Source organism: Gigantopelta aegis, chromosome 12 (genome assembly GCF_016097555.1).
Source record: "Gigantopelta aegis isolate Gae_Host chromosome 12, Gae_host_genome, whole genome shotgun sequence".
NCBI classification, from domain to species: domain Eukaryota; kingdom Metazoa; phylum Mollusca; class Gastropoda; order Neomphalida; family Peltospiridae; genus Gigantopelta; species Gigantopelta aegis.
Window position 1 is genome coordinate 39,679,450 of NC_054710.1, and position 144,179 is coordinate 39,823,628.

General features: G+C 38.1%; 4 protein-coding genes and 1 long non-coding RNA gene across 6 annotated transcripts in view; 3 read left to right on the forward strand and 2 right to left on the reverse strand.

Moving 5' to 3' along the window:
- The first annotated feature begins 4,521 nt into the window (after nucleotides 1-4,521).
- On the forward strand, nucleotides 4,522-9,442 carry LOC121386783. The gene is made up of 3 exons (XR_005959703.1): nucleotides 4,522-4,642; nucleotides 7,045-7,311; nucleotides 7,840-9,442. It is a non-coding gene; the product is annotated as an uncharacterized LOC121386783 (long non-coding RNA).
- Nucleotides 9,443-14,643: 5,201 nt separating this feature from the next.
- LOC121386652 lies at nucleotides 14,644-26,026 on the reverse strand. The gene is made up of 2 exons (XM_041517631.1): nucleotides 25,923-26,026; nucleotides 14,644-21,156 (listed from the first exon to the last, which is right to left on the reverse strand). The coding sequence occupies exon 2, from the start codon at nucleotides 21,076-21,078 to the stop codon at nucleotides 16,630-16,632; it is 4,449 nt and encodes a 1,482-aa protein (XP_041373565.1). The 5' UTR covers nucleotides 21,079-21,156; nucleotides 25,923-26,026; the 3' UTR covers nucleotides 14,644-16,629.
- A 140-nt stretch (nucleotides 26,027-26,166) lies between these two features.
- On the forward strand, nucleotides 26,167-84,711 carry LOC121386410 (cilia- and flagella-associated protein 44-like). The gene is made up of 36 exons (XM_041517297.1): nucleotides 26,167-26,238; nucleotides 29,132-30,046; nucleotides 30,751-30,813; nucleotides 31,819-31,963; nucleotides 33,181-33,343; nucleotides 38,130-38,269; nucleotides 38,998-39,177; nucleotides 40,191-40,470; nucleotides 41,619-41,786; nucleotides 42,850-42,997; nucleotides 44,543-44,637; nucleotides 45,532-45,732; nucleotides 47,161-47,271; nucleotides 47,708-47,860; nucleotides 49,263-49,383; nucleotides 50,420-50,538; nucleotides 51,497-51,645; nucleotides 53,458-53,734; nucleotides 55,736-55,788; nucleotides 56,180-56,342; nucleotides 56,913-57,043; nucleotides 57,803-57,993; nucleotides 58,829-58,995; nucleotides 60,519-60,707; nucleotides 64,745-64,929; nucleotides 66,464-66,611; nucleotides 67,729-67,868; nucleotides 69,730-69,858; nucleotides 71,841-71,955; nucleotides 73,129-73,315; nucleotides 74,222-74,343; nucleotides 77,989-78,165; nucleotides 79,267-79,463; nucleotides 80,697-80,922; nucleotides 82,463-82,597; nucleotides 83,819-84,711. The coding sequence occupies exons 1-36, from the start codon at nucleotides 26,193-26,195 to the stop codon at nucleotides 84,017-84,019; spliced, it is 6,330 nt and encodes a 2,109-aa protein (XP_041373231.1). The 5' UTR covers nucleotides 26,167-26,192; the 3' UTR covers nucleotides 84,020-84,711.
- Nucleotides 84,712-93,783: 9,072 nt separating this feature from the next.
- On the reverse strand, nucleotides 93,784-103,954 carry LOC121386459 (palmitoyltransferase ZDHHC23-like). Of its 2 annotated transcripts, none has more exons than XM_041517361.1 (6): nucleotides 103,884-103,954; nucleotides 101,218-101,367; nucleotides 99,801-100,426; nucleotides 98,285-98,396; nucleotides 95,893-96,069; nucleotides 93,784-94,486 (listed from the first exon to the last, which is right to left on the reverse strand). In XM_041517361.1, the coding sequence occupies exons 2-6, from the start codon at nucleotides 101,343-101,345 to the stop codon at nucleotides 94,234-94,236; spliced, it is 1,296 nt and encodes a 431-aa protein (XP_041373295.1). In that variant the 5' UTR covers nucleotides 101,346-101,367; nucleotides 103,884-103,954; the 3' UTR covers nucleotides 93,784-94,233. The 2 variants fall into 2 exon arrangements, with proteins under 2 accessions (XP_041373295.1, XP_041373296.1); XM_041517362.1 differs by having other exon boundaries at nucleotides 103,871-103,929.
- Nucleotides 103,955-110,778: 6,824 nt separating this feature from the next.
- Nucleotides 110,779-144,179, forward strand: part of LOC121386037 (dynein beta chain, flagellar outer arm-like) — a 152,912-nt gene continuing 119,511 nt past the window's right edge. Inside the window, 25 exon segments of the mRNA XM_041516835.1 lie at nucleotides 110,779-110,895; nucleotides 113,309-113,423; nucleotides 113,781-113,950; nucleotides 115,706-115,899; nucleotides 117,842-117,967; nucleotides 119,840-120,061; nucleotides 121,368-121,516; nucleotides 122,429-122,540; nucleotides 124,242-124,363; nucleotides 126,229-126,423; nucleotides 127,864-128,095; nucleotides 129,077-129,196; nucleotides 129,721-129,888; nucleotides 130,680-130,783; nucleotides 132,512-132,590; nucleotides 133,794-134,084; nucleotides 135,246-135,349; nucleotides 135,787-135,837; nucleotides 137,025-137,103; nucleotides 137,689-137,832; nucleotides 139,294-139,479; nucleotides 140,117-140,212; nucleotides 141,507-141,676; nucleotides 142,410-142,560; nucleotides 144,174-144,179. The exon segment at nucleotides 144,174-144,179 is cut by the window's right edge and continues 135 nt beyond it. Coding sequence (XP_041372769.1) covers nucleotides 113,326-113,423; nucleotides 113,781-113,950; nucleotides 115,706-115,899; nucleotides 117,842-117,967; nucleotides 119,840-120,061; nucleotides 121,368-121,516; nucleotides 122,429-122,540; nucleotides 124,242-124,363; nucleotides 126,229-126,423; nucleotides 127,864-128,095; nucleotides 129,077-129,196; nucleotides 129,721-129,888; nucleotides 130,680-130,783; nucleotides 132,512-132,590; nucleotides 133,794-134,084; nucleotides 135,246-135,349; nucleotides 135,787-135,837; nucleotides 137,025-137,103; nucleotides 137,689-137,832; nucleotides 139,294-139,479; nucleotides 140,117-140,212; nucleotides 141,507-141,676; nucleotides 142,410-142,560; nucleotides 144,174-144,179 — 3,369 coding nt within the window. The 5' untranslated portion in view covers nucleotides 110,779-110,895; nucleotides 113,309-113,325.

The following is a 144,179-nucleotide window of genomic DNA, read 5'->3' on the forward strand; positions in this document are numbered from 1 at the left end:
TATTATATAACTTTTGGCAATTTACCTTTATATTTAAATTGCCAGCAGCAAAATAGTTCTGGCTTTCTTACAGTGAAGATAACACTTTCTACAGTGACAATAACACATTTTAGAGTGAAATAAGTGAAATTTTCACTCTAAAATGTGTTATCGTCACTGAGTGACTGATAACACTTTTATTTCACTGATATTTTAAGATAGTTCACTATATGTTATATAATAAAATACATTTATATAACGGATCCAATGTTTATAAATAAATGTGAAATGTATACCAAAAAAATACAAATAACAATATCAATACTAGTCCTGGCTTTAAACAAAATCCTAAAAGGAGTGTTCAAAATACAGAAAGTCTACCCTCACAATATATGGACATTATAAATTAAAAAGAGATATACAGTTGAACCTCGTTATTTCGACCTCTGTTAACTCATTAGCCCAGGATATCAGGAGGTCAGGTAATGGTCCCATGACATAATTTTTATCAAAAAGCTAGGTTCAACTCAATCCACCATTATCTCGATCTTGAGCGATTAATTTATTAATTAATATTTTTATTGTGTTTTTGTTGTTGTCATTTATTATGTTTAATTACAAAATGTCAATTTTGTTATATGTTAATTATTTTGAGTAAATCATGCACTATATATACCTTTGATTGATATTCAACAGTTTTGGTGCTGAGGTGTCATTAAAAGTTCATTCATTCATTCATTCATTCATTCATTTCATTCCACAAAGAAAAAGAACACATTTTATACCTCCATGTCACATGTTATCATATACTGTACTTACATGAATATTTTTCTATCATTGATTGAAAGATACATGTATATGTAATACTTCTAAGTGAAAGAAATAAAGTGTTTTCCAATTTAGGATGTTTTTGTTGTTCTTCAGCTTTGAAGATTAGAGATGTTTACTATGTTACTGTAACCTAGTGGTGTCGTTAAGGGACCGTCCATAATTTTCAACATTTTCACAAGTGTTGATCGACATTTTTCATTTTCAAAAAGTGTACACTGATCCCTTAATACCCTCCACCCTCCCCACCCTCCCTCCTCCCTCCACGTACGGTTTGTACGCTCGTGAAAATGTTGAAAATTTTGGACGGCCCCTAAACGGAACAAACTTTATGTTACTAAAAATAAGAGTTTAAAATCTGTGATGAAGGTGAGATGCCCACTCACCAGAAGAGACGCCCAACAGTTTTTCATTGGTTTAATTGTTTCAATAAAATTTAACAGTTCTACTGTTTTTACCACATATACCCAATAGCTGATTTTTTTTTTTTTAATTATTATTATTATGGTAGCGTTAAATATTAATTCATGTCAATTTGACTTTTTGGAACGCCGTTGGCATTTGCAAAACTGAAAGGCGCCAGCGTTCCATCATAATGTCAAAAAGTTCAGAAACTCGATCCACTGGTAGAATTCGGCAGAAAACAAACGACTATTGGAAAAGCATTGGGGGAGAATTTGCCTCATTCTAGGGTTGGTGTGCAAACATGATATTAGCCGATATATATTTTCGAGTTGGCACGATGATTGGAACGGTGCGATTGCGAACAAACTTCATTCTATAAAGCCAGTCTTGGGAGAGTGGCAGTCTTCCTACAGGCAGATAAAGGAAGAGTGAAATTGTTTTGTGTCATGCTAGCATCGGTCGTACATACTTGACCCATTCATTTGTTATAAAGAAGTATTCTCCACACAGAGTGTGAACATTGTCAGTGTACACTGACGGTTCGCCATATTCTGGTGGAGTGTAATCATCTTGGACCAACGAGGGAAGATATGAAGAGTTTAGTCGCAAAACGCGATATATCCATTTTTCATTTTCAGTAAAAAAAATTTTTTTAATTGGCGTATATGGCGTTTTGATTAAAAAAAACCTTAAAAAAACCCGGGATTTACCCAATACAATTTCATAAGGATCAATCACGTTTTGCTGCAAATCAGCGGGCCTACGATTAGCCCTTACTGACATACAATAATGGCTTTAACTAAAAACTAGAAAGAAAATGGTTTATATCGCATTTTGCGCCTTAACTCTTCATATGTTTGGTAGACAAAATGTGATTGAATCATTTCGATTCCACCCTGAACGTATCTTGACGTTTTTACGCGATAGTGATTTTTATTTAAAATTTTAACATACTTACCCATGATACTTATACCTTTCATAGCTCTTTACACTGTTTTTTTAAACTTGATTTTATAACTTTTTATATTGACGTTTTGTAAAGCCATTGCATATAAGGATAATAATGCTGCATTTGCAAAAATGAAAGGGGCCAGCGGTCTATCATGTGTCTAAAGTTCAGAAACGCAATCTACTGGTAGAATTTGGCAGAAAACATTGGGGAAACCACAGACAAACAATTTGTATATCAAGGCGGGGGTGGGAGTGGGGTGTGTGTGTTGCGGCACCATCTCGCGTACTACAATCTTGGCCCCAATTTCCTGTAGTATTATCCTGAATAGAGGCGTGTGTGAAAAAATTATGCTGGGGGGGGGGGTCGGCATTATATACTGTGACGAGCTAATTTTATCCCCCCAAATATACTGAATAAAAGAAAAATTGCTTGGATCAAGTTGGGTAAAAACGAATAAATGATTTCTTTTCCTCCAGAAAATACCGCAATATGGGTGGATGAAGTCGACAAAACAACTTTAAAGTTACATACTCGTCTTAAAATACAAAGATAATCAAAGTTTTAAGTCATATTTGACCGTTTTTAGAAATATCAGATTTTATAGGTTGACTGGCCGAATGTGTTAAAATTCACCGCACACGAAGAACACGGCATTCTTTACTGCTATAAGATAATGTCTTTGTCCTTTTTTCTTTTTTATTAAATTATGTGGGTTTTTATTATTATTATTATTATTATTATTATTTGGTCGTGTGAACATTGATCATATCCGTACAGGCTCCCATTTGTGTAAGGGAGCAGGCCGACTTTTCCCCGAATTAAACAAAAGTGCCCGAATCTGGATTACAATGTTTATTAATATTAATATTAGTATTACTGCCAAACAACTATATAGGGTTGCAAACGAATCGCCACGCATTTTTACATGGGTTTCAACTAATATTTTGGGTAGAATAATGAAATTACATGGTGAAAAGTGTTCAGGCAGCTCATTTCCCCCGAATTTTTCTATTGTTTTTCCCCGAATTTTAAGATTAACCCCCTGCCCGCTGACTCGTACGCTTATGACATTGATAATTATTTCCTTAAAGTGAATTTGTTTTTCAACATTGAATGTTAGCAGAATTAATTTCATCGTAGCAGAACAACATAACAATTTAACCTGTTTCACAAATACACAATAAAACCATACTGTTGATGGATTATAATAGCGAAAATACAAGTCTTCGTTTTACAAACTGCAGCATGTGATCGTCTTACCCATGGGCTCTTCATATGATATCGCTATTAACCGTTATATTATTGCCAACGGCTTTCATAGAACATGAAAGTCTTTTGATAACGGCACCGGCCTCAGTGGTATCGTGGTTAAGCCATCGGGCATAAGGCTGGTAGGTACAGGGTTCGCAGCCCGGTACCGGCTCCCACCCAGAGCGAGTTATAACGACTCAGTGGGTAGGTGTAAGACCACTACACTCTCTTCCTTCTCACTAACAACTAACCCACTGCTGAGGTGTGTGTACAGGACAGTGTGTTTGAACCTTAATTGGATATAACCACGAAAATAAGTTGAAATAAATAAGGCAGGACGTAGCCCAGTAGTAAAGCGCTCGCTTGATGCGCGGTCAGTCTAGGGTCGATCTCAGGGCCCATTGGGCTATTTTTCGTTCCAGCCAGTGCACCACGACTAGTATATCAAAGGCCGTGGTATGTGATATCCTGACTGTGGGATGGTGCATATAAAAGCACCCTTGTTATTAATGGAACAACACCGACCTCGGTGGCGCAGTGGTTAAGCCATCGGATTAGAGGCTGGTAGGTACAGGGTTCGCAGCCCGGTACCGGTTCCAACTCAGAGCGAGTTCTTAAGTGCTCAATGAGTAGGTGTAAGGCCACAACACCATCTTCTCTCCCACTAATCACTAACAACTAACGCACTGTCCTGGACAGACAGCCCAGATAGCTGAGGTGTGTGCCCAGGACAGCGTGCTTGAACCTTAATTGGATATAAGCACGGAAATATGTTCAAATGGAATGAAATGGAACAAATTGAGCGGGTTTCCTTTCTTAGACTATAAAAATTATCCATATTTGTTTGACATCCAATAGCCGATGATTAACAAATCAATGTGCTCTAGTGGTGTTGTTAATCAAAGCAAACCTTTTTTCATACAACATGCAATTCTAATGTCATATTTAAAAAAAAAAAATTGAAAAGGACTCACCATTTTAAAAACTACAAGCGCCCTTTTAGTAGCAGACGACACAATTATTGATCGGACATGGACGCGATAAATGAGGAATGATGACGCTCTATAGCGCTCGCATTGATTTTTACTACAGCGACTGGATGGCTGCAAATCGCCACACAACGGAAGATTTGTGTCCACAGACCTAACAAAGAAGAAGACACCGCGAATTTGTGTCTGGTGTCTTTACCTGAAGACAGGGGAACACGAACATGAAAAAGATGTGAAGGTACGTATTGTGTAGATATACATATACATGCAGGCCTAAGGCCCAACAATCACCAAAGCTATCCTGGGTTAGGATCTGGCGAGAATGGTACCACTTGAAAAAGAAAGCACTGAATCGAATGTTACAATACATACAACGTCCACTGGTACTGGCGCGAACTATAGATCTTGCAGCAGACGACAGAGAACTTGCGAGCTATATTCTAACAACGCCAGACTCACTAGACCCAGACCTAGACCCAGCTTTGGTGTGTTTTGGGCCTAAATGTATTCTGTTTACATAATTAGGCCTAACAATGCACTACATAAGCAGGAATGTCTAGTGGTTTGGTTATTTCACACACTCGTTTCCAGCGATTCTAAGGAATAGCTCTTTAACCGTTATTTCCTGTTCGAACGAATGCTCCACGACTGGTATATCAAAATCATGGCCAGTGCCCAAGGGCATATTAATATCTAGTCTAAAATGATTAATTGGAGGATCAGCAAACAAAGAATCGACGCGCAGTAACAGGCTATATAGGTCTAGCGTCTGTTCCAGTTAGAAATTAAAAAGGACATTTGTAAGACTAGAAAGGCCGTTTTCGTATATTTCTGGGGTTGGTGGGATAGGAACTGTCATCATCACAAGGTACGTACGGCCCTAGCGCTAGTTTGATTGGACTTGACAGTCATCTGGGTAGACAACTTGTACTTAAATATTAATATAATTTTCAAATGCTAACATTCGGTGGCGTATCCATGAATTTTTAATTAGGAGGGGGGGGGGGGGGGGGTGATGGTTTCTGAGAAAGTCCCATATATAACAATTATGTCATACAATGGCGCAGGTTTTAACAAAAACATGTTTGCGATTCTAGAGTGAAAAAGTAGGCAAAGGCTTATATAAAGGCAGAAGTGGATCTGCTTCCATCCTCCCCAATTTTTTTTCAAGTTCCCCTTTCCCCCTCTATTATTTCCTCCCCCCCCCCCCCCCATTGTGATGCGCTTTTGAGAGAGAGAGAGAGAGAGAGAGATAGAGAGAGAGAGAGAGAGAGAGAGAGACAGAGAGACAGAGAGAGAGAGATGAAGGATGGAAGAGTTAAATACTCGAGAAGGTAGTTTTGATGTTTAAAATGTTTCTATTAAAAATATAGTATGTTGAAAAAGAGAATCAAGCGCGTGTGAAATACAATTGTGCGGCGGGGGAGAAGGTATAGACTTCGGCAAGTGACGAGTTTAGTAACGGTCTGGTCATGCTTCCACGGAAAATACATTTTTAAAAAACAAAACATTCTTGGAGCTGGGGCTTTTGGAACCCCATTCACCGCCCCTCCCCATGCACACGCGTCGGGCTACTAGTATATCTTAATTAATCATGTCCAGGTAAAAGAATACAACGGACAAACAATGTATGGGCTTTATCGATCATTGTTGCATGTTAATACCCTACAGCCATCTGCCATCCAAAGAAATCATTCATTATTAATATAGGCCTATTATAGAAACTGGAGACAGATGTACGTAATACCCGAATTTAACCATGTGGCACGCCCCTGTTTCAAGCTCTACAGATCAACGTGAACATATATGTCAGAGGCGGATCTAAGGGTGGGGGGCAGGCCCCCCTAAATTTTGTTAGTTATAATTTTATTATATATTAATTTTCATCCCCCTCCAAACCTCCCCAAAAGTTCCCTTGGCATTCCGCCTCATGACATTGCCCCCAATGAATTTTCTGGATCCGCCACTGATAGTGTATTAAAAAAATCGGGCGCGGAATAGGGAGAGGTATGACAGGTTAAGGACCCTCCTTATTATTTGCGTTAACCCCCCCCCCCCTACTTTCATAGCATTGGAAGTATAATAATTTTATAAAGATCTTAGCCCCACCCCCTTGTTGGTCAAACTCATTCATTAATTTCGCCCTGATAACTGCACCAAGCCTAAAATAACGCTGGAGGTGGTGGTGGGAGTATAGAAAGAACAATGACACAGTAGTAGTATACATTGGCGTATGCAGGGGGCTTGGGGCTATACCCTCCAAATCACACATTCACGGCTTTGAACCCCAAAGCTGGATTCCGATAAAAGTTTAATACACCGCAGATTTATGAAAATCAGGGCCGAATGGAATTATTTTATTCTTTCTGTCCCTGTCTAACTATAGCCCCCACCCCTCTGTGTGTGTGTGTGTGTGTGTGTGTGAGTGTGTGTATTCGATCTCTCTTTCATTGCACTATGCTCTCATATAAGACTGCAAATATTAGTGTCACCAATATTGTATATATATCGGGAAGAGCTTTGAAAGTTGAAAAACTTGTGACCAATTCATTTTGTTTTAAAGCGATGAAATATATTTCAATCAATAACATTTTTGGATTATTATACGTTTTATTTAATTTTTTTCTTCTTCTTCTTCAGTATGTCAACATGTCGGCGTTCTCAAACGAACTTTGCGTTGTTCCTGTGTGTGGTGGTCGTGTGCGAGCTCTATCTGATATACGCCGTGATGAACAACGAACACGTCAGCGCCCACGCATTGGCGCTCAACAAACAACGGAAGGCGTGGAGGAAGTCTCACGAAAACAAGACTGAGGACAAAACGAACAGAGAACGGGAAGAGAAGAAAATACTGGAATCACTGATGTTGAAAAAGATCCGAGAACGAGGAGTCTAGATCTATCAAATGTAATCATTATTAAAATGGTTGTGTGTGTTGCGACATTCAGCCACATCACCCCGTCTCATACACAACATAACCAGATAACCATCATGTGCGCAAACACGCATCGTATATGGAGAGAGACTGAGCGAGAGAGAGAGAGAGAGAGAGAGAGAGAGAGAGAGAGAGAGAGAGAGAGAGAGAGAGAGAGAGAGAGAGAGAGAGAGAGAGAGAGAGAGAGACAGAGAGAGAGAGAGAGAGAGAGAAGAGAGAGAGAGAGAGAGAGAGAACACACCACAACACATATTGGATGTCAAACATTGAGAGAGAGAGAGGAGAGAGAGAGAGAGAGAGAGAGCGAGAGAGAGAGAGAGAGAGAGAGAAAAAACACACCACAACACATATTGGATGTCAAACATTGAGAGAGAGAGAGAGAGAGAAAGAGAGAGAGAGAGAGAGAGAGAGAGAGAGCATACAAATTATTAAAAACATAATATTATACACTTTTTCATTAAACACAAAACAAATTCTGTTATAAACATGTTTTGTTTTAGCATGGAGCACCCTGGATCCATCTCTGTGCACTTGCCACTTAAGGTGTGAATAATGGATGTAACGAGCGACCCAATACTCAAAGACAACTTGACAAGACCAAATTCCTGCCAACTGACACTGTTGCTTTATATACCGACTGAAATGTAATACAGGGTTTAGTTGTACAAATTTTGCACCACGGTAGTTTCATTTAAATGTTCATTTTTTTCTTTCAATATTTTGTACGTAAGGATAAAACGTAGTTTCTTGCTTATAATATTAATTTCTATTATGCACATATCTAGGCATTGGCGTAGCCATGGTTTTAAATTGAATGTGGGGAGAGGAGGGACCCACTGTCTACGAGTCTGTTAATTCCTGTTTTTACACGTTATGGGGCGACATGCATATATAAAATGTTTGTGGGTGGGTTGAAGATTTGATTGGATGCCTGGACCCCACCCCTGACTATGCCAGTGTATTGGGGATATTCTTGTTAATATCTTGTACAATAATTAAATACTGTACTTACACGCTGTGATATATTGCCATTTTGGTACACATTTATTTGTCATGCTTACAAGTTGTATGCTATTTATTTAGTATATTTATGTTTATTTATGACGAGTGAAAACGATACCAAAGCTGAGCAGGTTGTTTATACGTAACTCATGATAGGTAGCCTGGCACCTGGCATGTAATTAACAATCTCAGAGGATAGTCATGTTGGGTTTCCCATTCCAACTAGTGTTCCACAGCTGGCATGTTATTAAGGGCTGTAATGCATGCTATACTGGCTGTAGTATAGGTAGGCCACAGACAAAAGACCGGTGTGGCGACACAGGGATTGCTTCTTTATGTTACAATAATGTTAAGACGCCATTCAAATAAGGTGCTGGGGTGTCGCTAAACAATCAATGTGCTGGGGTGTCCGTTCTATATGAAAAGTGGGTGGGGCGTTTGTAAAACATGCTGCTGATACCAAAACACGCAGAACTCCCAGATCAAGTGTGTAGTGAGGCATATATATACAACCAGTATCCCATATAAGTCTAGATGGTATGACCCGTCTATGGGATATCCCATAAAAGTCTGGATGGTTTGTCCTATGGGGAAAAGTTAGTTTTGTTTAACAACATCACTAGATCACATTGATTTATTAATCATCGGCTATTGGATGTCAGTTGGTAATTTTGATATATAGTCTTAAAGGAAACCCGCTACATTTTTTCATTAATAGCAAGGATATTTTGTATGCATCATCCCACAGCCTTTGATACACCAGTTTAAATGCACTGGATGAACCAAAAACAGCCCAACAGACCCATTGACGGGGATCGAACCCAAACTGACCGTACATCAAGCAGCGCTTTACCACTGGGCTACATGCCCCTCCCCCATCTATGGAAAAATGCATATAAAAGATCACTTGCTGCTTTTCTGTAGGAGTAGCCTCCGTCATGGTCTTGGGTTTCCTCTCAGACACTAAAAACCAAGTGTCGCAATAATCACATTACAAACCAAATTTAGTGTAGATTGATTGATTTCAACTTATTTTCGTGCTTATATCCAATTAAGGTTCAAGCACGCTGTCCTGGGCACACACCTCAGCTATCTGGGCTGCCTGTCCAGGACAGTGGGTTAGTTGTTAGTTTGTTAGTGATTAGTGAGAGAGAAGAGGGTGTAGTGGCCTTACACCTACCCATTGAGCCCTTAAGAACTCGCTCTGTGTTGGAGCCAGTACCGGGCTGCGAACCCTGTACCTACCAGCCTGTAGTCCGATGGCTTAACCACTGCGCCACCAAGGCCAGTTTTAGTGTAGAAACATGTTTCAGAGGTGTTAAACATAATTATAGTCTTTTCAATCACTTCTTTAATTAAAGGTTGATCAGGCACGTGTGCAGAGGGAGGGTTTGTGGGTCGAAATCCCCGTTCCAAGCAACCTTTTCTTTTTTTAAATATATTTTCCAGGGAGCATGATGCAATACCTACAAAAGACTTAATTTGCTGAAGTATAGACCATCCCGTTCATGCACCTGGTGATATAAGTACATGGATATGATGATGATGATGTTGATATTGTCAGTTTTGCCTCTGGGCATTAGTACTAACAATGCCAGAACATTAGCATGTTCAGGAGGATAGGAAGTTTGTTTTGTTTAACGACACCACTAGAGTACATTGATTTATTAATCATTGGCTACTGGATGTCAAAGATATGGTCATTTTGACACAGTAACTCACAGAGAAAAAACCCACTACATTTTTCCATTAGTAGTAAGGTATCTTTTACATGCACCATCCCACATACAGGACAGCACATACCACGACCTTTGACCAGGAGGATAAGTGCATAGGAACAGTTTGACTGGTTTCTACTTTATCCTATCACATTAATTTATCTTTAGCCATAAACAAAAGTAAAAACGCAGAAGCAGCAGCAAAAAGGGGGCGTGGTCTTTTGATCTATATATATATACATGCAACTACATTTTTATTTTGCATTGTAAATGCTGTCATTGTTGACATGTACTTAGTCATGTTTCAATATATTTATGAACTACATGTTGTACTTATACATTTGTTTACATATAAATAATATGAGTTTACATTAGTTATAAAATAGTTTTTAACAAATGATAGCCCATTGTTTGTTATTTGTGATTATATAGTCAAGTGCAAGAGTGTTCAATTTATAAACAGTTCAGTAGTACATATATATGTATTACTTTTATTTCAAAAACACCCTGCAGTGACATAGAAGGTGCCAAAATGTGTGTGTGTGTACGACGCGACCAATTGATTAAGTCGAGTGCGCAACAATACCAATAGGAATTGTTTCTATTTTTCTCGTGCGACAAGAGCGACAAAACTATTTTAACGAATCAGACAAGTTTTACTTGGCAATTTCAACGGTTGAAGATACTGTCAAAATTGGAGACTGTCGTTATGGTCGCGTCTGGTTAGGATATAAATATGATCGCGTTGCTCGCGTTGCACACGTCCGGTTAGGATACGGTATTAGTGTTATTAGTCACAACACCCTGTAAGTGTTTTTGGTGACAATACCAACTGCATAGCTCCTTGGGTTGCAATGCAGTAAATCAGGTACTTCTGGGTTAAAGTTCAAGATTCACAGATCCGACTATGGTCTACCTGACATCCTGTCGGTCTACTAACCATCACAATATGCAGTTTTCTCTACGGAATGGTACCTTGGTTTACGAAGATGAATAACCACCAATCATTCAGTCATGGGCAGATCACCCATGATGTGCACGCCCAGCTCAGCATGCTTGAGCCATAACGAGACATGGAAAAAAGAAAAGAAAGGTAGAATGAAAATACCGTCTTTGGCAAAGACGATAATTTCTAGAAAGATGACCTAATCAAGCCATAGAATTTCAACAACAAAAAAAGAAAATCATTTTGCAGTAGCATATTGCTACATGTGGCATATTGGCAAAGTCACCTAATTGAAATTTGGTTAACCATTATTATGTAACATAATTCACCATTACCATGATCACTGAAAAACTGTTTTTGATTGGTTCCAATGATCACATTTCATTTCAACTTATTTCCGTCCTTATATATCCAATTAAGGTTCAAGCACACTGTCCTGGGCACACACCTCAGCGATCTGGGCTGTCTGTCCAATGGTTAGTGAGAGAGAAGAGGGTGCTAATAAATAGCTGGTAACAACCTTGCGGCAAGGTAGTAACTACCGCGTTTCGAGCTAGTATTTGGAACCTTTTTACAACCTTGCCGCAACCTTGCGACGAGCTTCTTGCAACCTTGCCACAAGCTTGTTGCATGCTTGCAACGAGCTTCCTGCAAGCTTATTCAGTTTAAGCTAGTATTTGGAACCTTTTTACAACCTTGCCGCAAGCTTCCTGCAAGCTTGTTGCAAGCTTGCGACAAGCTTCCCGCAAGCTTGCGACAAGCTTCCCACAAGCTTGGGACGAGCTTGCGGGAAGCTTGTTGCAACCTTGCCGCAAGCTTGCGACGAGCTTCCCGCAAGCTTATTCAGTTTAAGCTAGTATTTGGAACCTTTTTACAACCTTGCCGCAAGCTTGCGACGAGCTTCCTGCAAGCTTGCGACGAGCTTGCGGGAAGCTTGTTGCAACCTTGCCGCAAGCTTGCGACGAGCTTCCCGCAAGCTTGTTCAGTTTAAGCTAGCATTTGGAACCTTTTTACAACCTTGCTGCAAGCTTGCTACGAGCTTACCGCATGCTTGCGACGAGCTTCCCGCAAGCTTCGACGAGCTACCCGCAAGCTTGCGACGAGCTACCCGCACGCTTGCGACGAGCTTCCTGCAAGCTTGCGAAGATCTACCTACAAGCTTGCATCAGTGGCAGCCATCTTGCATCTTGTATAATTCTTTAAAAAAACAACAATGGTTTTAAAGTGAAAAACATGAACAGTTAAAACAAAAAAATAGGTGCTACATGTTGTCAGATACTTAGGCTACAAAATTAGTTTACCTGTCTGATAGACATGTTCCATTTATGTGGGATAGTCTTGACTAAACTAATATGCTAAAAAGCTCCTGGTCCTATATTCTTCTTCTTGTTTTAGGTTATATTCCTCCACTATCTGGAGATCCACACTGTGGTGTAAAGTCATTTGTTTGTTTCTTCTTGTTTTCTTTTTTCTCCTGTTCCACCAAGCAGGATTCAACCAAACTTGGTCCAAATGATCCTCTTATAGACCTGACCAAGTGTTGTTATTTTTCAGGCCAATAAAAATTCCAAGATGGCCACCCTGGCCTCTGAATAACTGAGACATTTTTAACTTTTACTCAGTTCCACTATGCAAATTTAAACCATATGTATCCTAATGATCCTCTCATGGCCCTGACCAAGTTTTTCTTTCTTTTTTCGGGCAGATTTAAAATCAAGATAGCTGCCCTGCATGGCCTCTGATTGACAGACATTTTTTTGCTTCTTTTCAAGGTCCACCAGGCAGGTTTCAATCAAACTTAGTCCAAATGATTCTCTCATGACTTACTAAGTGTTGTTATTTTTGTGGCTGATTCAAAATCCAAGATGGCCACCCTGGCCTCTGATTGGCTCAGACATTTTCAACATCTTCTCAAATTCCACCAGGCTAATTTCAACCAAACATGGCCCATGTCATCCTCTCATGGCCATGCATACATGTTATTATTTTTGGGGCCCAATTGAAAATCCAATTATTACAAGATGATTCTGTTTTAACCATATTGTATTATCATTCGTATGTATTAATATTAATTTTGTTTTAATTATTATTGTAAATACTATCTAAATCTGTAACATGTATGTTTGGTTGTTTAGCCACTGTTCCCACTGAATTCGATAAACCATATGAGAAGTTATGAATTAAAAAAAAATAACCATGAAAACAAAGTGTAGACATGCTTTCACAGTTGAAGATATACATGCAGCAAGCTAGCTTACAAAAATTAAAACATGCTTGCGGGAAGCTTGCACAGTTGAAGATATGCATGCAGCAAGCTTGCAAAATTAAAACATGCTTGCGGGAAGCTTGCACAGTTGAAGATATGCTTGCAGCAAGCTAGCAAAAATGAAAACATGCTTGCGGGAAGCTTGCACAGTTGAAGATATGCATGCAGCAAGCTTGCGCATGCTTTCACAAATGAAAACATGCATGCGGCAAGCTTGCAGAAATACTGACTACCTTACGCGAGCTAAATGTTAGCTTGCAAATAGCTTGCATTGCTTGTACTACCTTGTAACAACCTTGTAACTACCTTGCAACAACCTAGCCGCAAGCATGCATTTTTGTTTGGGTATACACCTACCCACTGAGCCCGTAAGAGCTCACTCTGGGTTGGAGCCGGTACCGGGCTGCGAACCCTGTACCTACCAGCCTGTAGTCCAATGGCTTAACCACTGTGCCACAGAGGCCGGTCAATTATCACAGGGCACAGAACCGAACAAGTGTTTCCCATAAAATGTGAAATTCTGTGGTTAACGTAATGGCTATGGAATTGCAATTCTGCCCTTATGGCTGACACTCCATGACAAGGAGTGTACACCCACGCCATGCTCTGTATTTTGCATGTACAGGTATTGGTCATTATCAGATGAAAGTTCCAAAAGTGATGTTGCCAATCTTTTGAAGTTAATTTTTACAATAATATTCAGAAAATTCCTATGATATGCCCCCCCCCCCCATTTTTTTTTTTTTTGCAACAGTTATAATTTTATTATATATTAATTAAAAAACTTTTTTTTTATGATTCCCCTCCAAACATTCTCCAAAGTTCTCATGGCATTGGGACCTCACCTAAGTGGATTTTCTGGATCCACCACTGTATGCAGGTCCATTAGGAACCACTTGAGGACAAAATGTAGATTTTTGTCATCTTTCTCTACATAAATCAGGTTAAAACCCCCACTACAGACTGAAAGTTGTGCCCCCTCCACCACCACTCCAGGTATCATTCCTACCAGCCTGATATGTAACTAAGTAGTCATTTTCAATATATTCCACCCTAGTATTGTTTCCACTACCACTTATTTGTAAAATGTTGGTGAGGGGCGAGACATAGCCCAGTGGTAAAGTGCTCGCTTGATGCACGGTCAGTTTGGGATCAATCCCCGTCAGTGAGCCCATTGGGCTATTTCTCACCCCAGCCAGTGCTATAACTGGTACATCAAAGGCCATGAAATGTACTATCCTGTCTGTAGGATAGTGCATATAAAAGATCCCTTGCTGCTAATCAAAAAGAGTAGCCCATGAAGTGGCGACAGCGGGTTTCCTCTCTCAATATCTGTGTGGTCCTTATTAGAAAATAAAACAAAGATTAAAACTAGATAAAACTTCCATATATTCTGAACACATTGGCCCTATATATACACACACACACAATGATCACGTACATGTGTAAACACAAAAAAACAAACACTTGTACATCAGCATACAACAGAGAATAAAACTGTTATATCCAGCACTGAAGATAAAACAAGTAAATTGGTAATGTAAAGGTAATAGTCCAATGAAAACAAGAAACTATATATCAATATTATAGTCATTTAAATGGAAGACATTGTTAAAAAAATAGAAGAAGAATCCTAATAAATTACTTTTAAAATGCACATGTAACCATTCACACCACAGGCACTTGCATAAGCGTACGAGACAGTGGGAGCAACTGCCCCTCCCCCACCTAGTGCTGGAGCAAACTCAAATTCTGGCAAAGTGTGCTAACCTGAGACCTTTTTACCATGTATTTCTATCATTCTACTCTCAAAATTAGTTGTAATCCATAGAAAAAATGTATAGAGATTCGTTTGTAACCCTATATAGCTTTTCAGTAGTAATGTTTATATAAATAAATGTTGTTACCCAGATTTGGACATTTTCATTTAATTCGGGCAAAAATCAGCCTGTATGCCTATGGGCACTTGAAGGTATGTACCTCTTTTTTACTTGTCCTTGTTCTTATGATAATTATTGGATTTAATTTCAATGTAGAATGTAAATCAGGGGAGACAACTGTCATGTGTGGTGTGTGTGCGTGTCTAATGTGTGTGTGTGTGTCTGATATGTGTGTGTGTGTCTGTGTGTGATGTATGGGTTGTTTGTGCATGTGTGTGTGTGTGTGTGTGTGTGTGTGTGAGATATATGGACAGGGTGTCTGTAATGTGGTATGTGTGTCTGTGTATCTGTTTGAAATAAGTAATAAAGCAACTTTAACACACCAGTAATTGTAAATTCTAATTATGCACTCACATAAATTGTATGAAAACCTATCACTAAAAAAAATTACGATACATAATATGAACGGGCCAATCACAATTATCAATTTACACTAGCACATGTGGTAGAGGGTGGTTTCAATGTCAGCATTACTTTTTAAGTAATAACAAAACATTTTATAAAACTTTAAAAAGTATACCCTTTGCAAAAATCCAAACACATTGGAAGATAGGGGTAACTTCAATTCTCTGTCACCTTTGGCAACAGCGGGTTTCCTCTCTCTATATCTGCGTGGTCCTTAACCATATAACCGTAAATAAAATATATCGAGTGTGTTGGTAAATAAAACATTTCCTTCCTACCTTCCTGTCACCTTTGAAATCAACACATTGGATGTAAGCTTGTAGGAAGATGGGGGGGGGGGGGGGGGGGGGAGGGGTTGCAACTAAAAGTATGCAGGAGTCGAAATACTGCCGTCCTAACCAGTATTTGCCAGTCAACATCAATACGGGACGTAATATTTTTTTTGTCTGTCGCTGTGTCAGACTGGCAATTATTTTACATAAATATTTACACATTAGTCCGAGTCAAATAATATTTTGGTCTGGCAGGTTTTAATTCAGGCTGGCATATGTTACTTAGCCAGACCGAATATACGGCAGAAATGCCATCCAATTTAAACCTCTGGTATGAATAACGTTTTTTAAGTCATATGCTTGTGAAAATACTGATAATTGTGAACTACCCTAAAAAAATAAGAAGAAAATTTCAGCCATGAACCAGGAATAATAAATAAATAAATACATTGTTGCCCACACCATACAGAGTAAGCTATCAACACTGGAATAGCACTTATTAGTTGATACAATTAATCAGTATGACTTACTACCATAAATATATAAATTCATATATGTAACAACTGGAGCTACGTACATTATACCTGTAAAGAGTTAAACATACACACATATCACAGACTTTCAGGCTTATTTCTTCAGTTAGTATTTTACTGACTTATTTGTTAAGTTAGCAACTGCCCACCCAGCAGGAGTTGTCTTTCTTTAATCGAGTTGCTCATGGTTATTTTTGCAGTTAGCATTTTACTGGCTTATTTGTGAAGTTAGAAATTGCCCATCCAGTGGGAGTTGTCTCTCTTTTATCAAGTCGCTCATTGTGTTTTTTGTTAAACACGTACCAGCTATAGCAGTCCCTGTTTCGCTAAACGTTCTGTAGCTATTCCGATCAGCCTCTCTTGTATCAGATGTATGTTTGTCACCAAGAGTGGTCTCCCTTACACCAGAAGACTTATGGTGGTGTTTGATGTGCTTATTCCAGCTGGAGTTATCAATGAAGCCTTTCCCACACACCTCACAGACGTATGGCCGTTCCCCGGTGTGTGTTCGTTTGTGCACAGTCAGTGTTGCGGTCAAACTAAACTGTTTACCACACTGATCACATGCGTAAGGTTTCTCACCAGTATGGGTTCGCATGTGCTTTGACAAAGTGTCCTGCATCCCGAATCCTTTACCGCAAAGCTCACAAACGTACGGTCTGTCTCCTGTGTGAGTTTTGATATGCTGTCGGAGATAAGACACCCGTGTGAACTGGTCTCCGCAGAGATCACAACAGAAAGGCTTCTCCGAACTGTGCACGCTACTCTTGTGAACTTTGAGATTGTTCGTGGTTGCAAATCCTTTCCCGCAAACATCACACTTGTGAGGACCAGAACCCATGTGTTTTCTGCTGTGAGACAGAAGCTTACCCATCTCGTAGAAACCCTCTGCGCACCACTTGCACTTATACGGAGGTCCTCCGGAGTGATCGAATCGTCGCTTGTGTCTGAGCAGCGTGCAGTACTGTGTGAACTGTTTCCAGCACAGATCACACTGGAAAGCCTTCCCGCCCGTGTGAGACGATACATGCTGCTGCAGGTCTCGCTGGCACAAAAACTCCTGCTCACACATCTTACACTTCAATGAACTGTCGGCCAGATGACAATCAGAGTGCTCCTTTAAGTCTGAGAATCGGTTGAACCCTTCACCACATATGTTGCATGAGTGGATCACGACTTTAGGGTGAACCTTCTTTCGGTGCCGGTTTAGCGAATGTCCGTGCGAGAATTCTTTAGAACATATTTCACACTGGAAGCTCCTTTGGTCGGAGTGTGTTAAAAGATGTGCACTTAGGTACCGTGCGTAGCTGAACTGCATCCCACATTCATTGCATTTGAAATTCTTCGCCCATGGTTCTTCGTCGTCTTCTGTTTTCACAGCATCCTCCACATCAATCAGTTGCTCATCCACATCCTCTTCTTCCACAGCATTAGACTCATCCTCTACATCCTGAACCTGAGGCTCATCTTTATCAACAGATCCTTTTAAAACCTTTGTGTTATTGCTTTTCTTTAAGCGTTTTGATCGTCTGAACTTTCTTTTCCTGAATCTTTTTGACCGGGCAAATCCTGAATTGGCTAAAGATGGAGGTTTTGGATTCGAGTTTATTAACTCAGGTATGGTTTTGAGTTCTTTGAGTTTCTCTGACCCTACTTCTGTGATGTGGTCGATGAAGGAGAACAGATCGTTAAAACCCAAGCCACAGAGATCGCAGGTGAAAAGAGCTTGTCCATTGTGAAAACGGACATGACGCTGGAAACTGCAGAGTTGTGAAAACTCCTTCTGGCACAAGTCACACTTGTACTGAGGAATTGGAATATTCTCCTTCAGTATCTCCTGGTCATTTGTCAGTGAATCACTCCCTGTTAGTTTCACACCACCACTACCTACAACCACCGTATTCTCCTTATTACAGAAATCTGAATCTTTCTTTGTCTTAAATTTTAAAGACACCCCAACAACATTCTCAGACCCTTTAACATTCCTGGGTCTGTTCTTTTTATAAGTTTTAGAAATATCTGCTGTGTCGACACTCTTGGCAGTTTTCATAGCACCTTCTGAACATACAACAACTGGTTCTGCATTATTCTTAAATCCTTCAGTTGTGATATCTGAAACTGAAACATCTGACATAGCTTTTCCTCGTTTTATATCTTTATTAACCGAACTATCATCAACCACCTTCCCAGATTCATCTTCTTTGAGATTCGCATCTGGCAAGCTGCCACCTGGTTGTACATCTTCAACATTTTTATTATTCGGATCATTCTGAACAGTATCATCAAACTGCAAGCTTTTGCTTTCCAAGATGGCATTAATTTTCATTTTTATGGCAGACATGTCTGATCTTGGTGACACACTGGACTCAGCTGTATTTACATCTTTCTGCTGTGACTGCAGAGCAAACCCAAAGGAGTCTGTCTGAAGATAATGTTCACCTGCAGTGTTTGGTTGTTTGTGATGCTGTCTTAACAAAACTGACTCTGTATGCTGGACGGACTCTAAAGCATGTGAAGGACCACCATAAAGAGCTGCATGCTCAGACATGGATACCCTGCCTTGTCCTTCTGCTTTCGAACTTGATAATGAATTGTCAATAAAACAGTTTCCTTTATCGACATTCATACTTTTATGATGTGCATCTGAATTGGTTTCATGCACATCTCTGCTAGAATTTGTTGTCATAGCTTTCTCAAGGCTATCCAGTCTAGGAAAACTGTCCTTCTGGCTATCAATGTGCTGAGGTTCAACCGTACCACCACAGTAACTGTTCTGGTGAAAGCCAAATGTGTGAGCAGCAGAGAACTGTTCTAGATTGTTTTTACTGCCAGACTGATAATATGCAACATGGTTTCCTTGCATAAGATCTTGGTACACTTGAGGATGGTATTTCTGGATGTCGGATCTAGCATACATCACTGAAGAATCATGACTGGAAAGTTTGGGGTAAAAGGTCTGTGGTGTTTGACCAGGGTCTCTTGGGATAAATTCTGGCAGCTGAGGTTGTGGCTGCTTCCTTGAATCAAACAAATGAGTCAAACCAATCTGCCCATTTTCGTGAAAGGCAAATCTTGCTGGAACTTCTGGAATGTGTATCAGACTATTACTGGATGTCTTTTCATGCTGGATATTATATCCATAATGTGCTGGTCCCATATCACTGGCCTGAGAAACCTTTTGCTGCCCACCATTACTACCATCACCATGGTGATATTCTCCAAACACTCTAAGTTGGTTTTCATCTGCAAGAACTTTACTTCGGTAACCATCATAGCCTGGTACAAATGGAATCATATTCATACTGGGCAAAGATACAGCAACTCTGTTATAATCCTTGCCTGGTGGGCAACCAGAGGCTTCAGGGTGTAGACTGTTTGGTTGAGGTTCCACAGAATTCTCTCTTGGTGGACCTGGACCATAATAGCCCAAGTGTGAATTCTGTTCGACAAGTCCAGCCATTTGTTTCCCATCCCTGTTAGCAGTTTCTCTATCACTGTTAGAACAGGGAACTGTGTGTGGAGTGTAATAGCTGGACACTGTCGATGCATGTGTTTCAGAGCTTGAAAGGACACTACTTGAGGACAAAGGGAAGCCAATACTGGACGAAGATGAGACACCAATCTGGGAAACCAGGTGCTTATACTTTTCATAAGCACTACTGTCATAACTAGTGTTTTGAGGTTTGTTATGCAAAGATGCTACAGATGAACTATATTTGGCAGCAGCAGTAGAAGAAGTCACAACAGCTCTAGGACCTGCTGATGCTTGGTGAGAAGACAGCATATCACACAAGACTACCCCAGTCGTGTTATGCAGCACAGAGGATGTAGAGACACTGTTGGGTATTTCAGATGACATGGGTTGTGTTGATCTTTTATACAAGACATCTATCCCTGCTACAGCATTTGGCACGGTTGATCCAACATGCAGCTGTGATCCGGACCCCAACTGTAATGCTGACCCTAACTGTGATGTTGATCCTAACTGTGATGCTGTGGCAGCAGTATAAAGAACATCCATGCTGGAAATCATCTTCTGCGGCTGTGTTTCGAATGTAGATCTTGCTGTGTTGTAGAGGACTTCCATGCTTGAAAGAGATTTGGGACCTTCTGACCCAGGATATTGATGAGATGCTTCAGATGCTGCAGCATTCAACGACCCAGGCATGGATTTCGGCATCAGTTCAGACACATTTTTAGTGAGTTCGCCTCCAACAGCTGCCACACCAGATGAAGAAGCCGTCCCCATTGTCTGTCCATCATCGTGCTGTATCTGATACAACGAACCATACTTTTCAGAAATAACACTCACTGAATCTGTGCTTGACACAGTATGCACGTCATGAAACGGCATCAGTGCAGAGCTGTTGTGACTTAGTACTGAAACAGTACTATTTTCAGACTTACTGTGCTCAACAGACTGGCTAATAATTACAGGAGATGCTATAGTCATTAGCTTTTGAGATGATCCAGGAATGTCACAATTTTGATGAGTGTCATGGATGCTTTTTTCATTAGAATTCTGCTGGTCAAGGACCAGTGTATGGTCATCTGACTGCTGTCCCTTGGGTTCGTTCTGTGGTTCACAGCAGACACTTCCATCTTGTGGTAATTCTTTTGGCTGATCATCTTTATCCATCTGTCCTGCATCATCCATGTTGTTTCTGTAATAGTTCCTTTACTGGGGTTTTTTTGCAGACTGGAAGAATTCTGTACTTTCCGTGCGTCTACATTTCTGCAAAACAATCAAAATAATGTACATTATATTAGAAATGAATGGAATGTAAACAGACATTACTTGCAGATATTAAATAAATAGTAATTGCAAGGGCGACTAAGAATTTTACAAAGAATGTCACTTAGGCGATCATCGATTTTAGGATATAGCAAGTATGTTACCAGTTTAAAAAACGAAATACACTGAAACCGAGTCGACAGATCTGGCAGCAGACGACATAGAACATGTTCTATATTTTGACAGCATCACAATAACCAGACTCCGGCTCAGCTTCTGCAATTTTGGTTTGGGGTTTTCTAAAAATAAAACTCAAAATGTGTTGCAAACACCACATGTACTTTTTAAAATCTTAAAGTCATCAGCTTATTGAAATTGACTGGATATGCCATAATTATTATTGTAGACCTAATTTTAGACATTATTCAATGTTATAGTAAATATTAATCTATTTAATTTATTATTCTGGGAAAAAAATCAAAATTTATCTTGGAGTTTTAATTCACACTAACATGAGTGCATTCGTGTATATAAAAATAACAATAATGGAATTTTCCAATACTACAGGGATTATTACAAAGGTCTGTTAATTGATTGTTGTTGTCGGTATTGTTTTACTACAACTTTTAGGTTTAAGTGATTTGCATGGAGTAAGAACAGATCAGATCTAAACTCTTGACACCAAGACTTACATGATGACACAACTGCCCCAAGATTACTACAATAAACAATAAGTTCACTTTTATACTCTGTAATATGTCAACAAAATACATTGTATATTATGGGGGGGGGGGGGGAGTTGTTTTTCATAGATTTATTTTTCTTTCGATATTTATTTCATTGGTAGCCTACTACTGTAGTATTACAATATCCCAATTAAATGCACAAGTGTGCATGAACACACATGTATACATACACATTACATTTTACTGCGGCAAATAAAAAAATTAATTTTGAGGCTATCTGTTTGCGTCAAAAGGGAACCGATGAGTTGGCATGTAACTTCATAAGGAGTAAAGATAAAATTCATATTAAAACATATTAATTTATTAAGTTTTATACCCATACTATCCCAAAAAAAAAAACATTTTGAAAAAAGTTCAGTGTAAATAAAATAAAAAATTCTTTACAAATTACCATCAAACTGCATAGGTTAAATCCTCTTTTCTGATACAGGTTTTTAAGACAATTAATGGCAATAATGGGACATACAAGGTAATAATCACATGGGCCGTATCTCTGCACAATGCAGAGTCGAATGGGCATTTGTCAAAATAGTGGCTGATTCCTTGTATCTCTGTCTAGTACCTCATCAATAGGACAGCCACTCTTGAGGAAATCCTTTACTGGTCCTGGAGGGGCGAGACGTAGCTCAGTGGTAATGCGCTCTCTTGATGCGCGGTCAGTTTGGGATCGATCCCTGTCAGTGGGCCCATTAGGCTATTTCTCGCTCCAGCCAATGCACCACAACTGGTACATCAAAGGCCGTAGTATGTACTACCCTGTCTGTGGGATGGTGCATATAAAAGATCCCTTGCTGCTAATCGAAGAGTAGCATATGAAGTGGTGACAGCAGGTTTTCTTCCACAATATCTGTGTCGTCTTGACGCCATATAACCATAAATAAAATGTGTTGAGTGCATTGTTAAATAAAACATTTCCTTTACTGGAGATTTCATCCCTCTTCCAATTCCATCATCACAAAGAAAGGAAATGTTTTATTTAACAACATACTCAACACATTTCATTTACGTTTATATGGCGTCAGACATATGGTTAAGGGCCACACAGATACTGAGAGAGGAAACCCGCTGTCGACACTTCATGGTTTACTCTTTTTGATTAGCAACAAGGGATCTTTTATATGCACCATTTCAAAGACAGGATAGTACATACCACGACCTTTATTACACCAGTTGTGGAGCACTGACTGGAACGAGAAATAGCCCAATGGGGATCAATCATAGACCGACTGCGCATCAAGTGAGCGCTTTACCACTGGGCTACATCCCACCCTTTGTCACAAAGAAGGAAATGTTTTATTTAACGACATACTCAACACATTTTATTTACGGTTATATGGCGTCGGAACATCACAAAGAAGACTACCACTCCCAGACTAGTTTACTATTTAGCAAGCGCAGTTCTACCTTTAGATTAAGGGGCAGGGTTAAGCTCAGTCGGTTGAATGCTCACTCAAGCCGCTTGCGTCGAAGGATCAAACCACTTCAGTGGATCCATTTAACAGATTGGATTTTTACTCGTTCCAGCCAGTGCACCACAACTGGACAAAAGCGGACAGGGTTTCTGCCAGAGGGTAAAACACATATGGCGCCATACCCAAATAGTTTGCAGATTATATTTTTTTAAGGTAACCTTTTGACAAAATTAATGACTCTTATCATTACTGTATGATTTTCTTAACCCTAACCTGTTTCCATTCTGGGAGAGCCCCCCCCCCCCCACCCCCGTTGACAGTGGTTGCATTCAATTCCATAGCACCATACCCCAAAATTTCTTTCTGGCAGAAACACTGGCCGTGATATGTGCTTTCCTGTCTGTGGGAAAGTGCACATGTATAAAAGATCCCTTGCTACATTAAGAAAAATGTTGCGGGTTTCCTGATGACTAAATCAGTTGAATGGATCCACTGAGGTGGTTCAATCCTGCAACACTAGCACTTTAAGCAAGCACTCAACCAACTGACCCAAGCAAAACGATAACAAACCACTAGAGCTGGGCGGTATACCGTATATACCGTTCGGTATCGGTATTATGTCAATACCGATTTACCGTACCGAGCAAATTTCAAAATATCGAAATTTCGGTATTAAAAAATATTTCCCGAAAAGCACTAATACTACATCTGACGAACGTAAACTGGGTTGGTATAAATCAGACGAGAGCCTTGTGTATGAATTTCATTGTATTTAGATGAAATTAGCGGGCGAGCCATAACACAGGCATGCATTTAAAGCCGAATATACCGAAAATACTGCTGGATATCGGTATCGTGTTCATACCGAATACCGTACCGATACCGAGGTAAATCACCCCCAAAATACCGATATCGATACCGAACCTCAAATTTCAATACCGCCCAGCTCTACAAACCACAAAACAAAATCCTGAGACACCTCAGCAGAACAAGAACCCTATAATCCTTCCAATCATTCTACAAAAATGTTTTTGTAAATAATTTTGCTTTTTTCTGACATAAGAAAAAAAGTAAGTGTTTTAGAAATCACAAAAAAATACAATTTTTGTGTACAATTTAGAAAACAATCGGCTAAGAAATAAATAACTTGTATTCGGGTAACAGATGTTTGACTCTAAAACCAGTTCACCCCCAAAGAGTTGTCAGTTTGCTCAGGCCCTAATCCAGACTTGAAAAAGTAGGAGTGACTTCTCCCTTCCCAAAAGAAAGGGAAAAAGTTTGATAAAAATAGGCAAAGTAAACATTTATAGGTACATTTTGTAATGTTTCGCCAGTTTCTGCATTCAATCGGGAAAATTCAAAAAAATTTCTAATTGTAATGTTTCTATATAAAATACTACTTTCAGTAATAAAATTAAGACAAAACAGTCAAAAATGTTTCATTAATTTAAACGTGATATTATTAAGTAGTTGATAAAGTACCATTATGTTAAAATTAAAGTATTAATTAGTATTTTCTGGCATTAGGCCTACAGTGATAGAAATAAGAAGAATGTTTTTCTAGTCCAACGGACAAAAACATCTAGAATTGTCCGCCAATATTTTCACTTGTCCACATAAATGATTTGTTATTTTTAAGTACAAGAACGATGTTTTTGATTGCTTCAAATAAAATTTCACTGAACATTTTTACTTGTCCAGAGGACAACCACCAAGGTACATTTTGCTTGTCCGAATAGATTTTCACTTGTCAGGACAAACAGACAAGTGCTTATTTCAAACACTGAGCTTACTGAAATGAATGTAGCCGAGGATTAACAATGCTTGACTGGTCACAGCCTCTTGTGCTAGTACACGGGGCACGTAATATCAATACTTTTCTTAACGTGCATGTCGAGTTGCTTCCTTCTATGTAGTATATTTAAAATTGCGGGGTACCTTTGACGGTTGTCATTGGATGATTTATTTTGTTAATAATGACACAAGTACTTCAATCGGGATTTAGCGAGTACGGTAGGTTATACATTTTTAGTTTGTGTGTTCATTTGTTGCACTATTTCGGTTGAAAAACATTTGAAACATGGTGCCACAAGTTTTGAATACCAGCTACATATATGATATAGGCTATGTAACAAGGTTCGGATGTAGAAGAACAACACATTCTACGTCTCTTGTGCTTGACCCCATACCTATCGAAGACATACCACTGGGGCAGCACAGTGTAAAAAATAGTGGTACAGCTCGTGGTTGCCAAACTCGCCTTTCAAATTACTTGTAAGGACATTTTCACAGATACAACAAATATAACCCACATCATGATCACTGCACATGCACACACATGTAAACAAAAGTGGTACAGCCATGGACGTACCGTCTGCGCCGCCCCTGTACCAAAACCTATGTTGCTTTTTTTTTTTTTAAGGTATGTGGGGTGAATTGGTAATCCAAGAGGGGCGAATTGACTTTTTTAGGTGAGGGGGGACTGGTATGGGACGAACTGACTGGGGCGAACAAGCTTGGGGGCGAATCGTCGGGCATTCAGTAAATTCCATAGTTCCCTATGGGAAAGACTACAGTTTATAATTCAGTTTTAAGCATTATTTATTACCTGCTTTGCAGATCTCTGCCATACGTATGCAAATAAAATACAATTTAGAGAAAGTTCTCAAAGTTTCCTTCCACAATATTATAGAATCCATTTCCGCAAGGGAGACAACTATTGAACCAATCGAACGAATGCAGTTTATTCGGAACACTTCGGTTAATTACGGATTCTCCGGTATGTCAGCCCGAGTGGTCTCCTGAACGTGTCGTACTTACACGATAAGCAATCGGTAATAATCGGTTTCCGTGTCACCAAGCAACAAACAGTTTCAATATGGAGGCAGAAGAAGGTGCCCGATCACCGAGTAATGAAGAACAGGGTTTGACAATTATTGTTTTGCAACACATATAACAAACCATGCGTTACTTACGTTAAATTATATACCTATAATACCTATATGTACAAAATTTTATATTCCAAAGTTAATTTTTTTTATAACAGTTGCATAATATCGCTGTTCTCTGATATCGTGGTAAACGTATTGTCAACAACAGGGCAAGACGGCAATGAATCCTTCATCAACAACAAAAAAAAAAAAAATCCCCATTATTAATTCTACTCAAACTCCATTTGTACGAATTTTAGCATTATGTGTTATTTTATACGGAAAAACTTTCCTATGGCACTGTCACTAACCTTAACCCTAACTATAAGTATTTATAAATCTAATGTTCTCTTTTTTTCCCTTTTTTCCCCCTTTTTTTCTCCCTTTTTTTATTTTTATCTCACTGCCCCCTTTCCTTTCTCTCCTTTGAATTCCATCTCATTTCTTCCCGATCAGGCAACTCCTATCTTTCAACTTCTTTCGCTTTCCACCTCCACATCCCAGTCCTTGTCTCTCCAGCCGTGACAGGTGCTTGTCTCTTGTGACTATTTGCCACACACCTGCCATTCCCCATCAGCTTTTAGCTGTGTGCTTAGTCTGACCACTTCGGGGAATGTTCAGTAGTTACTTTTGGCATTGTTAAGAGGCACTTGTAACCACCTACTATGCACCGTTAGTTAGTGTCATGGATCAGACCAGATTTATAATGTTCTTTATATGTGACAGTGCCAGAGGAAAGTCCTACCTTTTATACTTTCGAAACAACTGTTTTAAAGTATAATAATATACATAGCATTTTTAAAGTTTAAAAGTACAGTGCTGTCCTGTGTATCGGCACACCTATAGTCCACCCCATCATTCTATTAAAATGTTTTTTGTGAATAATTTCAGTTTGGTTTGACATAAGAAGAAAAGTAAAAGTGTTTTGGAAATAACAAAGACATACAATTTGTGTGTGCAATTTACAAATCAGTCTGCTTGGAAATAAATAACTTGTAGCAAATTACATAGTATGAAAAAAATGCGATCCCTGTGGGATGGACTATAAGCATTCAAAGATCATGTTCTATGTGTCTCTCACCAGTGAAGCAGTGCATAATCTGAGATACACTAAAATTGTGCATAAATGTATGCACCCCCTTGTATCCAAAATGATTTGCATATCCGGTGATTCGGTGCAATAGATGTGAATTGGCGACTGCTATTTATATACCACCCATAACCTCCTTGTGTACCCCATAAACACTACGCAATTGTCCCAGGATTATTTCAACACGTTTTTGTTTTTTCTTGTTAAAAATATTACTATGAAAACGTGAATTATTATTTTTCTTCAAATTATGATATAATTATTGATAATTCTAATGTTTAATTGCACCCGTGACAATAAATATTTTGATACTTGATTAACCATTGAAAAAGAAACTCGGCTTTAAATTGCTAAAAACACAGACAATATCACAACTTCCTAAGCGTACTTAAGCAAAATACTAAGTGCGCTGAATCACCGGACTCACTGATATGCAAGATACAGCTGTAAGGTTTTTTTTCTTGATTTGGAAATTTGCTCTAAATTTAGCTAATGCATGGCAGCCACAAATCATAACACCCACAAAATAAATAAAAAATCCTAATGCATTAATTTTATTTTTTGCTTATTGATATGTCAGGCTATGTTGCTTAGGAACCATCTCAAATTTCATGATTTCTTCATAAACAAATAACCTGCGGAAGGTAGGGAGGGGGTAAAACACTCACTCAGATAAAAAGTTGAAAATGGATGTGTCGAAAAGTTCATGTTTTTTATTTTTTTTTTTTTATATTTTATTCATGAAGTGAAATTCGAAACCACAGTTAGCAAAGAATTTCATAAACTACACATGAACTTTAAAATTATTAGTTACGGTAATTACTTCTCTAATACACATGACATCACCACTCTCAATTGTAGGAAGATACATCTTGCCAATTTCATCCTATAACTTTTATAGCCCAAAAAATGTCAACACCATTTTCCCTGATTAAATTCATTTGGAGGGGGTTGAATGAGGGGGTTGAAGGGGAGTGAAAAGTATTAGAGGTCCCTTACTTAGTCCTCTTCGAGCCCACTGGCAGAAACAAGGGTTGTTCATTGTGTCCTGTCTGCGTCCTGCTTTGTAGCCTGGCCCCAACTCATGTGTATTTGTCTTAGTTCTTTTTCTACAGTTTTTCTCCAGGTTTGTTTGGGCCGACCATGTTTTCCCTTTCCATCTGGTGTCCATCTCAGTGCAGTTTTGGAGATGCTGTCATCTTTCTTTCTTACGATATGACCGATCCATAGGCTATGTTGCATTGATATATAAATTGATAGCCCAAGGATCAATTTTATTACTGTATTATAATAATGTTAATGTTATAGGTGGTTAGGTTCTTTCTGTGATATTTTATAGTTGCCATTTATTTTCTGGTTAATGGTGAGAGCATGTCCTTTCTATATGCCTGAAGCAATTTGTCCTGCTTGAAGCAACTGGCATGGCAGAGAGAGAGAGAGAGCAACCGTCTGTTCCAACTGAAGATCTTGTAAAAAAAAAACCCCAACACTTTTGCTCTCTTGAGAATTCTTGGATCTGTTGCCCTAACTACATCGCGTCTTACCACATTATAATTATTTATCGTATACCAGTTATACATGTATTTGGATATGTCCATTTCTTGAACGGGCTCAAGTCATGACCCATAGCACATACCCCGTGCAAGCACTTTACTCACATCTTTTGCAAAACAAAGATATCTTTGGGTATGGAAACTTATTTCCTGTAAAATTCTTAACTTGGTGATGAAAGTAACATACAATTTATAGGTTCACAGTTTAAGATATGTCATCTTGAATGAATGTTATTTTTTGCAGCAAATGATGAAAAGAAAGAGCAAGGTGAAACAAATGGAGTGCAGGAGGAGCAGGGAACCACAGAGACGACTGACAATGAACCGGCTCAAGGGGGTGCTCAGGAGGGTGTGGAGGAATCTGTAGAGGTTGCAGCAGAGCAAGAAACAACAGCTGGAACTGAGCAGGAACCTCAGCCTGCAGATGCAACTGAACAGGAGGCTGCAGAAACAGCTGGACAAGATACTGTAGAAACAACTGAGCCAGAGGCTGTAGAAACAACTGAGCCAGAGGCTGTAGAAACAGCTGATCCCCAGGCTGCAGAAACAGCTGATCCACAGGCTGTAGAAACAGCTGATCCCCAGGCTGCAGAAACAGCTGAACAAGATGCTGTGGAAACAGCTGATCCACAGGCTGTAGAAACAGCTGATCCACAGGCTGCAGAAACAGCTGAACAAGATGCTGTAGAAACAGCTGAGCCGGCAGTTGAGGTAACTGAGGAACAAGAAGTGGTAACAGCTGAACAGGAGATCGATGCTACGTCAGCACAAGACGTGAATGTCGAAGAACAGCCAGTTATGGAAACATCTGAACAAGACGGAACTGGCACAGCTGAACAACCTACTGTTGAACCAAGTGAACAAGCTGTAACTGGGGCCGGTGAACAAGTTGCAAGTGAACAAGAAGTAACTGGGGCAGGAGAACAAGGTACTGGTGAACAAGGTGTAACTGGGGAAGGTGAACAGGTTACAAGTGAACAGGTTACAAGTGAACAAGATGTAACAAGTTCGGGTGATCAAGATGGAGGCAGTAAATCGGAGGAGACTGTCACTGGGACGACGACAACAACAACAACAACAGAGTCTGCAAGCAAGTTGGAGCAGGAAGAGGGCAAGGCAACAAAAGATCAAGCAGATGTTGGTGAAAGCAAGCCTTCGGGTAAGCCTAAGTTACAAACTAGAGTCCTGCGCGCAGTCTGTTGAAGCGATATTAGCACTAACATCACTTTAAGCAGGGGTCGAATATCAATTTCAGGGGAGCATAACAAGTGTTGCCTTCAGTTGAACAACAAAAAATAGGTGTACTAACCACGCCCTTTGATATACCAGTCGTAATGCACTGGCTGGAGCAAGAAATAACCCAATGGGCCCACTGACAGGGTTGATCCCAAACCAACCACGCATCAAGCGAGCGCTTTACCACTGGACTTCATCTTGCCCCCCTATTCTGATTGGACAACATCACTAGAAACACTAAATGTTATCCTTCGATAAACCTCAGAAAATTATGTCATTACGTCAAATAGGACGACATTGCATATAACATTTCATGGAAAGGACATTATAAACTGATTTATGTGAATTTTAAAGTAAATAAGTTGTGTTGTTTCTAATTATAAATTTGTTTTCCATATTCATACTTATTGATATATAACAGTCACAAATTATGTGTAAAATTATCTTGCTATGCTACATGATTGTATTCAATTTGTAACTGTTACACACCGATAAATTATGTGTAAAATTATCTTGCTATGCTACATGATTGTATTCAATTTGTAACTGTTACACATCGATAAATTCACCCCCAAAAAGACAAATAGTTGTTGTAAAATTCCTTTTCTTTGTTGTAATATTGTGCAGAAGAGGAAGTGCGGGACAGTACAGAGCAAGAGACGACAGACAGTGAACAGGAACAGGATGGAGGTAAGGGTCATTCCATGTTGTAAGGGGCTGGGGTAGGTCAGTTTGTTTTAACTACAACCAAAAATCAAATAATTTACAATCATTCCACAAATATATATTTGAAGGTCATGCGATGCTTACAAAAGGTGCTGTTTGTACAGTACTCCATTATGATCAGCAATATTATAAGACTATTATATGCGGTCATGTAGAATAGAAAAAGTACACCCGAGGTGGTGAAAACTTCGACCCGGGACAAGGCTTGTCTTTTTCTCTCATTCATTTGGTAAATAAACCATTATTTTCATGAACAGACAAAGATGGCTGAACAAGTAACCTTTTTATTTGACCATTTTGTCATAAATAAACTACACTATTGTATTTGCTGTGTTTGTTTCATGTGTTAAAATTTAACACTACAAATTAACAAGATAGCTTTTAAAATGAAGGTTTTAATGACAAAATATTAATTTAAAATTGTGTCTAATGACCTCATGTCACCACCTCACATTAATATGACGTCATATATTACTAACGACGTCATGTTAAACGCAAGCGCATGATATCCCATGTAAGATAGAAATTTCTTACATGGCTTTCTTTCATGGGATAGCTCTGTTCCATATACCTGAGGATGAGAGAAAAAATTATGCTATAAAACCTCAACTTTTTAAAATATGCACACACACATATACACACAAACACAAACATACTTTTTGTTTTTTAATGAAGAAAATTATATACTCTGAAAATATTTATATTTGAATTCTGTTTTTGTTGTAATTTTGGTTTATTATTTGCTCGCACAAATCATGACATTTATTTATTGATTGTGGTGAAAACAAAATTGTATTTTTTCATTTGATTTGGTATTGGATATTTTAGTTGCATATCTTATATTTTAACTCATTATACTAAAATAGGACACAGCAACATATACATTTTACACATGAATTACTTCAGTATTATGTTCCCTCTGACCATTCATGACTTGCACATGTTGAGATTCTGTGTCTGATATTTCAGAGGGTCAGAAAGGAACACCAAAAGAGGAGCCAAAAGAGGAGAAAAAAAAGATTCCAGATGACTTTTATTACGACCTTGAACAGTTTTTGTCAAAACCAATGATCACCGACCAGTCGGGTCTTCCTAGCGACATGTTGGTGATGCAGTATCCTTTCAGAGTTCACCATTTTATGTGGACATTATTTTTGTCTCCATAATTAAACGTGGCTCAGAATTGGAAAAAGTTTCCCCAAAAATATATATATATATCTTTTTAAATAAAAAATAGGATTTATTCAGAGATATAACGTTTCTGAGATTTATCGGCAATCCCAGATTTTTAATCATCTTTATGCACAGGTGTTTCTGTGTTTTTCGCTATTTTTCCAAAATTTTCTATCCAGACTATGTACAAAAATCACAAAATGGGAAAAGTTTTGTTACAATTTTATCCTTTTAAAGTGATTTATGATATATGGTTTTTTGCCTGATACTTTGCATACATTCTGTTCCATGGTCACCATTTTAGATCATAGCGCAAACCTAACCCAAAGGCTTACCTCAGTACCTTACCCAGAATATTAAAATTTCCAGATTTCTTATTAAAAACCTACATTCATCTTTGTTACGCATACCTTCAAATATTAAACAAGACCGTAGATAGGATGTTTTGTGGGGTGGGGCTGATGAATTCTTGGAACCAACGAGCATGGAAGGCACAAGAAATCTAGAGGCTCTGAAATACCATTTTGAAGCCATTTCAGGAAGGTTACTTACTTAAAACGTTGATATTGATAAACAGTAAAAAAAATATGGTGGAGGGGTACTGTCCCCTTGCCCCCGCTAGCTACAGCCCTGATTACATATCCTGTATTACATTAAAAATAATATTTGTTGTGAATATCGTAAACACAAAAATAGATTGTCCATCTGTATCCATCCACCCATCTACAAATCCAGCCAGCCAGCCAGCCAGCCGGCCATCCATCCATCCATCTACAAATCCATCCATCTATCCATCCACCTATCTACAAATCCATCCATCCATCCATCCATCCATCCATCCATCCATCCATCCATCCATCCACCCACCCATCTACAAATCCATCCACAAATCCATCCATCCATCCATCCAAATGAATCCATCCATCAATTCATTCATCCACCCATCTACGAATTCATCCATCCATCCATCCATCCATCCATCCATACACCACCCACCCCACCCAGTTTAAGAACAAATATTTGGTCATTATTATTTTTACATAATAAACACTTTAGGCAAGGATTTATTTTACCAATCATTGGGGGCTTACAACCAGTTTAGGAACAAGTGTTAAGTTATTATATTTTAGTTATGTATAGTCTTTAACCAATGACCAGACATTCATTTGGCTATGACTGCAAGCGTCGTGCTAATCTTCACATGCTGGATGAAGACACGCTCATTTTCATTGCCGGCAACTTCATTGAGCTTCTCAGCATCAAGGCGAAGGAGCAGAGATACATCCGCAGTACAAGTGGAGGGGGTATTGGGGCTATTGCTGTAAGTCTAGAGAGTGTATTAAGGGAGGAATTGGAGGGGGTATTGGGGCTATTGCTGTAAGTCTACAGAGTGTATTAAGAGAGGAATTGGAGGGGGTATTGGGGCTATTGCTGTAAGTCTATAGAGTGTATTAAGGGAGGAATTGGAGGGGTACTGGGGCTATTGCTGTAAGTCTATAGAGTATTAAGGGAGGAATTGGAGGGAGTATTGGGGCTATTGCTGTAAGTCTAGAGAGAGTATTAAGGGAGGAATTGGAGGGGGTATTGGGGCTATTGCTGTAAGTCTATAGAGTGTATTAAGGGAGGAATTGGAGGGAGTATTGGGACTATTGCTGTAAGTCTAGAGAGTGTATTAAGGGAGGAATTGGAGGGGGTATTGGGGCTGTTGCTGTAAGTCTATAGAGTATTAAGGGAGGAATTGGAGGGGGTATTGGGGCTGTTGCTGTAAGTCTAGAGAGTGTATTAAGGGAGGAATTGGAGGGGGTATTGGGGCTATTGCTGTAAGTCTATAGAGTATTAAGGGAGGAACTAGAGGGGGTATTGGGGCTATTGCTGTAAGTCTATAGAGTCTATAGAGGGGGTATTGGGGTATTAAGGGAGGAACTAGAGGGGGTATTGGGGCTATTGCTGTAAGTCTATAGAGTGTATTAAGGGAGGAACTGGAGGAGGGTATTGGGGCTATTGCTGTAAGTCTATAGAGTGTATTAAGGGAGGAACTAGAGGAGGGTATTGGGGCTATTGCTGTAAGTCTATAGAGTGTATTAAGGGAGGAACTGGAGGAGGGTATTGGGGCTATTGCTGTAAGTCTATAGAGTATATTAAGGGAGGAATTGGAGGGGGTATTGGGGCTATTGCTGTAAGTCTAGAGAGTGTATTAAGGGAGGAATTGGAGGGGGTATTGGGGCTATTGCTGTAAGTCTATAGAGTGTATTAAGGGAGGAATTGGAGGGGGTATTGGGGCTATTGCTGTAAGTCTATAAAGTGTATTAAGGGAGGAATTGGAGGGGGTATTGGGGCTGTTGCTGTAAGTCTATAGAGTGTATTAAGGGAGGAATTGGAGGGGGTATTGGGGTTGTTGCTGTAAGTCTACAGAGTGTATTAAGGGAGGAACTGGGGTATTGGGGTTGTTGCTGTAAGTAGTGTATTAAGGGAGGAATTGCTATTGGGGCTATTGCTGTAAGTCTATAGAGTGTATTAAGGGAGGAACTGGAGGAGGGTATTGGGGCTATTGCTGTAAGTCTATAGAGTGTATTAAGGGAGGAACTGGAAGAGGGTATTGGGGCTATTGCTGTAAGTCTATAAAGTGTATCAAGGGAAGAACTGGAGGAGGGTATTGGGGCTATTGCTGTAAGTCTATAGAGTGTATTAAGGGAGAAATTGGAGGGGTATTGGGGCTATTGCTGTAAGTCTATAGAGTATATTAAGGGAGGAACTGGAGGAGGGTATTGGGGCTATTGCTGTAAGTCTACAGAGTGTATTAAGGGAGGAACTGGAGGGAGTATTGGGGCTATTGCTGTAAGTCTGTATTAAGGGAGGAACTGGAGGGGTATTGGGGCTATTGCTGTAAGTCTATAGAGTGTATTAAGGGAGGAACTGGAGGGGGTATTGGGTCTTTTGCTGTAAGTCTATAGAGTGTATTAAGGGAGGAACTGGAGGGGGTATTGGGTCTATAGCTGTAACTCTATAGAGTGTATTAAGGGAGGAACTGGAGGGGGTATTGGGGCTATTGCTGTAAGTCTATAGAGTATTAAGGGAGGAACTGGAGGGGGTATTGGGTCTATAGCTGTAACTCTATAGAGTGTATTAAGGGAGGAACTGGAGGGGGTATTGGGTCTATAGCTGTAACTCTATAGAGTGTATTAAGGGAGGAACTAGAGGGGGTATTGGGGCTATTGCTGTAAGTCTATAGAGTGTATTAAGGGAGGAACTGGAGGGGGTATTGGGTCTATTGCTGTAAGTCTATAGAGTGTATTAAGGGAGGAACTGGAGGGGGTATTGGGTCTATTGCTGTAAGTCTATAGAGTGTATTAAGGGAGGAACTGGAGGGGGTATTGGGTCTATTGCTGTAAGTCTATAGAGTGTATTAAGGGAGGAACTGGAGGGGGTATTGGGTCTATTGCTGTAAGTCTATAGAGTGTATTAAGTGAGGAACTGGAGGGGTATTGGGTCTATTGCTGTAAGTCTATAGAGTGTATTAAGTGAGGAACTGGAGGGGGTATTGGGGCTATTGCTGTAAGTCTATAGAGTATATTAAGGGGGGAACTGGAGGGAGTATTGGGGCTATTGCTGTAAGTCTATAGAGTGTATTAAGGGAGGAACTGGAGGGGGTATTGGGTCTATGCTGTAAGTCTATAGAGTGTATTAAGGGAGGAACTGGAGGGGGTATTGGGTCTATTGCTGTAAGTCTATAGAGTGTATTAAGTGAGGAACTGGAGGGGTATTGGGTCTATTGCTGTAAGTCTATAGAGTGTATTAAGTGAGGAACTGGAGGGGGTATTGGGGCTATTGCTGTAAGTCTATAGAGTATATTAAGGGGGGAACTGGAGGGGGTATTGGGGCTATTGCTGTAAGTCTATAGAGTATTAAGGGAGGAACTGGAGGGGGTATTGGGTCTATAGCTGTAACTCTATAGAGTGTATTAAGGGAGGAACTGGAGGGGTATTGGGTCTATAGCTGTAACTCTATAGAGTGTATTAAGGGAGGAACTAGAGGGGGTATTGGGTCTATTGCTGTAAGTCTATAGAGTGTATTAAGGGAGGAACTGGAGGGGGTATTGGGTCTATTGCTGTAAGTCTATAGAGTGTATTAAGGGAGGAACTGGAGGGGTATTGGGTCTATTGCTGTAAGTCTATAGAGTGTATTAAGGGAGGAACTGGAGGGGTATTGGGTCTATTGCTGTAAGTCTATAGAGTGTATTAAGTGAGGAACTGGAGGGGTATTGGGTCTATTGCTGTAAGTCTATAGAGTGTATTAAGTGAGGAACTGGAGGGGGTATTGGGGCTATTGCTGTAAGTCTATAGAGTATATTAAGGGGGGAACTGGAGGGAGTATTGGGGCTATTGCTGTAAGTCTATAGAGTGTATTAAGGGAGGAACTGGAGGGGGTATTGGGTCTATTGCTGTAAGTCTATAGAGTGTATTAAGGGAGGAACTGGAGGGGGTATTGGGTCTATTGCTGTAAGTCTATAGAGTGTATTAAGTGAGGAACTGGAGGGTATTGGGTCTATTGCTGTAAGTCTATAGAGTGTATTAAGTGAGGAACTGGAGGTGGTATTGGGTCTATTGCTGTAAGTCTATAGAGTATATTAAGGGGGGAACTGAAGGGAGTATTGGGGCTATTGCTGTAAGTCTATAGAGTATATTAAGGGGGGAACTGGAGGGAGTATTGGGTCTATTGCTGTAAGTCTATAGAGTGTATTAAGGGAGGAACTGGAGGGGGTATTGGGTCTATTGCTGTAAGTCTATAGAGTGTATTAAGGGAGGAACTGGAGGGGGTATTGGGTCTATTGCTGTAAGTCTATAGAGTGTATTAAGTGAGGAACTGGAGGGGTATTGGGTCTATTGCTGTAAGTCTATAGAGTGTATTAAGTGAGGAACTGGAGGGGGTATTGGGTCTATTGCTGTAAGTCTATAGAGTATATTAAGGGGGGAACTGGAGGGAGTATTGGGTCTATTGCTGTAAGTCTATAGAGTGTATTAAGGGAGGAACTGGAGTGGGTATTGGGTCTATTGCTGTAAGTCTATAGAGTGTATTAAGGGAGGAACTGGAGGGGGTATTGGGTCTATTGCTGTAAGTCTATAGAGTGTATTAAGTGAGGAACTGGAGGGGTATTGGGTCTATTGCTGTAAGTCTATAGAGTGTATTAAGTGAGGAACTGGAGGGGTATTGGGGCTATTGCTGTAAGTCTATAGAGTATATTAAGGGGGGAACTGGAGGGAGTATTGGGGCTATTGCTGTAAGTCTATAGAGTGTATTAAGGGAGGAACTGGAGGGGGTATTGGGTCTATTGCTGTAAGTCTATAGAGTGTATTAAGGGAGGAACTGGAGGGGGTATTGGGTCTATTGCTGTAAGTCTATAGAGTGTATTAAGTGAGGAACTGGAGGGGTATTGGGTCTATTGCTGTAAGTCTATAGAGTGTATTAAGTGAGGAACTGGAGGGGGTATTGGGGCTATTGCTGTAAGTCTATAGAGTATATTAAGGGGGGAACTGGAGGGAGTATTGGGTCTATTGCTGTAAGTCTATAGAGTGTATTAAGTGAGGAACTGGAGGGGGTATTGGGGCTATTGCTGTAAGTCTATAGAGTATATTAAGGGGGGAACTGGAGGGAGTATTGGGGCTATTGCTGTAAGTCTATAGAGTGTATTAAGGGGGGAATTGGAGGAGTATTGGGACTATTGCAGTAAGTCTAGAGATTTTATTAAGGAGAGGAATTAAAGGGGTTTGTAGCAGTAATATTTCTGCAGTACAAGTGAAGGGGGTATTGGGGCTATTGCAGTAAATTTTGAGATTGAATTAAATGGGGAAATTGGAGTGGAGCCATGAAGTTATTTCTTATTGCAACCAATGCTCCACGGCTGCTGTATGTACTATGCTGTCTATGAGATGGTGCATATAAAAGATTGCTTGCTGCTGATTAAAAACAGTATTCCATGGAGTGGTGGCAGTGGGTTTCCTTTCTAATTATCTGTGTGGTCCTTAACCATATGTCTAATGCCACACAACAATACCCTGGTAAATGAAAATGTGTTGAGTGCATCATTATTTGAATTTTTCTCTTTCTTTTAGGTACATCCAAAGAGAAACTATTTTTCAGTTGGTGAAAAGGGTAATTGCCCGAACATTAACATATTTGAATATCCCTCACTGAAGCTGTACAGGATCTTAAGAGCTGGAACAGAAAAGGCCTTTGCTTCTCTTGATTATAGGTAATTAGCATGATTTACTTCTTTTTTTACGTATATACGTACGTACATATATGTACACCTGTAAGGTACAGTCGAGTTAATTTTAGAATCTTAATTTAAATTTCAGTACAATGGTGATTGAAGGTGTTCTATCAGAGTTACATAATGATATTTTTTTTTGCCAAAATTATTCCCAAACTATTAAGTGCTAGGTCAATAAAACTTGGTTTGTAGTTGTATCAATGAATGTTCATCACAGTGCACTGAAAACGTTTCTGATAGGTGAGACGTTTAATTCTGCAGAATATTTGTTGATTTTTTGTCATTTCATGCTGAAAATGTGGAACTGGAGACAGGAGCAATTTTAATTACAGACTTTGTAGTTCAAATTACATCATTCAAAGTTTAATAAATTCTTGTTTCTCATTGTCAGCCGTTATGGTGAGTTGTTGGCATCGGTGGGTAAAGATCCAGATTTTATGTTGACCATGTGGGACTGATGACAGGAGCAGATCATGTTACAGACTTTGTAGTTCAAATTACAGTGTTCAGAGTTTAACAAATTTCTTGTTTCTTGTTGACAACCGTAATGGTGAGTTGTTGGCGTTGGTGGGTAAAGATCCAGATTTTATGTTGACGATGTGGGACTGATGTCAGGAGCAGATCATGTTACAGACTAAATCTTTGTAGTTCAAATTACAGCATTTAAAAATTTAAAGTTTAATAAATTTCTTGTATCTCATTGACAGCCGTAATGGTGAGCTGTTGGCGTCAGTGGGTAAAGATCCTGATTTCATGTTGACCGTGTGGGACTGGAAACAGGAGCAGATCATGCTGAGAACTAAAGCTTTCTCGCAGGATGTCTTCCGCGTGACCTTCTCCACTGACCTGGAAGGACAGTTGACCACAGCTGGGACAGGTCACATTCGGTAATTAAAGCTGCACGTTCATACAATTTTTAAAGGCACTGAATCAAGAAGATCACAATGTAGAGTGGATGTGATCTTAAATAGCTGGGAAAAAAAGACATTTATTTAAAAAAAATAAAAATCATTTAAGGTTTTATGTTTTAAATGGATATCCTATTCTTGTTTAGTTATTTAATTAACACCCCATTAACTGGTGTGTATTTTTGTGCTGGGGTGTCATTAAACATTCATTCAATAAATCAATCATTCATTAAATATGGTGAAAACACCAACAGCTTCGTCTGTTGTAAGGTGTCAACATTGTGGTATGTTCTTAAAATTAATGATTTAAACAATTTAGATAAAACAAAATTACAAGTATCATTATAAACCAATGTGTAATGAATTCCAGCTTAATGAACATTTCTGTAGTTGTTATAAATGCACAGAAACATTATATGTTAAATTTATGTTTTCAGGTTTTAGAAACTCGCTGACACATTCTGAAAAACTACAGACTGTCATTAAGTAACACAAATCCCAGCAAAACCTTTTTATATGTTAAATAAAATTTTATATGTTTTGTGACTCCTAAAATGGCCAACACATTAACTGAAACTGCAGACTGCAACAAAGATCCAAGCAAAAGTTAGTTTAATTAATATGTTAAATTTCTGTTTTCAGATTCTGGAATATGGATGACACATATACAGTGAAACCCCTCTAAACCGGACACCCTCAGGACCAAGTAAACTGTCCGGTTTTAAGAGGTATCCAGTTCAGAGAGGTTATTTTCTGTACTGACTTTTAAAAAAGGACTGAAAAATGTCCGGTTTTGGAGGAATTCCAGTTTACAGAGGGTTCGGTTTTAAGAGGTTTCACTGTACCAAAATTGTAATTGTGGAATAAGAATCCCATCAAACAGTTTTTTATATGTAAAATTTCTCGTATCAGATTCTGGAATATGACGCATACATTCTCTAAAATTAAAACCCCAACAGACAGTTTTTCATATACTAAATTTCTCGTTTCAGATTCTGGAAAATGGCCGACACGTTCACTGGTCTGAAACTGCAGGGAGAGCTGGGTAGGTTTGGCCGCACGGAGATCTCCGACATCGAAGGTTACGTGGAGCTGCCTGACGGGAAGGTTCTGTCTGGGTGTGAGTGGGGCAACATGCTGCTGTGGGACGGTGGGCTCATCAAGGTGGAGATCGGCCGCAAGAACAAGAAGCAGTGTCACAGCGGACCCATCCAACAGATCCTGCTTGACGAGGGAGAACTCATCACGATAGGCATCGACGGATTTGTCAGGGTAAGGCGGTCTGGAGATCTTGGCTGGTCTTAATAATCAGTACGGTGTTTTAGGAACTAGAGGAGGGGTAGGGCCGCCACGAATCCAAAATATTGGACTCGAGTACTCTAGCGTCAAACTTGACCCGGACTCGAGTACCCGACTCTTACACTAGATGATCATGAGACTGAGGAAAAAAGTAAAATAGCATTATGCATCTTAATTTCAGTGCTGAACATGGATGCCAATTCCACACATTCTCAGCTCTATAATGTAACCTTCTGCAAGTATATGGTAAAATGACATACATATGTACATTTTTAAAAATTAAATAAGAGTGCTTTTCCTTGCACAGGTACTCGAGTCCTGTGAATGGACTCAGTCTTGCTAGACTTGGCCCATGCCCGAGTACTTGGGTACTCATGGAGACCTAGGTAGGAGAGGCATACAATTTTTTTTTTTGTCCTGTGTCTATATAGAGTATTTATTACAATGTTTGTAGGTTTAGGATTTTGAAACTATTGACCTTACAGACAAGGCATTGATGTATTAGGAGAACTCATCACTACAGTAGTCGATGGGTTTGTCAGCGTAAGGCAGTGGTTGTTTTATCTCTCTCTCTCTCTTTTTTTGTGCTTATATCCAATTCAAGCATACTGTTCTAGGCACACACTTCAGCTATCTGGGCTGTCTGTCCAGGACAGTGATTGGTTTGAGAGAAGTCGGTGTAGTGACCATTGAGTCTGCCCACTGAGTGTTTAAACTGGCTCTGGGTGAGAGCCGGTACCAATATGCGAACTCAGTACCTATCAGTCTTAAGTCTGATGGCTTAAGCACTACACCACCGAAGCTTGTAAGGCAGTACTGTTTCTTGGCCGGTCTTAGTAATCAGTGTGGTGCTTTAGGAACTGGGGGCCATAACAGTTACTGTTTTGTCCTGTAGATATATATATATATATATACACAGTATTTATTACACTGTTTGTAGGTATGGTAGTTTGAAACTATTGACACTGCAGACAAGACATATTATGATGTTTGTAGGTCTTGGATTTTGAAACCATTGACACCACTGACACAAGTGATGCGACTTTCCAAACACCAGATACCGTCACTGTTTTATTTTCTGTTGTCAAGACATTGAAATATTATGGTTATAATGTTTGTAGGTGTGGGATTTTGAAACTATTGACACTGCTGACACTAGTGATGACACGGGACTGTTTGAAATGGAACCGATGAATGAACTCAAAGTGGGCTATGGTGACGAGGTGCAGCTACGTACTATCATCAAATCCATCGATGAAGACAATGAACCTACCATGTGGTATGTTCAGGTAAGTCATCTGTTAAATCCCAACCTGCCATCACTTGATGAAGATTTGTTTCATTTCAGGAATACATTTAATCTAAATGTATTGTAAAACAATACTGAGAATATCCTGATCATGTAGGACATCAAAACCCTTGTTATGACTAAATTCCAAACGGTTTCTTTTTAACCCCTAAATCTTTAAAAAAGTATTTTGAGGAAATGTATTGTAAGTAAAAAAAACCCAACATAAATTGAGTAAAACCTGATTGTGTACAACATAATTATCTTTGTTATATCTGAATTAAAAATGGTTTCTGAAAATTAAAATAAACAAATTATTGTTTTGTACATTATCCTGACCTCTCATCAAATGCATTCCTCCCCCATACCAGTCTATGAGTATGAAGTTTATGCACATGGTGAAAGATAAGGATAAGTATTCATAAAAATAATATTTTTTAAATTAAAGTTTTCAGCAACCTTAAAACATAATTAAACTTTTTTAACAAATAAAAGACAATTGATATTGTTTATAATATATAAAAAAATATTTAATATATATTATTCAGTTCAAAACCAAAGATTTTTTGTTTGTTTGCTGATTTTGGTCTGTTGTGTATTATGAAATGCAGTTGATAATTTAATATTATGCCTCTTTCCAGGATGGCAATCTTGGAATTATATAATGGTTAATGTAATATTATGCTTCTTTCCAGGATGTAATGGTGGATTTACGTAATTGTTAATTTAATATTATGCTTCTTTCCAGGATGGCAAACTTGGAATTATATAATGGTTAATTTAATAGTATGCTTCTTTCCAGGATGGCAAACTTGGAATTATATAATGGTTAATTTAATATTATGCTTCTATCCAGGATGGCAAACTTGGAATTATATAATGGTTAATTTAATATTATGCTTCTTTCCAGGATGGCAAACTTGGAATTATATAATGGTTAATTTAATATTATGCTTCTATCCAGGATGGTAATCTTTGAATTATATATTTAATATTATGCTTCTATCCAGGATGGTAATCTTTGAATTATATAATGGTTAATTTAATATTATGCTTCTTTCCAGGATGGTAATGGTGGAATCTGGCGACTGGACTTGTCGTTCTCCCACACATCTCTCGCTCCCGAGAAATTCATGACGTACCACGCGGGGCCCATAATGGGTTGCAGCACGTCGCCCATCACACATTTAGTGGCCACTACTGGTTGTGATCGTAAGTTTTCTTTTAAAGTTTGCTGGTATCAGTGTTAAGGCCAGACATTCTTAAAAGTTCAGGAGAGCCTCGAGGTCACTTGCAGTTTTTGAGGCCTGAGATATGTAACCACCTTACTACTGCAGGCGAGATATCTCGCCCGACGTCATGCCAGTTGACCTACTGTACATGCACTGTATACAGTTCATTCCCCAGTTCATATTTCCTGCCGTTTTGCACACGACACTCACCGGAAAGACTTGTATAACAGAAAACAGAAGACAACTCAGCTTCCTGTATCTTTAGGTTTTTGTTTTTGTTTTGAAAATAGCTTGTAATTTCGAGTTGAAAAAGTGGTTTTCAGCAAGTATTATTTTTGTGGGTTTTCTAATTTTTATGATATTTTGGATCAGTTAATGTTGATTAAAATTAGGGAAAAAAAAAGAAAAAGTCGCGTTTACTTATGGGCATTTGTGGCCAACTGTCTACGATTCATATCCCAATATTTTTTGTGACCAGATTTGAGAAAAAAAACCGACTAAAATTTATATCCCAAATTAGCTGTCACAATCGGCTATCAATCCCTGAAAATAGCCCAGACGTGCCACCATTGTTGTCAAGCAAAAATACTTGCAAAAAAAACATTTTTTCAACTCAAAATTTGAAGGTATTTTCCATTGAAAAACTAAAAATTAAAGCAGCCATGCTGTAAACTAAACTGTTTCCTATTGTTAAATATATGTTTTGATTGAGTGCCATGTGCAAAGTGGTGGGAAATATGAATTGGGGAATGCACTGTATACAGTGTACAGTGTATCTATTGGCGTAACATTGGGTCAGATATCTTGCCTGCAGTAGTCAGAAGGTTAAAGACCAGTCATAATTATCAATATCATAAGCATACAAACTGTTTTACTTTTTAATAATCCAGTTTCTGCATCTCCCATCCTTCTAGCATACAGTCATTATGTTTGTGAAAATGTGGATAATTGTAAATGGTCTGTTATAGGTTTCAAAGTGATAAGTTATGTTGTGTATATTGCAATATAATGTGTGTGTCTAAGTTTGCTTCTCCTTTACCTCCCTTTGACCATGAGGTCAAATGGTTCTCCTGTCCTCTCCTTTAATTTGGACTGTTTCCGATAACCACAAATAAAATCATTAATAATTTCAGTGATATTGGTAAAATTTTCTTTGAAAAAGAGTGCCTTTAAATTCATTGACCAAAGAATAATTTTTAGCCTAAGTTGCCTCCTCAATGGACCCATTCTCTGATTGTGGTTTTTTTTTCAATCCAAACCAGCGTGGCATAACTGGAATACCAAAAGACATGGTATATGCTGTCCTGTTTGTGGGAAAATGCAGATATAAGATCTCCTTTTGCTAATGGAAAAATGTAGCTGGTTTCCTCTCATATGATGAATAAATTAATGTGTTCTAGTGTTATCATTAAACGTAAAAAAAAACCCACTTTAAGTTTGAATTGAATTCATTGTTTTGTAGTGTGCAGAAATAGGAACAACTACCTTTAACTTAATACATGTTGTTGCTTTTTTTCAAATTCAGACACAGTGCGAATATTTGACTACAGTCAGGAGAAACAGCTGAATGAGGTGCGCTACAACTCGGGAGGAACCTGTCTGATCTGGGCGCCACCTATTGTAAGATTTAAATATTACTTTATCCAATACATTTTTCATAGAATACTGTGAGACCTATAATCACGATGTCTAATGTGCTGTAACTTGTTTGGCTTCAGACTAATCGCCAAAACATGTCTTAGAAACCTCACTGACTCTAGTTAACAATTGTTGGACACTTGCAATTTAGGGTGCGGGACGTAGCTCAGTGGTACAGCACTTGCCTGATGCGCGATCCGTCTAGGATCGATTCCCGTCGGTGGGCACATTGGGCTATTTCTCATTCCAGCCAGTGCTCCACAACTGGTGTAACAAAGGACATGGTATGTACATCCTTGCTGCTAACTGAAAAGAGTAGCTCATAAAGTGGCGACGGCGGGTTTTCTCTCTCAATATCTGTGTGGTCCATAACCATATGTTCGACACCATATAACCGTAAATAAAATGTGTTGAGTGTGTCGTTAAATAAAACATTTCCTTCCTGTTCTTCCTGTTACAATTTTGTAGACACCAAAAACCTCAAAGAAACCTGTCTACATGATCTGAAAGGCAGGACTGTGATCGTAGCTGGTTTTGAAAATTATATTTTCTGTATATTGTCTGCTAAAAAAAACTTTCTGCCTCTAAATTAAATATTGCCCATTAGGTTATTTTTCCTTCCAACCAGTGCACCATGACTGGTATATCAAATTCCATGGTATGTGCTATCCTGTCTATGGGATGGCGCATATGTAAGGTCTCTTGCTACTAATTGAAAAATGTAGTGGGTTTCCTATCTAAGACTATATGTCAAAATTAAACTAAACTACCAAATGTTTGACATTCAATAGCCAGTGATTTATAAATCAATGTGCTCTAGTGGTGTTGTTAAACAAAACAAACTTAACTAATTAAATATTATGATATATTTTTCAGATTGATCCTAAAGGGAAGACCGTGATAGCTGGTTTTGAAGACGGTGTTGTCCGTGTTTTGACGGTGGAGAAACATCCAGAGGAAATGGGTAGAAAGCCCCAGCAAGAGATTGACGTCAGCCTGAAGCAGGTGTTCAAACCACACAAGGATCAAGTGACGGCCATAGCGATAGATAACAAGGGAGAAATCTTTGTCTCAGGGGTGAGTGGAGACCCTTCTTTTCAAAATAACGTATCCTGACCCAGAGCTTCTACATTTATGGTAGCCCCACTGCTATGGCTAGTGATATTCAATGTTGGGCTAGTAAATAACTACTGTTGCCATGCCCGACGAGGCTTCTAGATTATGGTAGCCCCACTCCCATTGGCTAGTGATATTCAATGTTGGGCTAGTAAATAACTACTGTTGCCATGCCCGACGGGGCTTCTAGATTATGGTAGCCCCACTCCCATGGCTAGTGATATTCAATGTTGGGCTAGTAAATAACTACTATTGCCATGCCCGATGGGGCTTCTAGATTATGGTAGCCCCACTCCCATGGCTAGTGATATTCAATGTTGGGCTCGTAAATAACTACTATTGCCATGCCCGACGGGGCTTCTAGATTATGGTAGCCCCACTCCCATGGCTAGTGATATTCAATGTTGGGCTAGTAAATAACTACTGTTGCCATGCCAGACAGGGCTTCTAGATTATGGTAGTCCCACTCCCATGGGTAGTGATATTCAATGTTGGGCTAGTAAATAACTACTGTTGCCATGCCTGACAGCTAGTAAAAAAAAAGTCATCAAATGCTGCATTTATCTGTTTTGTAAATATGAATATCCTGTCCCCAACCCCACCAGTCTTAGTGCTTTTAATCACTATCTTTATCTTTTGGTAACATATCTGATTATTACTATTAGTCAAATTTTATAAAGTAAAGTAGGGCTAGTGAATTTTTAAACCGTGGCTAGTAAATTTTTTAAATCACTGATCCCATGGCTAGTGGATTTTGTAAAAAGTCAAGAAGCCCTGACTTGACCTCATTCTATATGCAGTTCCCCTTTCATATATTCTAAACAGCCGATCAGAAGTAGTTATTTTTCTCTCATGGTATTCAGGGGACTATGCTAAGTTGGCTGCCATTTTAAGTCCTTTTTAACGACTAAAATTTCATTTTAACTACAGTTTCTTGTTTAGAATACCAGTGTCTGTACATTCAAGGTGTTTCAGATCATTCTAATGTTTGTAGTGTCTTAAAATTTAGTTTATTTACAAATATAATTTTGTTCATATGTATAAGATTATTCGGAGATAAAATTAATTTTGACCTGCTATAAACATTATGCTGACCAAAAACAGACTAAAAATACAAATTGTAATATTATTAACAAGAAATTACATTCATGACTTAATATTAGTTGTTAAAAAGACTTTTGTTTGTTCATTCCTTTGTTCATTCATCTGTTTCTTCATCCATCCATCCATCCATCCATCCATCCATTCACCATAATTGAAACATAACTGAAAAGCTTGCAGTTCATTGGAAGTAATTGCAAATTGTGAACTTCATTAACATAATCTATTTTTACTTGTATCTGTCCTGTCAGAAGTAACAGTACAGTAACACCTTTTTCTTTCTTTCAGGGAGTTGATTCGACATTGTTCTTTATGAGCATCGGAAACACATTTGAGCCAATTGGTTTCATCACGACTCCAACTCCAGTTCGACATCTCCAGTGGTCACCTGATACCTTTGTGAGTATTTGTATAACACACAGTATAGCAGGAAACATAGGGAGAGTGGGGGAAAGGGTGGGGGTAATTGTTAAACGTACAAACACACAAAAGATTTTCCTGTCAGGAAAGGTGGGGGTTAGAAATTCCCCGATTTTGTGCATTATTATGTCCTTTTTTTTTCTTTCTCTCTCTCTCTCTCTCTCTCTCTCTCTCTCTCTCTCTCGCTCTCGCTCTCTCTCTCTATATATATCTATATCATGTCATACATGAAATACATCCTCTCTCTCTCTCTCATAATCTCTCTCTCTCTCTCTCTCTCTCTCTCTCTCTCTCTCACTCTCTCTCTCTCTCTCTCTCTCTCTCTCTCTCGTTCTATTTGTTAAACTCCATATAGCCATAGTTTAAAAATGTGCTGATTGAGTTATCATTAAACAAACATTCCTTTTCTCTGCAGTCTCAATTGACCCTGCTGGTGGTATGTGAGGAGGGATATATGCTGGAGGTGGACTGTCCTCACCCTGGAAAGTTTGACACGTCACACTCCTACCAGATAAAAGATCTTCCTGTGAAAACATTCAGGTTTAAAAGTGTCAAGTCGACTCTCAGGGTAAGTTTATCACATCACAGGTTTAAAAGTGTCAAGTCAACTCTCAGGGCAAGTTTGACACATCACAGGTTTAAGTGTCAATCCAACTCTCAGGGTAAGTTTATCACATCACAGGTTTAAAAGTGTCAAGTCAACTCTCAGGGTAAGTTTGACACATCACAGGTTTAAAAGTGTCAAGTCAACTCTCAGGGTAAGTTTGACACATCACAGGTTTAAAAGTGTCAAGTCAACTCTCAGGGTAAGTTTGACATGTCACAGGTTTAAGTGTCAAGTCAACTCTCAGGGTACGTTTAACACATCACAGGTTTAAAAGTGTCAAGTCAACTCTCAGGGTAAGTTTGACACATCACAGGTTTAAAAGTGTCAAGTCAACTCTCAGGGTAAGTTTGACACATCACAGGTTTAAAAGTGTCAAGTCAACTCTCAGGGTAAGTTTGACACATCACAGGTTTAAAAGTGTCAAGTCAACTCTCAGGGTAAGTTTGACACATCACAGGTTTAAAAGTGTCAATTCAACTCTCAGGGTAAGTTTATCACATCACAGGTTTAAAAGTGTCAAGTCAACTCTCAGGGTAAGTTTAACACATCATATGTTTAAAAGTGTCAAGTCAACACTCAGGGTAAGTTTGACACATCACAGGTTTAAAAGTGTCAAGTCAACTCTCAGGGTAAGTTTGACATGTCACAGGTTTAAGTGTCAAGTCAACTCTTAGGGTACGTTTAACACATCACAGGTTTAAAAGTGTCAAGTCAACTCTCAGGGTAAGTTTGACACATCACAGGTTTAAAAGTGTCAAGTCAACTCTCAGGGTAAGTTTGACACATCACAGGTTTAAAAGTGTCAAGTCAACTCTCAGGGTAAGTTTGACACATCACAGGTTTAAAAGTGTCAATTCAACTCTCAGGGTAAGTTTATCACATCACAGGTTTAAAAGTGTCAAGTCAACTCTCAGGGTAAGTTTGACACATCACAGGTTTAAAAGTGTCACGTCAACTCTCAGGGTAAGTTTGACACATCACAGGTTTAAAAGTGTCAAGTCAACTCTCAGGGTAAGTTTGACATGTCACAGGTTTAAAAGTGTCAAGTCAACTCTCAGAGTAAGTTTAACACATCACAGGTTTAAAAGTGTCAAGCCATCTGTCCATCCATCTGTCCATCCATCTGTTCATCCATACACTTACATACCCACCCACCAGAATCATCCAAATCCATGGAAATGAAGGGTTTATGTGATATTTCATGCTATGATTGTTTGTGTTGTATCTGTAGCATGAAGAGGAGATGGAAATGAAGGGTTTGTGTGTGATATTTCAATCTGTAATTATCTGTCTGTAGCATGAAGAGGAGATGGAAATGAAGGGTTTGTGTGTGATATTTAAATCTGTAATTATCTCTCTGTAGCATGAAGAAGAGATGGAAATGAAGAGGATTGAGGAGGAAGCTCGTAAGAAGCGAGAGGAAGAAGAACGAAAAGAGAGGATAGAGAGAGGACTTGAAGATGAAGAGGAGGACCAGGAGGAAGGTAGGTTTGTCAATTGCTCGAAGACTGACTTTACAGTTTTAGACAATTTTTTAATTTCAAATACTTGGGTTTCTTCCCCCATCTCTATTGTTTGTCAAATCCTCGATAACTGACTTTACAGTTTTAGACAATTTTTGAATTTCAAATACTTGGGTTTTTAACCCCCATCTCTATTGTTTGTCAATTGCTCGAAGACTGACTTTACAGTTTTAGACAATTTTTTAATTTCAAATACTTGGGTTTCTTCCCCCATCTCTATTGTTTGTCAAATCCTCGATAACTGACTTTACAGTTTTAGACAATTTTTGAATTTCAAATACTTGGGTTTTTCCCCCCATCTCTATTGTTTGTCGATTCCTCGATAACTGACTTTACAGTTTTAGACAATTTTTGAATTTCAAATACTTGGGTTTTTAACCCCCATCTCTATTGTTTGTCAATTCCTCGATGACTGACTTTACAGTTTTAGACAATTTTTTAATTTGAAATACTTGTTGTTTTTTCCCCCCATCTCTATTGTCTGTCAATTCCTCGATGACTGACTTTACAGTTTTAGACAATTTTTGAATTTTAAATACTTGTTGTTTTTTCCCCCCATCTCTATTGTCTGTCAATTCCTCGATGACTGACTTTACAGTTTTAGACAATTTTTGAATTTTAAATACTTGTTGTTTTTTCCCTCCATCTCTATTGTTTGTCAATTCCTCGATGACTGACTTTACAGTTTTAGACAATTTTTGAATTTTAAATACTTGTTGTTTTTTCCCCCCATCTCTATTGCATCTAAGCATTTCTTGCTGTTATGTTCATATCTTGTAGTTACAATTTTAACTTGGCCTTGTTAAGTTTCGCTCACATTTGGTGAGCGACCTAGTACTTTCTGCACTCTGCTGGCTGGAAGCTATGCCCAACAGCCTGAAGCCATTATGCCACTAAAACTGTTTTCACATATATGATGTAATATGCAGTTGGATGTAGTTTATAGGTACCCCTGTATTCTACCCCTCATTGAATGAGAATTTGTTTTCTGTTGCAGTGGAGGGCAAAGTCACACCGGTACCCGAACCAGACTGGCATCCATACATACCGGAAGAGCCCAGCCCAATTCTAGACGCATCCTACTCGGACAGGGAAGGACATTTCTGGTTGTCAATGGTAACAATACATTACTGTGCTCATTATTATTGGATATTCTAACCTGAAGAGATTATAAAAAATTGTTAGTCCAGTGAGCTTGTGATGTTTGTATATGAAATCGAGATGTGGATTCCGGCAGAGGCCCAAGGGGTCCGGGCCCCCGCTATTTTTAGTCAAACAGTATATATTACAGAATACACATTATCCAGTCCGCCTGTCAAGGACTTTAAATTCTATTTTTAAAAATGAGTTTTGGGCCCCCTCTGTTAAAAAATCCGGGATCTGTATCTGGAATCAGAAATGGCATAACAAAAACATTTTGGTCTTGAATTGGGTCACAGAATTGGTTTCAAAAAAGCAATATTTATCTCTGTATAAAGAAAGAAATGTTTTATTTAACGACGCACTCAACACATTTTATTTACGGTTATATGGCGTCAGAAATATGGTTAAGGACCACACAGCTTTTGAGAGGAAACCCGCTGTCGCCACTACATGGGCTACTCTTTCCGATTAGCAGCAAGGGATCTTTTATTTGCGCTTCCCACAGGCAGGATAGCACAAACCATGGCCTTTGTTGAACCAGTTATGGAACACTGGTCGGTGCAAGTGGTTTACACCTACCCACTGAGCCTTGTGGAGCACTCACTCAAGGTTTGGAGTCGGTATCTGGATTAAAAATCCCATGCCTCGACTGGGATCCGAACCCAGTACCTACCAGCCTGTAGACCAATGGCCTAACCACTATGCCACCGAGGCCGGTTATCTCTGTATAATAACAAGGTTTAAATTGTTAGTTTGTGGATTAACAGCGTCATCCTTACAATATTGTAATAATGTATTTCACACTGAAAAGTATTTTTATATGTATATTCTGATTGTTTTCATACTGTTTTGACAAAAACTATATCTGTGCATTCATTTCACAATGAAATTTTTTATTTGAAAATTGTGTTCTATCCTTTTTCGTACACAGGGTGGTTTTGATGCAGGCTACCTCTATGAATGTAAGTTCATGTCGGACTCGAGCAAGCAGGTTGTTGCAGAAAAGAACACTGACATTCCTCTGAAGGCGGTTCCAGTCCTAGAGTCCAATGACGTCCCCATCTCAGTTATCAAGTTCAGGTTAGAACAGTACTTAAAAGAAATCTGTCCATCCATCTGTTCACTGTCCATCCATCTGTCCACTGTCCAACTGTCTGTCCACTGTCCATCCGTTTGTCAATCCATCTGTCCAACTGTCTGTCCACTGTCCATATGTCTATCCGCTGTCCAACTGTCTGTCCACTGTCCATCCGTTTGTCAATCCGTCTGTCCACTGTCCATCTGTCTGTCCGCCGTCCACTGTTTGTCAATGTCCACTGTCCATCTGTCTGTCCGCTGTCCAACTGTCTGTCCACTGTCCATCCATCTGTCCACTGTCCAACTGTCTGTCCATCCATTTGTCAATCCGTCTGTCCACTGTCCAACTGTCTGTCCACTGTCCATCTGTTTATTTGCAGTCCAACTGTCTGTCCACTGTCCAACTGTCTGTCCACTGTCCAACTGTCTGTCCACTGTCCATCTGTCTATCCACTGTCCATCTGTCTATCCACTGTCCAGCTGTCTGTCCACTGTCCAACTGTCCATCCTTGTCCAACTGTCTGTCCACTCTTTATCCATCTGTCCACTGTTCATCTGTCTGTCCACTGTTAATCCATCTGTCCTCTGTCCAACTGTCTGTCCAACTGTCTGTCCACTGTCCATCCACTGTCCAACTGTCTGTCCACTGTTTATCCATCTGTCCACTGTTCATCTGTCTGTCCACTGTCAATCCATCTGTCCACTCTCCAACCGTCTGTCCACTGTCCAACTGTCTGTCCACTGTCCAGCTGTCCAGCTGTCCTTCCACTGTTTATCCATCTGTCCACTGTTCAAGTCTGTCCACTGTCCATCCATTTGTCAATCCTTCTGTCCACTGTCCATCTGTGTGTCCAATGTCCATCTGTCTATCCACTGTCCAACTGTCTGTCCACTGTCCAACTGTCTGTCCACTGTTTATCCATCTGTCCTCTGTCCAACTGTCTGTTCATCCATCTGTCCACTGTCTATCTGCCTGAACATCCATCTGTCTACTGTCCATCCATCTGTCCATTGTTTGTCCATCTCTGCACTGTCCATTCATCTGTCCATCTAACTGATCATTGTCCATTCATTGTCCATCCATCTGTCCACAGTCCATTCTGTCCTAGAGTCCATCCTGTCCAAGAGTCCATTGGTGTCCCTTATCTCAGTTAACAAGTTCAGGTTAGAACAGTGGTGCGTCGTTAAATAAAACATTTCCTTCCTTCCAGAACTGGTTAACAGAAATCTGTCAGTGTGATGCTGCACCCGATTTGCCATCTTGCCCTTCCCATAAATCTCATGTTGTATATGTATACTTAACTGCAAAAAAATCAATTTAAAAAAAAGAAAAATGCAAAAAAAAAAAGAGGATGTTTTGGTGAAGCAATTTGCAAAAGTTTTGTATCTTAATTTTTAGTAAGCAAATGTCATTTTTGCCTTCATGCCCATCCAATTTGACTTGGCACTCTAATTTTTGTTAAAACCAAAGGCAACATTTGCTGTGCCCCTTACTCCTATATTTGAGCCCATATTATTGATATTTTCCAGTAATAATGGAAAACAGGCTCTGATTGGCATGGAAAACGGAGTCATCCATATTAAAAAAACTTCACAACAAGTACTGTGCCACTTAAAAATTAAAACTCGACCCCTACTCCTATATTTGAGCCCATATTATTGATATTTTCCAGTAATAATGGAGAACAGGCTCTGATGAGCATGGAAAATGGAGTCATCCAGATTCAAAAACTTCACAACAAGTGCCATACTGCTTAAAAATTAAAATTCGACCCTTATTCCAATAATTAAGCCTGTATTATTGATATTTTCCAGTAACACTGGAGAGCAGGCCTTGATGGGCATGGAAAATGGAGTCATCCGGATCCAGGAACTTGACAACAAGTTCGACCTCTCCGGCCTCGGCCCCCAGTGGAGCCTCAACATCCACGACAACAACTATGGCAGCATCACAGGCCTCGTGTCGAGCTACGACGGTCTGGTGGTTATCAGCGTCGGCGCTGATGGCAACTTCTTCATGTACTCGTTCATGGAGCATGAGAAGATACTGCAGGAAATTAAGAAGAACAAAGCAAAGATCCCATCTGCAAGGGTGAGTCTCGTATCATTATTTGGGGAGGGATGTAACCCAGATAGCTGAGGTATGTGCCCTGGACAGCGTGCTTGAACTTTAATTGAATATAAGCACCAAAATAAGTTATAAGAGAAAGAGGTACGTAGTCTAGTGGTAAATGTGTTTGCTTGATGCACAGTCGGTTTGGGATCGATCCCCGTCGGTGGGCCCATTGGGCTTTTTATCGTTCCAGCCAGTGCACCACGACTGGTATATCAAAGGCTGTGGTATGTGCTATTGTATCTATTGGATGGAGCATATAAAAGATCCCTTCTTGCTAATGGGATAGAATGTAGCAGGTTTCCTGTTTGAGACTATATACAGTGAAACCTTTCAAAACCGGACCCTCGGTAAACCAGAATTCCCTGAAAACTGGACATTTTTCATGGCCCCTTTTTAAATATCTGTACAGAAGAGAATCTCTCTAAACCGGTTACCTCTTAAAATCTGGTTTAGAGGGGTTTCACTGTATGTCAAAATTACCAAATGTTTGATGTCCAATAGTCGATGATTAATAAAGCATTGTGGTCTAGTGGTGTCGTTAAACAAAACAAAACTTCTTCTTTTTTTATTATCATTATTCAACCAGTGATAAAAATGAAATTAAACTGTATTATTATAACACTCACTAACAGTAAATGATTGAATTTAAGACCTGGTAACAAAACAAACTTCTTTTTTTATTATCATTATTCAACCAGTGATAAAAATGAAATTAAACTGTATTATTATAACACTCACTAACAGTAAATGATTGAATTTAAGACCTGGTAACAAAACAAACTTCTTCTTTTTTTATTATCATTATTCAACCAGTGATAAAAATGAAATGAAATTGTATTATTATAACACTCACTAACAAAAAATGATTGCCTAACAGGTAATGCTTGAATTTAAGACCTGGTAACAAAACAAACAAAAAACTATTAAAAAACCCTACAAAATGTACTGAAAGCATGAAAAACTATTGGAAGAAATAGAAAAACACAATATTGTATGGCCAATCATATAAAGTAATTTATTTTTATCTTAACCTGACATAAATCTATGGCGTTGGAAGATTTTAGCTGATTCATTCATGAAAAGAGAAAATAATCCAAGTCTTCTCCAGTTACAATAACATGAAATACATCTTTAATGCTATTTTCTTTTTAACCTTAAAGGGACAGATCCTAGTTTCAACCCGTGAAAATTAACACTACGTTTAGTTAATCTACAAACCTGTAAAACATTTGGATAAAGTTACAACTGAGTGAAACATGAGTCTGTGACTTTAAAACGATGAAACACCCTCTAAAAATAGACACGTGCGTTTTTAAAAATATGACAAATGCATTTTGTGATATTAAAAATACCAGGATGACCAAAAAGACTTCGGATGTATGGAAATTGATAATCTAAACAATAAAATCTAAGTAAAGTATGATTTAAGTTACCGAAACGGTTATAGTAGTAAAAATAAATATGCATTAGTGTTTAAAAACTAGGGTATGACCCTTCAACCTGACTTAAGCCATTTCATTGGTTGTTGGAATGATGGGGAAAATGCCCTAAGTTGGAGGTCAGGTTAAGTATTCATGAAAAGAGAACAAATGATGCAAGTTTTCTTCAAATTGTTTCTTGGATGGGATGTAGCAGAGCATTCACTTGAAATGCGTTTGGTTGTAGAATCAATCACCTTTGGTTTATCCGAGATTTATTTATTATATACACACTGGTTTTAAAAAGTTACAGGTGATTAAATGGGTGGGTGGGTGGGGTGTGTGTGTGTGTGTGTGTGTGTGTTAATCAAATATTCTTTTTTTTTTTTTCTTCTTCTTTTTTTTTTCAGACAGTTTCTTTACTATTTCATAACATTAAAAAAAAATGGTACAAAACCTCCCCCCACTAAAAAAAATAAATAAAATTTAAAAAAATAAAATAGCAGGTTTAATTAAGCAAGCAACATTATATTCAAGATTTCTCTTCTTTTTTCTTCAGAAACCTGAAGAGAAAATACAGGTTGATGACATTGATGATCCAAGTGCTTACAGGTAAGTAGCAAGATCTAAGCCAAATCAACATCTTTATGGAATTTTTTATATTTTTACATATAATACAGATTGCACAGGATGTTTGATAGTTTGATAATTCACTTCACTGTAAATAAACATGATCTGATCGACAAAGTGATGAGAGATACTGAGACATGTTTACAAACAAAAACAATTTTTATTTTTTACATATTTTCACTGGATGTTTTTTTAAATCACTGCTGTAAAATATGCATGATCAACATATTTTCAGCATTGAATATGTGAAATATGACAAAGTGATGAAAGATCTACTGAAACATATTAATGTGTTTTTTTTTTAAATACATATTTCCACTGCATGTTTTTTAAATGACTTTTTTGTAAATAAACATGACCAGCGTATTTTCAGCATCGAGGATGCGAAGCAGAAAGCTGAGTATGACAAGATGATGAAAGAGGCAGAGGAGAAGAAACGTGAGGCGCGACTCCAGATCGCCAAGTTGAGGCGACAGTTCAAGATGATCCTCGAGAAGAACGATTCACTTCCCAAACATGCCCAGCTCGACAAAGTGGTAATTTACACATACTGTTCATTTGCAATAATTAAACTGACCGAACCTACTATAGACAAAGTGGTAATTTACGCATACTATTCTTTTGCAATAATTAAACTGACCGAACCTACTATAGTCCAGGGCCCACATCTGGGGGTTTTCAGTTCATACTTTCATGAACCAAAAAATAATTGTGGTCAATTCTTAAATGAAAAAAAAAAATCATCCGCAAACTTATGTGTGAATGGCTTCACTAATTCACACAGTTTGCAGAATATTTTTATTGTTCATACCCCGATGAACGTAAAAGAAATACTAGACAATCCTTAAATGCTTTTGCTAAGGGACCATCCATAGTTTTCAAAATTTTTACAAGTGTACAAAGAGTACGCTTTTGACAACCCTCCCCCCCCCCCCCCCTAAAAGTGTACATCCCCAAAAAGAAGTGTACGCTGGCCCGTAACCCCCTCCCCCCCCACATACGGTTTGTACGCTCGTGAAAATGTTGATAATTATGGACGGCCCCTAAAACTGTGTGATTTGAATGTTCAGTTGTGTTACTGTAAAGAGACTTTCTCTCCAATGCAGGAGTTTGAAATGGACCGCGAGATAAAGCTAGAGTTACAGAGACAGACACAGGAGAAGATTGACATGGTCCGGAAGGAGCTCGCCTGGGAGTCGGAGAAATATCGAATAGCTCTCGACAAACTACAGAAACGGTAAGAGATTTAAAGTCACTGACACCAGTTTATGAGGTACTTAGTACCTTTTCTGTTTCACAGAAATTGTATTGTATTTGGAGCTGCTATGAACACCAAAAATGGGGCCGTAGCACTTTACGACAGGGCTACGTCTCACCCCTATAGTCTTAGAGAGGAATCCCAGTACATTTTCCCATTAATATCAAGGGATCTTTCATATGCACCATCCCGCAGACAGGATAGCACATACCACCTCCTTTGTGTGTGTCATGGGTAATGCTGAAATTCTTACTGTGGTGCCCTTTTGACAAGTTTGTCCATGGGTCCTTTATCCCTTGGGCTTCTGTCCCACCAAATATTTTCTGGATCTGCCCTAGGTATGCTGATATACTGTTTATAATGGGCACTTGTTAGTATTTGTTTCTTCAGGTTTAAGAACTATGGTGCTCTTTTCCCTTTATACCTTGGTCTCTCCTCACCCAAATATTTCCTCGATCTGCCCCTGGTATGCTGATATACTGTTTTTTCTTCAGGTTTAAGAACTCTGGTGCCCTTTTCACCCAAATATTTTCTGGATCTGCCCTGGGTATGCTGATTTGCTGTTTATAATGATCACTTGTTTGTATATTTCTCCAGGTTCAAGAATGTGGTGGAGTGTGAGAGCATTGTCGTCAAGACATTTCTCACCCCACATGAGGTGTGCAGCTATTTTCTGAATCTGCCTGTGGTATGATAATATACTGTTTATAATGAGCACTGCTTTGTATATTCCTTCAGGTTCAAGAACGTGGTGGAGTGTGAGAGAATAGTTGTCAAGTCGTTTCTCACCCCACACGAGGTGTGCAGCTACAGAACGTCGAAGCTGTCTGAGGATTTCTACGTCCTGAAGGCAACGTTCGAACACCGCTCCACAATGCACCGCACGCAGGATGACCTCACGAGAGATTCGACTAATCGCCTTATGGCTGGTCAGTGTTTTCAAGCATTTTATTTAGCTCTGGGCAGGGATAGAAATTGGCATTTACCACCTCGACTCAGAAACTGACAGGTGCCCTCTCGACTCAGAAACTGACAGGTGCCCCTCGACTCAGAAACTGACAGTTGCCCCCTCGACTCAGAAACTGACAGTTACCACCTTGACTCAGAAACTGACAGGTGCCCCCTTGACTCACAAGGGTAGAAATTGCTAGGAACCAGTGCAATTTAAATTATGCTAATTTCCCAGGGTGGTTGATATTTTTCCAATGTTGATTTATTTATTTTTTTACTAAAGTCTTGAATCTAGACTCTAAAAGTATTACAAACCCCAAAATGAATGAACGGATGTTTAATGACACCCCAGCACAAAAAATACACATCGTGTATTTTCAAACACCAGGCTAGGAGCATAGTACTGTAGTACTTTTATCACTTTGCTTTAAAAGGTCACTTAATTAGTTAATAGAACATACCGTAAAGCAATGTGTCTGATATAAAATATTAATTTCATTTTTTTTTTTTTTTTTTTTTTTTTTTTTTTCCCTCACAATTTTTAATTCACTTTAATTGATTAATATAATACAGGGTAAAACAATTTGGCTGATATAAAACATTCATTTCATTTTTTTTTTTTTTTTTTTATATATTTTTTTTTTTTTTTTTTTTTTTTTTTTTTTTTTTTTTTTTTCATATCCATATCCTGTTTACAAGATTTCACACTCCCTGAGAAGAGTGTTAGATAGTGTACAACATAGAAAACCTGACAATTTGATCACAACATTGACATGTCCTAAAGTTTGATGCACTTTCATATATTTAAATTAGGTCAGCTCCGCCCGTCCGACAGTGAGGAGGGTCAGAGAGACCAGACAGGGGACCAGGTGGACTCCAAGGTGCAGACCACCCTCAAGGGCAGCATGGGGGAGCGCATCACTAAAGCATTACAGAAAGTCGAGGAGAAGAAGAAGAAACGGCAGGAACGCAAAAACCAGGTTCGATAGATCTTTGTTTTATTATTTAAATAAAAAACACCCCAAAACATGCTTATTAATGTCATAAACAAATATGGTCACTAAAGCATTGCAGAAAGTCGAAGAGAAGAAAAAACGACAGGAACGCAAAAATCAGGTTCGATAGATCTTTGTTATTCTGTCATCATGGCTCTGTCTATACACTGTTCTAGTCTTCTCTGAAAGCGTTTTAATTTTATTTTATTATATGAATAAACAACAAAAAAACATGCTTATTAATGTCATAAACAAATATGGTCACTAAAGCATTGTAGAAATTTGAGGAGAAGAAGAAGAAATGACAGGAACGCAAAAACCCGATTAAATTTTTGTTATTCTGTCATCAAGGCTCTGCCTACACACTTCACTAAAAGTGTTTTAATTTAATTTTATTATTTAAATAAACAAAAATAAAACATGCTTATTAACATCGTAAACAAGTATGGTTGTGTCACCTAAGGTTGGGGTCCTGATATCACTACCTTACAGTGATGTTATATGGTTTCAATAATTCCAGTTAGACTTGATGTAAAAAAAAACTATACGGGGTACTATCTTTTCAATAATTGCACAATGTGCAGATTGCTTCTACAGCCACTGATTGGCTGGCTTAAAACCGATGAACTTTGGTTGGTTGTTCACCACAGCCAGAACTTCACTTTCATTTATATAATGTCTCCATTCATGAGTCAGATTACACATACATGTACATTATGCGATCTTCAAAGATTTACTGGAACATTTTGTCTCATTTGTTTCCTAAACATTAAATAGTGTTTTCATAAGAAGCAGTTTTAATAGCATAGAAAAATAATTATTTTCTAATGTGACCACAGTCCTATGATTTTGTATCCTAAACATTTGTACATATCATAAACATACGGTTATATGACATAATGTCTGATTGCTTTGTTATTTTTATATTAATTTTTATATTGAAAGCCAATTAAAATTGACAATGGGTAATAAAGACAATAACCAAATCACTATGAGGAGTTAAAATTATCTGTTGCTTGTAAATGTATGTTCATTCACTCAGGACAGATAATCCGTAATTCCACATAGCTTATTAGTTATTCTCTAAGTATGTCATATGTCAGTCAAATGTTGTAAATAATTTATTTTCCAGAGGGAGGAGCTGTACGACATGTCAGTCTTATGTTGTATATAATTTGTTTTCCAGTGGGAGGAGTTGTACAACATGTCAGTCATATGTTTTATGTAATTTGTTTAACCAGTGGGAGAAGTTGTACGTGTCAATCATATTTAATAAATGTAATTTGTTTTCCAGTGGGAAGAGCTGTACATGTCAGTCATATGTCATAAATGTAATTTATTTTCCAGTGGGAGGAGTTGTACAACATGTCAGTCATATGTTTTATGCAATTTGTTTAACCAGTGGGAGAAGTTGTACGTGTCAATCATATTTAATAAATGTAATTTGTTTTCCAGTGGGAGGAGCTGTACATGTCAGTCATATGTCATAAATGTAATTTATTTTCCAGTGGGAGGAGCTGTACAACACAAAGCCGGCCGACGACTACGAGGACCCTGCTGACGTTGCTGCCATCAGGGAGGCAAAGGAGAACATGGGAGACTACAAACTGAAGACGGCCAAGGACTATGTCGTGCCCGACCACCTCCGCATGAATGTGGACAAGGCGCGCTGCAACTTGCTTGTACTCAAGGATCTGGTATGTACCAGTATTAATCCCCTACTGGTCTAACTGTGTGAAACAATAATCATGATATTGGAGTCTTCCCATCTAAGACAGCAAATCTCTTTGGGATTAATCAATGAGGGCATTTGGTTTGATCAACAGTAGTGTCTTAAAGAGAATGATGTCATTTTTCACTCATGCTGTCATAGTGTAAAATACTATGGACCAAAAAAGTCTTGCTTATATATATATACTGAACAAAATAAGAAACTTCCGCTAACTTTGCTTGAACATAACTTGATGAAAACAAACCGGGGGAATAATTGTTATATATGCGTTTAAAGAGTGTTCCATGATGTATCGTTTGGTGCAAAAATCATGGCCATAGGTTAACAGAAACTGGGAGAAATTTTGACCAAGTGTGGTAGGGGTTAAAAAAAACCCCGCCCACTTAATAACGGGTATGACCACCTCTTGAATTGACCACTGCAGTGCATCGCAGGCGCATAGAATTGACTAAAGTGTTGATTTCTGCCTGTGGAATATAGTTCCATTCCTGAATGAGCGCTTGACAAAGTTCGTTAACGTTAGCGGGTGGGTTGGGACGACACCTCAATCATCTGTCCAGACTATCCCAGACATGCTCGATGGGGTTAAGATCAGAACTTTTAGCGGGCCTGTCATCAATGAAATCAATGTTATTTATCCTAAGAAAATTTACAGTGTCTCTAGCTGTACGAGAGGTCACATTATCATGCTGAAAAATCAAGATGTTGGCGTTGTTATGGAACAGAGGAATGACGTGATGAGCGAGAATGTCATCGCGGTAACGTTGAGCATTTAAATTGCCATCAATGACGACTAGTGGTGAACGATAACCACGGGCAATGGCTGCCCAGACCATGACACAACCCCCACCCCCAAAACGATCTTGTTCAAGAACACAACAGTCAGCATAGCGTTCATTTCTCATACGGTAGACGCGCACCCTGCCATCACCACGTTGTAAAGAAAATCTGGATTCATCCGAAAAAAGAACGGTATTCCAGCATCGCCATATCCAACGAGTGTGTACACGTGCCCAATTAAGACTATTTAGACGATGACGTTGCGTTAAAACGCATCCGACGTAAGGACATCGTGCATGTAAACTGTTCTTCCGCAGATGATTACGAACAGTTTGCCCACTGATTCGGTTATTATGAAGCCCAGGTGTGTTAGCAGCAGTAGCAGTGGCAGTTTGGAATCGATTGCGCAAATGCGTGTTCATGATATAGCGATCTTGACCACGTGTTGTAATACGCGGACGTCCACGAAGTGGCAAGTCGTTGGTGCTTCCTGTCATTCGAAATCTTACGCGAAGATTTCATATCGCTCGACTAGAAGTCCCAACATGCCTTGCAACGTCTTCTGTCGACATGCCAGCATCAAGCATGCCAATCGCCCGTTCGCGTAAATTATTGGGTATTCTTAGGATACTAAAAATGCTACAATGTAAAAACGTCATTTTTTTTACAAATTTTGTAGCGTTTTCGTTCACTTGACAACAATGTCAGTAAGACAAGTAAAACAAATTGACCGAATACTACACGGGACATGTCGAACCATGCATGCACGTGCAAATTGAATTTCACGTTGTCGACGATTAACAGTGCAAAAATAATCGATAAAATTCATGAATCCTGATAATACAGCTCAAGGCTAATACTACCTATATAATTTCATTACACAATGAATTCTTTAACACAACAAATACTATATGTACAAATCGGAAGTTTCTTTTTTTGTTCAGTATATATATATATATATATATATATATATTATATATATATATATATATATACAGTATAGTATGCTTATAACGAACATGCTTAGAATGAACTGATTGTAAAGTCCTGTTTTATCTCCCTATACATTAATAAGCAACTTGTGCAAAGGTACTCAATGAACTACTGTATATGACGAACAAACAATCATGTCACCTTCTTGTTCATTATAAGAGTATGTTATTTATCTTTGTTATTTTTATGTGTAAATGACCAATATTTAGTCTGTAGTCCGTGCAATTAACCAGATGTTTTGTAGTGTTAAAAGGGCAAATGGTTCCATGTTGGGTGAAAATAGTCAATTAACCTAATTATGATATAAACCGATATGCAAATAAGTGGAGTTGACTGTATATATATATATATATATATATATATATATACAGGGCTCGAAATGCAGTGTTAGTACATGCACCGGTGCATGCTGATTTTTGCGTGTGCATGTAACTTTTAAAACTGGGTGCACGCGGTGCATGCTAATATTTTTCAAGTACTGTGTATTGCGTATACTAGTATCCTGTTGTCTACCAGATTCAGACTCAAGTTGTTGAATTTTGCGTATGCATTTCATAATCTGTTTGCCACATGAAAACGATAACTTTTATCTTATGAGCGCATCCATTTTGTATCCCATAATCCTACTTACAACAATGGCGCCCTTTCGGTCATTTCCGTGAAATATATTGGCAAAAATTACCGGCAATATCTCGGTTATATCCGTGAACAGTATTAAGGAAGGTGGTCGAGACCGACTTTGGGGTATCCACGCGCATAACACAGTTGTTGTCGTCACTGACAAATTGAACGCCAGATCTGTGATCAATACAAAGTACCGTAACTGCCTTGAACATTTTCGACCTCAGATATGGGCACTTGATCAGATGATTGCGAACGTGCAGGTGCGTTACTTGCGTAGTTGACTCGAAGTCAGCCAGTGATTATTTCAATCGCAACTTCTCGTCGAATTCCGTAGGCTAATTTAAATGATAATCAACACGGTAATTAAAACAGTATTTTCCTCATTGTTAACAGGATTTACCTTATTTTTGGTGCAAGCAGAATTTTAATGGTGCATGTAACTTTTTTTTCAGCATGCACTTGGTGCATGTAGAATTTTTTTTTTTCATTTCTAGCCCTGATATATATATATATCTATCTATATATATATATATATATATATATATACACACACACACACATACATTTTTTTTTTTTTTTGTTCCATAAAACGTATTTGTCTCATAACAGTGCATTTTAATTGCTTAACATTGTGTTTATAGGGTTCATAGAAATTTCGGACCAATCCAGAAATAATCACAGAGGTGGGGCTAGAACTTGGACCTATTCTCTATTGTTGTTTTGTCCCAACCAGTGCTCCACAACTGATATATCAAAGATTGTGCTATGTGCAGTCCTGTCTGGGAAGGGGCGGGACGTAGCTCAGTGGTACATGCAGTGCTCGCTTGATACGTGGTCGGTCTGGGATCAATCCCCGTCGGTTTGGCCCACTGAGGTATTTCTTATTCCAGCCAGTACACCATGACTGTGGTATGTGTTATCGTGTCTGTGGAATGGTGCATACAAAAGATCCCTTGCTGCTAATCGCATAGAGTTTTCTATGAAGTGGCGACAGCGGGTTTCCTCTCTCAGTATCTTTGTGGTCCTTAACCATATGTCCGATGCCATATAACCGTAAATAAAATGTGTTGAGTGCGTCGTTAAATAAAACACTTCCTTCCTACCTTCCTGTTTGTGGGAATGTCAAAGTAACAGATAACCTACACCATTAACCTGTTATTACTCGTACGGCTTTAATCTGTCACTATATAAATGTTTAATATATTCATTCATCTTATTTCCATGCTTATATCCAATTAAGGTTCAAGAACGCTGTTCTGGGCACACACCTCAGCTATCTGTCCAAGACAGTGGGTTAGTTGTTAGTGGTTAGTGAGAGAAAAGAGGGTGTCTTACACCTACCCATTGAATTGTTAAAACTCACTCTGGGTGGGAGCCGGTACCCTGTGAACCCTGTACCTTCCAGCTTCATGTCCGATGGCTTAACCACGACACCACCGAGGCCGATGTTTAATACAAATGGTGGTTGCAGTATATAAACTATTGCTGACGTCAAAAGTCATATCCTATTAGTATATGTACATGACTTTGCCTTATCCGTCATCATAATCCGTCAATAGAAACAGTGGTTGCAGGATATAAACTATTGTGGACGTTTACTTTCAGATCCATGAACACAAGTACAACTTCAATGTGCACCTGCTGTCGATCCGTGACAAGAAGATTCAGATCATCGAGGAGATCCGAAAACTCGTCAGTCAGCTGGCGCGCATACAGGCCAAACTGCCCGAGGATAAGCAGAAACCAATCCCCCCCGTTCCCGAAATGCACCCCGACGAACTGCCCGAAAAGTAGGTCAACTACTATTGCCATGTCTGATGGCTAGTGACATTTTGTTTGGTCAAATGTTGCAGTTAAGTCTATTTTGTAACTATAAATATCCTGCACATAAGCTCTGTCTCCATCTTTAGATAGCATAGTTGATTATTACTAGTATTTAGTAAAATTGTATTACCTTTAATGTAGTTGTGTTAGTATAAAGTGCTCCTAATAGCAGTAGTTAGTGGGAATTTCCCTATTAGCTTAGTTGGTAGAGCACTGGACTCTTGTACTGAGAGTCTGTGGTTCAAATCCTCTTAGTGGAGGTTGATTTTTATTTGTTACATATATATTTTATAACCCCCTCGGGGAGAGGGGAAATAAATGTATACATCACCGCGAGGTCCCCTAATGCGCGGGTCCCGTAGCACATGCTATTTGTGCTACTAGGATAAACCTGCTTATTTAGTTGTATACAATATTTATATTAAACATAATAATGCCATCTTCTGATATCTGACTACAACATTTTTTTTTGTCTCGCTTTAACTTTAATTTATTATAATGTTAACGTTTAAACATAAAAGGACGGGACATAGCCCAGTGGTAAAATGCTCACTTGATGCACGATCAGTCTAGGATCGATTCCCATCATTGGTCCTGTTGGGCTATTTCTCGTTCTAGCCAGTGCACCATAACTGGTATATCAAAGCCATTGTATGTGCTATCCTGTCTGTGGGATGGTGCATATAAAAGATCCCTTTTTACTAATGGGAAAAATGTAGCGGGTTTCATCTCTATGACTATCAAAATGACCATGGGCTGGTTGTTCAAAAGTTATTAGCTTAACCAGTGGTTAACATAAATGTTCAAAGCCAAAGACTGAATCAACACACATAATAATGGAAAACGTAATGTTGAAATAAGATTTAGAACAGCCAGAGGTATCCATACATAATTAAAGCCAAAGTTTATTTTGTATCTGTGCAAAAATAATTAAAAGGAAAATATTAGACTAACCCAGGGTTAATTTAATTATGCTTAGAACAACCGGGTCCATATGTTTGACATCCAATAGCCGATGCTCAATAAATTCAGTGTGCTCTTGTGGTGTCGTTAAACAAAAAAAAAGGGTTAAACATAAAATACATTAAAGGGATATTCCTGAGTTTACTTCAACTTTTAAGATCTTATCGACTAACGGAGACTTTTTAACCATTGTAATTACATATCAAATATATTTTTCTCCATAAATTATTAGTGGTTGTATATTAAATGTGTTTCTGATTGTTCTAATATTTGTCCAAGGTTACATTTCATTTTATTTCCTAAATGTGTTTTTTTCCCGTACATACGAAATTATTTGAAGAAAAAATCCATATGGGCTTTTTACAAATATAAGATGACCAGAAACACATTGAATATACAGAGACTGATATTATAAACAAGAAAATATATTTAATTTTTAAGTTTAATTGTAGAAATATTTTATTAGTCGGTAACATCTTACAATGCAGCAAACTCAGGAATGTCCCTTTAATGTACTTGTGTAATTGTCAAACACAGGAAGCTGGAGTACACGAGAGACAGTCTGACCAGTTTCAAGAAACAAATGGAGGAGCAAGCATCCAGAGAGAAGAAGGAGAGTCAGGCCCAGGGTGGATTTGGAGGGGGTGGATTCAGCGGGGCTGGATTTGGAGGCAGTGAACATAAGGTAAGTTTTCAAACAATTTAAATTAAATAAGGTACAAAACCGAGGAAAGGCCTCGCTGAATTTCCAATTCTTACCTTCACAGTATAAAACAGATATCCGACGTCATTAACTAGTTATTATCTATATATGACATCACAGAGTGTGGGGTGCACTGAACAACACAAATACCCTGTCAAAAAAAACATTGTACGGTAATTATAACTATATGTGTACACACAGTAATGATTATAAATCAAGCTGAAATGCATAATTTTGTTTTGTGCTTGTAAAACAATACATCACCAAAAATCATTATAATTCAACACATTTAGTACGAATCAGAATCTAAAATTTCAGGTGGCAAATTTAAAATGTCATGTGTCAAGTGCCAGATGCCAGTAAAACATACAGAATATTCGAATAGTTATAGTTTTTTAGAAATCTTTACAGCAGTTCATACATAAAGAAAAAAAATATATATGTTCATATGAATGGTTTTTGAAGAGGGTCTGGGTGTCTTCAAGCATTAATTAAGAGATATGATTATTTTAAGAAAAATAACATTATAGGTAGAACTAAACCAAATAACTTCCGGCTGGGTCAAAGTTCGAGGTACACCCAACTTTTGATAGAGAAGTGAACACCACAAGTCCTGTGATTGGTTATAAATGTGAGTGTGTTGGGTGTAAAAAAAATAGTTTCATCTGGGTACAAAAAAAAAGCTATTTTATTTCATCTAGTACCACTGTGTCAAGTAGCCTTGTGCTTGAAACATGTATGGGGTACCTGTAAAAAGAAGTACTCAAATTTTGTGCAGAACTAGGATAGTCATAGACTCTACCTGTTATCTCAAAAATGAGCAGCTTGACCCCCAATTTTTTCTGATTCACCTTAAGAGTATGGGGTTGTAGTATTTATATCCATGGCGTTTTTGTCGATTGATGTGCTGCAGGTAGGAGTTTTAGCCACATATGTTACTATTGTCGTCTATGGGATTTGATTTGGTAGTATACACCCTATAATAATAATGTTTGTACTGCCTGTCTTGTTTATGGGTAGGAATGCACATAGCTAAACGGACAAATTAAGAATTTTTGAAAGAAGACAAACAACAATTTTTCGTCCATCTATTTTCTAGGTAGCATCATCACCTGGTCACAAACAGTATTCCGCAGCCAGTTTGCCGTCAAAAGCAGATACTCATCTTGTCCTAGATGTTTCAGAGAATGTCGAGTTATCTCCTCTTGAAATGGAAATAAAACAAACAGAAGAAATTAAGTATGTGCATTTTTTTTTTTGAGTGTTAATTTTAAAAGTGTATTTTCGCTTATATATGTACCGAACTTGCACTGACATTGCGGAGAAAAATATGCAACAAATTAGAATTTCAGTGTCTTTATAATCAGTGTGTTTATGGTTGTCCCAATGTTTATAGTAGTCCAACGTGGATTTTGTGTACTAATAATTCCATACATGTCATATACAACAAAATCCTTTTTAAAGACTATCTAGTTTTATAATGTCGTCTGCTTTGAAAATTTCTCGTTCCAGCCAGTGCTCCACAGCTGGTGTAACAAAGGCTATGGTATGTACTATCCTGTCTGTGAGATGGTGCATATAAAAGATCCCTTGCTGCTAATCAAAAAGAGTAGCCCATGAAGTGGCGACAGCAGGTTTCCTCTCTCAATATCTGTGTGGTCCGTAACCATATGTCTGATGCCATATAACCATAAATAAAATGTGCTGAGTGCATCATTAAATAAAACATTGCCTTTCCTTGCTGTTTTGACAATGTGACATACATTCTGTTTTCCTAAAGTCTTACCTAATGTCCAGGAGCACCACACTGGCGGGTGCAAGCTTACTTAATGAATATGTCATTACAATACATGTGACAAAAAAACATCTTATAAGCAACTACAAACATTAGGATGAGAATATTCATTACTATATTGTATAATTTACTGTGAATCGGTGAAACCATTTACCCATTCGCAGATGATTGTTTTTGGTCCATACCGGAATGAACATAAAAGAAATAACAGAAATCCTTATAATGAAATGTAAAATGAAACATAGTTACTAATAATAACACTAAAAGTACATATTATATATTTTTTTTTTTTTTTTTGTTCTTAAACAATAATGCTTAATAAGACATAATACCAATATAAAGTGAGTTTATCAGACAAGACATTCCCTGACAACGTTATTTATTTCCCTGAGAAATGAACAAACTTCATGTATGGCTGGACCAATGGAATGACATTATCTTGTAATGAAAGTAACAGAAATTTAATTATTAATGATAGGAATTATTATATTTTTAAACATGTAACCATTTCCTTGCTTAAGTATAATAGCTAAAGACAGCTAATGTTTCTGGGTTGTAGAACCTGTCCTGGATGGAGGAGCCGGCTGAGGTGGACATCTGTGCCCATGATAGGCGTGCGCTACAACAGCTTGTTCTGAATGTGCATGTTAAACCCTATGACCTGACCTAACCTGACCTAACCTGACCTGACCTGATCTGACTTGATCTGAAATATTACCTGCAAGACACCATCTTGAAACAGATTAAGAGAGCTAACATTTCTGTATTGTAGAAATATTTACCTGCAAGACACCATCTTGTAACAGATTGATTAAGAGAGCTAACGTTTCTGTATTGTAGAAATATTTACCTACAAGACACCATCTTGAAACAGATTGATTAAGAGAGCTAACGTTTCTGTATTGTAGAAATATTTACCTACAAGACACCATCTTGAAACAGATTGATTAAGAGAGCTAACGTTTCTGTATTGTAGAAATATTTACCTTCAAGACACCATCTTGAAACAGATTGATTAAGAGAGCCAACGTTTCTGTATTGTAGAAATATTTACCTACAAGACTCCATCTTGAAACAGATTGATTAAGACACCTAACATTTCTGTATTGTAGAAATATTTACCTGCAAGACACCATCTTGAAACAGATTGATTAAGAGAGCTAACGTTTCTGTATTGTAGAAATATTTACCTGCAAGACACCATCTTGAAACAGACTGATTAAAAAAAGTAAAGTTTGTTTTATTTAATGACGCCACTAGAGCACATTGATTTTTTATAAAAGAACTAACGTTTCTGTATTGTAGAAATATTTACCTGCAAGACACCATCTTGAGACAGATTGATGACATGCTGAAGAAATTTGACGCAGAACTCCGACTTCTGCGTCACGAGAAGTTCAAGTACGACATTTTGATGAAGAACGCAGATCTCAGGTTCGTTACTATGGAGATTTCAACAACGATTCTTTTACTTTATTGTCTTTATTTCATTACTTCTGAAGTCCACTTGCCCAATTTCAGAGTTATTGTAGTTAATCTCAACATTTATATATTTATTTATTTATTAAATTTAATTGATTGATTATGTAGATCACTTGTAACTTGGGTAAACATCAGGATTCTTTAGATTACTACGGTGAAAATAGTCTTTCACTGACTTCACACATTTTAGGGGTTCTATTTTAGTATTGACATCCCTCCCTGGGAATTAAAATCCTTGATCTGAACCTTGTTTTATTATAAAACCATTCTCACCACAGCCCTGCCTGTTATTATAAAACCATTCTCACCACAGCCCTGCTTGTTATCATAAAACCATTCTTACCACAGCCCTGCCTGTTATCATAAAACCATTCTCACCACATCCCTGCCTGCCTGTTATTATAAAACCATTCTCACCACATCCCTGCCTGCCTGTTATTATAAAACCATTCTCACCACACCCCTGCCTGCCTGTTATTATAAAACCATTCTCACCACAGCCCTGCCTGCCTGTTATTATAAAACCATTCTCACCACAGCCCTGCCTGCCTGTTTTATAAAACCATTCTCACCACAGCCCTGCCTGCCTGTTATTATAAAACCATTCTCACCACAGCCCTGCCTGCCTGTTATTATAAAACCATTCTCACCACAGCCCTGCCTGTTATTTGAGATGGGTGCCTTCGTTTCAGGAGCTGGGCCGACATGTATATTTTTGAAGATATCTTAGTGCTACAATATTGTAAAACTGTTGTAGGCTAAGGCGAGTGTCGTAGTGATTATTTTATCATATAGTAGCATTAAGATAACTTTGAAAATCTGCAGCTTAGTGTTGTTAAAGGAGTACACCTATCGTCAATACATGATGCAAGAATAAAGTCATCTGTCATCCCATAGTTGTGGATTAGAATATAGGCCCATGGGCGTTTTATTAGTATTCACATTCCCCTCCCCAGGAAATCCTAGATTTGTCAAGTATTGTAATGAAACTGTTCTTACCATACCTATGTCTGTTATTCAGACAGTTGACGTTGTTAGAGGAGCTGGTGTTGTATGATAATAAAACTGTTCTTACCATACCTATGTCTGTTATTCAGACAGGTGACGTTGTTTGAGGAGCCGGTGATGTATGATAATAAAACTGTTCTTACCATACCTATGTCTGTTATTCAGACAGGTGACGTTTGAGGAGCTGGTGTTGTATGATAATAAAACTGTTCTTACCATACCTATGTCTGTTATTCAGACAGGTGACGTTGTTTGAGGAGCTGGTGTTGTATGATAATAAAACTGTTCTTACCATACCTATGTCTGTTATTCAGACAGGTGACGTTGTTTGAGGAGCTGGTGTTGTATGATAATAAAACTGTTCTTACCATACCTATGTCTGTTATTCAGACAGGTGACGTTGTTTGAGGAGCCGGTGATGTATGATAATAAAACTGTTCTTACCATACTTATGTCTGTTATTCAGACAGGTGACGTTGTTTAAGGAGATGGTGTTGTATGATAATAAAACTGTTCTTACCATACCTATGTCTGTTATTCAGACAGGTGACATTGTTTCAGGAGCTGGTGTTGTATGATAATAAAACTGTTCTTACCATACCTATGTCTGTTATTCAGACAGGTGACATTGTTTGAGGAGCTGGTGTTGTATGATAATAAAACTGTTCTTACCATACCTATGTCTGTTATTCAGACAGGTGACGTTGTTTGAGGAGCTGGTGTTGTATGATAATAAAACTTTTCTTACCATACCTAGCTATGTCTGTTATTCAGACAGGTGACATTGTTTCAGGAGCTGGTGATATATTATAATAAAACTGTTCTTACCATACCTATGTCTGTTATTCAGACAGGTGACGTTGTTTGAGGAGCTGGTGTTGTATGATAATAAAACTGTTCTTACCATACCTATGTCTGTTATTCAGACAGGTGACGTTGTTTGAGGAGCTGGTGTTATTGAAGGAGTATGAGAAACGTGAGGACGTGATTGCTGCCAAGGTGATGAGCAAACAACAGGAGAAGCTCGAAATGCAGGCCAAGGTAAATAAACACATTTCTCTTCTTTCTTATTCACAGAAGGGTGGGATGTAGCCCAGTGATGTGCAGTCTCTCGGATTGATCCCTGTCGGTGAGCCCTTTGGGCTATTTCTCGTTCCAGCTAGTGCACCACGACTGGCATATCAAAGGCCATGTGCTATCCTGTCTATGGGATGGTGCATATAAAATATCCCTTGCTACTAATAGAAAATTGTGGAGGGTTTTCTCTCTAAGACTATGTAAAAATTACCAAGTGTTTGACATTCAATAGCCGATGATTAATAAATCTCGCTCAAATGGTGTCGTTAAACATTTTAACTTTTTACAGTAGATATAGCAGCAGCAGCAGAAATAAGCCCATATAATAATCTAGTCATTTGATGCTTTAGATGAAGTGATAGACTTAACAGTTGTAGTGATGGACTTAACAGCTGTAGTGATGGACTTAACATCTGTAGTGATGGACTTAACAATTGTAGTGATGGACTGGGAATGGTTGTTGTCCTATAGAAAGAGATTCATGGAATAAACCACTATTTTGTCAAATGTCCATTCAACTCTGCATTATGCAGATACTGCCCTGGAGCCATATTCTCACAAAATTGTAAATCTAGTTGTACACATAAATATAAATATATGACTAAATATATGACTAAAATAGTTTTAAAGTAAAGTTACATGTGAAATTTATGTCTGCACATCATTTAATATACAACAGACGTATAATCACACTCTTTCGAGAATATGGCCCCAGATCATGTATTACAGTTTTGTCATTCAGATTTTGTGAATGTGAGAATCTGAAGATGAAGAGATTCAATGTTAGTTACTCAGTGATTGATGGGCCCATTGGACTGTTTCTCGCACCAGCCAGTGCACCACGACTGGTATATCAAAGGCTGTGGTATGTGCTATCCTGTCTGTGGGATAGTGCATATAACAGATCCCTTGCTGCTAATCGAAAAGAATAGCCCATGAATAGATCATGGAGGTTCAGCTGAAGCTGGAAGGAAAGAAGGAGGACATCGAGAGTTACTCGGTGATTGATGTGTTATACATGTTTCTCTTGGTAACTACAGATCATGAAGGTTCAGCTGAAGCTGGAAGGAAAGAAGAAGGACATCGAGAGTTACTCAGTGATTAATGTGTTATACATGTTTCTCTTGTTAACTACAGATCATGGAGGTTCAGCTGAAGCTGGAAGGAAAGAAGAAGGACATCGAGAAGCTTCAGGAGAAGGAGCGTGCCCTGAACACTACGTTCGTTCAGTCGCTGGGCGAGAACAACAAGTTCGGAGACTACCTCGGCAAAGTGTTCAGGAAGCGAATCAAGAGGACCAAGAAGAAAACCACAGAGGGAGACGGTTCGTTTCTGGAAATCATCTTGAACTTGTTTTTGTTATAGAAAGAAAAGGAATATTTGGTTAATGACACCTTGGCACACTGAGGGAGGGAAGAGAGAGAGAGAGAGAGAGAGAGAGAGAGAGAGAGAGAGAGAGAGAGAGAGAGAGAGAGAGAGAGAGAGAGAGAGAGAGAGAGAGAGAGAGAGTGGGGAGGGGGATAGGGAGAGTGAGAGTGAGAGTGGGGAGGGGGATAGGGAGAGAGAGTAAGAGAGAGGGAGGAGGAAGGGAGACAGAGAAATGGAGAGAGAGAGAGAGAGAAAGGAAGGGAGAGAGAGAGGGATGGAGAGAGAGAGGGATGGAAAGAGAAGGAGAGAAAGAGCAAGCGAGAGAGAGGGTCTATTTCATGTATGACACAGTATATATATATATATATATATACATATATATAGAGTGCGAGGGAGGAGAAAGACAAATAAGAAGCTGTTAATTTGTCCATCTGCCAGTCTGTCCACCCACCTATCTATTCATCAAAAACCCATCCATTCATTCGTCCATTCATCAATCCATCTATCTATCCATCCAATATATCCACCTACACACAGCAAGCCCATCCATTCGTCCATCCACCTATTCATCCATTTAAACATAAATCCACCCAATAAACCTACCCACACATCCATCCATCCATCCCTCCCTCCCTACCTCCTTCCCTACCTCCCTCCCTCCATCCATCCATCCATCCCTCCCTCCCTCCCTACCTCCTTCCCAACCTCCCTCCATCCATCCATCCATCGATCCAATATACCCACCCAAATCCAACCATCTATTCATCCATCCATCCATCCATTCATCCACCCATCTATGGGTATAGAAGGTAACAGAATTTAAAGAAATCATGAGTGTGAAAATGTTGTTTTCTCTATCCAGACTCTGGTGACGACAGTGATGACGATTCCGATGATGAATCAGACTGGGAGGAATCGGATGAAGAATCAGATGAAGAGGCCGGAGCGTTCGACCTCGACGCATGTCCCTCAGGCTGTGATCAGGTAACACTACACGTTCTGGACATGAAATACGAGGGTCGAACATTAGGCTTAGTGTTAGGGCCAGAGTTAGTTTTAAACTTGGAACACACCTCCTGGAGTCCCTTCAGGCATGTTTGCAGAGGGTAGTGGGGGTGGAAGAGGTGTTTGGGGGTCAAAGCAAATTTTTGTTTTAAAAATATATTTCAGGGAAACATGATTCCAGAATGATTCCAGTACTAGAATCTTCCATTGTCCCCCAAAACAAGTTCTGTTGCCTAATCTTACACACGTTCCTTGATAGTGTCTACAAGTTTCTAGGAATTTGTGCATACACAATTGGAATGCGAATTAGATCTATTGAACAAACAACACTGTAATGTCATTTAGCTGAGATGTGTGTCCAGACAGTATGCTTGAACCTATGTCTGTGTGTGTGTGTGTGTGTGTGTGTGTGTGTATGTGTGTGTGACTGTGTGTGACTGTGTGTTGTGTGTGTGAAACTCTGTGACTGTGTGTGTGTGTGTGTGTGTGACTGTGTGTGTGACTGTGTGTTGTGTGTGTGTGTCTGTGTGTGACTGGGTATGTGTGTATGTGTGACTGTGTGTGTGTCTGTGTGTGACTGTGTGTGTGTGTATGTGTGTGTGACTGTGTGTGTGTGTGAGAGAGTGTGTTTCACTAACCCCCTTACCTAATCAACTGAACAGCTAGACAGCCCTGATCCAGATAACTAAGGTGTGTGCCTAGGACAGCATACTTGAGCCTCAGTTTGATATTCGCATGAGAATCAATTAAAATGAAAGGATAAAATGTATGTATGTGTATGGCCACTATATTACATTTTTATTTCACAAACCTCTTAACGATAATAACTAACCAACTGAACAGACAGCCAAGATGCAGCATACTTGATTTAGTTAAAATAAATGAATGAAATGTGAAACAAAGCAAGCATTCTTAGAGTACTATTAAAGCAATTTACTATCCACGTAGTTCAAGATATTTAGGGAAATATAACCAGTATGACCCACGTGTGTCATAATCATTTCATGTGCACAACTAATGATGTAATTTTGTGAAACGATGTCATAACTAAATATGGTGTCCCCAGTGTAAACACTTACCAAAATAACATTATTGATGTCGTTTCGTCGTCTCTTTTTAGTTATGTTCGAAATGTTTTGACATGGTTCTAGCTTGTTATTCATGAAAATAATAGTTTGGGTAATGTGGCTAATAAAGAAATTATTACACTCGCGTATGAATCCTACTGATTTTACGAAACTCATGTCAGGATTCATGCATTACCCTCGCTGTCGTTCGGGTAATACAATAATCTTGACACTCATTTCGTAAAATCAGTATGACACACAAGCTCGTATCATAATCTCTATCTATGTCCCCTATCAGGCTCAACAAATATTTGTATCTCCTAAGTTCAAGGACCATAAAATGAGTAAATCGTCATGAAAGTCAAACTTCATCTGTAACAGTAACTGAACAGCTGTACACAAACTGTCATCTCAATATGTATCGAGGCATTGTAAAAAACCCATCTGGAAAACTATATGTGAGATAAACAGATGGACAGACAGACTAACAGACACAAAGACAGAGGGATGGAGACAAAACCTATAGTCCCTTCTGGTTGGACTGGTAGGGGACTACTGGGGATAATATTTCAAAATCTTAGGTAACCAGAAGTCAGTTCATAGAATATAGTTCTCGTAATCGATGAGTTAGGCCTACCTAATCCTAAAACACTTGAACGACGGTTCTGTGCTACATTGGTGGTTCAAAATGTATTTAAAAACAAACTGATTTTCACTTTCATTACTGATATGTAGTACTTTTAATGTTAGAATGTAATTGGCGGTTCTCATGATTTTAAAATTGCGTAACCAAACAACGGTTCTCGTGAAATATTGTGCCCTGGGACTAATAAAACAGTTCCAAGACAATGCTTTAAAGCAGTGATTCTTAAAACTAGGAGGTGGGAGCAGGGGTGGGGAAAAATTAAATTGTCAATCGGTCCCACTTGATGTCGTCACTACCGGGGGGGGGGGGGGGGGGGGGGGGGGGGGGGGGGGGGGGGGGGGGGGGGGGGGGGGGTGGGGGGGGGGGGGGGGGGGGGGGGGAAAGAAAGGAATTTAAAAAAGAACATTTAAAAAACGATATTTGCCAAATAGTTTTTTTTAAAATCATAGTGATATTTGTAGTTTTATCTTGAATCATGAACGCGAAACGATAAACATGAAAACATGAACATTTAAATTTTTTTAATCACATATGATCAGTGAAAACCCCCACAAATTGTATATATTTTACATAATAGAATAAATAATATAAAAAAGGAATTAAAGTTTTAATTTTAATTCCCATATATGTATAAAAAATACGAGTATTCAGTACTGTATCCTGAAAATTAATAAAACATGGCACCGTTGAAGCGTCTGACAGCCTGAGCAAGCACATGTTTAGACAAAGAGAGTAATAACGTCATCACTGATTGGATGAAATTTGACCTCTACTGGCTCTTGAGATAACAGTACATGTAGCTGTTCTGCTTACTCCCACTTGTTAAAAAAAAAGGTGGAAACCTTTTGTTAATTTTAAAATCCTTTATAATTATTGGATACACTACATTGAACAGTCAACATTAAATACATTTATAGATTATTTCATTATATTTTATGCTATTTCAAGCAGTTTGTATTGCACAAAGCCGCTTGCTTCAGACTAGGACACTCGACCCGACATAGCTCCGTACATAGGTGTTGACAGGTGTTGATTGTAACCAGTTGCAAATTCTGGGTCCTTTGTTTTAATTGGAGTGTAATACCTTGATGGCTCTCTAAACCAAGAATGGTGCTATCGTTAATGTCTGTGTAATCTCTTGACCGGCTCAGCGACTTTGACAAATGTCTAGCCTAGTGGCAGTCGATTGACACTACTGTAGGTCCGACTTCAGTGACTGGCGATATACTTAGGCAGACTATAAAATCACAAACGTCTGAAACACCAACCATATTGACCACTATTTATTTATTATTTTAAATCATGCACAAAATACTGATGTCTGGGCTGGCCGGTCCACTTGACCGATAGGAATTTGTTCCAAAAATAGAAATGGACAGGTGCTTTGGACCGACAAGAATGACAAAAGTGGGACCGGCAAACGCACGTTTTAAAAAAATTATTTCGGTATCGGAGATTGAGAATCGGTCCCAGACCTGGAAAAAAGGGCTTTTCCCCACCCCTGGGTGGGAGGTGTGTCCTCAAAGTGTCATGAGAAGATAATTTAAGTTCTTCATAATGTTAAAGTGGTAAAGCGCTCGCTTGATGTGTGGTTGGTCTGGGATCAATCCCCATCAGTGGGCCCATTGGGCTATTTCTCATTCCAGCCAGTGCACCATGACTGGTATATGACAGGCCGTGGTATGTGCTGTCCTGTCTGTGGGATGGATCATATGAAAGATCCCTTGCTACTAATGGAAAAATGTAGCGGGTTTCCACTCTATGACTGTCAAAAATGACCATATGTTTAATATCCAATTGCCGATGATTAACAAATCAATGTGCTCAAGTGGTGTCGTTAAACAAAACAAATTTTTTTTTTCCTTTTTTTTTTCATAATGTTAATTAAAACCACTGATGTTGTTTTTGTAGGCTCTTTACGACAACACGTGTCAACTGCGTGAAAAACGCCTCGATATTGAGGAAGCTCTGGCAGAGGAGAAGAAAAACAGTGAAGCTCTGCGTAAGGAGAATGAAGCACTCGCCAAGAAGGCAAAGATCATTGATACTGCACTGAAAACAGCACAGGACGACTTGGAAGCGTTTCAGGTACATTTTTGGTGGAAGTTAGTTAAATACAGAGCACTGCCATGGAATTGAATGCAACCACAGTCAACAGGGCTTATGGGGGACCTCCCCCAGAAAGAAAATGGGGTTAGGGTTAAGAAAATCATAGAGTAATAATAAGAGTAATTAATTTTGTCAAACGGTTAACGGTAAACATTTTTGGCTATGGTGCCATACCTGTTTTACCCGCTGGCAGAAACCCTGCAAAGATAACATTAAGTGACGAGCAATTATACCAGGATTCTTACACAGTATGGAAAACATGGAAAAGTATGGAATTTGACAAATCTGGGAACAGTCTGGAAAAGTATGTAATTTTGCATTTATAATTATTTTTTTTAAATGATTTCTATCCTACATTTTAGTAAGGCTGGGTATTAATGTGCTACATGGGACGTAGCCCAGTGGTAAAGTATTCGCTTGATGCATGGTTGGTCTGAGATCGATCCCCGTTGGTGGGACCAGTGAGTTATTTCTCGCTCCTTCCAGTGCACCAGGACTGGTATATCAAAAGCTGTGGTATGTGCTATCCTGTTTATGGGATGGCGCATATAAAAGATCCCTTGCTGCTAATCGAAAAGAGTAGCTCATAAAGTGGCGACAGCGGGTTTCCTCCCTCAATATCTGTGTGGTTCTTAACTATATGTCCAACGCAGTGTGTTGAGTGCGTCGTTAAATCAAACATTTCCTTACTTCCTTCCCTGTTTATACATGACAACGTGTAGCTTGGGGCATGACGTAGCCCAGTAGTAAAGCACTCACTTGATGTGTGGTCAGTTTGGGATCGATCCCCGTCGGTTGACCCATTGGGCTGTTTCTCGCTCCAGCCAGTGTACCACGACTGGTAGATCAAAGGCTGTGGACATGTGCTATCCTGTCTGTGGGATGGTGCATATCAAAGATCCCTTGCTACTAATGGAAAAAATGTACCGGGTTTCCTCTCTATGACTATATGTCAAAAATACCAAATGTTTGACATCCAATAGCCAATGATTAATAAATCAATGTGCTCTAATGGTGTCGTTAAACAAAACAAAACAAAACAGAACATGTAGCTCATAGTTAACAACTGATCATTTGTAGCTGGAGAAGCAGCAGAAGTTGAATGAGCTGGATGTCGTGGTGACTATGAAGCTGCACCAGATCCAGTACATGATCAACGGAATACTGCCCCAGGATCTGTCGCAGACCCTCATCTTCGAGTCGAGCGGTGTCATCAAGTTGCAGCACCGCATCCACGAGCTGGAGCACGAGAAGTCGCTACAGAAGAAACAGATGAAGTAAGATTTTAGTTTAGAACTGGTAACATGAGACAGGGGGGTGGGGAGGTGGGGTGTCGTCAGACTGCAGCACCGCATCCACGAGCTGGAGCATGAGAAGTCGCTACAGAAGAAACAGATGAAGTAAGAGTTTAGTCTAAAACTGGTGACATGAGACAGGGGGGTAGGGAGGTGGGGTGTCGTCAAACTGCAGCACCGCATCCACGAGCTGGAGCATGAGAAGTCGCTACAGAAGAAACAGATGAAGTAAGAGTTTAGTTTAGACCTGGTAACATGTCGGGGTTTAGAGGATTCACCCTTAACCATGAGGTGGGCTGTGTGTCAGGGGTCAAATGATCAGGGGTCAATTGCCCCCCACCCCACCCTTAGTGCTGGATCAAATCTTTGTATTGAGGCAAAAACCATAAAGTCTGGTAAAAATAAGCTGGTCCAAAAACGTCTCACCATATATTTGCATCATTTCATTCATTCATTCATTCATTCATTACCATAGTTTGACACCCAGCAGCGATGTATTTTTCATGCTGGGGTGTCTTTTAAACATTCATTCATTCATTCATTCTAGTCACAATATTAGTTCCATGTGAAATATGGTAATCTGGTAATCCGCGTAGAAATGCGAAGTGATTCATTTGGAACCCTAGATTTATAGCTGTTTGGTAGCAATGCAAATATGAATAGATATTGTTATACAGATTCAGACATTTACATTTAATTAGGTCACAAATCATAGGCGTACGGGCTGTGGTATGTACCCAGTGATAGGAAGTGATTGCCTGTGGTTATATTAAACTATTATTATGGACAAAAATACATGTAGTGACTGTTTCGGATTATATTTTATCCAGCCAGTGCACCACGACTGGTATATCAAAAGCCATGGAATGTGCTATCCTGTCTGGTATATAAAAGATCCCTTGCTACTAATGGAAAAAATGTAGTGGGTTTCCTATTTAAGACTATATGTCAAAATTACCAAATGTTTGACATCCATTAGCCGATGATTAATAAATCATTGTGCTCTAGTGGTGTCATTAAACAAAACTTCTTCTGCTTATGTTTTATTGCTATTTACAAGTAGTGACACTTTTTGTTTTTGAACGAGTAATGAATGAATGAATGTTTAACAACACCCCAGCACGAAAAATACATCGGCTCTTGGGTGTCAAAGTTTTTGAAAGAAGAAGACAAGTAGCGACTGTCTGTATGATATTCATTTATTATCACTTGCAGGGAAGCTCGCCGGACGCACGTGCAGCTGATAAAAGACCGGCGCACGTTTGCTCGGAAGATCGAGGAGATGGAGGAGCAGTGCAACGAGCTGATGGTCGGCAAGTTCGGGCGCATCGTCGACCTCGAGAAACTGGAGACGATCACCGTGAACCGCACCATTGAGGAGCTCAAGGAGCGCATGAGAAACACCGAGATGAAGTGTTCCGAGGAACTCGTTCGCTTCGAAGTACGTATCATGTTATAATGTTAGATGAAGTGTTCCAATGAACTCGTTCGCTATGACATACGTATTGTGTTATAATGTTAGATGAAGTGTTTCGAGGAACTTGTTCGCTATGATGTATGTATCATGATATCATGTTAGATGAAGTGTTCCGAGGAACTCGTTCGCTTCGAAGTACGTATCATGTTATAATGTTAGATGAAGTGTTCCAATGAACTCGTTCGCTATGACATACGTATTGTGTTATAATGTTAGATGAAGTGTTTCGAGGAACTCGTTCGCTATGATGTATGTATCATGATATCATGTTAGATGAAGTGTTCCGAGAAACTCGTTCGCTACAATGTACGTATCATGTTATCATGTGAGATGAAGTGTTCAGAGGAACTCATTTGCTATGACGTACGTATCGTGTTATAATGTTAGATGAAGTGTTCCGAGGAACTCGTTCGCTATGATGTACGCATCATGTTATAATGTTAGATGAAGTGTTCCGAGGAACTCGTTCCCTATGATGTATGCATCATGTTATAATGTTAGATGAAGTGTTCCGAGGAACTCGTTCGCTTTGACATACGTATAATGTTATCATGTTAGATGAAGTGTTCCGAGAAACTTGTTCGCTATGACGTACGTATCATGTTATAATGTTAGATGAAGTGTTCCGAGGAACTCGTTCGCTTTGACGTACGTATCATGTTATAATGTTAGATGAAGTGTTCCAATGAACTCGTTCACTTTGACGTACATATCATTTTATATGAAGTGTTCTGAGCAACTCATTTACTATGATGTATGTATCATGTTATCATGTTAGATGAAGTGTTGAGGAACTCATTTGCTATGATGTATGTATCATGTTATAACGTTAGATGATGTGTTCTGAGGAACTTGTTTGCTATGATGTATGTAACATGTTATCATGTTAGATGAACTGTTCTGAGGAACTCGTTCGCTATGACGTATGTATCATGTTCTGAACATCACTCATTATGACATATCTTGTTAAAACTCACTTATGATGTACGTATCATGTTAAAGTGTTCTGAACAACTCACTCGTTACAACGTACGTATCATGTTATGGTGTTCAATAAAGTGTTCCAAGCAACTTGCTTGTTATGCCGTACATGTTAAATAAAGTGTTACGACATATGAATCATATTAAATAAAGTTTTATAAACAACTCACTCATTATGGCATACGTATCATGTTAAATAAAGTGTTCCCAACAACTCGCTTGTTGTGATGTACTTATCATGTCATAATGTTATATAAAGTGTTCCAAACAACTCGCTCATTATGACATACATACAATGTTAAATAAAGTATATCAAGCAACTCGGTCGTTATGCCCAGTCAGAAAATCTCCAAAATATAATACACTTTATGTTAATATTGATAAATCAAATCAAAGCACAAAAGTAAAAGATAGAATTAATCCAGTTGAGTTGAGTGACAAACATAACAGAATAACGTACCTTATTCGGATGAATTAATCCGTTTGACAGTAGTATACGTCTTGTTTGTATTTTTACCTGCAGGATGAGTTGAGTGACAAACGTAACAGAATAACGTATCTTATTCGGATGAACACACAGCGCCTACAACAGCTCAACATGTTAATGACGGAAAAAAGCGAACTGGAAACCTCTCTCGACTCGAGACAGAGAAATCTGGTGAGTTAAATGAAAGGAATGTTTTTTGGATGACACCTCACCACATTGTTTAGTAAGCTGGGGATGGGAGAGGGGGTGGTGGTCAGAGGCGTATCTAGGGGGGCCCCCTACATTTTGCTACAGTTATAATTTTATTATATATTAATTTTAAATTTTTTTATGATCCCCTCCAAACCTCCCCCAAAGTTCCTTTGGCATTCCGCCTAATGTCCATGGGGGGTACCCCCTAAATGGATTTTCTGGATATGCCACTGGTGGTATTTAATGAATGGTAATTACTATACAACAATATTTGGTGTCGATTAGAATATTCCTTTTGATTAACGGCAAAGTCTTTTAATATGTGGAACAGTACATCATGTTGTTTTTGATATACCACTAGCTTGTGGAGAAGTTAAGTCTTTTAATATGTGGAGCAGTACATCATGTTGTTTTTGATATACCACTAGCTTGTGGAGAAGTTAAGTCTTTTAATATGTGGAGCAGTACATCATGTTGTTTTTGATATACCACTAGCTTGTGGAGAAGTTAAGTCTTTTAATATGTGGAGCAGTACATCATGTTGTTTTTGATATACCACTAGCTTGTGGAGAAGTTAAAAGTTAAATTTTGTTTTGTTTACCAACACCACATTGATCAATTAAATAATCGGCTATTGGATGTATAATCTTAGGAAATTGGCTACATTTTTCCTCTGGCGAAAAGGGATGTTTTATGTGCACTTTCCCAGACAGGACAGTATAGATCACAACTTTAGGGAGGGAGGGAAAAAGAGAGAGAGAGAGAGAGAGAGAGAGAGAGAGAGAGAGAGAGAGAGAGAGAGAGAGAGAGAGAGAGAGAGAGAGAGAGAGAGAGAGAGAGAGAGAGAGAGAGAGAGAGAGAGAGAGAGAGAGAGAGAGAGAGAGAGAGAGAGAGAGAGAGAGAGAGAGAGAGAGAATGAATCTGCCCTCACAACACAGGCTACTTGCACTGATAGACAGACAGGACAGTACATATGGCAGTTATGTCACAATTGTGAGGAACAGGCTGAGTGGAGAGACCCCCCCCCCTCCCCCCCATCAAGTCCATAGAGGGAAATGATGACCATTCTATCACTGAGCTACATCTGTGTCCAACCAAGGACCCCATCCCATTATTAGATAAAGTACAAAAATAAATGACACAAAAGGAAGAAACTGCAATAGTTCGTCGGCTGTAATAATGTGTTTGTTTCTTGTACAGGGTGAAGAATATTCTGGTCAGAGGAAGTCCGACATTCACGAGAAGCAGCGACTCATCCAACTTGTGCAACTCCAGGCACAGGAGATCGATGCGCTCAAGGAGGAGATAATGTTGCTCTCTAGGAAAGGAGGACACATTTTACCTCCAGCCCAACCTCCGTTACCACAGAGTCCAACAAATTTGCATACAATCAGTCACTAATTTATGAAATGTTTCTTTGTACTATCTTCCGAAGGACATATTTAATTGAAAATAGAATATCCATTACTGGTAAGTTAAAAAACCCCTTACATTACATTTTTGAAAAGAGAAGGAAAAAAAATGCACATAAGTTAGAGGTCAGGATAAATATTTGTGAGAAGCGAAATGATCTTTTTGTTAATGTGAATAACATTTTGTGTCATTATTCTTCTTTGAAGAGGATATTACTGTGATGCAAAAAACAGAAGAAAGACTCAGTATTTAGACATTTTCACCATCAATATACGAACAGTGGTATAAAATAAATCTCCAAGACTACAAATACATTTGAATATTTACTTGAAATAAAAAGGTTTATTTCATACTTTAAAAAAAAAGTTTCCATATTTCTGTTCTAATTTTACAGTCGGAATAATTTATTGATTTTTATCTGATACATTTTAATTCAGACATTTTATTTTTTAATCAAATGTATTTAGTGTTTCATAATGAAATATTTATTACATGCCAAAAAGGTTTTCTAAATTAAAAATGTTTGTCATATTTTTCTGTTCCGTCAGTAACATTCCTATTTAATGGTCATTTTGGACCTGCATGTGTGTGTATGGCAATGGTGTTGGCAACCAGTATTATTTGCCAAGTATTCCGTCCACCTTGTGATAAATTAATAAAAATAAAATACATGTACATTATTTGCATTATGTTGTTTATTTAGTGATTTAAAGTCTTTGAGGTGCTTTCATAACATTTGTAGTAAATAGAAATCATTATATGAGCTTGTGTATTGTACTGATTTTGCGAAACATTCTTGTAATGCATGAATCGCGACACGAAATTCATAAAATTAGTACGACTCGCATGCAAGTGTAATAATTTAATTATTATCCATATTTTTTTTTTTTTTAATGATTAACGAGGACCCAATCTGATTAAAATTAGTTCTACTGGTCTTGCCAGTAGATCTAACAGCACTGCGTAGAACCCCATGTACAGGTGACATTTCATCTACAAATAACAATTGAAATATCGACCAATTACACTTCACCTTTTATAAGTGTTATTCGGGAGCATACAAATTATAAAAATATCGGGCAAGACTATTTATGCAATAGGCGAACTTGTTGGTCTATGTCAACACTGAAAAAACCAGGGTAAAAGTGCAGTAATAAACTCTGGATTGTATACTAGTATAAACAGATTTTATGGCTATGCCATCATGGTTTGTTTTTTTAAGTCTTGAAACAAATTTTATATCAAATTTTATATTGAACTTAGTTTCCAGCATGCTTCGTAATGCACCCGAATCATTTCGTATACCCTCGGAATAATCCTGAATGTTTTCAAATTCTTTTGAAATCACTGGCATGATTTTGCAAGTAAGGTATTGATTGGTCAACTGGACACGAGCTTCAATGGGCTGCTGTTAGATCCACATGTAATAGTGGCGCTAATTTTAATTAGATTGACGAGGACCGTCTCAAAGTGTTGTCAAACAAACAAGAGAGAAGCACCTGTCATGGTTGCAGAGACAAGTTCTGGGATGTGGAGGTGGAGAGCAAAAGAAGTTGAAAGATAGGAGTTGCCAGATTAGGAAGAAATGAGATGGAATTCAAAGAAGAGAAACGAAAGGGGGCAGTGGGATTAAAAAAAACCCACAAACAAAATAAACTAGATGACGACGAAATGACAACATTTTGGTGATTACAATATTACACATGCACAGAGCTAAAACTAGAGTAGACATGTTACATGATTACACTGATTGTGTGCTTCACGTGCTTTTATTAACTCCGGTTAAACCATGTGGATAAGAAGATCAGATCAGTTACGAAAAAAAAAGTTTGACTGAAGACACATTAGTGATGTGTTCAACATGTAGTTGTTTTTGTTGCATGTGCTTAAAAGTCATATAACCATTTCTCAACTCATTACATTATAGAAAGAAGGAAGGAATGTTTTATTGCTTGCACTCAAGTTTTAAATTACAGTTATATAGTGTAGGACATATTATGGACTATGCAGATGAGAGGAAACCTGCTGCTGTCACACAATGGACTACTCTTTTTTTTTCTTTTCTTCTAATGCAAGAGATCTTTTACATGCACTTTCTCAGACAGGAAAGTACATACCACGGTCTTTGACCAGTTGTGACTGGTCTCGGTTTCGCTCGTGGTTAGGCCATCGGTCAACAGGCTGGTAGGTACTGGGTTCGGATCCCAGTCGAGGCATGGGATTTTTAATCCAGATACAGACTCCAAACCCCAAGGGAGTGCTCCTCAAGGCTCAATGGGTAGGTGTAAATCACTTGCACCGACCAGTGCTCCATAACTGGTTCAACAAAGGCCATGGTTTGTGCTATTCTGCCTGTGGGAAGCGCAAATAAAAGATCCCTTGCTGCTAATCGGAAAGAGTAGCCCATGATGTGGCGACAGCAGGATTCCTCTCACAATCTGTGTGGTCCTTAACCATATGTCCGACGCCATATAACCGTAAAGAAAATGTGTTGAGTGCGTCATTAAATTAAACATTTCCTTCTTTAACCAGTTGTGGTGCACTGGTTGGAACAAGAAAAAACACAATCAGTTGAATGGATCCACCGAGGTGGTTCGATCCTGCGATGCAAGGACCGTAATCGAGCACTCAACCGACTGAGCTAAATCCCGCACCATCTAATAAAGAATAACAAAGACTTTGTTTAAATAATTTTACTGTGAATATATGTTCAACATATAATGCAAAAATATAAAATAAATTTACATATTATGTATATGTAGTCAATACACCAGCACACTGTGATCACATACCATAACCTAGAATGAAACAACAGACGTATTAAGATTTCGTAACAAATGAAATTCGCATGAATGAAAACAGTTTTGATAAAAACCATCTTGTGACAGCAAAACAGAACTAATCATTAAAAAAATATTAAAATGTACAGAGCAACAAATTAAAAGAAAAAGAATAGATAACAAAACCTATAGTAGAATAACAGTGAGTAGAAATTAATCCGTCATAGCATACTAGTTGAAATTTGTATCACAATGATTTAAAGACAATATGCCAATATGCCTCATGATTTACAACAAATGAGCTTGAAACAGCAATTATGATTGGTTAATACAAAACAAGATATACACATACAATACATATATACATACATATTGGAATTTTGGATATATATCAAGGAATATTATATTCCTTCACATATCCAATATACATTATTGAAAGAAAACAAGATTTTAGTTTTTTTTCTTTTTGTTTTCAAAAATCCTTTATAACCAACAACTGTAAATCTTTTTCTTGTTTTCTTTTCTTTACATCTCAGCGAATAATTTTGATATTGCATCTCTGTGAATAGTTTTAATCTGCATATTAAATAATAATTTTTATCTGTATATTAAAATAAGTAAAAAATTAATTTTAACTTGATTTTCATATTAACATCCAATTACAGTTCAACCAAGCTGTCCTGGGGACACAAACACATCTCAGCTATCTGTCCAGAACAGGAGGTTTAATAATTGGTTGTTAGTGAGGAAGAAGTATAGATTTAGTGCCACTACTTGCCTTAGAACTGTTGAAACTCACAACCTACCAGCCTCAAGTATAGACCATAGACGTTGTTGCATAAAGACAACAAAAAAACAAGAAGCCTAATTAGTGTTTAGTAAGAGGGAAGTCAGTGATGCTGATCAAACTCACTCTGGGTAGGGACAGGTACTGGGGAGGTAAAACCAAATACCTACCAAGCTCAAATCTACACCACTGACATTGGTTATTAAATTAAAAATCAAAGCCTTAATATTGCTTTCGGTTGTTTAAATATGTTCAGTCAAAAAATATTGAATTAATGTCACTTTGTTACAGCTCAAGAGAAATAATTATTATGTTTTGGGTGGATTTCAGTGATTTTAATGATTAGTATGACACAGATTTAAATCTGGACTGAAATAAGGGTATTACAATGCGCCATTATTTTCAAAGCTATCTTAGCACTACGAAGTGATGACGAGTACTCTAACGACTTCACAGCCTACGATGGTTTTATGATTTCGCAATGCTAAGATAGTTTCAAAAATCCTTAGCCTAGATTGTAAATCCTGACCGCAGTGATTGAAATAAGGGTATTACACTGGACTGTAAATCCTGACCGCAGTGACTGAAATAAGGGTATTACACTGGACTGTAAATCCTGACCGCAGTGATTGAAATAAGGGTATTACACTAGATTGTAAATAAGGGTATTACACTGGACTGTAAATCCTGACCGCAGTAATTGAAATAAGGGTATTACACTGGATTGTAAATAAGGGTATTACACTGGACTGTAAATCCTGACTGCAGTGATTAAAATAAGGGTATTACACTGGATTGTAAATAAGGATATTACACTGGACTGTAAATAAGGGTATTACACTGGACTGTAAATCCTGACCGCAGTGATTGAAATAAGGGTATTACACTGGACTGTAAATCCTGACCGCAGTGATTGAAATAAGGGTATTACACTGGACTGTAAATCCTGACCGCAGTGATTGAAATAAGGGTATTACACTAGACTGTAAATCCTGACCGGTGATTGAAATAAGGGTATTACACTGGACTGTAAATCCTGACCGCAGTGACTGAAATAAGGGTATTACACTGGACTGTAAATCCTGACCGCAGTGATTGTAAACAAGGGTATTACAATGGACTGTAAATCCTGACCGCAGTGATTGAAATAAGGGTGTTACCTGGACTGTAAATCCTGACTGCAGTGATTGAAATAAGGGTGTTACCTGGACTGTAAATCCTGACCGCAGTGATTGAAATAAGGGTGTTACACTGGACTGTAAATCCTGACCGCAGTGATTGAAATAAGGGTGTTACACTGGACTGTAAATCCTGACCGCAGTGATTGAAATAAGGGTGTTACACTGGACTGTAAATCCCGACTGCAGTGATTGAAATAAGGGTATTACACTGGACTGTAAATCCTGACCGCAGTGATTGTAAATAAGGGTATTACACTGGACTGTAAATCCTGACCGCAGTGATTGAAATAAGGGTATTAAACTGGACTGTAAATCCTGACTGCAGTGACTGAAATAAGGGTATTACACTGGACTGTAAATCCTGACCGCAGTGATTGTAAATAAGGGTATTACATGGATTGTAAATCCTGACCGCAGTCATTGAAATAAGGGTATTACACTGGATTGTAAATAACGGTATTACACTGGATTGTAAATCCTGACCGCAGTGACTGAAATAAGGGTATTACACTGGACTGTAAATCCTGACTGAAGTGACTGAAATAAGGGTATTACACTGGACTGTAAATCCTGACTGAAGTGACTGAAATAAGGGTATTACACTGGACTGTAAATCCTGACTGAAGTGACTGAAATAAGGGTATTACACTGGACTGTAAATCCTGACCGCAGTGACTGAAATAAGGGTATTACACTGGACTGTAAATCCTGACCGCAGTGACTGAAATAAGGGTATTACACTGGACTGTAAATCCTGACCGCAGTGACTGAAATAAGGGTATTACACTAGACTGTAAATCATGACCGCAGTGATTGTAAATAAAGGTATTACACTGGACTGTAAATCCTGACCGCAGTGATTGAAATAAGGGTATTACACTGGATTGTAAATAACGGTATTACACTGGATTGTAAATCCTGACCGCAGTGACTGAAATAAGGGTATTACACTGGACTGTAAATCCTGACCGCAGTCATTGAAATAAGGGTATTACACTGGACTGTAAATCCTGACTGAAGTGACTGAAATAAGGATATTACACTGGACTGTAAATCCTGACTGAAGTGACTGAAATAAGGGTATTACACTGGACTGTAAATCCTGACCGAAGTGACTGAAATAAGGGTGTTACACTGGACTGTAAATCCTGACCGCAGTGACTGAAATAAGGGTATTACACTGGACTGTAAATCCTGACTGAAGTGACTGAAATAAGGGTATTACACTGAACTGTAAATCCTGACCGCAGTCACTGAAATAAGGGTGTTACACTGGACTGTAAATCCTGACCGCAGTGATTGAAATAAGGGTATTACACTGGACTGTAAATCCTGACCGCAGTGACTGAAATAAGGGTATTACACTGGATTGTAAATAAGGATATTACACTGTGTCTCAGAAAGATGTAATATTGGGCCGCGTCTGCTGCTGACGGTATGCCATAGAGTTAACAGAAATACACGTAACAATAAAAATAAATATAAATAAAGCGATCATGAGTGTTGTTTATCTTAGGCACCGTTTAAAGTATTTAAAGGCAGAATTGCGTGGCAGGTGACTCACTGATTGAATGAATGAAATGAATGTCTAACGACACCCCAGCAAGAAAAATACACTGGCTATTGGGTGTCAAAGGCGAGTACATGCATAATGTACGTAACTTGAAATATATACTTGTAAAAATTCCTCATCAGCTAATTCTGGCCAATAAACTCCATTTTGCAAACTGAAGAAAATGTGCAACATTTTCCCGTTTCATGAACACTTAACCTGACCTCTCACCAATGTCATTTCCGCCTACTGCAACAGACAGGTCTGAACATCTCAGCAGCCACTGAAATGGCTAAAATCTTCCACTCTATTTGAATAGGGTGAAATGCCATTGGTGAGACGTCAGATTAAGTTGGAAGGTCTTCTTTTTTTTAAGTAGTGTGAGCAAAATTGTTATTATTATTTTTTAATTAATAGCTAAGTTTCCACAATTCCGTTATAAGTATAGTATCAATACAGACGACAATGAGGTGTTATTGTTTCCTGATTAATGGCAAATTAACCAAATTTCATTATAAGTATACTAAAAGATAGATGACAATGGGATGTGACTACATGTATGTTTTCGTGTTGAATAAAGAACTTTTTGAAACAGGCAATATTATGAAATGCCATTTAGTAGGTCACCCGCCATACAACTTTTCTTTAAAACATTTAACAAATAGCTGCATCAAAATCAGTTATGTCTGTACACAGAATCTGAGCAAAAATTCTGAGAGCTAACAGTTATGGAGTTGAGTTTTTGTCTATTTTTAGAGTGTATTTCACCATTTCAAAGTCACAAACTCAAGTTTCACTCAATTGTAACTTTATCCAAATGTGTTACAGGTTTATAGATTAACTAAACTTAGTGTTAATTTTCATGGGCTGAAACTAGGGTCTGTCCCTTTTAAACTCGTTACCATTTTGTATTGTTTATGTCCCTCATGAAATAATTTTCATTGTCACTCACTAAAGCTTGTGACAACTGAAAATGATTTCATTTGGGACATAAACATGACATGAAATGGAATCTTGTTTAATATCCTATAAACTGGCCTCGTTGGCGTCGTGGTAGGCCATCGGTCTACAGGCTGGTAGGTACTGGGTTCGGATCCCAGTCGAAGCATGGGATTTTTAATCCAGATACCGACTCCAAACCCTGAGTGAGTGCTCCGCAAGGCTCAATGGGTAGGTGTAAACCACTTGCACCGACCAGTGATCCATAACTGGTTCAACAAAGGCCATGGTTTGTGCTATCCTGCCTGTGGGAAGCGCAAATAAAAGATCCCTTGCTGCTAATCGGAAGAGTAGCCCATGTAGTGGCGACAGCGGGTTTCCTGTCAAACTCTGTGTGGTCCTTAACCATATGTCTGGCGCCATATAACTGTAAATAAAATGTGTTGAGTGCGTCGTTAAATAAAACATTTCTTTCTTTTTCTAATATCCTATAATTAATTAGTCGCCAAACAATATGTTAGTCAGAAACACCTTACAATGACTGCAAACTCAGGACCGTCCCTTTAACACAACAAAAGAGAGGTAAAAACAAAGCATTGTTTGTAATCACTGTAGACCTTATATAATGATATTAATGAACAAAGTCATGTTTCCATGCTGAGGTAAGAGTAATGACTAGCATACTGAAATTGTAACGTATGGTCCAGACAATGCGAGAAGAAACCCGCTACCAGTGTTCGAGATTAACGGTATCCCGATATTCAGGGGATACCAGAATTTAATTTTGGATACCAGACTTCAAGAACCCAGTATCCCACCGGGATACCATATAATGTTGTTTCTGGGGGTTTTTTTTATTTCCTGCGTTTTTATTTTTCGCTAAACATTGAAAGCCGTCATTTATTGGTGAAGTTAGTTAACAGTATTTTCGAGCTCATACCCAGTCTAATGCTATGCCATAACAATATCTCCCACAACTCATACCCAGTCTAATGCTACACTGGACTGTTTGATGTTTCCTCTCTTCAAATTTTATTTTAGATATTGATTCCAAATATGCAGAAAACTGATACAATTAGGTTTATCATTAATAAAGTCAGAATTATTTATAAATTACTGCTAAATATTAATTTATGTTAGTATTATTCAAAAATAGATTACGTTTGATTGCAAATTTCAGGAATTCTGCTATTGTGAATGTGTTTGTGACGATGTTATTTATGAATTTCATTTAAGTGGAAAACTAAATTCTCAGGTGGGATACCAGATTTTGAAATGTTAGCATCTAACTGGGATACTGCCCCAAATTTTTAATCTCGAACACTGGCTACCAACCATACATTTGTTAGATTTATTATGGTACACGCATTCAGTCTGTTGGTTAAAACTGGTACAAGGTGTTGAAATTGTTAAATGAAAACTCTGGCAGCAAAGCAATATGACCCGTCATCTTATGGCTGTTATGGAAAAGAAACTCCATCCGGTACTGCATTTAATATATACTCTTCAAAAAAAGTAGGGGAAACTGAAATATTAATGTTAATATCAACCATTAGGCCACCTGAACGTACGTTTTGACCACAGATATCCAAGTAAAGAACATTCAACACACCGAAACACATTCCATAGTTTGCACATGCATATCGCAGTTGCCCCGTACACGTGCGTGGGGGGTCATTCTCGATTTTGACAATTTCCAGGAGGGTCGATTAATCACTGTGGAACATTATTTCTGTCAATCCTTTTCATTCTTTTAATCATACAGTTGATGTTATGGTTTTTCGTCATTTTTATTGTCTGAATTTGCGATTTACTGATAAAAAAAGGTCAACTTTCAAATTTCACTTCTGACCCCAATCGTTCTTCAAGATCTTTGGTTGTCATAAAACCTACTGTAATACTGAACTACTGGTTGTAATGTTTGCACAATTAATTCACTATTATCATATAACCATTTAAATACAAAATCATCCTAAAATATATTTAATTTCTATTTTAAAGTTAAAAAAGCTTTGTTATTAGTAAACATACAACACTGGCGACAAACTCAGGATGCTCTTTAAATACAAATAGAAAATCTTGCTACAATATATTTAATATGTAATTTTAATGGTTAAAAAGACTGTTATTGTTAATTTGAAACTTATTACCCTAGCGACAAACTCAGGATGTACTTTAAATACAAACAAAAAATCCTGCTATGATGTATTTAATATCTGATTTTAGTCATTAAGAAGGCTATGTTAATCGAAAATATCTTAACAATGACATAAAAGTTTGTATATTATTTACGTAAAAACAGAAAATCTTGCTACAATGCATTTAATATCTAATTTTAATGGTTAAAAAGACTGTTATTGTTAATTGGAGACGTATTACTCAGGATGTTCTTTAAATACTAATAGAAAATCCTGCTACACTATATTTAACATCTAATTATAGTCTAATCGCAAAATATCTTAACAATGGCATACAATTAAGAACACCCTTTAAATAAAAACAAAAAGACCTTCTACAATTAATTAATTTTTACTTTACTGGTTAAAAAGATTGTTCATAGGAAACAATATACTGGCAACACTCCCCACTTCCCACTAATGCTATTTCGCGCATGAGTTTATCAATACAATGCATTTACATAGCATTTTTTCCAAATATGCGATTTTGTGTACAGGTATTCAGTGCGCTGAAAAAGTCTACAGAAGAACAATTTTTTTGTTAGCTATTTTTTCAGCACAGTAACATAACGTGAACCATTTACTTTGTGTTCAAAGCACACTTCGATTTTTTTTATAGTAGTCCGCAGATACAGAAAAGCTTGAGTAAATGAACCCAATAAAAAACCCACGCGTGGAATTGCTTTAATGGAAAGGCGGACTAAGTGTTTAAAAAGGCTCTTATTGTTAATATGAAAAATAATATTACACTGACAAGAATCTCAGTAGAAATCTCTCAAAAAGCCACTACAAGGCTATATGGCCTGACGTCTTGCGGCTGTGGTGAAAGAGAAACTCAGCCCAGTTTGCGACGATGCCGTGGTTGTGGACGTTGTTGAAGGCAAAGAGTCCCATCCACACCATGCCGCGCATCGACGCCTGGTGCAGCTCCTGTGATGTGGTGTTCTGACTGATGAGCACCACCTGGTACAACAGCCCCACCGACATGATGGTGACGGCGATCAGCGTGTAGCACACAGTCACCACACTAATCGCAGTACTGCAACAAAATTATAATAAAGATTTAAAGGAACATACCCTAGTTTTTAAATATTAACACATATTTTTTACTATTATAAGTGTTTTTGATAACTTAAATCATACTTTACTTAGATTTTATTTAGATTATCCATTTCTGTACATTCAGTGTTTTTGGTCATCCTGGTGTTTTTAATATCACCAAATGTATTTTTCATATTTTTAAAAACGCATGTGCGTCTGAGAAGTAACAGTTATGGAGTCGGGTTTTGGTCTATTTTTAGAGGGTATTTCACCATTTTTAAAGTCACAGACCCATGTTTCACTCAATTGTAACTTTATCCAAAGGTGTTACATGGTTGTAGATTAACTAAACTTAGGGTTAATTTTCACGGGTTGAAACTAGGGTATGTCCCTTTAAAATAGTATTTGGCTAATGTTAAATTGTAGAATGTAAAGAACATTTATAAACTGTAGAAGTTTGTAGCCACTGTAACTGGCTTTTTTGAGGGACAAAATCATTGATAAAGTTATAGCACAAACTGAATAACAAAAAACAAATTGAAAAAAGAAAAAGAAAACAAAAGTAAATTTTAATTGTTGCATTTCTTTTGGTGGTGAGAATACTTTCATGTACGTTTTCTTAAATGTTACAAATATGTTTGAGATTGCAGAACATGTGCTCCATATTTTAAAATAATCTTTATAGTTTGTTTTGTTTAACGACACCACTGGAGCACATTGATTAATTAATCATCGGATGTCAAACAAAAGAGTTGGTCATTCTGACTCGTAGTCATCAGAGGAAACCCACTACATTTTTCCTAATGAAGCAAGGGATCTTATATACACACTTTCCCACAGACAGGAAAACACATACCACGGCCTTTGTCCAGTTGTGGTGCACTGGTTGGAATGAGACAAAACCCAATCCGCTGAATGGATCTTCTATGGTGGTTCGATCCTGGCAGCTGGGCTAGCTCTGACTGAGCAAAACATTTCACCAAATTATCTTTAAAAATGCTCAGTCACTGTTATTTTCCAACAAAATACCAATTATTACATGAAATTTATCCGCCAAATTAAACTAAAATTCGCCAATTGTTCCTAAATTTCACAGTTGGCGAATTTGGTGAGTGACAAAGCTAGCCATAGATCCTGTGACGTAAGCACCTCAAGCGAGCACTCAACCGACTGAGCTAAATCCAGCCCCGAAATAATCTTTACTCCTCAATAGTCTCACTTATCTACAGCAGGCCTCTAAGAATTTAATATTCAATAACTTCTGGAAGATATCACTTATATTAAAAGTTCTACATTGAAAGCAGTATTAAAAAACCCAATATCCAATCAAATCTGAAGTGTAGAATATTTTGCAATATGAGAACACAAAAAACTAAAAACTATTTTAAAATGAAAATCACTTACTCGAAGTTTGCATACAAAAATCTGCAATCATTTGGCAGTAGAAGCCAGTCGTAATACATCTCCGGGGTGCATATTGTTGTCAGGGTGAGGTGGGAACCATAGGAACCACAGAAGATAAACAACAACATGGCCGCTAGGAATGATCTATGATTATTGGCACCAATACAATTATTTACCCTGAAAAGACACATTGTTCATTATTAGTATTGTGGCTATGAAATGTACATACAGCTGTATTATATACTCATTATATAGTAATTTTGTAAAGTGAATTAGTAAATATTAGCATCTGTTTATAGACATATTATGTACCGCTAAGATAAGTTGGATAGGAAAAAGTCCAACAGCTTAAATTTAATATTTTTATGTACCAGTAATGATTAACATTTTATTAGAAGATAACTCTACATTTCTGCCCCTTTTTTTAAGATTAATATTTTCATAAATTGATCAATATTTACTGGTAGGTAATGGTATATTTCTGTCATTTTTTATGTGACAGAAAATTTGGTGAAATTTCCTGATCACCAAGAACTACAAGTGCTCAAAACTGCCTGTGGCTAGGTTGCCAAATGCGACCAATGTCCCGTTTGGGTGACATAAATATTAAAAAATAATGGCATTAGTTACCCAAATAATATAATCTTCTTTATCTTCAGAGCTATAACACATGAGCCACTATTAATATTTGTATTGCATATATTTATTCCAAATTAAAATCTTGCTCATAGTTCACGGTTCGCTTACCTTAATTTGCCTACATCCATTATTATTTTGGGGGCCAACATATTTTTTGGCGAGTTTCGAGCCCTGACTACTAGACTAAGTAAAGGCTTGTGTATCCCTACCAGACACAGTGGTGATCTCTGACGGTGATACACGATTCGCATATTGTACTGTGCCCTGACTACCAGACTAAGTAAAGGCTTGTGTATATAAAGGCTTGTGTATACCTACCAGATACAGTGGTGATCTCCGACGGTGATACACAATTCATATATCGTACAGTGCCCTGACTACCAGACTAAGTAAAGGCTTGTGTATCCCTACCAGACACAGTGGTGGTCTCTGACGGTGATACACGATTCGCATATCGTACAGTGCCCTGACTACCAGACTAATTAAAGGCTTGTGTATACCTACCAGACACAGTGGTGATCTCTGACGGTGATACACGATTCGCATATATCGTACAGTGCCCTGACTACCAGACTAAGTAAAGGCTTGTGTATACTTACCAAAGACAGTGGTGATCTCCGACGGTGATACACAATTCACATATCGTACAGTGCCCTGACTACCAGACTAAGTAAAGGCTTGTGTATACCTACCAGACACAGTGGTGATCTCTGAAGGTGATACACTATTCGCATATCGTACAGTGCCCTGACTACCAGACTAAGTAAAGGCTTGTGTATACCTACCAAAGACAGTGGTGAGCTCTGACGGTGATACACGATTCGCATATATCATACAGTGCCCTGACTACCAGACTAAGTAAAGGCTTGTGTATACTTACCAAAGACAGTGGTGATCTCCGACGGTGATACACAATTCACATATCGTACAGTGCCCTGACTACCAGACTAAGTAAAGGCTTGTGTATACCTACCAGACACAGTGGTGAGCTCTGACGGTGATACACGATTCGCATATATCGTACAGTGCCCTGACTACCAGACTAAGTAAAGGCTTGTGTATACTTACCAAAGACAGTGGTGATCTCTGATGGTGATACACGATTCGCATATCGTACAGTGCCCTGACTACCAGACTAAGTAAAGGCTTGTGTATATAAAGGCTTGTGTATACCTACCAGATACAGTGGTGATCTCCGACGGTGATACACAATTCACATATTGTACAGTGCCCTGACTACCAGACTAAGTAAAGGCTTGTGTATCCCTACCAGACACAGTGGTGGTCTCTGACGGTGATACACGATTTGCATATCGTACAGTGCCCTGACTACCAGACTAAGTAAAGGCTTGTGTATATAAAGGCTTGTGTATACCTACCAGATACAGTGGTGATCTCCGACGGTGATACACAATTCACATATCGTACAGTGCCCTGACTACCAGACTAAGTAAAGGCTTGTGTATACCTACCAGACACAGTGGTGATCTCTGACGGTGATACACGATTCGCATATATCGTACAGTGCCCTGACTACCACACTAAGTAAAGGCTTGTGTATACCTACCAGACACAGTGGTGATCTCCAACGGTGATACACGATTCACATATCATACAGTGCCCTGACTACCAGACTAAGTAAAGGCTTGTGTATACCTACCAGACACAGTGGTGATCTCTGATGGTGATACACTATTCGCATATCGTACAGTGCCCTGACTACCAGACTAAGTAAAGGCGTGTGTATACCTACCAGACACAGTGGTGATCTCTGATGGTGATACACGATTCGCATATCGTACAGTGCCCTGACCGAGGGGGCCGTTTGAAGTTACAGCTGTCACACCACGTCACTAGCTTACCACCTGAAACAAAAACACAATTATTGGTTGAAAAACAACCCCAATTTGGATTCTTATTATCACCACACACAAACATTATTAACCTTCAGACTACTGGATTAATTTTTTTACATAAACTATGTTGAGCGGGTAAAAGTTTATAATTGTTATTCACATATTTTCAAAGTTAAATGACTGCGATGTTTCCGTCATTGTTGTCTAGCAAAAATACTTGCTGAAAACCACTTTTTGAACTGAAAATTCCCAGGTATTTTCCATTGAAAAACGAAAAACTAAAGCTGTCATACTCTTAACTAATCTATTTCCTGTGTGCTATTATTATATCCAGTGAGTGCTGTAAGAAAAATGGCAGGAAATATGAATTGTGGAATGCACTGTATACAGTGTGACTGGTGTAACGTTAGGCGAGATATCTCAGGCCTCGCCTGTAGTAGTCAGAAAGTTAAATCAAATCTGCATATTTCTAATTCCATTTTTGTGAAATCATGGCTGCATGAGCACACGTATGCACAATACACCCACACAAATACAAATTCACCTGCTAAAACCACCCCTAAAATCACAGGTCATTTTCCAAGAGATAGATTTATGTATGAATCTATGATTATTTCATCTGCTATATATATCCTCGAGATTCTTTTATATTTTAATTCCATAACGCTCTAAAAATAGTAAAATATATCTCAGAAATCCTTTTTTTTACACCGTCCCAAACCCTTTCCTCCCTCATGTTGTTTTATTTACAGCAGGCTACATCTTTCTTTTTGGCAAACAAAAAATAATAACAGGCCATATTTTGCTTCCTATTTCCAACCCAATCAAGTAAAAAAGGTTTGTCTTGTTTAACGACACCACTAGAGCAAGGGGCGGGACGTAACCCAGTGGTAAATAAATCATTCACTTGATGCACGGTCGGTCTATCATCGATCCCCGTTGGTGGACCCATTGGGCTATTTATTGTTCCAACCAGTGCTCCACAACTGGTGTGACAAAGGCCGTGGTATGTATTATCCTGTCTGTGGAATGGTGCATATATAAAAGGTACCTTGCTGATAATTGGTTTAGGATCGATCCCCGTTGGTGGCCTCATTGAGTTATTTCTCGTTCTAGCCAGTGCTCCACAACTGGTGTAACAAAGGCCGTGGTATGTACTATCCTGTCTGTGGGATGGTGCATATAAAAGATCCCTTGCTGCTAATTGAAAAGAGTAGCCCATGAAGTGGCAACAGTGGGTTTCCTCTCTCAATATATGTGTGGTCCTTAACTATATGTCTGACGCCATATAACCGTAAATAAAATGTGTTGAGTGCGTCGTCAAATAAAACATTTCCTTTGTTCCTTCCACTAGAGCAAACTGATTTATTAATCATCGGCTATTAGATGTCAAATATTTTATGAAGTACGTACCTCGTATAGGCCTTGAGTCGATCCACTTTACATCCTTCTCGGCAAGAGTGGGTGTGTCGTAACTCATAGAGAACTCACTTCCCTGACCTCCGTACTTTTTCGAATCGCGTCGGCCCTCCTCGGCCGAATCGCTGTCGCCGTGAACAAAGTCACTGTTCGCCAACAAGTCTGGCCTGCGTCTCACAACCGTCAACAACCTGCCAGGGTTCTTTTTCACCTTGAACAGCATGTAAAACATGAGCGCGAACGACGAGAACAAAATGAGGTTTTCCCACAGCAGAATCTCTCGGAAAGGTATCACGAACGAGATGAAAACGAAGTACGAAAATATCACAGATGTCAACGCCCACACGTAGAAGAAGGATGTCTGCCGGTTACCGAGTCGACGCCAGATCCGGTAGAAGGTGAGCATGAACAAAGGCAGACAGATGAATGTGGCCACGGTTGCCGCGACGCTGATGGTGGCGAACATGAGCGCCAACGGTATGGCCACTATAGGGACTACGATGTCAAGCTTCGCCTTGACGGCTCCCTTCCCATCAATCCACGGAATACGGCACCGGTCGGACAGCGTTTCCACAACACGCTGCATTGTGGAGGATGACACACTATTACAAGTCAAACACCTGTAATAAGAAAATAAACAGTAAAACTAAGATTTTTTACTGTGTAGAATGTTACATATATATATATATATATAGTATGTTATAGTACAATACATAACCACTATAATAAAGGGTTAATAGGTGGAACAGTGCATGACTAAACTAAAGATTCAACGAGCCCACCTAGTTGTTTTCCTAATGTCTGTGATTACACTAGCTGGACACATCATTGCAATGTCTGAACCGGCCTCAGCGATGCAGTGGTTAAGCCATTAGACTACAGGTACATGTTTCGCAGCCCGGTACCAGCTACAACCCAGAGCGAGTTCTTAAGGGCTCAATGGTTAGGTGTAAGGCCACTACACCCTCTTCTCTGTCACTAACCACTAACCAACTAACCCACTGTCCTGGACAGACAGCCCAGATAGCTGAGGTGTGTGCCCAGGACAGCATACTTGAACCTTAATGCGATTATAAGCACAAAAATAAGTTGAAATGAAAAATGCAATGTCCGATAGGATTGAGAAAGTTAACGTGAATAAATCATACTTGGGATATCAGGGCTACCTCTGGCACTCGCCAAATTCGCCAATTGCCAATTTTGAAAGCAGTTGGCAAATTTTATTTTAACTTGACAAAATAATTTCATGTAATAACCAATATTTTTTCATAAATTAACTGTGTTATTTGCAATTTTTGAGGTTTCATAGTAAACTTGGCGAAATTTTCTTCTCACCCAGAGCTGGATATATTTTTCAGACCAATGAATTAGGCAGATATTTTCATTGCCTTTAACAAACCATTAAACGGACCTATCAAAAGCTTCATCTAGCGCCAAACAGTCACAGCAGCACTGGAGAATGTGGCTCCTCTCCCCATCAGCATTTTCGTATTCACAGCAACACAGCGGATCTTTAGAGGATGGTCGGACACTGGTCATAACCAATCATAACATCCAGATTCTGTTCCAAACAAAACAAAAAACATATTAAATTTTACGATTAAAAAACTACGAACGACAAATACAGCAGAGTTTGTTAGCTGATGACGATTTTATAAAAACAAATAGATAGATACTTGTAGGCATCGAAATAAGCTTTGTGTCTGGTAACCCATTTGTAAATTAACAGGTTACCACAAAATATAGCCTGGTAACCTATAGGTTACCACAACTATATGAAAGTTAGAATTGAATTCCTGTTACTACTGCTTTTAATGCCCTTACATGTGTGCCAGATGATTATTGTAGTATACATGTATTTATGATTCATTCTTTATCTTATCACTGTTCTTAATGTAGTACATGTAATTCTTTACAAGTACATGTATGTGACTCATATTTAATAACTAAACAACTGAATAAATAAACTGATGAAAATAAAAGTGTTCTGGTTTTTATGTTCTCTTATTTTATCATACAGCAATGAAAGATATAATTTTTTAAATGTGAAATTTTTAGTGCAATTGATCACGTTCACATTACTGTTCAATCCCTCAGATGTGTACAGGATGATTAGTACAACTAGTACATTTATTATTCATTTATCACTACTTTTTAGGTAGGGCTATCGTGGTAACTCATATTTAATAATGGAGTTACCAAAAAAACTAAATTGATGACAATATGTGTTGTTATCTCTCACTCAGTATTACTTAGTTCATTAAATAATGATGATTGTAGGTAAGAAAGCTGAACTTTGCTTGATTGATTACTAGTATACAGTACCCAACTGGTGCGCGCGAACATCGGTACGAAAAAACGAAATCTGGAAGTAAATTTATCTAGTGGGCTCTGTTTAAACGCGGATTGCCGAAATTGCTTGCAATTGCACAAGTGCGTGTGAACATCGATGCAATTCCTTATGAGAAAATGAAATGCGGAAGTCCGGAATGTATTGCCGGGTTTACATTCGGAAACGAAACTACCGTTTAGTGTTGAAATTTGTGTCGAGAACGAAACACCGTTCTTGACTTTTCTTACATGTGCTAACCTCCCGGTAACCTGAATGACCGTTCTCGACTTATTTCGATGCCTGTACTTGAGCACTAGTAAACAAATTTCGGCGGCTAGAGGAGTACTGCCTTAACACCTGGTCAATTTAAAATGTTGACTTTACATTTTAAATATTGTGCAAATGTGATGTGGCCAACTTGGTCACAATATCTTCCAGTTACAGGACACAATATTTCACAAGAGCCGTTGTTCTGTTCATGCGTCGGTTACACAACTTTAAAATCACGAGAACCGCCAATCGGTTAAGTGGTGAACAATTACATTCTAAAATTAAAAGTATCATATCAGTAATGAAGAGAAAATCAGTTTGGTTTTAAATATATTTGAACCACGAATGTAGCACAGTCTAACTGTAGTTCCAGTGTTTTAGGATTAGGTAGGCCTAACTAATCAGTAACGAGAACTATATTCATGAAACCGAACAATTGGTTACCTAAGTAAAGCTCACGTGAACCGACTTCCGGTTACCTAAAATTTTAAAATATTGTCCTCTGCAGTTATATACATTGATATGATTCTGACATCAAACTCAGTTTTGGACTACTGATGACCAAATATACAAAAATATATAAAGTTTACTTTTATATACACCAATTTGTGTCATGCCAGGCCCATAGGAACAATATTTGGAGGAGAGAGAGGGGGCACAATTTCTAGAATGTGATCTAATCTAACATTATGATGTGTTATTTCGTATTTTGAAATTTGCTAGGTACGGTAAAACAGTATTGACATGATACCAATACTGAACAGTATATACAGTACACCAAGTGAAATTACTGGTTTCATTTCTTTCCTTTTATTGCCAATTATTAAAAAAATATAAAATAATTAAACATATGTTTTTTAGTTAAAGGTTCAAAATCAGAATCATCATCGACAGATGTTACCAAACATTTTTTTGGCCCCATTCCCTTGGATTTTCAACTTGTTTCGATGTTCCTTTCACTCCACTTGTAGACTAGCTGATTACGTGACATCATATACTATTGATGTTTATTGTGTACGAAGCCAAAACAAGGGTGTGAAAAGTGACCACTGTTGACCTTAGTGCCAGGAAGTAGATATTCGTAATGGGTAAGTACCAAATTGTCCCACTACTTCATTGTTAAAAATGTGGTTTGGACTTCTGTGAATGTGTCATCATTTTAATCTTCATTTATATAGAAGTTAGAACAGGACAAAAAAAACCTGATTATCCTATATTTTCGTCCTCAAGTGTTACCCCACACCCACTCACTGAGATGTGCATGTGACTACAACCGTGACCAACACCGGACACTAAGACAGGATGAGTCACTGTCATGTTTATGAATTTGTTGCCAACAACACCGTGACCGTCACTGATCAAACGTGAAGACTTGAGGAATGGGCGTTTTCGTTTTTCTATTATTATCGCCACTACAATGGTTCGATAGTTAATCCAGTAAAAATTACATTTAAAATTTTACCTGATGAACCTACCTACATATAATTAACCGTTTTCTACAAAGCCAAAACACATTTACTTCGCGATTATTACCGACTGGTTTTTGTTGAATATCACAACAGAGAACCAGTCTGGTCCGAAAAAAATGAATTACCGAAAAGGGTTGCTAGTCACTTCGTACCATGGTCATTTCGTACCATGGTCATTTCGTACCATTGCAAAAAGTCATTTCGTACCCTAGTCATTTCGTACCTTGGTTATTTCGTATCATAACTGAAAGTCATATCGTACCATGGTATAACAATTTATACCAATCACCCCGGTAATGTCTTTTACAAAATAACATTAAATTACAAATTTGTGGTTAATTTAAGGGATATTTTATCAGCAAAAGACTAAAAATTATTGCCACTTTGTATAAACATTAGCAATTGGCTAATTTGGCAATCAGTAAGGTAGTTAATGTTTTAATGGCTGTTATTGTTTATTTCTTAAACAAATAAGATGCAAATAAGCAAGTTTGAAAAGAAGACCTAATAAATAAATACTATTTTGTTGGTCCATTATAATGTTTTGTTGTTTTTGACTAATTATCTGGAGCCATTTCACACAAAATCGAAGTTGGCAGTTAGTAGTAAATATCATATACGGCTCTTGTCAGGTAAAATGGAAACAACGGTTGACAGGTATTATGGGTATCAATAACGATATGCTGCACAATAACGTGTTCTGGTTTTCAAACTGTCAAAATAAAGTTTTAAAACAAAACCCACTGCTTTTATGCTATAGTCAATTCGTTTTCGTACCATAACTGAAAAGTCAATTCGTTTTCTATATACTGGAATGAAATGACTAGGGTACGAAATGACTTGGGTACGAAATGACTTTTTGCAATGGTACGAAATGACCAAGGTACGAAATGACTAGGGTACGAAATGACCAGGCAGTATGGTACGAAATGGATGGTACAATATGACTTGGGTACGAAGTGACTATGATTCCCGAAAAGAACCGAAGTAATCCTCCAGTTCAGCCAGCACACGTTTCGCGAATTATTTGATTGGTTCCCGATGTGACAATTTTACCGTTCATCGCATAAACCAGTCTAGCGGACGTTGTGGTTTTTTTTTGCTCCGACTGGCTGAACTGAAATATATGTATTAAAAAAACAAAAAACAAAAAACCAACCCAGTAATATAGTTAAAATATACTATATTTGGATTGGAGATGTTGTTGTAGTGGTGGTGGTAGTGATGATTTTTTTTCAGCCTACCAATATCAGTGGCATAGTAATTAAGCTATCAGTGTTAGTATCAATGTCAGATATATTAAATTATAAAAAAGCGATTTCGGGGGGGGGGGGGGTCGACCCCCCCCCCCCCCATGTACGCCCATGGTCTTGTGTGTGTTTAATTATCAAATTAAATTCTTACACACTTGTTAGAGAACACTGTGAGATATGTATACATATAACACGGCGTCGCGATATCCCACAAGTTGGAGATATACCTACATGTAGGTATCTTCTTCTCGTTCGGTTTCATATATTCACTAAACCCCGAGATGTGCTGCATCAATGAACTGGATCGTCAGTTGGAACTCACCAGGGCTGACCCATAGCTTTTCTTTGATGCTATTTTCTTCTGGCCAGATGTTTTGCCGATTCTAGGACATCCCCCCCCCACCCCAGGAGAATTCCCCCTGGTATATCCCCCCAGTAAATCCCCCCCCCCCCCGTTTTGATATATGACATTTTAAAATGTTTATGTATTGTTTGCTTGTGTTTTGTTTCTCCTGTAAATGTATTATAATTGTAATCTTGTTTATAGAGATGAGCTGTATTTAGAATTTAACTGAAATTGATTTTATACAGTAATAGAGAACCTTTGAAGTAGAAAAGTTACTTTCTAATCCTCTTAATTCAATTTCCAGGTAAGATTAGCACTTTTGCTATTGTCTACTAAAGAGCAATGTTTGAAGTTGCAATTTGTTAATTGTTAATCCTCTTAATTTGATTAGGAAGATACTGAAACAAGCGGATGCAACTCTAAATTCAGATACTGTTTCCACAGATTATGAAAAGGCAGCAATAAATGCACTTCGTGCAGTTTTCCCTGACACCAGTATACAAGGCTGTTTGTACCATAATTTATCCCAGTGTGTATACCGCAGAGTTCAGGCACAATGATTATAACAGGATTATGTTACAAACCATGAGTTATCACTGCAGATCAGGATGATTCCAAAATGGCATTCGTGCCAGTTGCTGACATACCAGCTACATTTGAAGCGTTACAAGATGATTCCCCAAAGGATATACAACCTATTCTTGATCATTTTGAAGATGTGTTCAATGGACGAGCTGGACGCCGTGGTCGGAGAGACCCAAGTTTCTCACATTGCATGTGGAACTACCACGAACGAGTGAATGAGGGATTGCCACGTACCAACAACCACTGTGAGGGATGGCACCGCAGGATGTCAGCAACTGTCGGTGCATGTCATCCAAGCATATGGGTGTTCTTAGATGTGTTAAAAAAACAGAACAAGCATTAAGCGAAGTTACCATGACCCAAGCAGTGCACTGGCCGGAAATATAGAGATGTCACTAACAGACTGAAAAATGTGGTTAGCGAATACAACAACCGGCCAGTGTTGTACGAGGCATTGCACACAACCTGCAAACTGTTGAATGTGTTCATGTGTTTGTTTTCAATGTTTCACATAAAATATTATAAAATAATAGTGTTATTTATTTATACCACTAATGACTGGGGGGGGGGGGGGGGGGGGGGGGGGGGGGGGGGGGGGGGGGGGGGATGACCGGGGGGGGGGAAATGACATGGGGAAATACCAAGGGGGGGAGAGAGACCGGGGGAAATGACCGGGGGGGGGGGAATTCCCTGCTACCTGTTTTGCCTTATGTTTTGGAGGAGAGGGCAGCTTTGAAGAACGTGTTCTGGTGTCTGAGATCCACTGTTGCAGGGACATTCTCCTGTATATGTTCAAGCCTTAGACGATGGAGGCGAGCCTTTAGTCTACAATGTCCAGTCCTGAATCTGAAAATACGGACTTGCTGTTTTCTTTCCAGGTGTCACATTGGGTCCGATGGGTATGTACTACCTGTTCTGGATTTCCAGATGTTTTCACATCTTCTTTTGATGAGTGTTTTAGTTTCATCATAGAACATCTGATGTAGATACTATGGCTTTTGACTGCCTTCTTTTGTTAATTGGTCGGCTTTCTCATTTCCGATAATGCCACGGTGAGCAGGAATCCACTGTAGTGTGGTCTTATTGGTGTTCAGGCTGTTAAGCATGTTTTGCATTTCCCTTTCAGTGTTTCCTCGTGGCTCTTCTTGGAGGGTTTGCAAGACTGATTTGCAGTCACAAAGGACGACAAATGTTTCTGTTGTATATATTTCTATCCACCAAAAACTTTCCAGCTTTTAAGATGGCACACTGTTCAGCCCTGAAATTTGTTGAGAGTTCTCCAGAAGGGGCTGACGTCTCTTCTGAATGGCCATCTTCGAATCTCACATACACTCCAGCTCCTCCATTTCTTACTGCATTGTCTGAAGATCCGCCAGTATAGACATATATCCAGTCAGTGTGGTAATAGTTTATCTCCAGGTGCTCCATTGTCGTTGTTTTCAAAATAGGACTTGGTTGATCTGCTTTGGTATCCATTCCTGGAATGTCTAGGCAGATGTTGAAGTTTCGTTCCATCTGGTTGTGATAACTATAAGTACAGAGCGTTTCCCATTGTTGTCTGGATAATATGTCTGTGTTCTGTGCAGCAAGTTGTTTGGATAAGTGGTTGAAGCTGTTTCTTTTGAGGCGGTTCTTGGTAAGCTCTTGAACTTTGTTGTTCATTGGATGTTTCTCGAGTCGTTTGAATTTTTCAAGCTGTAAGAGTACTTTCTCCTCGCGGCGCTCTTCTAGGCTATGAAGACCAATCGTTGCTTCCGTTGTTGTAATGGGGGTACTTTTTAGTCCTCCTGTGATAAGTCGTAGGGCAGCATTCTGTACTTTTGTTAGTTTTTGGGTATTGGATTTTGCTGCAGTTGCAAAAATACTCATTCCATATTCCAGTTTGGGTCGAACATTTCCTGTGTATACTTGCTTGAGTATTTTTGCATCTGCTCCCCATGTATTCCCTGTCAACTTTTTCACGAGTCTGAGTTTAAGAGTGACTTTTCTTTCCGCAGTTTCAATGTGTGGACCCCATTTCAGCCTTTTGTCGAACTTCACCCCCAGATATATTGGGGTTTCTTCTTTGGGAAGGTTGGAGTTGTTATGGATGAGCTGATATTTTTCAGGTGCATTTAATAAGGAAAAAAGAGTTGATACTGTTTTCTTCTTGTTTATCTGTACACCCAATTTTTGGGCCCCGTCTTCTACTCTGTCAACAGCATCCTGCATTATTGTAGCTGCAGTTGTGGTGCTTTCAGCTTGGCTCCACATTGCTAGGTCGTCTGCATGGAATGCTTTGTGAATATGACAGGAGTACTGTTTGGGAAGATCATTGATGAAGATAAGGAAGAGTGTAGGCGATATAACTCCTCCTTATGGAACTCCTTCTCTCAAATGCACCAGGTGACTTTTCACTCCATCAAGTCGAACTCGTGCACATCTTCTGTTGAAGAAGTTTCTGATCCAGAAGAACATCTTGCCATGGATTCCATATTTGGTTAGTTTCAGCAGGAGTCCTTCCTTCCATACCTTGTCAAAAGCTTTGGTGAGATCGAAGAAGGTGGCTAATAATTTCTGCTTCATCTGGAATGCATTCTCGATTTCTTGAGCAAGGTAAGTGGTTTGGTCTTCTGTGCTCCTCTTCTTTCTGAACCCCGACTGACAGTCATCTAGTAGGTTGTTAGTCTAAAGGTAGTTTAAGAGTCTTTCATTGACCATTCTTTCTAGTGTTTTGTCAAGACAGCTTAGCAAACTGATTGGGCGGTAGCTTCTGGGATTTTGGCTTGTCTTACTTGAGGATGGGCACAATCTCGACTTCTTTCCATTCTTCTGGAAATATAGACTGGTTCCATGACATATTGCATATATCCAACAGTCTGGCTCTGCCATTTGGTCCTAGGTGTCTTATTATTGGTGATGCTATCAGGCCCGGGTGTATTCCTTGTTTTTAGTTTTCTGATAGCATTCTGTAGCTCTCTGAGGTTGAAGGCTTTGAACATGATTTCTGTAGTTGGATGACAACTGTTTAACTCTTTCTTTAGTTCTTTCCGGACTGCAGCAATTCTTTCTCTTGGCATTTGTTTAGTACTCTCATGGGCAAAGCCTTCAGCCAGCACATTTGATGCTTTCTTCCCTGTAAAGCTGTTTTCATTTTCCTCAATGACTGTGCAGCCTCTAGATGAGAATGTGTCTGATTCTTCTTTGAGGCATTTGGTTAGTTTCCAGAGTTGTTTGGTGTTCTTTTCAAGGTTGAGTGACTGAGTCTTCTCTTTCCAGCTGGTCTTGATAAGGTTTAGTTTTTGCCTTTTGTATATGGCTTGGAGCTTGTTATGTTCTGAGATGTTGCCTTCTGTTGGGTTGGATTTTATTGATTTGCGAGCGTTGGTAGCTGCTTCATGGTATTTCTGTAGTTTTTTTTTTTTTTTTTTTATTCCAGTATGGTTTGTAGTCTTTTTTTTCTTCCTCTGGGGATTGATTTGTGTGCAGCCTTCAGAATAGCTTTGGTGAATGTTGCTGCATTATGTCTAATATTTTCAAACACGTATTATATGTCTGATTGGATGCTACATATATATAGCGATGATATGCATGCCAAAGCCAAGCCGTCATTTAAAATTAGCACTACCGAAATTGATTTTTACCTGAAACGCGAGCATCGTAAATTACCTTTAGTTGAAAAATATGTTAAAATGCATTTTATTAAGCATAGTTTTAGCGGATATTGAAGAACTAGAATACTGCCCTTGTCATCGTTATACCGGCCTCGGTGGCGTCGTGGTAGGCCATCGGTCTACAGGCTGGTAGGTACTGGGTTCGGATCCCAGTCGAGGCATGGGGTTTTTAATCCAGATACCGACTCCAAACCCTGAGTGAGTGCTCCGCAAGGCTCAATGGGTAGGTGTAAACCACTTGCACCGACCAGTGATCCATAACTAGTTCAACAAAGGTCATGGTTTGTGCTATCCTGCCTGTGGGAAGCGCAAATAAAAGATCCCTTGCTGCTAATCGGAAGAGTAGCCCATGTAGTGGCGACAGCGGGTTTCCTCTCAAAATCTGTGTGGTTCTTAATCATATGTCTGACGCCATATAACCGTAAATAAAATGTGTTGAGTGCGTCGTTAAATAAAACATTTCTTTCTTTTTTGTCATCGTTCTATGATATTTATAATCTTGCAGCTCGTTGTTTAAAAACATTTTCAAACTAGCTTTCTTTCATTTGAAGGAACGGGGCGTAGCGCAATGGTAAAACGCTAGCCCAATGCGCGGTCGGTCTAGTGCAGGGCGCACTATAAGTCAATAGTTTACCACACTTTCTTTCTACGTCAGTTCGGACTATCGTTGGTCTAGCATCGATCCCTGTCAGTGGGCCCTTTGGTCTAGCTGTTTCCAGTTCCAGCAAGTGCACCACGACTAGTATATCAAAGGCCGTGGTATGTGCTATCATATCTGTAAGTTGGTGCACATAAAAAATCCTTTGCTACTAATGGAAAAAGGTTGCGGATTTCTCTCTAAGACTATATATGTCAGAATTGTAAAATATTTGGCATTGAGTAACCAATGATTAATAAATCAATGTGTTCTAGTGGTGTCGTTAAACAAAACAAACTTTAACTTCTATTGTTTGAACACACTATTTCGCGTTCATCTGCACGGTGCGTAGCATAAGGAAACGTTCACTGACCGCAAAGCGTTAAGTGCTGCCTAACAGTGGAAGAAACTAAACAGAGGAAGAAGATAGCAACCAAAAACAATATGGACGACTTTCACAACGCGCACTTGCTGAAATAGAAAATAACAAATTAAAACAATTCTTATGGTTATTTTTTTATGCAACAAATGATACACTTATCAGGTAGAATATTTATTATTGTGTTTATTTCAATATTTGTACAGTACAACGCATGTGTCAGTTGTTAATTAAGTTGATTTAGTTTTTGTTTTGTACGACGTTGTGACAAGTTTTCGAAATAGACGATAACATTGAAAGTACTTAAATGTCTTCATAAAGTAACGCTAATAGTACACGTGCCATTCTTTAAATAAGTGAATTATATTTAAAATCAAAAAATTTAAAGGAAAAAATATGATCTGTACCCCCTAACTAATACCCCTCCCCCCCAAAAATAAAAATAAATAAGAACCAACAAAACAAAAAAACACCTCCATTAGCAGACCGATTAACAAACGAATGATACAGGGCATAACCATTTAAATGTTTTAATTTAATTTTCCACAGAGACCGATGGCATTCTTTACTATGGATAAATATTGCTATTTAATTTATATCTTGACCAAATTTGTTTTTACAAGTTGTGTTTAAAAATTCAAAAAACATTTTCTTCTAAAATTCTTAGGCCAACCCCCCCCCCCCCCCCCCCCCCCCCCCCCCCCAACTAGGCTTGTTTACATTTCCTGAGCAACCCTGGGTTTTTTTCCTGCTGACACTCAACTTTTTAGTCCTTTATTGGCCTGGGCCCATATTTTCGAAGCTATCTTAGCCTACGAAATCGTGAAATCATCGTAAGCTATGACGTCACTATGGCATGTGCTGTAGTGACGTCACAACCTACGACGGTTTTACGATTTCGTAGCGCTAAGATGGCTTCGAAAATAGGGCCCCTGGAGTGATTTTTAGGTTTTGTATCTGTCTGTCCATCTGCCATCTATACATGTAGTTTTTGGGACTTTGTTTTCGCAATGCTGAAATTTTGTGTAGTTTGTTGCAATTTTAAAGATGCTATCAACTAACAGACTTTTTATCGATTGTAATTACATATCAAATATATTTTTCTGCATGACATATTAATGGATGTATATTAAACATGTTTATAATCGTTCTAATATTTATACTAGGTTAAATTTCATTTTATTTCCTAAAATATATTTGTTCGTACGTGCAAAATTATTTGAAGACAAAATCCAATTTGGGCTTCTTACAAATATTAAGATGACCAGAAACACATGGAATATACAGACTCTAAACAAGAAAATATATTTAATATGGAAGTTTAATCATAGAAATATTTTATTAGTCGGAAACATGTTACAGTGTAGCAAACTCAGGAATGTCCCTTTAACTTTCTTGGTGATTTACCTATTTTTGACAGAGTTATGGCCCTTGACCTTAGGAGATACAGATACTTTTTCCCAGACTTTTCCCCCAAAGTGTCAAAATATTGAGCTAAAATTTTGTGTATAGCTTTATTATGTACTGTTACAGATTAAATTTGACTTTTATGACAATTTACCCATTTTTGATAGAGTTATGGCCCTTGAACTTAAAAGACACAAAAATTAATTATCAAAATTCTCTCTCCCCACGATCGCAAGATATTGAGCTGAAACTTTGTGTATAGCTTTATTATTTACAGATCAGGTTTTACTTTCATGGCGATTTACCCATTTTTCATAGAGTTATGGCCCTTGAACTTAGGAGATATATATATTTGTGGGCCCCGGGAGGGGATGCATGTATTGTTTTAGCAGTACTAACAGAATGCTTGTTTTTCTGTTTTAAAAAAGAAAAGAAGAAGAAAAACCCCCACCTACGAGAGTGATATGATGGCCCGATGCCTGAAGCCAGTGTTGTTTTACATTCAGGCCCACCAAGTTTGCAAGTACATGTATTTCCAGCTGACTGCCAGAGGACAAGAAACCCAACCTAACTAATTTCTTTTAATTTGACACTTTATTAAAATTATTTAATTATCTCACCATATATTTTTTTAATTAGCAGCAAGTAATCTTCTTTATCTTCTTTCCAACAGAGAGGACAGCACATACCACAGTAATGGGGCACCGGTTGGAATAGAATCATATTATAAATGACTAGATGTAAACCATGTTTTGTATGGGAAAGTTTAGATAGAGTGTGGTGACCTTACACTCGGCTTTCCACCCAAAATACGACCGCCGTGTAGATAGCCAGCCTTCATTAGCCGAGGCTATATATACATGGCTGTCGTGTATATAGCCACTTCTATGTTAAGTGACAAAGATGGTGGTATCTATTGTCATTATATTTATGGAATTCATCTTTTTAAGCAATATTTAGCATTATTTATAACAGTCAATTGGAACTGAGTGCAAAATGAACATTATGAAGTGCGACATCAGGGTAAGTACAAAGAAGGCTATCGGCAGTGCAGATTAAAAGAGGTGAAGTGATCAGAATGATTGGAAACTGTTAAAACAGCCATACATTTTTTACTATGGATAATGTTAGCTAACTGAAAACAAATGATTTCTTTCTCCATTTCTTTCAGAATAATAACCAGTAATCATGGGTGATTGTCTGAAGTGGTTGGAAGGAAGAATCATTTCTTCTTTAAAACCACGGAATGAAGATCTGAAAAATCTCATGGCAAATGATGAAAACAGGTAGAGATTTTGTGTGTGTTATAATGAGGACAAACCTAACTAGTGGAAGAGTTGGTCAACAAACCAATAGTTAACTATAGTTGACTTTGACCTATATGTAGATGTCATTATGTCACTATGTCATTAAAATAATGCAGTTTTTATAATGACATTTAGATGGATACTGAGAAGATATTTCTTGCTATAAATGTTTTTAGCATTCATCAGAGCTAGAAATTAATAAATATCTCCATTTGCCATAGAAAGCCTATAAAGTTACCTGTTCCTTTAGAAATTCTGTTCCCCTCCTATTATTGACTGGAGATAATGTTTAACTGTGTTTGATACCTACGTTTTAAATGTGCATTCATCTTTCAGAATGGCATTTTATGAGTTCATAGACAATGAGGATGTGAAGAAACTGTTTGTGTACGTGTGCCAACCACACGGCTACGTGGCATCTCTTGTCCCACCATTTGAACTTCGGACTAAATCCATCTTCTTTCTCAAGTGCAGTTCAGGGACTAAACTCACCAGAGACAACATGGGTAAGTCTGAGGGTTTTTACTCTTCAGTGGAGCAGTTGCCAGAGGGGGCTTAAATAATAGGATTCAACCTCCTCTATGTTTTGATTAAGTTAGCAGTATTATATTTAATATTTAATATCCACATAGTTCATCATATTCAGGGAAATATAACCAGTATGACCCGTGTGTGTCGTAATGATTTCTAAATAATATTTTGAATAATGTGAATAATAAAGAAATTATTACACTCGTGTGTGAATCGTACTTATTTTACAAAACTCATGTTTGGATTCATGTATTACCCTCGCTCTTGCTCGGGTAATACAATAATCCTGACACTTGTTTCTTAAAATCAGTACGAGACACAAACTTGTATAATACCATATTTGACCGGAAATAAGCCCAGGGGGCCAAGACAACTCATTGTGAGCTTAGCATGGGGTGGGCTTATTCCTAGACAAGGGGCCAGTTTTGTTGGATTTTTTTTTTTTTTTTTTTAAATAAATAATAATAATTAATGAACTAGGAAGAAAACAAAAAACGTTCAGTAGCACATCTATTAATTGGTGTTCCATTTGTTATTAATAAATAATAATTGTAAAAAATATTTTTTTTACTAGTATCTAATTATCAGAAACACACCTTCTGTGTTACAATTACTTACCAGTGCAGTTTATTTACATCCAAAATTTAATGCTGAGAAGACTTAAAACAACAGCAATTAACAACAAACTCAATAGCATATACACATGTTTCTGATACAGGCAGCCAGCTTACACTATTGTACAAAGAGTTGTCAATCTAGGTAATTATTCTTAGCCAATCAGAATAAGGTATTTGCCTAATTAGCATTGACTGTGACCCAGTGTGGTGGTAAAAATAGAGATTGGTTTTAGTTCAGACTTGAGCATGGGTACTTCAAAGAAATACTGAAGGCATGAAATTGAAAACAATGTTACACACTGTTACTGTTAGACTGCTAAATCTAAGTGGTGGTAAAATATTGTGTTACATTTGTGTTTAATTATCTGCAGGAGGCATGACCTTTTAAATGAACTTTGAGCAAACTTGCAGTTTCCTGTTATTTATAAGGTGACAAAGTTGGGAGTGGGCTTATTTATGAATGAGGGCCTAATTTCTTAAATGCTATCAAAACGGAGGGGGGCTTATTCAAAGACATGGGCTAATTTCCGGTCAAATACGGTAATCTCTATTTAGGGAACATATTTGCTAGATATGTTTTAGATGTCACTAAATAATTAAAAAAAGTTAAGGTCCATAGGAACTGTGCCCCTACCTTAAGGAAGAAAATTTATGGGTTTTTTTTGGTCATATTCTATATAAATAAAGAAAAAAATGTAACTTGTGCTCACCCCTACTGATGAGTATGCCACCTTCACTAGTTTATGCCCCCCCAATTCCTGATATTTAATCCTACAGACCTAAGTTAAATTAATAATAGTTGCTAAGCAATATCACTGATAAAATGTTTGAAAAGAAAATGTTCCATAGTAATAATGTTATTAATGTCTCCTTCTGCCTATCTGTTCATCTGTCTGTCCCACATTTAGTTTTCCAGACATTTGTTTCACAATGCCTCGAAATATTGAGGTGACATTTTGTGTATCAAGTACTGTTATCAATCAAGTTTGACTTTCGTGGCAATTTACACATTTGTAACAAGAGTTATGGCCCTTGAAATTTGTTGGGCCTGGTAAGGGACATGTATTGCTTTAGCAGTACTCTCAGAATACTTGTTAACATTATTCTGTACAGATCAAGAAGTGTTTTACATGGACAGCACCCACGTTCCACTGGAACACTTGGAGCTGCTGATTCGAGAGGTGTTTCTTCCCTTGCTGGGGACCAACCAGCCGAGTGTGATGGAGGCCGGTATCAACGGAGACAAGATCATGGACTTGTTACACCGACTCATGGCTGTGGTGGAGGTCACACAGGGACATGTCATGGTGGGTAGATTTTCAACAGGATTTGTTCTTTTTTGCTAAACCTGACCTCAAACAAGAAAAAGAAGGAACGGAAATGTTTTATTTAATGATGCACTCAACACATTTTATTTACGGTTATATGGCATCAGGCATATTGTTAAGGACCACACAGATATTGAGAAAGGAAACCCACTGTCGCCAATTCTTGGGATACTCTTTTTCAATTAGCAGCTAGGGATCTTTTATATGCACCATCCCACATACAGGGTAGTACATACTACAGCCTTTGATATACCATCGTGGTGCACTGGCTGGAATGACCTCAAACAATGACATATTGTTCTAGGGATAATGTCTGGTCCAAACATCCCAACAGCTTAGATTTGAATGGAGCAAATAAAAAAGACGTCCAAACCAAAACAGCAAAGGAGAAAGAAGGAAGCTTTAGTCGTATGAGTGGAACAGGAAGCAGAGGATTCATTGGAAGATTTTAGCCATCCCATTGGCTGTTGGGAAGTTTGGATTAGTCTACTATCCCTAGGAGAATAACCATCGTTTGAGGTCAGGTTAAGTATTGTTAAACGAGAAAATTATCCAAGTTTTCTTCAATTTCTTATTCTTCTGTGTTACAGTTGTTATTGATCATGGATTAGGCTTGGGATCCAGGGTCCATATTTTCAAAGCTATCTTGGTCTAACAATATCGTAAAACTGTCGTAAGGTATGACGTGTCATAGTGATGTCCTAACCTTTTGTAGTGCTAAGATAGCTTCGAAAATCTGTAACCATGAAGGGCGGGCGTAGGCCTGTGGAAAAATGCTCGCTCTAGGATTGATCCCTGTCGGTGGGAACTATTGGGCTATTTCTCTCTCTAGCCAGTGCACCATGACTGGTATATCAAAGGTCGTGGTATGTGCTATACTGTCTGATAGTGTGCATATAAAAGATCCCTTGCTGCATTAGAAAAAATGTAACGGGTTTCCTCTGATAACTACAAGTCAAAATTAACAAATGTTTGATATCCAATAGCCGATGATTAATTAATCAATGTGCTCTAGTGGTGTCGTTAAACAAAACAAACTGTAACCATGAATCTAATTCACAAAGCTTTCTTACACTATCTTAGACAACATCGTATCATTCTTACACATCTTTTTGCACTGCACTACAAGATTGAATGAATGTTTAACGACACCCCAGCACGAAAAATACATCGGCTATTGGGTGTCAAACTATGGTAATGCAAACAAATAAGGTGATGATCAACATCAATATAAAAATTCAAGATTTAAATAAAAACAGTGTAAAGAACTGTACAAAAATACAAATATCACAGATAGATACTGACTTTTACTCATAAATGTCAATTTGTGCTGTATTGGCCATTCTCAAAGAGAATGTTACACTCCTGCACCACGGTGAGGTTACAGCACGTGCAGGAGTGCACTACAAGATTGTAAAGTTGCAAGAATTTAGTGAAATGGGTTCCTGTTGTGTTAAATATTGCTGTGTGGATGACGTTTTCTGTGGTTCTCCTGAGTACTTGTCTCAGAAGAAGAAAATCATCTAAAAAGGATTAGTACTATTACCCTAATTTCTAAATCGTTAAATATTAAGCATATTTTTGAGTTTGTGGCTTAATATACTGGGGTGTCATAACACCAGTATTCTGTTCCATTTGAAGACTGAATGACTAAACGTCTATCCGCAATCAAGACCGTATCTCTGCACAATGCAGAGTCGAATGGACATTTAGCAAAATAGTGGTTGATTATGTCCAGTGCCTCGTCTATAGGAGGACAGCCACTTCCAGACCTGTTTACTAAAAAAAAAGTAGCACAGAACAGTGCTCATTGGAATAAATATAGCTGTGATGACATGCACTCATGAATAACTGTCAAAACACTGCTTATTAAATAGCCTGTACACACATTGTATTATTATTTTAAATGTTTTTTTCTCAGGGTCGAATCCTGTTGAATCTACCATCAATAGAAGTGCTGGCCGAGGCGGCGGCTTCCCCTCACAGACGAGCAGCCGTGCTCCATGTCCTGGAGACAACCATCATCAACTGGATCAAACAGATCAGGGTACATTTTTAACTTTATTATTGTTTTTAACATTTTCAGGGCTAGGGCTGGATCAGCAGAAAATTTCACCAAACTATCTATTAAACTTAAAAAATTGAAGAAATCCAGTTATTTTGTAACAAAATATCAATTAACACTGGAAATTATTTCGCCAAATGAAAATTAAATTCTCCAATAGTTTTTAAAATTCACAGTTGGCGAATTCATTTGGCAAGTGCCAGAGCTTCCCCTGATTTTATTATTATTATTTCATTTTTTACATTGTTTATCCAATTTACCCCTTTTCGTTCTCATCTTTGAATTTCATCTCATTTCATCCAAATCTGGCAGCTCCTCCAATATTTTAACTTCTTTTGCTGTCCATCTCCACACCCCAGTCCTTGTCATTCCAACTAAGACGTGCTTGTCTGTTGTGACTATCTGTGCCACACACTTGCTATTTTCCCATCAGCTTTTATTTACGGGATTAGTGTGATCACTTCAGAGTGTTCAGAGATTACTTCTGGCATTGTTAACCACCTACTATACTCCCCTATTACCAGTGATCAGGGTAAATAACATTGACAGCCCACAACCAGAAATGGTTACGTTCACTCTGCGAAAATAAGGGTAGTCTACTATTTTTTTGTTATTATTTAGTTTAAATTTGTTGACTGCACTACAGTGCTCTACAAAGCAAGTTCAAATTTACTCTTCCCTGGCCAGTAAAGTATAATATTTTAGTCGCCAGCCACTTATATTTAGTAGCCAGCTAATATATACTTGTAATTAAATCGATTCATCTGCCATTTTACAGCACATTACTAATGCTGCAATTGTTATTAGGACTGCATTTGAATGAACTCGTGAAGAGGTGATTCCTAATTGTTAAATAGTAATTACAAGTTACTGTTTGTATCCAGTTCCATTAAAACAGTGAATGACTATTAACTATCATTATCAAATTCCGTACCCAATAACTGTATTAAACGAATTTAAGCAAATTACTATTTTAATGACACTGCTAAAATATGCATTTAAATTGCAGTATTAAAAATTAAATAAAAGCATTGTGGTAATATCTAACAGACTTCAACATGTTACTAGTAGTAAATAATATTTATTTTCGTCACATACTGCCTTGTAAATCCATAAATACTTTTTTGTAAATAGTTGTGTCTTTAAAGCCGTCTAAAGTCGAGTCTTGAAAATAAAAACATGTTTTCATCCTCCACTGGTGAAGAAGAATTCTGATGTGATTAAAACGACATTCACGACTGGAGACGTTGTTATCGTGGAGGGACCCATTATCAGTATAACACATATACAAGTCGACATTTAAAATAACGTTTGAGTTTCAAACAGACAAATAGGGACATACAGTGGCTCAACAATGTCATTTTAATGCATTAAAAAAACCTGACTCTAAATGGGACAGGACTGATTTGATCCAAAACTGAACTGGGGCCGAATTATTTCCAAACGCTTGATATTCAAGTTAAGGGTGACAACATCATAACGAAATATTACCTCCCACTTAACGTCACCGTGTTTACTCTTGAATACTGGAAAATGTTATTCATAGTCCGATTAACATGTCTCAAACTTTTCAAACAAATTACCGATAGAAAACACGTTTTATAGAAGATAAATTGCTACTGGTCCATAGTGTTTTCCGATGTTCAGTTTTGTTTAAAAATTAAAGTAAAATTATTGGACAGTCGCCAACTGGTGAATGTGATTTTATTTTTTAGATGCCAGGGAATGTTCTTAGTCGCCATGGCGAGTATTTTATTCGCTTTGTAGAGCACTGCACTAGTTTACGAAATTAGACAAAAATTATATCACAAACCCAAAAATTAATTTCACAATATTTCCTTTTTTTTCTTGTAGATTGTCTTGAAACACGACCCCATAGCTGAGCTGGAGCGTCAGTTTGGACCGGAGCCGGGGCCCATGGACGAGATCGAGATGTGGGAGAGGTACCTGACCAACCTGCAGTCGGTGAATGAGCAGCTTGACTCCGACGTGGCCCAGGACATTCTGCACAACCTGGACAAGGCAAACAGCCAGTATGCTCACTCGTTCAGCCACGTCCGCAAAGACATCAACAAGGTGAATTGTTCACAGAAGTGAAGAGAATTATAGGGAATTTTAATACACCATTTTCCCTGATTACAGTTCTGTCAGGGCTCGACCTTAGCAGTAGCCTGGGGTTGGCTACCCATTTGTTGCTCGGGCTACCAGTAGTCCGTTGGGATACTAGATTTTTTTGGCACATCCAGTTATTTCGCAATAAACAAGACACTTAAACATCTAAAATCCCTACCTAAAACAACATGTTTAAATACAAGAAAATAATTTTGTCTTTTTCTCTCTTTTTTAAATTTATTAAAATTATGTGGCTACTAATTTTTATTGAGGGCTACCAGATTTTGAAACCTGGTAGCTCGGTGGACTACCACTGAAAAAAGTTACAGTCAAGGCCTGTCTGTTATAGAATATTCTGATGTAGTATCAACAGACGGGCAGGATTTAGCTCAGTTGGCAAGATGCTCACCTGAGCTACTTGGGTTATAGGATCATATCTCGTTGACAGACCCATTAGGTTTTTTTTCCATTTCAACCAGTGCCCCACAAATGACATATCAAAAGGTATGATCTATGCTGTCCTGTCTGTGGGAAAGTGCATAAAAAAGATCGTTTGCTTGATATCCAATGGCTGATGATTAATTAATCAGTTTGCTCTAGTCATTTTGTTAAACAAAACCAACTTTGGTATATATGCTATGAGAAAGCACATGTAAGCGATTCCTTGGAGTTTTCTATGTAATGGTAGAGAGTTCTAATCTAAACCGAGTCTCAAAATAACCATACACCAAATAGCCATTGTTTAAATGTTTTAAGGTGTCATAAAAAACCCCATCCCTTTCCTTGTAATATGATTTTGTATCAAGAATTTTCTGACAAAAGTTCTTTTATTGCATAGGGGCAGGATGTATCCTAGCAATGAAGCACTCACTTGATGCATGTTTGGTCTGGGATTGATCCCTGTCGTTAGGCCCATGGGCTATTTCGCGTCCAGCTAGTGCCCCACAACTGGTATATCAAAGGCCATGGTATGTGCTATCCTGTCTGTGGGATGGTACATATAAAAAGATCTCTTGCTACTAATGGAAAAATGTAGCAGGTTTCCTCTCTGAGACTACATATCAGAATTACCAAATGTTTGACATCCAATTAATACCTTAATGTGCTCTAGTGGTGTCGTTAAACAAAACAAACTTTTAACTTTAACTTTTAAATTTGACTTCTGTAGCGGATACAAGTTATCTGAGTTATCTGAGCACAATGTGTTGGCATGACAGTAATATTATATAAAAACATCTTCTAATGATAATTGTTTTAAATCTGACTCCAGGCTGTAGTGGAGACGAAGAAGATTCTGACTTTTCTGAGCACGATGCGAGAACCTCTGTCCCAGCTGCACACGGCCACAGAGCCCGGTGAGATCGTCAAACTCTTCAAAACTCTGATGACACTTCTGAAGCTGGTGTGGACTCATTCCACGTACGTTTCATATGTTCAATGTCGTCTTGTTATTGGTTGTAATATCTGGGTTTTCTCTGGTCATTGGTCCATCCATGCCAAAAACATTTCATAAAGGCTATTTTTAGAAAGTCCTTAGGAGACCTTGATCAATGGCTGCAAATAATATATACTCTTCAAAAAATGTAGGGGAACCTGAAATATTAATGTTAATATCAACTATTAGACCGAACATACATTTTGACCACAGACATCCTAGTAAAGAACGTTCAGGTCTGTTTATCAACACACCGAAACACATTCCTTAGTTTGCACATGCATCACGCAGTTGCCCCGTATACGTGCGTGGGGTGTCATTCTCAATTTTGACAATTTCCAGGAAGGTTGATTAATCACTGTGGAACATTATTTGTTAGTTGTTATTGTTTTGTTTTTAGTCATTTTGATTGTTTGAATTTGCGATTTACTGATAAAAAAACTTTAACTTTCAAATTTCACTTCTGACCCCAATCGTTCTTCAAGATATTTGGTGGTCATAAAACCTACTGTAATACTGAACTACTGGTTGTAATGTTTGCCCAATTAATTCACTATTATCATATAACCATTCACCACAGCTAATATACCTTACAGTTGTGGCAATTGTAAATTCTTATTAGAGTTCCCCTACTTTTTTGAAGAGTATATATTGAACAACAAAAGAAATATGAATATTATTTTAGTTTTGTTTAATTTATTTAAAATTATTCAGTTGAAAATCCCATTAATTTTTAAGTTTGTTGAAATTATCAAATTGAATGTCTTTTTGAATGTTTTAGGCTCATTTTAACAGTCTTTTTTCCCGAATTAAATTTATGATGAAAAAATATAATAAAACAAATGTTTGCATTTCTTTTATTGTTGAGTAATATTTAAAATACATGTGTGTTGTAGGTACTACCATCATATTGGCAAGTTTAAGAATCTGTTGCGACTGTTGTCCAATGAAGTTGTCCACCGTGCTATTGCTATTGTCGGAGAAGACGTTTTGCGTGAACCTCTCGAGGTAGGCATGGTCATTGAAAACAGATGTTACATATTTTAGTTAAAACCCTGACAATACTAGGTTTGAGATCTAGGACAATAAAATGTTTTTTTAAAAAGAAGAAAGTTTGCTAAGTTCTACGTTCATAATATGTCTGTACTAGCTGTGGTGGGTACATTGCTAGGCTCTGTGAAATAAGAGGGTGGGACATAACCCAGTGGGAAAGCCTGATGCACGGTCGGTCTGGGTTCAATCCCCGTTGGTGGGCCCATTGGGCTATTTCTGGCTCCAGCCAGTGCACCACGACTGGTATATCAAAGGGCATGATATGTGTTATCCTGACTGTGGGTCCTTAACCATATGTCTGATGCCATATAACCATAAATAAAATGTGTTGACTGCGTCATTAAATAAAAACATTTCCTTCCTGTGGAATTATCTATGTGTATCAATGTTGGTGTTATGTGCTATCTTGTCTTACCAAAAAGCACACAAAAACTCCCTTTCTGCTAACCATCAAGGTTAGTGTTTGTAGCAGCAGTTACTAATATTTGTCCTGGATAGACATCCCAGACAGCCGTGGCACGTTCAGGAGGACAAGCTAAAATAGCAGGTGCTCACTAAACTGGTTTTTGTGCCTAACGTTAGATGAATGTGATATGATAGAAGACAATGATACCAATCAAATCATTCATGAACACTCAGATTCCTAAACGCAACACTGATTTACATGCAAAGGACAGCATGCCTAAACCTTCATTAGATATAATAACAAAAATATGTTACATTATTATGTGTTGTGCTTGCTCATTCAGCCCCCATCTCTGATAGGATGTTTTCTACCAAACTACATGTAACCCACAAAGGTAACTTGCAAATGTCACTGATTTCTTTGATTTAAACCTGGGAGTGGGATATAGCCCAGTGGTCAAGTGCTTGCTCATTCAGCCCCCATCTCTGATAGGATGTTTTCTACCAAACTACATGTAACCCACAAAGGTAACTTGCAAATGTCACTGATTTCTTTGATTTAAACCTGGGAGTGAGATATAGCCCAGTGGTCAAGTGCTTGCTCATTCAGCCCCCATCTCTGATAGGATGTTTTCTACCAAACTACATGTAACCCACAAAGGTAACTTGCAAATGTCACTGATTTCTTTGATTTAAACCTGGGAGTGGGATATAGTCCAGTGGTCAAGTGCTTGCTCATTCAGCACCCATCTCTGATAGGATGTTTTCTACCAATCTACATGTAACCCACAAAGGTAACTTGCAAATGTCACTGATTTCTTTGATTTAAACCTGGGAGTGAGATATAGCCCAGTGGTCAAGTGCTTGCTCATTCAGCCCCCATCTCTGATAGGATGTTTTCTACCAATCTACATGTAACCCACAAAGGTAACTTGCAAATGTCACTGATTTCTTTGATTTAAACCTGGGAGTGAGATATAGCCCAGTGGTCAAGTGCTTGCATGATGTACAGTCAGTCTAGGATCGATCCCTGTAAGTGGGCCCACTGGGCTATTTCTCATTCCAGCCAGTAGATCACGACTGGTATATCAAAGGCCATGGTGTGTGTCTGGGATGGTGCATATAAATTCCCAGATGTTTAAAATCTAATAGCTGATGATTAATAAATCAATGTGCTCTAGTGTTGTTGTTGGTAAACAAAACAAACTTTAACTTTGATTTAAATATTGATTGTTTTGTTTACTCTGTTAGTCGTACACCAAGTTGAAAGAGGCTCTCCGAGTGTGTGCGGCATTCCGCGGAACGTATCTCGACTTCAAGGATAAAGCAGATGAGCAGAACGATAGAAACATCACAGAGAACGCAGAAAGACTGTAAGAAAGATTTTTGTTATATAATGTATTTATAGGGTGTATAGTACTAAATCAAATCCCATAGACGACAATAGTAACATATGTGGCTAAAACTCCTACCTGCAACGTATCAACCGACATAAACGTCACAGATATAAATACTACCACCCCTCACACTTAAAGTGAATCAGAAAAAATTGGGGGTCAAGCTGCTCGTTTCTGAGATAACGGGTAGCGTCTATGACTACCCTAGTTCCACACAAAATTTGAGTACTTTTTTTCACAGGTACCCCACACATGTTTCAAGCACAAGGCAACTTGACACATTGGTACTAGATGAAATAAAATTGCATTTTTTTTTTACCCAGATAAAACTATTATTTTTTACAACCAACACACTCACATTTATAACCAATCACAGGACTTGTGGTGTTCACTTCTCTATCAAAAGTTGGGTGCACCTCGAACTTTGACCCAGCCGGAAGTTATTTGGTTTAGTACTACCTATAGAGCACAGTTTCCAGGCTAGCTCTGGGTCAGCAGAACATTTCGCCAAATTATCAATCCTACTTCAAAAACTGCAGAAACCCATTTATTTTCCAACAAAACATCATTTATTTTATGAAATTATTTCGCCAAATTAAAATAAAATTCGCCAGTTGTTTTTGAAATTTGCAATTGGCGAATTTGACGAGTGCCAGAGCTAGCCCTGTGGTTTGTATGGGTCATTGAATTCCTGGAAAGTCATGGGATAGATAAATATTATATACCGTCATATAAAGTATAAAAAATATATAAAGTCATGGGATTTTCGTCAAGGGTCATGGAAAGTGATGGAATCGACAGATGTCATTTTCCAGGCATAGAAAGTCGTGGAATTTTTAGTTGTGTCATGGAAAGTGATGGAATCGACAGATGTCATTTTCCAGGCATAGAAAGTCGTGGAATTTTTAGTTGTGTCATGGAAAGTGATGGAATCGACAGATGTCATTTTCCAGGCATAGAAAGTCGTGGAATTTTTAGTTGTGTCATGGAAAGTGATGGAATCGACAGATGTCATGTTTTCCAGGCATAGAAAGTCGTGGAATTTTTAGTTGTGTCATGGAAAGTGATGGAATCGACAGATGTCATTTTCCAGGCATAGAAAGTCGTGGAATTTTTAGTTGTGTCATGGAAAGTGATGGAATCGACAGATGTCATTTTCCAGGCATAGAAAGTCGTGGAATTTTTAGTTGTGTCATGGAAAGTGATGGAATCGACAGATGTCATTTTCCAGGCATAGAAAGTCGTGGAATTTTTAGTTGTGTCATGGAAAGTGATGGAATCGACAGATGTCATTTTCCAGGCATAGAAAGTCGTGGAATTTTTAGTTGTGTCATGGAAAGTGATAAAAAATTAACATTGGTTCATGGTTGAGTTTTTTTACTGTTTAAAACAACACAAGAAGAAAGTGGAAAAACATGGTAATATTGTTAGATATGTTGATCATTATAGAAAAATCCTTGAAAAATTAAAAAAAGCCATATCTATTAAATTATGTTAATTAAATTTTCTAAAACATTATTTGATTGTCTTATGCCTTTCTTTTTCTTCCTTATGATGATAAATATTCCATAATTGTCTGCATTAAAACAAAATTATGGCATCAAATTTGTAATGATAAAGTGTATAACAGAAGAAAGTTGTAATTATAAAATATTTAATAATCTATAACTCCTTGTTTATATTTCCATGGTCCCGTTTTATGAAGCGATCTTAGTGCTAAGATCACCTTAAGTGCATTACAACCGTAGGTGATCATAGCGCTAAGATTGTTTTCGTAAAACGCGGCCCAGTACTATATCAGTCTTTAAACAACTAGTTGATACGTTACATATTTATTATAGGGCTGCGAAACCACAAGGCTTTCTGTTTGCCACCAAGTTGTATGGACCCCTTGCGTACACACCTCGCTATGGTTTGAAGAACATGGATGGAGATTCGAGCAGCACGTCACTAGACGAGGAAGATCTCTGGACAAACAGCCCCTGGCCACCAAGAAACGCTCCGTGCTTTTCTTTGCTCAACAGTTTTATGGAGAGGTGAGTTGAGAATGTCCTATTATCATTGTCGACTGTCAGTCCTTTCTGGTAACATATAGCTCCATATTTTTGTCTGCTCAATATTTTTGTGGAGAGGTGAGTTATACAAGATATATATTTGACACGGAAACATGGCATACAGTCAAGATAAATAGACATTATTAAATGCACAGACAAACCTGTAGCAATAAAGCTCTTGACATGTCTAATTGATTTTGCTAATTTGTGTTGCTGTACATTAATCCAAGAATGTATTATCCGTTATTAAACAATATGCTGGCATTTAAAAAAAAATTCCCTTCGTTCAGTTTCTTATTTTGTCCACATTTAAGACTTACACGCACCTAAAACATGCTATATTTACCTTTCATAAATTCACTAGGGCTCAAACGTAAGAATTTGTTATGTATTGCATTTTTAAAATGTTTTTGTCTTGGGCAAAATGCTCACCTGTGAAGTGGACTAAAGCACTTTTAAACCAGAAACTTTTGCAACAAATAATCGTAACTTATAAAGCAAAAAATATTTTTATTCATTGGCAAAAAGTTTTTATTGGTAAAGCTGTTGACCACGACAACTCATATTGCAACTAAGCCAATTACTATTAGTGCTGTCGTTAAGTTGGAGCCCAGAATTTGCTATATATATATATATATATATATATAGAGAGAGAGAGAGAGAGAGAGAGAGAGAGAGAGAGAGAGAGAGAGAGAGAGAGAGAGAGAGAGAGAGAGAGAGAGAGAGAGAGAGAGAGAGAGAGAGAGAGAGGGGGGGGGGGGAGGTTATTACCAGTCATTTTCGGTATCGTCAATATCATATATTACGAATAAAAATTGTATTATGCGAGCCCCTGGCGAGCATAATACATTATTTTTATTCCTAATATATGATATTGACTATACCGAAATACACGAGGGTAATAATCTCTTTATCATATAACCTCAAGCTTAATACAACATGTTTTTGTAAACTGTACACGCAACTTTAATTCCAGTCCACCATTACTAGATATTCAAATGACGTAAGAATATGTGGCGCGGTATATTTTTGAATGGAAATGATGTCAAACTCGAATGATGTCATTTTGGATGTCCTTACATCAAAATAAAGTTATGCATAACATTTTTTGTTTTCTGAACGCTGGACAGCTTTCAGTGTCAAATTGCCATTGAAATGTTTTTATTTGATGACTATGAATGCATACGTCAATCATGGAGTGTCACCCAAGTACGTTTGCTTAAATGTCAATAAACCTAGTGCCGAGACCTCGACTAATTTACATCTAATTTGCAAAGTTATCAAATTCTTAAAGTATGTGATCTGAAAAATATCACGTACTTTGATTGCACTGAAAATGTAAGATATTATATGATAAATATATATATATATATATATATATATATATATATATATTAATTAATTATTTTTATTCACTGTCAGGTGTAACGATGTGTTGGAACTTGTTGAGACAACTCGTCACTTCCGTTTGCTGGCCGGAGCAGCCGAGATTGGCGGTGCAGGCAGCTTGAGTCTGGATGCCATGGTCAAGGAGATCCACCACAAATACACACTGGCCATGAACGAGTTCTTCTCTGTGGTCGACAACGTGCTCAACATCGATGGGTCACAGATCTTCGAAAAAGCTTTCTTCAAGTTCAGGACAGTGGTGAAGGTAGGGATAAGGGGCTGGGGGTTAGGGATAAGGGTCTGGGTGTTAGGGATAAAGGGTTGGGGGTGGTCATGAAGAGGGGGGCATTTTACACCTACAGTCCTTCTGACCAGGGACCATCGTTTCCTTAATGTGGTTTGTACAACAACATATATCTTTCTGAGTTGATTGTACACAAAATAGTGTGTTTTTTGTTATTTTCAAAACACTTTTACTTTTCTTCTTACGGCGCAAATTAAACTGAAATTGTTTACAAAAAACAATGTCCATGGATGATGGGAAGGACTATAAATGCCACATTTAACACACACCAGATTGGTTTATACAATATTTATGCCTGCAAGTAAAATACAATGATTTGGGATTGGCCAATACACACATGCTTATATTAAGGCTTCTCCTTTCTCCTTCCATTTAACAGATTAGCAACTGGTTTTAGTTATTTGATCAGGTGCAATCTGTCAGAGACTAGATAATGATAACAGGCTGGTGAGATACAGTTCCATGGCAGGTGGGGTTTAAAGTGAGATAGCCCAAGTGAGTACGAGGATATAATAATGTTTGAGAAGAAAGGTTCCAGATCGGGAACAGATCCAGAGGAACGGTTCTAGGTGTATACACACCCCTTCTTCCAAACTTCTGAACTAGGGCACTATGGTATGACATACTGATTGGTGGAATTATTACATTTAATTTATGGTGCATATGTAAGTGCATTTTTTGTTTGCAGAGTGATCTGTAAAAAGTTGCATTTGCCAGAAGCATTTATAATTTAATAAAAATACTCATTTTAGTGTGTGTACCTCTACAAATGCAATAACATCATGATACATTATTTTCATCATTTACAGTAAATTATGACATACAGATTTCTAAATCTGTGACACCCAGTGGCCGATATGTATTTTTGTGCTGGGGTGTCGTTAAACAAACATTCATTCATTCATTCACAAATTCTAAATGATTTCTTTCTTTGTTCACCAGGCCCTGGAAAAGAGACTGGCAGGAATCCTACGACAGGCGTACAGCTGGTGTCCCACAGTGGAGGCACAGCTGAGACTGCTGGAGGTCTTCGAGGGAATCAGCAGTCGAGAACTCGTTCAGGTTTCTAGACACATTCAATACCAAGTTCATAATTTGGGGCATTTTTATGAAATGTTTCAAAATTAACATCTGTGTTTGAAAAGTAACAGTATCAGTTTTATGCAACAATTTCTGGATGTTATAAAAGGTTCTTCTTAATTAATGATATTAAAAAAAAAAGGAAGAAGAAAAATAATTAAGGCATTTCTGTGTTATAGGTAGCAGTGGAGATGGGTATGACTGGGAACATTCTGTGGCATTGCTCCTCCACCAACCCCACACATTGTGTTCAATAGTTTTGCTGTGGCCCTGTATGTACAACACAATTTAAATGCCTTTTTTGGTCTCACAACATATTTCCTTTTCCAGTACAGTAGTATTTATATTTATTTTTATTTTGTATTAAATTTTATTACTAAATAATAATAACAATTAACATCCACCAATGTTCAGAAAGATATATGTGTAATCTAATATGTACCTAAATGGATATTTTTGCTATTATCAAATCAAACACAAATTATTGTTAATTACTAATATTTCAGTTACATCTGAAGGACAAAGATGCACAGCTGGTTCAAGCATTCACCGAGGAGCTGTCCCAAGTGAGGGAGATGTTTCAGGAGAATAGAATCAGTCCCCCTCCTCACTACAACATGCCCCCCGTTGTCAGCAAACTCATCTGGGTGCATGCCCTCAAGGAGAGAATTCGGGTAAATATACTTTTAAAATGGTTCCTATCCTTTACTTGACCACGCAATTACAAATTATGAGGTACCTATTTTATTTAACCTTTCTGGTTGGTTTTTCATTCTTTCTTGTCTCTGAATTTGTTCCACTTTCTCCCCTTTCCACAAGAAAAAGATGGATAGATCTACATGACAATTGTAGTTTGGCAGTATAAGACAATAAATATCAATGAATTTGTAACTTGGAAGTCAAACATGGGCCTAGGAGAATTGAAAATGTGCATAAACGATTATGTCTTATGCAAACACAAATTCACGTAACATTTCAGTTTTGCATAACTGTTTTTTTTTTGTGTGTAAATGGTGTCATAAATTTAATGCGCAAAGAATAATGCATTGCAAGTCAAACACAGGTCTCGGAAAATTGAAAATAGCATAAACAATGATCTCTTGTGCAAACAAATTCAAGTAACCCATTTCATTTTTGCATAACCGGTCTTGACTGTACAAATAATGTCCTAAATTTAATGCACAAAGAAAAATGCATTAGTCAAAAGGCTAGATTTTGGTGTGCGACATGCAGAAATGAAATGATCATTCTCGAAAGTTTCTGAGTTCTGAGCTTGAGCTTGAGCTTAAACTTTTTTAACATGCCCCTATACCACTAAGGTTTTAGGCATGTCCATCCCGGGTCCGGTCTCTGGCAAGGCCAGTGGCCCTATCTGGGAGAGAAATTAGTTGAATGGGACAATTTACTCAAAAAGGGAAAGCCATAGGTCTGAATCATGATCTGAATGTTGTTGTGTTTAATTCAGATTCCGATGGAGAAGCTGAAACACGTGAGTCCTCATTCCATGGATGGCGAGTCAGGCTGGCAGATGAGGGTCGCGTACAACGATGTTTCAAAGGAGTTAGACCAGTATGTGTTACTCTGTTGAATGTTCTGATATTGCTTTAAGATGGCGTGTGTTGAAACAACTCACATACTTGGATATTTTAATAATTTTAATAAATTATAGCATGTATTACTGTATTTTCCCATGTATTATGCGTACCAGTATATAATACGCACCCCCCACTTTGATTGTTTATTCCAAGAAAAAACAACATGAACCACAATATAATTTTAAACCACAAAATTGACGGTGAATGCAAAATGTACCGTTTTCCCCCTGTCACCAAAATTAATGAATAGCGAAAGCAGCAGTATATTCAAGAAACAAAACTAACATGAATGGGCAAGATTTCTAAATTTATAGTAGTGTCGCATATTTCTGGTTTGACGGAAATGGCCGAATTAAATGTTATGGAAATAAAAAATATTTACTGTCTAGTTTTGTCATTTTTGTGCACTTTTTGTCACGGTATGAAAAGCGATATTTTAGAGGGTTTTGGCATGAATACTGTCAATAACCTGTTAAGTACCATAAACTACTGATCTACGATTATTTGTGGGTAATCGCTGGACATTTTTAAAAGATAGTTTTTTCTATTATGTATAGTGCGCACCCCCATTTTTAACCTGTATTTTCTGAAAAAAAAGTGCACATAATAAATTTGTAAAAAACGGTAAAACAACTCTCATACTTGGTTAATTTAATAATTTAAATAAATTATGGCACGTATTAAAACAACTCTCACAGTTATGTGGTTAATTTAATAATTTAAATAAATTATAGCATGTATTAAAACAACTCTCATAATTATGTGTTTAAGTTAATAATTTAAATAAATTATGGCATGTATTAAAACAACTCACAATTATGTGGTTAATTTAATAATTTAAATAAATTATAGCATGTATTGAAACAACTCTCATAATTATGTGGTTAATTTAATAATTTTAATAAATTATAGCATGTATTAAAACAAGTCATATATGTGGTTAATTTAATAATTTTAATAAATTATAGCATGTATTAAAACAACTCACAATTTTAATACATTATGTATTTAGAAGAATTTTATAATATATTTCTGCTATAAGTAAAATTCAAGAAAAGAAAGTCATGTTAATCATTGGAATACACAACTGAGTTTACAGTGGTTTACATCAATATTTAATTTAATATAAATTAACCTTTTAAAACAGAAGGGTTATGCTTAATTTTGTATGTCTGTCTCAGTGTGTAATTAAATATGTTTATAGATTTATTTCTGTGCAAATGTTAATGTAATACAAGCCTATAAACACTTTTTTTTTTAATTAGTTCAAGGAGTGGATGTAGCCCAGTGGTAAAGCACTCGCTTGATGCGAGGTCGGTTTGGTATCAATCCCCGTCGGTGAATCCACTGGGCTATTTCTCATTTCAGCCAGTGCACCATGACTGGTATATCAAAGGCCGTGGTATATGTTATCCTGTCTGTAGGATGGTGCTATCCTGTCTGTAGGATGGTGCATATAAAAGACCCCTTGCTACTAATGGAAAAATGTAGCGGGTTTCCTCTCTATGACTATATGTCAAAATTACCAAATATCTGACATCCAGTAGCTGATGATTAATAAATCAATGTGCTCTAGTGGTGTTGTTAAACAAAACAAACTTTAACTTTAATTAGTTATGTGGAATATTTGCCTGCCATATATTAAATTGCTTTTAGATTATTTTAAACCTTATTTAGTCTGAAATGTTGTTATTGTCTCCAGATTTCAGAAGAAACTGATTACGAACTGGCAGACTAACATCACGTCGGAGTTGACACTCAGATTGAAGACTCCACTGCTGGTATGTATTGGTTCAATCCTTCTTCCATTCAGTCGTTTTAATGGGATCATCCCACCCCAGAGCCCAACCAGTTACTTTTTGTTAAAATTGATCATTGGAACATCATTACTTTGACTGAATTTTATATAATAAAGTAATTTATCCTACAATTTACTCATAAATATCCATGTCATAAACCCATTTGATTTTTACCATTATTAACCCGATTAATATATATATATATATATTTTCAAGCTAACAAGACCTGTATACCTGAATGTCATGTTTTGATAGAATATAGTTAAAGTGCATGACGTCATTCTACATTTGTACTAATTGCAATGATGACATAATATGTCATATTATATTATGATGTCAAGCTCTTTATGACTTTAGAACTGTGATTGTTTGAATATGATATTTTATATGTGAGATAGGATAAAGGAATTCACTGTTCATGTTTTAAATATGTAAAATATCAACCTCGTCTAGAATCAGCATTTGTATTGACATAGCCTTGACAAATACGGATTAACATAGACTCAGTTGATATTTTCCATATTAAAACATACTCATGATGAATCCTCTATTTTTACTTATTGTAGTAAAAAGTGCTCGCCTGTTGTGCAGTCAATCTAGCATTGATCCCTGTCAGTGAGCATATTGGGTTATTTCTCATTCCAGCCAGTGCACCACAACTGGTATATCAAAGTCTCTGGTATGTGCTATCCTGTCTGGGATGGTGCATATAAAAGATCCTTTGCTACTGATGGAACAAAATAGCTGGTTTCCTCTCTAAGCTGTATGTCAGAATTACAAAATGTTTGACATCCAATTAATAACTCAATATGCTCTAGTGGTGTCTTTAAACAAAACAAACTTTAACTTTTAAATTTGACTGTAACGGAGACGAAGAAGATTCTGAGTTTTCTTAGCACGATGTGAGAACTGCTGTCCCAGCTGCACATGGCCATGAAGCCCAATGAGATCGTCAAGCTCTTCAAAACTATCAAATATCAAAGGCCGTGGTATGTGCTATCCTGTCTGTGGAATGGTGCATATAAAAGATCCCTTGCTACTAATGGAAAAATGTAGCGAGTTTCCTCTGAGACTATATATCAAAATTACCAAATATCTGACATCCAATAGCTGATGATAAATAAATCAATTTGATCTAGAGATGTCATTAAACAAAACAAAAGGTTTTTTTTTAATGTATTCTAGATAGCTGAGGAGTATGATGAAGATGAGGATGTGAGACCTCAGGTCGTACACGTCAACCTTGACCCCCAACTCCTGCTGCTCCTGCGTGAAATCCGCTACCTCAGTCAGGAGCCATTCAACATCAAGCTGCCTGAGGCGGCCAAGGAGCTGATCCGAAACACGAACTCGTTTGAGTTAAGCGTCACGGCAACGCGCCTCGAGACCATCGTGTCCAAGTACAACACCATCATGAGAACGATATCTCACTTCGAGAAACCGCTCTTCGAACGGAAACTAGACAAGATCGATACAGTAAGTAGTGCCTTAATTTTCTCATGGAGCGTTTTTAGTTTGATGGATGTATCTTAATGTCTCTATTATTTCTCTGTTATATCAAATGGTTTAAATTATAATTCTTCAAATGTGGAATACAGCCGTAGCGCCTTAATTTTCCCATGGAGCATTTCAGTGTGATGGATATGTCTTAATGTCTCTATTATTTCTCTGTTATATCAAATGGTTTTAAATTATAATTCTTCAAATGTGTAATACAGCCCTGAATTCGAGGTGTGTGTGTATGTGGAAAATGAAATTAAAGAAAAATACATGTCATGTATTTTCTCAAGGAGCATTTTAGTTGTGTCTTAATCACTCTATTATTTCTCTGTTATATCAGATGTTTTTATGCTATAAATCCACATATGTGGAATATTGCAGTGTGATACCATAAAACATACACAGTGCAGTCTCAAGTAGGTGTGTAAGAAAACAAATTTCTATTTTTATAGATGATATTTTCACTGTATTAACTTACCACATTGTTGCTTTTTCTATTATTAAAACAGATTTTAAAGATTTTAGATAATATTTTCACTGTTTACTTTATATTTTACAGAATATATTTTCACACATTTTCTATCCAATAGCTTATATGTATTTTTGTGTTAGGGTGTTGTTAAACAAACATGTATTCATCCATCCGTCCGTCTGTCCGTGGGTCCGTCCGTCCATCCATCCATCCATTTTTTCTTTGAGCTGTTTGAGCAGGGTCTACAACAGTACACGTGGAAGATGAAGGAATCTGCTGACTTCATAGAAACAGCGATGTCGCTCGTGTGCATCGACATGTATCAGAATCTGTTAATTCATTCATCCATCCATCCATCCATTTTTTCTTTCAGCTGTTTGAGCAGGGTCTACAACAGTACACGTGGAAGATGAAGGAGTCTGCTGACTTCATAGAGACAGCGATGTCGCTCATGTGCATCAACGTGTATCAGAATCTGTTAATTCATTCATTCATCCATCCATCTGTCTGTTCTCTCTTTCAGCTGTTTGAGCAGGGTCTACAGCAGTACACATGGAAGATGGAGTCAGCCGACTTCATAGAGACAGCGATGTCGCTCGTGTGCATCGACATGTACCAGAACCTGTTAATTCATTCATCCTCCATCCATCCGTTCTCTCTTTCAGCTGTTTGAGCAGGGTCTACAGCAGTACACTTGGAAGATGAAGGAGTCTGCTGACTTCATAGAGACAGCGATGTCGCTCGTGTGTACTGACGTGTACCAAACCCTGTTATTTTATTCATCCGTCCATCCATCTGTCCATCCATTCTCTCTTTCAGCTGTTTGAGCAGGGTCTACAGCAGTACACACATGGAAGAGGAACTGCTAGACATGCAGAGGTGTTTGAGCTTCATCAGAGACACTTGCGATGTTTCGGTCGCAGGGTTGAATATCGACGTGTCCCCAGAACCTGCCCGACGTTGTGCAGGCCATGGTACTGTCCCTGGATGAATAGACCGAGATTTTGTTGACACCATAAAGCGTCGCCTGGGTTTCTAAGGGAATCCCGGTGGACATTGTCTAATTGGGTTTTGTCCTCATCCAGGCCAGAGGTACACAGCAGTCGTACTCCATGGAGGAACTGCTAGACATGCAGCATCAGGTCAAGCTTTGGTTGCAGGTTAGCATCCTCATCATTCTCTAAATTGAGTTTTGTCCCCACTCAGCCTGGCCCCTCAAAGGATGATATTTGTCCCGGAACTGCTAGACATGAAGAGGTAATGTGGGCATCAGTGAAGTGTTCGCCTGAGATCCTCAGTGGATTTATTCTCTGATTGGGTTTTGTCCCCATTTCAACCTGTGCCCAATGATTGGTATATCAAAGGCCATGGTATGTGCTGTCCCTGGAGGAACTGCTAGACATGCAGAGGTAATTTTGTTGGCATCAGTTGGTAAAGCGTTCACCTGGGATGTTTCGGTTGCAGGTTGTCGAACATCCTCGGTGGATCCATTCTCTAATTGGGTTTTGTCCCCATCTCAACCTGTGCCCCATGATTGGTATATCAAATGCCATGGTATGTGCTGTCCCTGGAGGAACTGCTAGACATGCAGAGGTAATTTTGTTGATAGAAGATCATGAGACAGATGTGTGTCATCAGCCCCTGTTCTTATTGATATTTTAGAATCTGATAGAGGCCTGGATGTGGAGTCTACACTTAGCACTCTGTAATTTGGGATAAACCTCAAGTTAAAAATTTGACTCCAAATTTGATGTTAAACCATGGGCTAGTTGTTCAAACATTAGTTAGCTTAACCAATGATTAACAGATATCTTTAAAATCAAGGACTGAATCAATGTAAATCATTACTGAAAACATAATGTTGAAAGCTGCTTTAGAACAACCAAAGGTATCAATACATAATCTAATCTATTAGTTTATTTTGTAATTGTGCACAAAAAATTAAAATGAAAATATTAACTAACTAACTAACCCAGGGTTAAAGTTAACTATGCTTTGAGCAACTGGGCCCAGAATTTGAGTTTTAGCAGTCATTTAGTCAATTACCAACTATTGAGTTTTATTCAGACCCAAAGCTGAATTTGAGATTAGACAGGATTTTAGTTTTTAACTGAGAGAAGACTTGAGTTTGACCAGTCCAGACCTTTATGTTTGAGGAGAGTCCAAAACAGAACATTCATAATATTGCTTTGTTAGGTTTCAGTCTTTTTAATCTGTTGCTGTTTGAATATATTAATATTCATTAAACAAGTCATTACCAGTCATGCTTAAGTCATTGACCTTAAGGCTGGTAAATAGTGAGTTTGCCTCTCAGCACAGGCTCCTACACCCAGAGTAAGGTGTGTGTGTGCAGGACAGCATCCTTGAACCATAACTGGATATAAGCAGATTCGATATAAGTTAATTAAAGTAAAATACAATATGTTATGTTTGTGTATCTACAGACAGCTGACAGAAGACCATGAGAGTTTGGTTGTTCCGTCTGGATTAAAGATTCACACGCTGGTGCAGTGTTCATTTGAGGTAAGTGAAACAACATCAGTATCTGATCCGACTTAAAGCATGGTTCATGCTGTCATCCTGTGCTTAAACTTAATAAAAAAAACTTAGATAACAATCCTGAAACCAATAATATATTTTCCATTCTTGGGCTTTGTTTATCAGACAGTTGGTTAATCAATCAATTACTCACCACATCAAGGAATGACCGGCCTTGATGGTGTAGTGGTTAAGCCGTCAGACATAAGGCTGGTAGGTATACTGAATTCACCTCCCGGTACCGGCTCCCACCCAGAATGAGTTTTAATGACTCAATGGGTAGGTGTAAGGACTCTACACAGACTTCTCTCTCACTAACCACAAACCCTCTGTCCTGAACAGATAGCCCAGATAACTGAGGTGTGTGCCCAGGACAGCGTGCTTAAACCTTAATTGGATATAAGTATGAAAATAAGTTGAAATGAAATGAATGAATCGAAGAATGCACCATGAAGCGGCTATGTCCTGCTATTTCAGAAAGAATTAATTAAATAAATGAATTGAATAAATGAATGAATTGATGAATGAATGATGTTTAATTATATTTAATTTTGTGTTTGTGTGATGCAGGCGGTACAGATCAGTCGGGCGTCGCCAGCCTGGCAGGACTACATTGACTACATCGACGCCATCATCCTTGACGGGCTGAAGCAGTCCACCTTCACCAGCCTCCGGTCCATGCTCAACACACTGGTCCAGGCTAACATCACAGAGGTCAGTCTGTACAATGGATTGGCTTTTATTAAGACTGGTGTATTTTATTGTAATGTTTTAAAGGTTCATGGTCTTCTGAAATGGTATGCTACATCAGATTAAAAAGTAGTTTCTTGCGTAGAGTATCGTCCAAAAGTCTACTCATAATAGCTGATTATGTATGGCATTGTTGTCTTTTGGTCCATGTCGGTCTAGACAACCCATTGATCTAGTTTGATTGTCCCTAACACAAGCTGAAGCTCCTGCTGGCATAGATGTGTAGGTCATTGAGATGTACAAGGCCATTCACATCAAAGAATGGACCATGAGGGGCCTATCTCCTGCTATCTCAGAAAAAGCTAGTAACTGTTATCCCACCCAAGGACTAATTGACACTGCCAGCTGAACCAGCACATGGATAAGAGGTATCCTCTCCCATGTGCCTTTGTGTATTTGTGAAACAGTCAGCGGAACATGTCATCCAAGGCTGTCGAAACCTACAGTGGCTGACATCAATGAATATGATGCTGGATGGGACCATAAATGAACTGCACAGGATGGTGTCCTTCATTGCCTCTGCTAGTCTTGAGGTGTTGTCAGTCAGTGAACAACAAGAAGAAACAAAAAATTTAGAGTATTTATTTTTGTACATCCAGTGTCATTTTTATCTAGAAAGTGTTTCATCCAGACCAGAATTTTAATGACAGTGATGGGTTTTTGTAGATACCTGTTAGAAATACTTCCTAGTGATTGATCCAAAGGTGTAGCAAACCAGAACTCTGTAACTGACACCAGATAAGATTTAAAAAAAATGTTTTGACGTGTAGACTGCTGGATTAATTTTGTAGGTGAATATATACTCAGAAATAAACGCCATATCACCAGATTTTTATTTATAATTATTTATAAAAATTTAATATTTTAATCCAAGCAAGAAATGACATTATAGTTATTGCTGTATCTATGTACAGGACAGTGAATCCACCATTCTGATTCTGACAATACGATTGGAGCCGATAAAAAAACGTGTTCCTTTCCGTCCCCCTCTCATATATATAATATTTAAATTCCAGAAAGATTTGACATATCAATTGCTTCTTATATCTTTTTTCAGGACAATGAATCCACTGTTCCGATTCTGACGATACGGCTGGAGCTGATAGAGAACAGTGTTTCTTTCCAGCCTCCGATCAATTTAATAAATAAATCAATTTATTGCTGTATCTGTTACCAGGACAATGAATTAACTGTTCCGATTCTGACGATATGGCTGGAACTGATAGAGAACCGTGTTTCTTTCTGGCCTCCTCTCAATCAATTTAATATTTAAATTAATTTATTTCTGTATCTGTTTTCAGGACAGTGAATTGACTGTTCCGATTCTGACGATACGACTGGAGCTGATAGAGAACCGTGTTTCTTTCTGGCCTCCTCTCAATCAATTTAATATTTAAATTAATTTATTTCTGTATCTGTTTTCAGGACAGTGAATCGACTGTTCCGATTCTGACGATACGACTGGAGCTGATAGAGAACAGTGTTTCTTTCCGACCTCCTCTTGACCAGAATACGTCGGTGATCAGTGTACAGGAGCTGGTTCATCGGTGGCTGGATGGGTTCCTGGCCCGCGGAAAGCTCGTCAAGATGCTGGGAATTGAGGCCGCAAAGGTTTGTTAGTCCTTCATTAACAGCTTTTGTCAGAGTTTAATGTTGTATGCAGGAGACCTCACCATGAAAAAAACTGAGGGGAGTAATTAGTTGCTCCCTTAACTAGATTATTTGGAGCCATGAAAATTATTACCATATTAATACCATATAAATTCACATGCTTACAGGGGAGCTAAAAATTACGATGCATCGATTCATGGAAGCTGCATTACAATAGATATGATACATGTGAAGTTTTATTTGGGAAAATAATTTTATAAATATGTTAAATTGATCAACATGACACGAATTTTTTATTTTTTTATTTTTTTTTTCAGTTGGTAATTGTCTTGTAAAAAAAAACAATTATTTTTGGCAAGTTAAAATTAGGGTCAGCTGGGTAACTGGAAACACAATATTTTTTTTCCACCTAATGGTAAAACTGTTAAAATGGAAAAAAAAAAAAAAATTCCTGTAAAAATACTTGTTATTGATCGTGTAATTCATGCATCACAAATAGTGAGTCTATAAGTGTATGTTATGACAACAGACAACATCACTGCAGACGATGAGGTGAGGGAAATGTTGAGGAAAATACTTGCTATTCATTGTGTAATTCATGTATGACAAGTAGTGACTGTCTGTGTTATGCCCACAGGCGACATACGAAGATTACATCACTGCAGACGATGAGGTGAGGGAAATGTTGAGGAAGATCAACATCATGGTGGAGGAGAACAGTGATGAGTGCAAGGTCAGATATCTTACTAATATGTCTTATAAAATGTGTTATGTTTTACAACAAAAATCTCTTATGTAGGGTGTATACTACCAAATCAAATCCCATAGATGACAATAGTAACACATGTGTCTAAAACTACCTGCAGCGTATCAATCGACATGAACACCACAGATATAAATACTACCACCCCTCACCCTTAAAGTGAATCAAACAAAATTAGGGGTGAAGCTGCTCATTTCAGAGATAACTGGTAGCATCTATGACTACCCTAGTTCCTCACAAAATTTGAGTACTTTTTTTTACAGGTACCCTATACATGTTACAAGCAAAAGGCTACTTGACACAGTGGTACTAGATGAAATAAAATTGCATACATATTTTGCACAGATGAAACTATTTTTTTTTTTACAACCAACACACTCACATTTATCATTTATCACCAATCACAGGACTTGTGGGGTTAACTTCTGTATGAAAAGTTGGGTGTACCTCAAACTTTGAACAAGCCGGAAGTTATTTGGTTTAGTACTACCTGTAATAAAATCTGTTGTATATAATCAAATCTGTTATCTACTAAAATCTGTTATATTTTGATGTGTTATGTTTAATAAAATGTGTTTTTTAATAAACTCTGTTACTTTTAATGAAATCAGTTATATTTAATGCAATCTTTTATAGTATTATCAAAATATTATCAAATCTGAAATGTCGTCAGATATGTTATTTTTTTATGTGTTACATTTAATAACGTGTTATAATAAAATTTCCGTTCCATTCATTACAATATAACGTCGTCCCATTGGTCCCACCGTAGCCAGGTTAATTTGTTCATTTGTCAATGAATGTAAAAATTATATCGTCGGGGAACGTCATATCTGATGACGTCATTGTATATTGGTAGTTTGTCTTATTGAGCATTATTGTTTTGGTCCCAAAAAATAATTCAAAATAAAATATGTACTTTTAATGTTATTATTAGTAAGTATGTTTCAAATTTAATTATAAGTATTGTCTGTTATTTCTTTTACGTTCATCTGGATATGAAAAAAAAAATCATGTGTAAACGCCTATTCACACAGTTTGCGGATGATTGTTTTTGTTCATAACCCAGTGAACGTAATAGAAATAACAAACAATCCTTAAATATAATAACTTTGTAACATTTTATAAAATCTGGTATATTTAATAAAACTTGTTATAATATCTTATGTTTTATAAAATGTGTTGCATAATATTAATTCCAGTTTTGTTTCCTGCATAGCTTTACATGTATGTTGTAAAATCAGTTTTAAAATATTTCCTGCAGAAATTGCTGGAAGGTTTCAAGGAGTACTCGTTTCTGTGGCTTCAAGACGTGAACCAAACGTTTGAGCAGTTCCTGGGTGGCGTCTTGACACCAAATCCTATGAGGTCTCATCGCCAGTCCGGCCCTGACCTCCGACACTCAACAGAAAACAAGTCCCCCTCATTCTCCAGGTGTGTGTTCAATTTAAGAAAGTATTAAAGCTACGGCTCACACTGGAAAAAAAATTGAAATGTATAGAGCATGTTCTTAAAATTTATTAAAATGCGGTTAATTTAAGCAAACATTTTAGTAGCCAAAGACTAAATTTTGTAGCCATTTTGAATAAAAATTAGCAGTTGGCTAATTTGGCAATGTATATGGTTAGCCCTGATAGTTTTGAGATGTTGATAATTGCTTTATATTTTATACCACTGTATCATTAATATTACAATAAAAAATCAAATATGATTGTTGAAAGTACCTTGTTTATAGTGCTCAGACATGATTGTTTTCCGTTATAAAACAGATTTCTGCTTTACCACTGGGCTACGTCCTGCCCCCTTTTTTTTCTTTTCTTTTTCTTTTTGGTAGGGTGCATAATCATGTCTGGGTGCTCCTTGCATTCTAGTACTAAAAGGGGATGAATGATTTACCATTGTCAGTAGAACACTCAATTGAGGTACTTCTTAGGTTGTAGGATTAAACCTTCTTGGCGGACGCAACCAGTGCCCCATGACTGGTATATCGTAGGCCATGGTATGTGCTGTCTTGTCTGTGAGAAAGTACATGTAAAAGATCCCTTTCGTCTTATGGAAAAATGTGATGTGGGGTTTTACTAGCTAATGATTAATTTATTAACGTGCTCTAGTTGTGTCGCTAAATGAAACATACTTTCTTCTACGAAAGAACCATTTTGAATTTCAGAACCCCATCAGCAAAAAGCAATCCCGAAACAACAGTGTTTAGTGCTAATCACATTGACAGAATGTTCCTGACTCCTAAAGGAAACATGGAAGGGGAGAGAACCACCATACCGACACTTGACGAGTTTGATGCTGAGATTGAAATATACCAGGTAATGTTTGCTAATGAAGGGGCAGGACATAGCCCAGTGGTATGGCGCTCGTTTGATGCACGGTCGGTCTAGGATCGATCCCCATTATTGGGTCCATCGGGATATTTTTCGTTCCAGCCAGTGCACCACGACTGGTATATCAAAGGCTGTGGTATGTCCTATCTTGTCTGTGGGATGATGCATATACAAGATCCCTTGCTACTAATGGGAAAATGTAGCAGGTTTCCTCAAGACTATAAGTCAAAATTGCCAAATTTTTGACATCCAATAGCTGATGATTAATTAATCAATGTGCTCTAGCGGTGTCGTTAAACAAAACAAACTTTTGTTTTGTAATGCCGACAGTTGATTTAACTGGTTTTGGTCAGGTTATTAATTTTCTAAACTTAAACATTTCTTTCCTTTCTTAATCTTTGCTGTACCTGTGCTAGAATGATGTTATGGACTGAGACTCTGCCTGACGTGAAACTAATTGTGGCACGCAGCACACATAGACGCGTCCACAACATAATTAAATTCATGGTGTGCTGCATGCCATCATACTATGCAGTGGCGGATCCAGAAAATCCATATAGGGGAGCCCCAATGACATCATGAGGAATGCCAAGGGAACTTTGGGGGAGGTTTGGAGGGGGATCGTAAAAAAATGAAATTAATATATAATAAAATTATAACTGTCGCAACCCCAAATCTGCCTCTGCTATAAAAGAGTTAGGTTTTGTGATGTGAAGTGGATACTAACCCTGAAAGTTTATCATTGTAAAAATGTAGCCAGTATGATTATTGTTAAATTCTAAAGTACAAAGAGAAACAATTATTATTATTATTTAAAATACTTTTGAATGAATTTTGTTTCTATAATTTTTTTTATTTTTTAAAATAAAATGAGGAGTCTAAAATATGAAGAGTGTTAGCATTATACTGTCAGCAGGTTTGAAGATTTACATTCTAAAGTCTTGAAAAACCAATCAAATCGTACTTTGTTTACAGCACATGTACAAGATTTCTTTTCATTCAGTACATAACCTGACCTCTGTCCTAGTGCATTTTCCCCCATTACTAAGATTAAGTCAGAGAAAAAGAAAAGACCTCCAAACTGATGAGGTGACTGGTTTACTTATGGGTGGGTTTTAGCTGAGTCGGTTGAGTGCTCGCTTGAGGTGTTTGCGTCGCAGGATGGAACCACCACGGTGGATCCATTCAGCTGATTGGGTTTTTTTCTCGTTCCAACCAGTGCACCACAACTGGACAAAGACTGTGGTATGTGCTTTCCTATCTGTTGGAAAGTGAATATAAAAGATCCCTTGCTGCATTAGGAAAAATGTAGCGGGTTTCCTCTGATGACTACGAGTCAAAATTACCAAATGTTTGATATCCAATAGCCAATGATTATTTAATCGATGTGCTCAAGTGGTGTTGTTAAACAAAAAGAAGAAGAGGTTTACTCATGATACAGTAGATTTAAGACAGTAGTTGGCTTTCGGGACATTTGGACCAGATAGTTGGGATAGGAGTAAAATGCACTACGGTACAGAGGTCAGATTAAAGTATTCATGAAAAGAGAATACTCTTAAAACAAATGATTAATTCTATTTGTAATTTGATATTTTCAGAATGCT

What these genes read in the sequence shown, in the direction of transcription:
- LOC121386652 (XM_041517631.1), bottom strand. Translation starts at nt 21,078, where the DNA reads ATGGATGATGCAGGACAGATGGATAAAGATGATCAGCCAAAAGAATTA.
- LOC121386410 (XM_041517297.1), top strand. Translation starts at nt 26,193, where the DNA reads ATGGAGGCAGAAGAAGGTGCCCGATCACCGAGTAATGAAGAACAGG. An exon ending in ATCTCAGTTATCAAGTTCAG is followed by an intron (nt 51,646 to 53,457) that starts GTTAGAACAGTA and finishes GATATTTTCCAG; the next exon opens with TAACACTGGAGAGCAGGCCT. An exon ending in TGCTTGTACTCAAGGATCTG is followed by an intron (nt 60,708 to 64,744) that starts GTATGTACCAGT and finishes GTTTACTTTCAG; the next exon opens with ATCCATGAACACAAGTACAA.
- LOC121386459 (XM_041517361.1), bottom strand. Translation starts at nt 101,345, where the DNA reads ATGACCAGTGTCCGACCATCCTCTAAAGATCCGCTGTGTTGCTGTGAA. An exon ending in CGACTCAAGGCCTATACGAG is followed by an intron (nt 98,397 to 99,800) that starts GTACGTACTTCA and finishes TTTTTGTTTCAG; the next exon opens with GTGGTAAGCTAGTGACGTGG. An exon ending in AGAGATCACCACTGTGTCTG is followed by an intron (nt 96,070 to 98,284) that starts GTAGGTATACAC and finishes GTGTCTTTTCAG; the next exon opens with GGTAAATAATTGTATTGGTG.